Source organism: Cinclus cinclus, chromosome 5, assembly GCF_963662255.1.
Source record: "Cinclus cinclus chromosome 5, bCinCin1.1, whole genome shotgun sequence".
Classification (NCBI taxonomy): Eukaryota; Metazoa; Chordata; class Aves; order Passeriformes; family Cinclidae; genus Cinclus; species Cinclus cinclus.
Genome location: NC_085050.1, coordinates 52,614,995 through 52,736,890, shown reverse-complemented (window position 1 = coordinate 52,736,890; position 121,896 = coordinate 52,614,995). Strand labels below are relative to the sequence as shown.

General features: G+C 41.6%; 8 protein-coding genes across 10 annotated transcripts in view; 2 read left to right on the top strand and 6 right to left on the bottom strand.

The window, feature by feature from the left end:
• Positions 1-4,751: 4,751 nt before the first annotated feature.
• EIF4E (eukaryotic translation initiation factor 4E) lies at positions 4,752-24,870 on the bottom strand. Its single transcript, XM_062492999.1, has 7 exons — positions 24,849-24,870; positions 15,828-15,934; positions 14,112-14,207; positions 12,113-12,176; positions 10,223-10,336; positions 7,627-7,766; positions 4,752-5,801 (listed from the first exon to the last, which is right to left on the bottom strand). Exons 1-7 carry the CDS (start codon positions 24,864-24,866, stop codon positions 5,687-5,689), a joined length of 654 nt encoding a protein of 217 aa, XP_062348983.1. The 5' UTR covers positions 24,867-24,870; the 3' UTR covers positions 4,752-5,686.
• A 7,701-nt stretch (positions 24,871-32,571) lies between these two features.
• METAP1 (methionyl aminopeptidase 1) lies at positions 32,572-59,461 on the top strand. The gene is made up of 12 exons (XM_062493828.1): positions 32,572-32,691; positions 42,503-42,554; positions 44,563-44,675; positions 45,949-46,009; positions 47,180-47,271; positions 47,988-48,071; positions 49,497-49,635; positions 52,419-52,550; positions 54,947-55,090; positions 57,193-57,258; positions 57,427-57,604; positions 59,001-59,461. The coding sequence occupies exons 1-11, from the start codon at positions 32,572-32,574 to the stop codon at positions 57,585-57,587; spliced, it is 1,164 nt and encodes a 387-aa protein (XP_062349812.1). The 3' UTR covers positions 57,588-57,604; positions 59,001-59,461.
• A 2,865-nt stretch (positions 59,462-62,326) lies between these two features.
• LOC134044564 (alcohol dehydrogenase class-3) lies at positions 62,327-71,159 on the bottom strand. The gene is made up of 9 exons (XM_062493827.1): positions 71,148-71,159; positions 68,319-68,420; positions 67,238-67,379; positions 66,527-66,614; positions 65,509-65,728; positions 64,744-65,004; positions 64,325-64,460; positions 63,334-63,472; positions 62,327-62,374 (listed from the first exon to the last, which is right to left on the bottom strand). Exons 1-9 carry the CDS (start codon positions 71,157-71,159, stop codon positions 62,350-62,352), a joined length of 1,125 nt encoding a protein of 374 aa, XP_062349811.1. The 3' UTR covers positions 62,327-62,349.
• A 5,422-nt stretch (positions 71,160-76,581) lies between these two features.
• On the bottom strand, positions 76,582-80,408 carry LOC134044563 (alcohol dehydrogenase 1-like). Its single transcript, XM_062493826.1, has 9 exons — positions 80,391-80,408; positions 79,381-79,482; positions 78,785-78,926; positions 78,610-78,697; positions 78,278-78,497; positions 77,893-78,153; positions 77,451-77,586; positions 77,009-77,147; positions 76,582-76,606 (listed from the first exon to the last, which is right to left on the bottom strand). Exons 1-9 carry the CDS (start codon positions 80,406-80,408, stop codon positions 76,582-76,584), a joined length of 1,131 nt encoding a protein of 376 aa, XP_062349810.1.
• Positions 80,409-84,135: 3,727 nt separating this feature from the next.
• On the bottom strand, positions 84,136-87,956 carry LOC134044562 (alcohol dehydrogenase 1). The gene is made up of 9 exons (XM_062493825.1): positions 87,939-87,956; positions 86,914-87,015; positions 86,568-86,709; positions 86,155-86,242; positions 85,823-86,042; positions 85,438-85,698; positions 85,002-85,131; positions 84,560-84,698; positions 84,136-84,160 (listed from the first exon to the last, which is right to left on the bottom strand). Exons 1-9 carry the CDS (start codon positions 87,954-87,956, stop codon positions 84,136-84,138), a joined length of 1,125 nt encoding a protein of 374 aa, XP_062349809.1.
• Positions 87,957-91,707: 3,751 nt separating this feature from the next.
• LOC134044561 (alcohol dehydrogenase 1) lies at positions 91,708-102,131 on the bottom strand. The gene is made up of 9 exons (XM_062493824.1): positions 102,114-102,131; positions 99,108-99,209; positions 98,063-98,201; positions 96,445-96,532; positions 96,117-96,336; positions 95,160-95,420; positions 94,545-94,680; positions 93,155-93,293; positions 91,708-91,732 (listed from the first exon to the last, which is right to left on the bottom strand). The coding sequence occupies exons 1-9, from the start codon at positions 102,129-102,131 to the stop codon at positions 91,708-91,710; spliced, it is 1,128 nt and encodes a 375-aa protein (XP_062349808.1).
• A 7,341-nt stretch (positions 102,132-109,472) lies between these two features.
• On the bottom strand, positions 109,473-117,686 carry TRMT10A (tRNA methyltransferase 10A). 3 transcript variants are annotated; one of them, XM_062492998.1, is made up of 9 exons: positions 116,343-116,367; positions 116,166-116,270; positions 115,973-116,076; positions 115,184-115,346; positions 114,685-114,756; positions 114,176-114,250; positions 113,035-113,184; positions 112,377-112,482; positions 109,473-111,071 (listed from the first exon to the last, which is right to left on the bottom strand). In XM_062492998.1, exons 3-9 carry the CDS (start codon positions 116,038-116,040, stop codon positions 110,905-110,907), a joined length of 801 nt encoding a protein of 266 aa, XP_062348982.1. In that variant the 5' UTR covers positions 116,041-116,076; positions 116,166-116,270; positions 116,343-116,367; the 3' UTR covers positions 109,473-110,904. The 3 variants fall into 3 exon arrangements, with proteins under 3 accessions (XP_062348982.1, XP_062348980.1, XP_062348981.1); XM_062492996.1 differs by lacking the exons at positions 115,973-116,076; positions 116,166-116,270 and adding an exon at positions 117,659-117,686 and having other exon boundaries at positions 116,343-116,637; XM_062492997.1 differs by having other exon boundaries at positions 116,166-116,382.
• A 3,958-nt stretch (positions 117,687-121,644) lies between these two features.
• Positions 121,645-121,896, top strand: part of MTTP (microsomal triglyceride transfer protein) — a 25,381-nt gene continuing 25,129 nt past the window's right edge. Inside the window, exon 1 of the mRNA XM_062493823.1 lies at positions 121,645-121,705. Within this exon, the coding sequence (XP_062349807.1) occupies positions 121,645-121,705 (61 nt within the window). The remainder of the gene's footprint in view (positions 121,706-121,896) is intronic.

Genomic DNA, 121,896 nt, shown 5'->3' with positions numbered 1-121,896 from the left:
TTTTTTTACCCAAATAATCTGGGATGCATCTGTCCCCACATATCAGCCTGCAAATTTCTCCCTTGCTTTTAGGGAATGTACTGAAGGATGAATTTTCCAGGCCCAGGGAAACTTCGAAGCAGCATCTCCACCTCTGGACTTTGGTAGTCACCATTTCCTCACTGTGCAGGAGCACTCCCAATTCAAACACACAATATGAACTGAACCAATGTAGTGAGGTCCACTTCCAGTCACATGAAACATCCACTCTTGTATCAGAAAACATCTCTGGCACGGGAGTGAGTACAAAGTTTCTTTCTGGTGCTGAAGTCCCCAATGGACAGCACAGGCAGACCAAATCCCTCCTGTGACTTCCCACTGCTGTCTCCAGCTGTTTGCTGTCACTGCAGTGGCACTACCAGAGCTCCCATTAAGAGTTCAGCTGAACTTTCCTGCTGGCCGATCCACTACACCATACTTAGGCTACTCCTCTTGAAGAAACCCTGGTAAACAAGGGAAGAGCAGTGATTTTGCAATCATGTTACACCAGCTCTGTTTAGAACAAGGCTGATGTGTGGGTGAGCTGCAGGAGCCCCAGCAACACACAAGCTCCAAACTGCACAGCAAACACAGGTTTCAAAGTAGTTCCATACTCACTTATGTTTGAACTGCATTTCTCTACATCCCATACAGAGTAAGAAGCTGAGACATTAGTTCCTCAGAAACTTTATTTTCATTCAAACTACAGAAATAAAATAGTACCTTCCAATTTCCCGTATTTTCTGCGTATTTGTGCGGCTCAGGGCAAGATGCACTAGGATAAACTACCCTGTACATATGGAGGAAGATAAGGCTCAAAAACTAGCTGTACTTCAAAGAATGCCAAACCTTACCTATGAGGTTGGTTCCAACTCTTTGATAACAATAATAGGCACAACATAGGAAAAAAAAATTGATCTAAACTAGGTACTGTAAGCAAAATCCAATATTCATTACAGAAAGTCAAAGAAACCTTTCAGAAATAACAAAACAATTTTCTACTTTGAAAAAATAGATGAGTCATTTTTGCTTTATATACGGTATATTCACACACTTTCAAGTATCATCTTCACTATTATCATACTTATATGGCTAGAGATAAAAAAAATGAAATCCCATAAGCAGATTATTATGCCAAAGAAGTCACACACAGTCTTTATCTGGGTTTAGCAACACCTGGAATTCTCCACGATATCACCATGACTAAAAAAGCAGTGACTAGACTCAGTGTAATTTTTCCCTTTATTAAACATGTTTTAGTAAGGCTTGAAAAGCATCAGGATTTAGAAAAATGGAGACAAGCAAAACAGTCAAACCCCACACAGTCATAAACCCCACAAATTCACAGCTAAGCTTGTCACATGCTCAGTACTAGCAGGGAATTAAAAAAAAAAGAAATCTGAGTTACGTTTGGTTAGCAGGCAAACTGATACCAACAGGCAGACTTCAGCTAGGTTGTTTTTACATTTAAGGCATCACACAAAATGACAAGTTAACGCTAGGAACCATAACAACCATCGTGTGCACAGCCATAATTAACATTTAGCTCTGGACATCAGAACCTGCTTTATTTCAAAATAGTACAGCTAGGAGGGAATCCCAGAGTCTTCTGGGAAAGTGCCAGGCAGCCACCAGGCAAGAGGAAGAGTGACCATGGTTTTTATCACAGGGGAAGGAATTTAAGTGCTTATTAAAGGCTTTGCTGCAGTGCCAGAGCCAGACACCTGAAAACAAACTGGCAGAATACAAAACTTCTAAGAGCTGAAAGGCAGAAAATCTGTTCAAGCAACTGCAGTAAATGGGTGTCCCACAAAGAGGTCAAAAATGGCAATCCTTTGGGATGGAACAGCTCCTGGAGCTCTGAAGCAATAATGGAGAGGTGCAGCAGGTACCTTCCTTAGGACTGGTTCCACACTGCTTGCTAATGCACTCTGCACTTCTGCCCTCCAGCAAATTTAGATGAACAGGGATGAAACCTCTCAAAATGAAGTAGTCATACCTATTTGCTTCTTGGTCATGTCATTTACAATTTACCTGTTTCTTGCCCAGTGGGAAAAGGCACAAATTCTGCATTAAAAAATAAATACTTTAAGACCCAAGTAAAACCTATTCACAAAAACATTTTGCAGAGACCACTGACTTTTTAAGAGGGAAAAGCCATCTAAAAGTTAAGTGCCAGGCAGCCTGAAAGCTTTATGGTTTTAAGTATCAAGCTTAACCTGCCTGGTAGACACTTACTGCAGGATATTTTTAAAAATTAGTTTTAAAACCATCAGGCCAAGACTCAAAAATAAAGTTTCTTGGAAACATGGGAGGTCAGGTATCAAAGGGAAGATCCATGTCACATTCAGTGACTAAAATGCAATATTTTGGGGGGTTTTTTGCATTTAGTAGGAGTCCCAGAATAGAGTCCAGAGTACTTTTCCCAAGCAACTTGGTAAGAAAAGATGGAAGCTTTGAGCTCACTCCAAGCTTGGCTAAAAGCCACTGCTCCAAGTTTCCAGAATTCGGGTAACCTTAAAGTTGTTTCCTGAGCTAGAGACAACTCAATACATAAGACAGTGACACTGCAGCAGGACAAACAGACGTAACAATGAAAAGCATTGCACAGCCCAAGACTTAACATTAATACCCAGAAACTGACAACTCCCACACTTTGCTCAGCTGTTGCCCCATCTTCACAGGCTCTATTTTGGCATGTTCTTACACCTCCTCTAGCACAGCAATTTCTGCTTCCCTTGCTCTGCTGGTTTTGTACCACATAACCCCACTTCTGAAAAGATGCTTTAGACATTTACTTTGTAGTCTTCCCAGGCTTACTAAAACCACGCATGGACAACAGCCACCCCCTTTAGCTGGGAGTTTAATGACACTGAGTATTCCGCATGAATATGAGATACTTCAACATTTACTGCTTTATCCTCTCCTGAGCCCGTGGCTTTTATATTAATACGCAGAATGGAGACCTCTCAGCTTTCTCCCTTAGCACACAAGTACAAACTACACCATTATAATCAGAAGAACATTAGTATGCAGTACAAAGTGATTTGCAAGCTGGAAAAAACAAGGCTCATGGTCATCTGCTTCCCCTAAAAATGAATTAAGGGCATAAGCTGTATGTTTGGTAAAGCAACCATGTCAGCTAATTTCCTCTCAAGTCTTCTAGCAACACTGCAATTGTTATGATAGCAGCAAAGAGCCTCAAATCAACCTGCCTGCAGTTTTCATACTACAGTGCACTTTTGCTGGCTGCTTCAACAGATTCAGGCTCAAAAACCTGAGGTCATACCAAAAAACCCTATCAATTGCTTTTCTAGATGAACAAAGTGCTGCTACCCTAAATAATACTCAGGTCAGTCTTGTAGTGAAATGAGCAAACCCAATACTATGTAATTCTCACAACAGCACTCAGGTTAATCTCAATGCTCTTTACAAAAGGGCAGCACTACCACTCTCTCCAGTGACACTCCTTTGAGGGAGCCTGGCCACTGTGCTCCCAAATTATACACACACAGTGAGCACTCGGGAGGCTGATTCATCTTCACATTCTCATGCATGCAAGCATTACTGAACTGAATACTGCTTAGCTGAACCCAGAAAACAGGCATGGACTGCTATATTCTATTATCAATGGACCTATTAAATCTGACTTGCTCTGCATACCTGCTCAATCAGGACAGGCAACCAGTTACACAAGAACCCAGAGAAACCAGCAAACAAACAGCCTTGACAGAACTCTCCACATTCACCAGCTGGTGAATCCTGGTTAATGACCAATACTGAAGGCATAGTATCTTTAGATAGATATGTCTACTCTAAGTATTTCTATTACACAGCTGAAATAATGATACAGACATTTGGCATAGTCTGATATGCTACTTACGACACATTTCTGATCACATATGCAAGAAAAGTGTTCAAGTCTATTTCAGCACAGAGACACTTCAGTGCCTTCGTCAAGCAGATTCAACTGAAGCTTCACTGCCAGTGACTAAACTTGCTTCAGTAAGTTCTCACAAAGATCAAAACCACAGTAAGCACCTGCATTGACACTTAGCTGAAGAAAGGCTCCACAGCCCTGGCACAATCTTTAAGTATATCACACACTTCAAAAAAAGCAAGAAATCAGCAATAAAGCACTAATTTTGCTGCATGCTCTGCTTTAAGAGGTGAAAAGAAAAAGCCTCTCAATCTTTAGCTCAAAATAAGTGAACTCGACCCTCAAAATCTCCTCCATCCTGTGAACTTCAACTTCAGCTCTCCTGGAGTAACTTTCAAACAATGAAACAAAGCTTCAACGAGTTAGATATGTAATAGCAAGCTATCTAGATACTCATATTTTTACTTGTAGCCATCTCTCTGGTATGTTCTACTTGTACTTTAGGTATTATATCCTTAGAGCAGAATCACTCACTGAAGCACTTTTACTGTAGCTCCTACCTGAAACTTAACAGCTTTCTGTGTACCCTTGAAATTCTTGGTTGGCATAGAAGAAACAACACAAACCATGATCAGTTAGACCCACCACTAAGAAAGAACAGTAGCCACATTGATATAATTCCACTTTGATGTAGGGTGCTATCTAATAGGTTTATTAACAGTTTCAACAGACCATAGCTCCAGAATTTATCTTTCTTGGAAGACACTACAATAGAAGCCACAGTAGAGACTGCCTTGTCACAAGAGGTACAAATACTTGCTGTATAGATGGAGAAATAAAAGGACAAATCTAGTTGTCTAAAAGACAATTCACTGTACACATTTTATTTACAGTTTTGTACACTGTCTTAGTACGAATGGGACCGCTTTTCTACTTGAGCCATTTTAACCAAAGCAAAATAACCTAAGTAATACAAAGTGTTAAAATACAGCATAAGATACAAAAACAGACATACTATTTCTAGTAAGGAATGTAAATTATGGTGTTACATTAAAAAAATTCCACATTTATGTTCAGGAAATCACACAAAAAGATCACTGATTTGACTGAAATGCATAAATCTGTAGCAAAGCTTTGATGTTACAAAAAAACCAAAAAATTACCAAAGAATGCACAAAATGAACGTTTATTCCACCTTTGTCATATTCCCAGATTCTTCACCAAATGTTACATGAGCAAAAACAACTGAAATCAAAATATCACTAATGTTATCAAATAGGGAAAACAAATAAATTAATCTAGCAGCCATCAGCAGAGGTTACAGCAAAGATGATGCTGTATAAAAAAAATTGCTAGAAAACTGTATGCACCATACTCTTTTCTCCAAACCAGCAAAATCTTACTGCATACAATACAAATGTAAAACAGAGTAATTTCCTGCAGGTATAGAAATGCAACTTCTTTTCTGAATACTGTAGATAAATTATTTTTTGCAATAGTAATGTTTCTACCAAGCTATTACAGAGTGGGCCAGAAACACACTTATGGATTTGGGGGGTGAAGTGTAGTAAAATTCCAATTGGTAACAGTTACTTCAGCCAAAATAGAAAAATTGAACATACAAGTACAAGACAAAGGCGAATGAGACTTCTCACAGATCTTAGCAACATTTAGATGGAAATCAAATTTAAATGTAGTCCACTCTGCTTTTGAAGAGGCTTTGGTTCAGCTCCCGATCTCGATTGCTTGACGCAGTCTCCTATGAAAGAATACTCAGAAGGTGTCGTCTTAAACAACAAACCTATTTTTAGTGGTGGAGCCGCTCTTAGTAGCTGTGTCTGCATGGGACTGATAACCAATCACTATCTTTGGAGGAAGTCCTAATCTTTCCTTGTATACTCTCCTGGAGAGGGAAGGAAATAAAACAACAGTTTAAGCAAAGTCTTTAGGAAGGAATTAGTATAAGGACACCTGCTTTTAAGATCTGTGGACACCACAAAAATTTGTCTATTTAGAAAAATTTCTCAGATATTAATAAAGGACTTGAAATACAATTCTAGTGTACTGCATTTAAAACCCACTTGCAGTTTTGTAAAATTACTTCGCACATAATAGGACAAGCTCTTGCAAAAAATAATTAACAGGCCTAACTAAATGCAAAATGCAGGGACTCTATACTGCATTTGTGTGAGTATCATTAAGACCAGAAAGCTGCATTTCTACACATAGAAACAAAACAGCTATGAAGAACTCATGGTTCACAATTCCAGAACTACTAAGATTATAGAGTCACCTGAACCAAAGAAACGACAATTCCCCACAACAGTCAGTTTTAATCACCCCACACATTGTGTGGCTGCAGAGAGTTGCTGTCTTTCCTTTCACTACTGATAGAAAGCAGAGCCCCACAGACCTGGTCACAGGCACCTTACTCTACACAGAAGCTTTAAGAAAAACCAGCTTGGATCTTATGTCTTAAGAGAAAGAAGCAGCAGTGTCTGCCTTAGACACACACAGAGTGAGATGCAAGTGACTCCTGTCTGGAGCTAGTGTAATATGGGAGCCAGTGGGCAACAACGTACCTTGGTCCTTTTGTCAGTTTGCAAAAATCTTAACTTTTCCACAGTTCTCTAAAGGAGTCAACTCCTTAGTTAACAGTTAACACCACTCTAAAATGCTGTCTTGATGTCTACTAGGTTTTATTGCAACATTCTGGTAGCAGAAGAGGAATACCATACTTTTGCTTGTTTATTATTAAACACTTACCATTGAAGCCTGAAAACATGACTATATAATAAAAATGTCAGTAGAAGGCAGACACAGATTCTTAAAGGCCCAATAAAGGCAAGTGTCAAAAGAGTCATCAGGTAGTGAAAAAAGTAAGCTGCTATGCCTGACAGTTCAAGTTTGGCTTAAGACAGATGCACTAAGCCAGGAAGATAAATATTTTCATTGGCTTTCATAAGGTAAATGGCCTACAATGACAAATTTAACAGCAAGTTATTCCAAAGCATCAGTACTACAGAATCCAATATATACTTGTGTACTTAGTAACTGCAATCACATATTGATGCAAATAGTACCCATCTTGCTACACAGTAGAGCAGAACATGTATTTTCCATAGCACATATTCATAATCTGAGATAACTACTGTTGCTTACTTAAAGTCTACTGCATGCTATTACACAGGTCAAATAGCCCATGAATCTCAGCATCTGTACCTAAACAGGCAAAACTTAGGAAAACACCTGTTGAGTTTCACAGCACATCACTGTACAGCTTTCATTTTTTTCCCCTCCCAAATTTAAGTACATCCTTCTGCATTTAAGACTTGCAGCACCTTTCCCATCTTATTTGTAAGCATCACTTTTCTGGAAAAAAAAAAAATCTTATCAACGCTCTACTCTGACTACCCAACTTCACAAACTCTCAGGCTGGAACAGATTGCACATTACCTACAGTTGTTAATTACAATGCCTCATTATGAAATGAGAATTTTTGCCAAGATTTGTGTATGGGCATATGTTAGTGCAGCAGTACAGAGTAGTTACTATCTTCACTGTAGTTTAGAAATGAAGACTTGAACTCAATTTGGCACACAGTTACTTAAGCTGGGCATACAGCTCTGCACAGGCTCCAGTTCCCTGAAACACCTCCTCTATCAAGCCAATGGCTTTACATGCATGGTTACACTTCCTACAGCAGAGGCTCTGATCACATTACTTACCCTATATGCGTAACAGCATCCCTGTTTTCACATTCAGTTGTCCATATTGCTATTTTATCACCCTTAGTTCTAACATTAACAACAGCACCACACACATCATCACTGTAGTCATCAAATGACTCCCCAATAAGGCACAGCAGCTGTGAAAGAGAAAGCAGTTCAGAGTCAGAATCCTGTTCTGTACGCAAACACTCGGTGTACAACAAGGACTGAGGAACACACTTTACTGCCTACAGCCACTTGCCATACAACAGTCATTTTCTATTTATTGCAGCATCTTCTTGAAGTTCCAAATATTACAAGTGAACATACTCTAGTAGGGCATCTCCCTTCTATTCTGAATTTTCCATTCCTCCTCCTCTGCCACCTGCTGCAAGTTCTGACACAGCTGATCATTTCCACACTGCTGCCTTCCACCCCATCTTCCCAATCCAAAACAAGAGAAGAATTAAAGCACTATATTCTGCTAGAGAACACTTAACACAGATGGGCCAATCTGACATTTTCAATGTTTCCATCCATTATCTAGGCAGACTCTGTTAAGCACTATTTGCACATCAGGTACATAAGGTTTAACATCAATGCTGAAGTCTATCACTTTGGAGGTAAATTTGACCACAGACAGATGCAATCCAATGAATTGTTATTCCCTATCAAAACAGCATTTCCATAAACTCTGAACTGGACATCAACGAACCTCAACAGAGGGTTTAATACAATGCACCAATGCAAGTGCACAAATAACACAAGATGCTTCCTCCCAGGTTTCCAGCAGTGAAGCATGGAATTGGCCAGAAATATCAGGGTCACAGCCCTGCACAACATGCTGGCTGTGGAAGCGATATTTAAAATCTTCAGCTTGCAACTTGAAAACAAGCAATCTTGATAGTCAAAACTAGTGGTTTCTTGTGCTTGAGGCAGATTCACCTAGACTGTGCTGAATTAAAAAAAAAAAATCTTTCTGCACACTGAATCTGCAAATGGACACTTATTTCCTTCATCTCCACAGTATATTAAATACACTGACTGCTGTTATGTCAGTTTTCTGGTATCACTTATAACATTTGGAAATTCAACATGTTTGCAACTTTTCAAACAAAGCAGGTCTTCCAGCACCCATCAGACAAATAGGGGATGGCTTACTCGAGGAAATACAAAAAGGGCAAAGTGTGCTAAGGAATAAATCAGGTATAACTGGACATGCTTTCAACATTACACCCAACTGCAGGCTGCACACAATCACTGAGTAATGCAGGCCATAAACAGTTAAGATCAAACCACACACAAATATGCAAAATATCAACTGTCTTAATTCACATACAAGCAAAGATGGCTACCACTCTTAATAAACACTACTCAAGTACATTTTTCATGAAAGTTGCACAACAGGGAAAAAAAAGTCTTCTCAAATGAAGCCTAGTTCACTGTTAAGATCACTATATTATAATAAATATTTGTTCCACAGGGGAGTTACAAAGACGTAGGTTTTTATTGGAGAAAATTAGTTGCATATAATTACTGGAATTAAGAGATGACAAGGTCATTTTAGGGCATGTATCACAGTCACCTGGGTATTTAGGATCCGTGCCATTGCTCACTGCTAAGCAAAAAGCAGAGCCCTCCAGCCCTCAGTTTACATAGTCTATCTACATGTTTCCAAGCCATATGTCATGGCTACTAGCAGTCAGGACTCACACATGAATTAGGCCAAATACATGCAGCAGGATGTTCATTTGCTCACATTCTGTCACACTGCCCAGTACTGTATTGCTCTCTTCAAATCACAACTACAGTGACTACAAAGATCCTGAAAGTTCTGACATTTTGGACACCTCTGCTTTGATTCTAAAGGCCACTTCTCCCTTTCAAAGGGGTGCAATACTCCTTACCTCCCACAAAAACAAGGACAAAAGATGAGAGATTTGCCAAGACTGCTGTGCATTGTCCTGTCTGCAATCCATGTCCCTAAATCGTAAATCACACTGGACTGTCTTAGGCTATTCTGTCTCAGTTCCTAGACAAAACACTTTTCTATAATACATTTACTGCCATCCACACTAGAAATATATTTACCATTCAATTTTATTCTAAACAGATAACAGCAATGGAAAAAAAAGTATCTTTATGGTGTGCATATAGAGGATGAATGTGCTAGTATTGCCTATCCCAGTATTAAGGTAAATACATAAACAATAAATTTGAATGTCTCTTGTTCAACAAAGCCAAAACCTGAAAACTATTCACTTTATAAGAAACTATTTATAAAACAAATTGTTTTATCAATTGAATCAGCGAGCTGCACTCAGGACTGTAAGATTTTCACAGTAGTTCAACAGTAATGTTCTGTACATTACATGGGAAAAGCTTAATCTGTCCTGCTGAACTCCCTGTTGTTGCCTGTTACAAGGAAGTATTAAACAGAATACACCCACATGAAGGATCGCTATTGAAAAAACATGTTTCAAATACAGCCTGTCAATAAAACCCTACAGGCCAGTGCTGCCAAGAAGTTAGAACAGTGTAGCACACAAACACCAAATCAGTTAAATATATTTTCACACAAACGTAAGACTCCTCAGCTGCCACTGGTGCTTACTGTCTCTAGCCAGAAGCGATCAAGGTCACTTCGCCTCTGCTGCTTGTTTAGTGTAATTAGCCATCGGCCTCCTCGCTTGTTTTTTTCATCTTCCCACATGGGCTCAATCCCATCCTGCAAAGAAAGGCCACAGGTTAAATCAGACTCCATCTCTACTTTTCTGAAACTTTCAAAGCAGTAAGTGCACACTAATGAATTTTTAGTTCTACAGAAGCATCTCAGTCCAGGCAAAACAAAAGTCTTAGCTATGTATTAAATTTAAAAAAAACCTGAGGCAACAGGCAAGACAGCCACTTGCTTTGCCCTGCATGAAACCAGAATGTAGCTGCTAATTTTATCTGGAGTCCTTATTTTATGTCTTGCACTCTGTGCACAATCACCCAAGTGCTTCACTTATACAGATGTTTTTCACTGAAACAAGACACCTTTGGCAGTCTCTCAAAAACTTCCTTCACACACAAGGTGAAAATAAGAGGGTTTTCATTGTTGGGGAGAAAAAAATTTCCAAGTATCATTTCCAATCAAGATATTACTCACATTTTGCCAGTGGCCCTGCACTGAATTAAACAGTGTGCTGATACAGTAAAGCAGCAAGCTACTACTCCAATATCAACCAGCTATGCTGCACTTCAGAAAGTCATTAAAAAACAAAACAGAAGAATTCTGTAAAGAACTGTCCACTAAGAATTGCACTACAGAACTTATGGCTGAAAACCAAGTGATCAACATGCAGGATGGAGTGCTGTCATCTCACTTTAAATATAACACACTCACTGGCAGCTGCAGAGCTTAAACTACTTCATTGCCTTTAAGAGTACCTCTTAAGAGGTCACAACTGAAGGACAGCAGGAAGAGATTGCCCAGAAGCCTGAAACAGTTGACAATTCTATACCTGTTCCATGAAGTTTTATAATTATTATCACTTGATGACAAGCAAACACAGAACAAACACACGTACTTAAAACACAAATTAAGGATTCATGCAAAAAATACAAGCAGTATCCACAGATACCCTAATCTCTGAAGGGCCTACGGCTTCTTAAAATTCTAGTAAGGTTTCTCAGTCACCTAGAATACCATTACCTTTCCAAACCCAAGCAGCATCACCCTCTTCATTACATAAAGCTGCTGTGTGTACAAATGGTACACACAGTCTGCTGAGGAGTCCCAGCCTGTGGCTACATTTTATGAGCCAAGGAGGAACCAGACACCAGCACTTCATGGACTATTTAGGTGCTGTAATCCAGAAAGGAAGCTGCATGATAGAAGCACTACCAAGAGATTAGGATTTAGCTTAGAGCCCCAATTCATATCTCCACCCCATATGAAGCATATTTTCATGTACACTTTCCTATCAGCATTTCCTATTCACTCGTCTGGACACTTACACAGCATGTTCTAATAGTTCTTGTTGTGTGCACTTTTCTATATTACACTTAAGTAATACAGCATTTAACTGGTAGTACAAAAATTAATAGGAGTATCGTGCATCACCAGATGTAGTACCCATAAGGAATACTTGCCAACACCGCTGCGTCCCACAGACATTTTGACTCATTTTCACATCAAGTGAAGTGTTTCACATCAGAAAAATTTACATTTAATTGTCTGCACAAACACCTCAACTGTAGAATAAAGCCTAATACAGTCACAGATTAAAATCTACAGTGTGATACATCTTTAAGCTTACATGCTTGCAATTTCAGAAGTACTGACAACCTGAGTTTCAGACATTACCTGTTTGGGACTTCCTCAAAAAAATTAACATCCTGATGACATTCCCAACCGTGTTCCTAAACATCTTATGTGAAATATTTGGACAGTGTCTTGTGTAGTCAGGAAACCATCCATCAACATCCTTAACTAAAGGGAAAATGTTAGCAAGCCTACCTTAAAGAGCGAGTAGTCACAACCAGGCATTAAATTACTAGAGAGCTGGATATGGTTGTATAAACTATTGGAGGGGAAAAAAAAGCAGGATTAAAACTAAGCATTGTTTTAAGGTACAAAACTCTTAAAAGAATTTAAGACATATGACCAAATAAAGCCCAAAAATTAAGGAGCAATAAATTTCAGAAGCAACCTTATTTCTTAAGTAATTTTAACCACATAAAACTATCAGTATTAAGATGTTTTAGGCTTAAACCAGCAGAATGGACTAGGAACCCCACAACTGCTTTTCAACTAATTTCCAGCGCTTCTTTTAAACCTAGTTCTAAGGTTTAGAACTAAAGTTCAAAGTTATTAGGAACATAACTCACTGGGCTTTCATGGCAACAGATCCTGTGTCCATATGTATTCCATACATTCATTAAATAGGCATAACTATTTCTAGGGCTACTGTCACCGCTGAGAGTTTTTTAGGAGAAATGCTCAACCTTGCTATTTGATACAGTACTCTAGGTATGAATGCTGTAGGCCTGATAATTCAAATTAAGGACTCAAAAGAAAAGAACAGTTGATATTCAGAATTAAATTTACAACTGTGCAATTCAGAAAAATAAACAAAGGAGTACATACTGTCTCCTCCTCAAACAAGGAGACAGATGCCTGCACTGTCAGGGTCGGACTTCAGAAAGAGGACTGCACCTATTACAGCAACCTGTAGCCCAAGACCAACTAACATTGAGGCACAGTTCAGTATCAAAAAGAAAACTGAATACTGCGATGTTCTAACAATAAGAAGTCATGCACAGGAATTTATAACACCAGTCACAAATTTAACAGTTTGCCTCTTTGAAGTTTACCTTGACACCGAAATTCTCACCAGAACAACACACCTATTTCCCACTCCAACCACAAAGGAGGTGTAACTTAACTCCTGGCAGCTGATTTTATACTTTCACTGCAGACATCTAGATTAAGCACTTAATTACCAAGACTTTCTCAGTTCTAAAAGCTCAAAAACTCACCCTTAACCAACCTTAGTAGTGAGTTTCAAACAATCCAGCTGCCCATCACATACCCACCAATGTCAGCTGAGTGAAGGAGAGCTTGTATTGACCCCCACAGCAGGAACGGGAAAGCTGGTTACAAGCCCAGAATCCTATTCCCCTGCCAGTACTGCACCAACAAAGTTAGTGAAAAGGCTGAAGCATTTTTCCTCCCAGTGCTAATGGGTCACAGATGGGTCCTATCACTACACTCAAACCTCATCTCCCTCCATGGGGATCACATCCAAAAAAAGTAAGCAACAAAAATAAGAAGCCTACCACTCAACATAGCATGAAACAAGATCAAATACATAATGCATTTTTTTCCATTTTCAATTTCACAGCATTTGCTTTTTTTCCATGTTTCAGCATTATGGCAGGCAACGTCTTGATTGAAGCAAGTGTTTGGAAAGCACAGGCCCACCTTTAAAGGCTCTGCATTGCTGTTGGAGCCTAACCACTCTCACAGACCTTCAACTTAGAATGAAGGTCATTTTTTCTGTAACCTCTAATGAATTTTTTTCAAGGATGCCATTAATCCACATGAATCTCAAGTACTGTGCTCCAGATTCAGGCACACTTGAACATGCAACATGAGCCAGCAATCAATTTAATCAAGGAGAAAGATGTGGGGCCATGGAAGTGGCAATCAGTTGGCCACTAGAATTTACAGGTTCATGTTACTATGAGAAAGCTACTGAACAAATTAAATGTTCTACATGGCTGTCACGTACAAATGAATATAAGCAGTGTTTCAGCAAGACAACGTGCATTTAAGTGATGAGAAACTTCTCCATTTACATTTTCTTCAGAAGAATTAACCTTCAATTTTGAAGGTATTTCAGATTACACACAAGAATTTGCAGCTAACGGAGTACTTAATGGCTTTTTTCCCTTAGACATAAGCATTGCCAACAAATCCCAGAAATATCGTGCAGATTGAAGAGTCTACTTACGCCCAAAAATCTTCAACAGTATCGAACTTTGAGATAAGACGAAGATTTGCTTGCCAAGTTTTGCTCTTGTCATTTTTAAAAAACCAGAGTGCCCATCTAAAGGAGAACAAAATAAAAACATCTCGAAATTAAAGTATATTAAACCTGCAATTATTTCTTGTTATGTTCAAACTAATTGCAAACCTTAATATATTGAGTACAAAGGTCAGTTTTCATCAATAAGCTACATGATCAATTCTTTACAAACAACAACGTCTGATTTCATTACAAGAATCATGGCAGAGTTTATCAATCCATTAGGCAAATATTTCAAATAGCTTTAGAATTCTTTTAAGACTCTAAACCTCAGATGTTTCTCCTTGCTGTCACTGCAAAACTGCAATCCCCTACCACAAACAACTGATTATAGTCTAAAACAACACTAACTATTCAAACTGGGCTCCCTGGCCAGTAACTTTCTTGTAAAGGTTACACAAGCAAATTGTATCACTCCAAAGCTATGTATGACATGAAAGATCCCAAAGCACTCACATACTAGGAAAGCATAAATTTTAAAATGGAAGCTGTATTAAGTTTACTAATGGCAACCACCTCAAATTCCCACAAATTCATTGTTTGAAGTTTTAAAATTAGCCTATATAAGACAACAAGACTAAATGAAAAAAAATACCCGCAGAGTACAAACAGCAAATTCGAACCTTTCACATAAAGATGCTCTTTATGAATCTAAAAAGCATCACTGCCACAATTTAAAATGCTGGAAGAGGCTACTTAATGAGGCATTTAATCAAACAATATGGGGTTTTTTTCCCCACACTGATCATTTCAGTAGTGTTGAAATAACTCAGATTAGCACTAGACTAGATTTATCTTCTCTCAGCAGAAAACTTTAAGTCACTAGGTGTCAATCTGTTGTTTTGAAACCCCTCCTGACATTGCAAATCTGGTTTTAAAAGTTTACTCCCTTCCAGTAATAACCTCACTACACTTATAAAGAAGTGTCAGTATCAATTTAATCAAGGGGTTTAGAAGAAAGAGAAGGGAGGATGAAAGCTGAAAGACAACAAAGAAAATTGAATACATGCAGCATAGCACTATAGGGAAGCACTGTTTTCCACACTTGCTCAAAGCTTAGAAAAAGAACAAGGCTATCACTTGGCAAAAGATACCTCCCAACAAGTAACTGAGCATTCCACAGTAACTCATCAGCTCACTTAGAGAAAATTACTTCCAAACTGGTCTTTTTGAAGCTGTAAGAGGACTTGAATTTTTCATTAACTTCAAAATAAAATTTTACTTTTTATTAAAAACTAAGTTTTTAGCACTGGCACCTTGGTTTAACCAAGTATAAGGAAGAATGCAAGCTTTTCCAGCTCTAGTGGGGCAGCAGCCTCATCTCAGTGTCAGCCTGTAAAAATACAGACAAAACTATGCCTGCCTCCAACTAAAAGCAAAGCCATGCTCTTCCAAAGCACCTGGCCGCATTTTGAAAACTTGCAAAGACTTTCAGCTTCTGTAACTGCACTACCTGAAGACTGAATATTAACATCTGGATCAGATTCTCCTTATTCTGCAACCTCACTAGGAAAAAATCTTCAAAAAAACCATGAGAACTCCCAAAATACTGCTAGAGAATGTAAGGTCAGTAAGAGCTGCAAAGCCACGGGCATTTTTCTATCCCCGGCAAAACTACAATCACACTTCTGTACCATTTACCTGTTTTGTAGTGGATGTTTAATATACTGTTCAGGGCTAGCAACCTCCTGACTAGGTGCTGGCTCAGTTTTCTCCTCTTCTGCAGGTTGGGGATTGGGAGTAGTCTCCTGTTTGAAGAAAGGAGTTATTAATACATTCCTTATCAATTTTCATTGAAGTAATTTAGGTCTCTGAAGTTACTTTAGAAAGGGTGCAGCTAAGAGCCCATATAATTTACCTTGGTTAGGGGCCCAAATCACATAATGGAAGCACAAATTGTATCCCTTTATTCTTCAACATCTCAACAGGTCCTACAATAAACACTAACTGCAGAAATTTGCATTCTGCTGTTCAGAGATTTGTTTCCTATATAATTTGTTTCCAAAACGGTTTGCTATACATGCTTGTCTACTTCTGAAATAGATTTGAGTGCTATTTCAGAAATTTACAATCTACATGCACATCTACAATAAATCCACAGAGTAGTAATTTCAGAATGAAAATTATTTGTATCAGCTTCTGACACGGCATCATTTGAAACAGGTGTACAGGCTCTTATTTAGGAAAAAAATCTATTAGTACAAATAGAACATAAAACTAAAGTTCTTAGATCTAAAATCAGCTACTGCAAGCAACTAGAAACCAAGCCAGTGCATAGTTATCTTTATATTTGCAATATCATGAACAAAACAGCAGAATTTAGACACTTATCAGTTCTCAAATTTCCAACTGAAATAAATGTACTTACTGGTTTAGCATGTATTAGATTGATTTTAAGAGTTCTTTTTTCAACTTTTAGAGACAGCTCTAGAAATGTTAAATATACTTTAATATAAAGTGGCAAATTATGTTCTCTTTGCATGCAAACCCCTCAGGCTTGTCATTCAGTTCAAGAAGTTACTGTGTCAGGTTTGAAATTCCAATGCCTTTCCTTCAAACCAGGGAATACAAAGCTTTATTGTGAGGCCAAGTGTCCCTGCCAGTTACCACCATCCCTCCCTGATCTGCAATCCGTGCTAGAATATCACCAAAACATGGAATGAGGACTGTAGGTCTTTCCCAAGAGCAACTACAAAAATGCCTATACAGCTGACACCATGAAAGAAAAAGCACTTCAGTAATGTAAATAAAAGCTAACCACAGCAGACCCAAAGACGCTAGACATTCCTAAATGTGGCAACATAAGAGCAGTATTTAAAAGTTAATTTAAATTTTGTGGTTTTTACCAGAACAAATTAACATAGGACTGAATTAAGTAATGTAATGAATGAAACCGTTTACTCCAGGCTTCCACATACATTTATCTCACCAAAGCTGTTGAAAACTAGAATGGATTTAAAATGATAACACTGTTCAATCTTAATAACCAAGCTGGCAAATTTTTCTTTAGGATAACACCTAAAGATCCATCTTAACAGGGATTTTCTTCTCATTATCAATATATTTAACATTATTAAGCATGATATGTTTTACAACAGAAAAGTTACTCCTTTATGGTTGAAAATAATCAAGTATGCTTTAGTTTAACAGCCCACCTAGAAAAACAGCTCATGACACTTCAGAACACTCACATGTACCTGCATTCACAGCAAAGAGACTAAAACACCAAAATCTGACAAGAGCACTTGCCAGTGCTTTGATTTACAAATTACAATAGCACAATTCCCCTCCTCTTAATAAAACTAAATGCTTTCTGAGGATTCCCCAAAGAAATCATCACTAACAAACCCACAGAAACACAGCGTTGAACAATCTGTCAGAGCTCCTCCAGTGTAATACTACAAAAACCTAAGCAAACTTTCAAAAAAAAAAAAAAACTTACTAAGTTCCTCAAATTCTACCTAGAAGAGAATTTCTGGTGTTATCCCCACTTATTTTTGGTATCCTTCAATCACAAAGCCATCCCACTGAACAACTCAAGACAGTGCACAAAAGCAGTAGAATTCACCAAGGAAGCACTTTAATACCTTCTCCTTCACATTATCTGTATTATATTACAAAGAAATAAGTATAGACAACTAAATTTAAAGTGTAGCCCCTTCAGGGGCTTCTAACCAGGAAAGTTAAATGTGCAAATACCATGACCCTGCATGAAAAATTCTGCTGATATTCTGGAATAGAACTAAGTTTTGTGATAAAGCTTACTTTCAGTCACAATACTCTGCAGTTGTGACATCTATTATTCACAACTGATTTACAAATGCTATTACACTAGGAATTTTAACATCAAACAGACTCACTCTTGTTGAATGCAGATGCAAAGTATCTTCCAAAACCAATTTCAGCTGACAATCTCATGTTTGCTCAGCAACTAGCTTTCAATATACAAAGAGCTAATCCCAAAGGCTCCCTGGTCACTCTCCCCAAAATTATCACAACTACATAAAATGGAAGAATCAATACAAAGACACTGAGCACATGCAGGGCTAAAAACTGTTTTGTAACTTCTAACGAAAAACAACATTAGGAAGGATCAAGATAGCACGTCCAGACAAAAAGAAAAATGCACTGAGACTCAACACCTGCCTGGTACACTGATCATCATCCTTCATGTAACTACATGAAATTCTATTTTTGGACAAAGAAAACATCTGACTCAGCACAAGCATTTTACTTAAGCCCCCACCTCAATATCAAGTCCCATTAGATATTTTGAAAGCTACATGGCATTAATGAAACTCTGACTAACCATTATTCGAGCTCCTATCCAAACCAGAAAACAACAGCTCAACTGCAAGACCCAGCTAACTATGACCCTGACCCAGGACTGTGCCACTCCCCTCAAAAACAATGCCACCAGAACAGACTTTTTGTTCAGTACCAGGCTGCCCCATCAAGGATAGCTACAGGTTTACACACCAGGTATAAAGTTGGAAGCAGAAATTATTATTAAAAAAAACATTATTTCTGGCTGATCTCAGAGAAAAACCTAAAGCGGATTTTTTTTCACTTCCTTCTATTTTCCACAGCCATCAAGGAACACAGAAAAAGAACCATTTTAATTGTTGGCTTGTTAATCATTATTAGCTCCTATGTCCTTTCATCTTACAAACATTTCATTTTGGTACTCAGAATAGTGAAATAATGGTACACCAAAGCATTTTTCATTATTTGTCAAATAGAAACTAGATAAGTTCATTAGTTGGTATTTAAAGTCCTGGTATCCAAGAAATTCTACAAGAAATTGCACAGAATCCTATTCTATAAGTACCACATTAATGTTACTGTCTACATTTTAGCAATTCACAGCTTGAAACCCTGCAACTGCAACACTATTAACCCAAGTCAGACTGACTCCATCAGTAGTTTCTGGACTACTATATTTAAAACCCATTTAATACTTCACCATTGCTCATAACTAATGTATTCTTTAACCTAAAATTGACTTTACACTAAGTAACCACTGATTTTGCTGCTTTTAAAATACAAGTTATAAAACAGGGTAGTATTACCAGATTAACTGGAAACCTTCACATGGCCAATCCCACTTCCCATATACAAGACAACACATAATTAAGTGACATTTATTCACTACCCACATGGTTTTTGATGTAGGAATCAGCTTGCAGAAGTCCATGAAACATTTGCCTACTCAGCATTTACTGACTGTATATCTGCAATTACTTGGATTCTGGCACTTGCAGATTTAATTGGTGTTATTTACTCTTTCTCCACAGTACATAATGACCAACATATCAACGAAAGGTGTACGTGCCACTGGGACAGGAAACAAAGAGCATTTACAGTAAAAACTGCTTCATCAGGTTTGTCTATTAAGGACAACAAGCAGCTTGACTAGGTTTTACTACGGGTTTTCAGATGCTGCCCAGACCACATTCACGTCATTGGCTGTTTACAGAAGTTGTTTAGCAAGTCCAGTTGGAGTGCAACAATCATTGCCCAAAATGACATAACCTAGCACTAATTATGCACTCTTGGTGAAGCTAAGAAAACTAATTAGTGGAAGAGGCTTTCCAAGTCTTCCTGCATTAAAACAAAAGTTGCATTCCAGAGCTTTTACCTTCTTGTTTCAGGTTTCCAAAAGAAGAAAAGTGTATGCCCCAGTTACCTGACATCTTGGGAAAAACGATTTCTACTATCTGCTGGTCCTTAGGCATCTTGCAGGTAACCACTACAACACTACAGCTAGGATAAATTACAAGGCACAAAATTCAAGAGCTATTTATCTCAAAACATTCTGGACAAAAAAACCCCAAAATATTAAAGCACACGCACAAGCAAGGATTATATCCTGTAAAAAAACAAACCAAGTGATTTAACACAACTCTGAGAAATGAATGTAGTGGTAAAAATCATATGCAGTACATGTAATAGCAACTGGAAGAGAGGTACTAACAGCCTCCTGTTACCAATTTCAAAGTTTGAAGTAGATTTCCAGACCAGGACAAAGAAAGTATTTCTACCTGTGACACAGCAAGGCCTAACAGAGAGCAACTATCCTAACTGCATTCATCATTACTTAGAACGCCACAGATTTTTAGAAAGGCAATCACTATTATAACACAAACATGAAACCTGGTTTTAACTGAGTGACATCCCCTCAAATTACAACAGAAGTGCAACGTACATACAGGAGAACAGGAATAAAAGACTAAGTAAAGTCACACACTTCCTCCTTGGTCAAAGGTTTTCCAGGAAATATCTCAGATTTAAAAAGATACAAAGACTAGGTATAGCCCTTTTGACTTCTGCTGAATGGGTTATATACAGTTGAAAATACCCATCAGATTTTCATAATTTAATTCACCAACTTCTAACTAGCATTATCAAATAATTTACCTTAGTATCTTTATGGTTTTTGTAGCTGCCTAAGCAAGCTGCCCTTGTGCTAACATTTCTTACCCCAGTCTGTACTCTGCCGCTGCCTTTGCTACTGGAACATAAAACCTACCCATGGGATGAGTTTCCACATCTAACATTTGGTTCTAAAGCACCCAGACAAGAAAACTTCCCAAAACTGATGGGGAGAACAGTTCAGATGATTCAAAGAACAAACAAAAAGCCTCTAGTCTCCCCAAATACTCCTACACAAAAGACCTCCGCATTTAGCAAATACACTTGAGCCCCTGGTTCAACAAAGCATAGAATTTTCTATCCGCTGAAAATTTAAGACACATTCAATCTCCAAAAAAAGTTAGTGTAGAATGAATGAATGGTCAAGAAAGGTCTTCAAAGAAGAAATACTGGATGTACTACTGGCATGCCCAGTGATTGCCAAGGATGTCATACATACAGGTTATCTGAGGAACAGCACAGGGCACAAGAGAAACAGACTTCCATTAAAAAAAAAAAAACAAACAAAAAAAACAAAAAAAAACAAAAAAAAAAACAAAAAAAAAAAAAAAACACAAAAACAAAAAAAAAACCCCAACTTTAAATAGTTAAAACTTTTCTACCTTACATCCACTGCACAGAACCAAGGACAACTGGTACTTGAAGGCTGCTAGTAACACTCATGTTACAGGACACTTAGATACGTACATCACACACTTATACCTTCCTAATGTCCATGCCCTACAGAAGAACAGGTCTTAAACTTGAAGTTAAGACAACCGCAAGCTAATAAACAGCTTCTAAACTCCAGTTTAACCTCGACTATAGAATATTTTAAAAGTGAAAGACAATTTATCTGAGGAAAATGTCACATTAATTCACATTTAAAGCCTGCCTTTCTCTTTCACTATGCAGGCACTCTACACCCCTTATTTAATTCTTCCCTCTATCCCCTCAAAATTCAAACTAATCTTTACAAAGCTCCAAAAGGGACACGTTTTCTCATCAAAAAGTTTCCTATGTACCTCCACAGCTACAGGCAACACCACTAAATGAAACAGGTTATTTCATGTGCTATTTTTATGCGTTTCTTTGAAATAAGTTCAGTATTGTATATGCTGTGTGAAACGCAATTATTAAAAATGGCTTTCAGAAAAGCGTTTATCTCAAAAAAATTACAAGATGTGCAACATATGCCTCTTAGCGGAAGCTCCATACTCAGAAATGTTGTTCACAATTCAAAAGCTTATGATAGATATTCTCAATTATTAAACAGCATGAAAGACACAGGTCTCCTGTATAAATTCAGAAAAATGCAATGAGCAAGCAACTGTGTTCACAGTACTGCAGTTCAATGCTATAGTGATTTCAAACAGAGCAGGTTACTGAGCTTCACAGCAGAAATACCCAGAAACAAGAGTAAGTCTAAAGCTGAATTCAACTTACACACTAACTGTCTACAAGTAATACAAAATAAATACCTTTCAGCCTATATTGAATTTTAGGAGCTCTTATGAACTTTCCAGAATTTTAAGGTCCCACACTACTATGTTTGTAACCCCTTGAGATAATAGTTTCATTTAAATAAAGTTTTGAATCCCACCTACATATGATTACCTTCTCAAACAAGCACTTCTCAAATAACATAACTGTTATTGTTGCATGCTAAAAAAAACAGAGTCAAATTTACAACAATTGCATTTGTAACAATAATTGTCATTAAGGAAAAATATAAAATAACCATGATACAATTTCCACAATGAGGGCTTAGATTTATATGCACCTAGAAGTTACAGGCTTTGTGCAGATACACTTTAAAGTCATCTTTGGTAAACAACTCTTTACTAAAGCATTATTACTGGTTTTGTTGTTGACTTTGTGGACTTTTGCATGGCATTATCTGATCATGTTCAATCCTCCAAGGCTGTATGAGGGCCCTAACAGGTGACACTTCTGCATATTCTCAAAAATTAATCAAGAATATTTCTAAAAGAAAATCCTAGACATCACAAGAAAAACAGTTTTAATCTGTCATTGCTGCAAAGGCTTAAATCTTTCCTACAGCGGAGAACTAAACCACTGTGCAACTGGTCTGTATTTTTTTAGAATAATCTTGCTTTTTTGACAACTATTATGGGACTCTCTACTGAACTTTAGTTCCCATATTTAACAGTCTGAAACATTTTTCAAGCCTCTGAAGACTCAGTGTATGTTACTTTTGAAACCATGACAGTACTAGACACATCACTGATTGCAGCAGAAGCCTGCATTAAAAAAACCAAAACCAACCTATACTCAGTTGTATTTTCATTTCCCAAGACACATTCTCCCACCAGGAAAGCATTACAGATGCTTTTCCAAGTCCAGATTTTGCAGGCCTACAGAAAGGCCTCCCTACGATCAAGAGGTAATCCCTAACCACACATGCAATTAAATTGCTCAGCTGCAAAGCACGCAGTATTTCTGCAACACTGTGCTCCTCTGACCTCAGCCACCACACAAGTCTGACTTTAGGCTTAGGTAGGAGAAGTGAGCCAACTACAAGGACAATAAACAAAGACTCTGTCATTTACTTCAATTTGAAAATAAGCAAGCATGGGTGGTAGCTGACTCCTGAATGCAAACGTACTGCAGCTACAGCAGAACATTCAAAAACTTCATTAATTAAAATTGTTGTGAGTATTGCCCCATCTTCTACTTCTAGGAGCTCAGCAAAACTGCTCATGGTGAACAGAATCAGGGAAATCAATCTTACTGGGACACAGCACAACAGAACTATTTGTTTACTTTCTGCTACATTAGGCCTAGATCTACCTCAATGTGCAGCTAGAGTTAATGGAGAAAATGGTGTAAAACCATTTTTCTGCCAGCAGGACAGCAAGGAAAGCCACAAGGCCCAAGCCTTTAGAGTAATTTCAATTACTTGTGGCCATATTACAAATTATTTATCACAATTCCTGCTAAGCTCCACAGTCACCACAAAGCAGTGCGCTAAGAGGAAGCCCTCATCTTCAGATACGTGGGCAACTCAAAGATTGGCTTTTGAATGTGAAAACAAGAATTTAACACTGGCTGAAGAACACAGGAAGGGTGCTGCTGATGGTCTGTCTTGCACTCTTAATAACTGATACTCTCCCTGTACAAAATTGGTGTCACACAATTTGTAAGTGCAGAACCACTTCAATCTCTACCTCATAGGCAAACATACAGGGTTTGGGTCACAGAAGAAAACCATTAAGGGAAAAATCAGGGTCCCTTACACAAAAGAGCAAAGTTAAGTCTTTATTTAAACCCACCGATTTTGGATTTTTTTTTTCACTTCGTCCAAATGTTACAAAGCCTCTCCAACCAACACACTAGCTATTTATCCACAGCTGGTAAACACAGCAGCAAGACAACAGCCCTCCTTAACTGTGTTTTCTTGAAACCCTAACAGAGTCTTCTGCTGTCTTCTCCTCATGATGCACAATCATGTGGGATTAGAATAACAACTGTACTTGGATCACTTCCAGCTGTTCCAGCTCATTATGGAAGTGCAGGCTAGAGCTACGTTCGTAAAACCAAGCATAATACCATGAACGTAACTTATCACCTGGAAAAAGAAAAATAAGTACTGAATTATCACGTAAGGTCTGAAAAAATATCCAAACCCCCGAATAAAGATGACACAATCTGGAAAAGACGATTCCGTTTGCCGCGGCTGCCCCAGCAGCGCATCTGTGACTTACCGACCCCGCGCTCTCTCAGCGCGGTGCCTGTCCCCGGGCCCCAGCGTGCCGGGAACGCGGCCCTTCCCCGCTGCCGGAGGAGCCGCCCCTCGCTGCCCGGCTCGCCGCGGCGGCGGGAACCAACATGGCCACCCCCACCGCGCCACATGCGCCGGGCGGCTGCCGGGGCCGCGGGCGGGGCGCCACACAATGGGCGCCGCCGGACGGCGGGCCCCGCTCCCGCCAGCCCCTACCGGAGCCACGGCCGCAGTGCCCGGGCGGCGGTGCCGGCACGGGCACAGGGCACGGTCACAGGGCCCGCCGCCCCCTCCCCCGCCCCGGCCCCTGCGAGCGTGCGCTCCTCGCCGGCCTCCCCGGCCGGCCGCCTCCTGCCCGCCTACCAACCCGCCCGTCGGGGCGCCCGCTGCGCCCCGGCCCGTCGCGGCCGGCGGAGCGGCACCTCGACGAGAAGGAAGATGATAAGGATGCAGTGGGAGGAAGGCAAGGGAAAGGAAGGCGAGAGAGGGGACGGGGCACTCACCGGCTCCACCGCCGCCATCTTAGAGCGCTCAGATCGCGGACGCACCGCGGGGCGGGGCGCGGGCGGGTAAAGGCCCCGGGCCGCACGCGATTGGTCACCCGGTGGTCACGTGCGCCCAGCAGCCGTTTGGGGCACGATGGCGGCCGGGAAATGTAGTCGTCAAGCGCGGGGGCCGCCGGGAACCCCTCCCACTGTCGCCCGGGCAGGAAGAGGCGGGCGGGTGCGGGAGCGCCCTCTGGCGGCCGCTTCGGGAGTGGCACCACCCGCCCGCCCGCGCTGAGCGGCCCCGAGCACCAGAGCCATTTGTGCCCGAACACCGCGGTGTGCAGCGCCTCGTCCCCCGGAACACCGCGGTGTGCAGCGCCTCGTCCCCCCGAACACCGCGGTGTGCAGCGCCTCGTGCCCCGGAACACCGCGGTGTGCAGCGCCTCGTCCCCCGGAACACCGCGGTGTGCAGCGCCTCGTCCCCCCGAACACCGCGGTGTGCAGCGCCTCGTCCCCCGGAACACCGCGGTGTGCAGCGCCTCGTCCCCCGGAACACCGCGGTGTGCAGCGCCTCGTCCCCCGGAACACCGCGGTGTGCAGCGCCTCGTCCCCCGGAACACCGCGGTGTGCAGCGCCTCGTCCCCCGGAACACCGCGGTGTGCAGCGCCTCGTCCCCCGGAACACCGCGGTGTGCAGCGCCTCGTCCCCCGGAACACCGCGGTGTGCAGCGCCTCGTCCCCCCGAACACCGCGGTGTGCAGCGCCTCGTCCCCCCGAACACAGAGCTCTGTGGCCTTCTGTTCCCAGAAAAGAATCAGAAAATCATTTAGGTTGGAAAAGATCTTTAAGAACATCGAGTCCAACTGTTAACTCAGCACTTCCAAGCCCAGATCTAAACCGCGTCCACACGCGTCACATCCACACATTTTTCGGAACACTGTCAGGAATGGTGATTCCAAAACTCCTCTGGGAAGCCTGTTTAAACCAGGTAAACCCAGCCATGGGATTCATTTTAGTGTTACGATTTGATTTGTATTTTAAAAAGGCAAAGGGTTCAATAAAGAAAAACACAACAAAAAGTTCTTAACCTTTTGTAATACTGCTTGATGAAACAAATACACTAATAGTTTTCAAAGTAAAAAAAACTGGAGTGTATCTTTATCCCAGTGACAAAACAAATTGAAAAACAAAATATTTCTTCCTAAACGACATAATTTTAAAGCACATTATTATGACAAAACAAGAACATAATCTCTGAAATTCATAAATTCACAAAGTACATCAACACATGAAGAAGTTTTCTGGTTTGTTTTTTTTTTTCGTCCAGTGACGTACTGTTCATATCAGCTATTTCAAATTTTGGCTTCTGGTAATTCTTTATAGATGGTTTGATGCAAATACAGTAATTAATAAATCTTTCTATTTATTTGCCTAATATGCTGCCATATGGATGTTATTTCTTATCACTCTGCTTATTTGGCAGCCATGCCCATTCTTTAACTGCCTGTTTTAATCCTGCTTTTAAGTATCTTAAAATAAATAAAGATAATCCATCCAAAATTGTTTTCCTCCCTGATCTTTTTTCCTTCATCTTCTTCTGTGTTTAACTTTGTATTTTTATTCTCAATGAGCCAAGTGTACAGACCTACATTTTACAACCTTGAACGTCATTTTACTGAGAAGAAGTGAGTGTTAACCACCAAACTGTATTGAATGTCATACAGCATTTGGCTATTTTATTTCCCTTATGCAAGGCAGGTAGAAGAGCATGAACCCCTCAATAAGACAGCTATGCTTATTAACAGTGTTTAATTAGCTAGATGAAAATAGCACAGCTGAGTTCAGAACATGGCCTGCCTCATTGCCACACAAATGGGAAGCAAGCATGTGTTGTGGTTTGCAGTATTTTTTCTTTGATTTGTTGAGTTTTGGAGGCAAAAAGCCTCTAAAGATGATATCAGAAGTTATCCAACAGCTTACAGTAGCAATGAGAGGATTATGAGCTACTGTAATCTTTTCAAGTTGCTAACACACATAATAGACAAGATGCTCACAAGTGATGTGGCTGCCTTGCAAGTGATATAATCTTCAAACAAAAAGGAAATTTAAGATAGAAGGCAAAGAGGTATCACAGATACAGCCAGAAATTCCCACCTTTTGAAGTTATAGGGGAGAAAAGAAGGAGCTAAAGTAAAGAAATGCTGAGTATCTCATCTTCAGTAATCCTTCAGGATTTATTAGTTTCCGGTGTGAATTTAGGTAGTTGCTGGGAACATCTTTATTCTGCAAAGTGTGGCATCCAAGTCAGAGGTGTGTAGGTATGGGCTGTAATTGATCTGATACGCCTGTATCTCACTGATTTGAGTGAAATAACACTTTTAGAATCATCATGTATATGATTAAAAATCTGATCATCTTAGTTTGATTTTGAATCCTGAAAATAAAAAGCATTTTTAATGTTGCACAGTATTATCCAGAGTATCTAAAGTGGAAATAAAACACTGATTGTATTTTACTACTATTAAGCCTATTTTTATGGCCCTCTGATGAGTCAAACTAAGTGAAATCTCTTTGGATATCAGTAACATTCCTGTTGAATTCATTGGGCCAGAACTTTACTCCATGACTTCTACTGCTTTCCATAGCAAAGAATAAAATTTTTCCCATCTCCAGACATACTCATGGATTTTTTCAAATATTTCCAGAAGTGGAGTTGCTCTTTAAAGCTTGCAACTTACTGGTTAAATAGGAATGCTTTTTATAAAAACACCTTTTTTTCACAAAGATGCAGCTTGTTTCCCTTTGATCTTGTCCCATGATTAAACAGTTTCATAAGCATACATTGCAAAATGCTAAAATTCTTGGATACCAGAAGTGTTCTTGAATGCAGAGAGAACCATTCTTACACCACAGTGCAAATTTGATGCCCTATATTAATACAGATTATGCAGGAGAACAAAACAAAAAAAACCCCAAAATAAAACAAAACAAAACAAAAAACAAAACAATGTGCAGGAGCCTCCTTTTCACCACAGCTAAAGCTAGTTTGGAATTAGCTTTGAGTAAGGTTGCTGCAGGCTGGATTGTGACTGGAGTAGGCTTTTCAGTAATTTAGTTTGCATCTGCACTAATGGAGGGGGAAAGAGTGATCCAGGGGCTTCAAATATATGGTAAACTCTTTTGACTTAGAGAATTGGACAGAACTTGAAATTCCACATAATTTTTCCTTGAAGACAAAAAATGGAGACAGGTATTTCTTTAATGAAACTCTGTTCATTTACAAAGGTTGTTTACAGTGATGTTTCCCCACTAGGCTCTTAGTAACACTATTTTGCTTTGAGCACAGGTTTGTCTTTTCCTCTGGGTAATGTTTCCTATAGGGCTGTTTTCCATGCACATTTTAAGATCATACTTTTGTGGCCATCTTCGAGGTGTTTGTGATGTGTTTGCAATTTCTCTTTTTTGCATGCGCATACAGACACACACAACCTACATAACTGTTGCATTTGGCATGAGAAACTCAGTAAGTGCCTGTACCATCTGGCCAAGCCACAACAGTGCACATTTGCATGTGGTGTGGCTCCTGGGTGGCATTTTTGCATTGTTTCAGCCACCCCTAGACAAAGAGGCATTTAATTGCGTCTTCAATGAGCCTGAACAGGAGACAGCTACCAAGAGCTTCACTGGGAAAGGGGGACTGCCCAGCCCCCACGCCTGCAATGCAGAGAAGCAAAGCCAGGAGGGGGGACCCAAGCTAAGGTGCTCTCTTAATTAAGTAATGTCAAATTCAGTGGCTATTTTCTCCCTAAGCAGCAGCTGTCTCAGCTGCCAGCTGCTCTCGCTTTTCTGCGGCTGCTCTCTGACCCAGGAGACATTGCTGACCTCCCCTTTTGCCCTCTTTGCTGCCCTCACGTACTCCCAGCCTTGCATCACTTTGGAGAAGTTGGGAGGACAGCAGTGGACATAAATCAAACATCATGAATGGGTTATAAAATTCGTGACTCACGCGCCTTTGTGTGCTTCGGTCTGTAACACAGGGGGACAGGCAGCCAGAAAGGGATGTGGAAAGCCTGACAGAGAAAAAAAGATCTCTGCTCAGGTAAGGTCATAGCTAAGGTCAGTGAACTTCCCCGTTGAGAATGAATGTGCCACCAGATGATGGGAAATGGCAGTGGGTGGACCTCCAGGAGGCAGGAGTCAGTTTACTTTGTAAATCAGAACATCAAGGCCAAATTGGAAAACAAAAGCATTGAAATACCACAGAAACCACATAATTTTTACTATGGGGATGATGATGTAGGGCTGTTTGAAAACCTTTTGAACAGCAAATCCTCGGCCAAATCTTTCAAGGTTTGTTATTCTAGGCTGATCTAGGCTGTTGCAGTCTGTGTTCTTTCCAAAGACTGTGGAGGACAAGTATGCAAGTTTGTGAATTCCTCAATTAGGGGGCTTGCTGTTCTTTAAATTATACATATATTTAAATTGTTTAATTAATATATGCATCCTTGGCTTCTCTATGAAAGCAGGGAAACAGCATGTCTATAATTTGCACTTCAGAAATACAGCAAATAAATGAAACCAAGTAACAGAAGGAACCCTGTCTGCTAGTTAGAGCAGGAGTCCTCTTCTTTTCCTTACATGCCTCCTTGTTGATCACTACAAAACGAGCACAAGCATGTACTGACACCGTCCCAGTAAGGAAAGACAAAAATAGGAATCAATTGTGAATTTATACTCACATATTAATTTGAATGTGAATTAGATGCTCAAAATTTAGTAAAGTATCCTAAATTACTAATACTGAAATCTCATCAAGAAGCAGATGATGATATGTGAGCAGGAGCCACTGAAACTAGATCAGGCAGTATATTTGAGGTTTTTTATATCATGTCAGTAATAACAGGTACATGCAAACCCTGCTTAACCAGGTAAGCAATGTCTGCAACTCTTTAGGGTTCTTTAAATGGAACAAAGAGGCAACTGAAGTGTATGAAGGTACCTGTCCTGCTTTGCTTGATAGCTTGGTTTGTTGATTACTTGGAAAAGAAGCACTGATTTTTCACAGTACAATAGCTGCTAGCGTGTCAGTGTGTCACTAAGGAGTGATTCTGCCCAGCAACATTTTGCTTTAAGTAGGTTAAAATAAGTGCTTAATGATGTCTTCTTTGGTATTTCGTGATGTTTGTTGGCAGTTGCTTTCCTGTCCTCAGAATCTGGACGTAAATACTGTCACAGCGTGAGCTGCTTAAATCAGAATACAGCTATTTTCACTTGTTTGAGAAAATAATTATTGTAATCTTTGTGTTGTACAAGCATCCTTGAAACATTCCTAATTTACTCTGACAGTGAATTTACGCTTTCTACAAATGGTAGGCTGATACAATTATTCTCGGTACTGGAGAAATGAAGGTGACAACTGTCAGAAACACAGGTGTCCACCTGCAACTACACCTCAGTAATAGTGTGGCATCAAATTCCTTCGGTTAATTGGCCATGCTAAGTGGAATGCTTATCACACAACAAACCTGGATCATACACTTCATCTGTTGCCCTTGTCCTATAGTCAGCTGGGCTGGTTAGCCACTTTTTGCCAATTAACACTATCATAATGCATCAAGTAGATTTATATGAATACACTTATTCTGAAAAAAACAGGATGTATGCTTTTCTGTTCTGGGAAAGCAGAATTTTCCACTAACCTTTAAGTCTAAGAGATAAAGATTTTTAAAAATTACTGTTTTTCTTTATAAAAGATGGGTACAGAAGACCACAGGGAATAAGACAGTAAGTTGCAGAAAATACTGAGATTATAGTTTGGATTTTGAATCACACTTTCTGGAGAGTCATCTGGATGCCAGGAAATCAGGAGAATATTTTGTGTACTAAAATCAGAATAAGGATGGGTGTAGTTTAATTGAAGTTAATGGCACTGAAGTGGAAAGACAGAATCTCATCCCACAAAGTTTTAACTGAAATCATAGTCTGTACTTGCCAGCAGTGGGAAGACAGCTGAAATTTAAACAAGGAGTGGGATCACAGTACTAATGGCTGGATCTTGCAAATACATGCTCTGAAGTGTTTTGCAGCTACTCTCCCACTCAATAGGCATCTCCCTGTGCTCTTTTTGAAAGCAACTGCTTATTGACATTAACCAATAAAAAGCATCTTGCACTGATATTGTTAGAGATGTTTTAGTATATAGGATAGTGATCATTCCTATGAGATACTGTTGAGGCTGCACCTCAAATCCTGTGTTCAGTTCTGAGCCCCTCACTACAAGGAGGACATGGAGGTTCTGGAGCATGTCCAGAGAAGGGCAATGGAGCTGGGGAAGGGTCTGGAGCACAGCTCTGGTGAGAGGTAGCTGAGGAAGCTGGGGGTGCTCAGCCTGGGGAAGAGGAGGTTCAGGGAGGATCTTATTTTGCTCTACAACTGCCTAAAAGGAGGTTGTAAGCCACATGGGGGTTGGTCTCTTCTCCCAGGTAACAAGTGACGGTACAAGAGGAAATGGCCTCAGGTTGTGCCGAAGGAGGTTTAGATTGGATATTAGGAAAATTTTATTCATGGAAAGGGTTGTAAAGCATTAGAACAGGCTGCCCAGGGAGGTGGTAGAGTCACCATTCCTGGAAATGCTCAAAAAATGTGGATATGGCACGTGAGGATGTGGTTTGGTGGTGATGCAATACTGACGGGTGAACTTGATGATGTTAAAGGTCTTTTCCAACCTTAACAACTCTATGGTTCTACATTGACATTAGGTTTGACAATACCCAGAGAACACAAGTACAGTCATCTTTACAGGCACAGGTAGTACCTTTTTTCACTCTCTAAGCCATGCAAATAGAAGAAATACAATATGTGCATTAATCACTTTTTTTTTTTTTGACAGATCATTGGTTTCTAATCCTTCTCTTTCCAGGAAGACAATCAGCATCCTTCATGTGCCAATGCCACCTTGACTCTGCAGCCTATTTTTCTAATTTTAGTTACTGCCTTACTGAATATTGAATTTGTGATGGTTATACCTGGGCTAAAAATAGAGGGAAAGAATTGTCATAAACCACATAGACAGACCTACATACCACAGCCCACACTCCATAATAAAGAAGATACCCTTGAAAATTTTCTTGTACAGCCTCACAGATGAAAACTACAGGAAGTTCTTCATGGAAACAATTAGGGTTGGAAGGGACCTCTAGAGATCATCCAGGGAAACCCCCTTGGCAAGGCAGGGTCACCCAGAGCAGGTGACACAGGAGTGGCTCCAGGTGGGTCTGGAATGTCTCCAGAGAGGGAGACTCCATGACCTCCCCGGGCAGCTGTTCCAGCGCTCTGCCGCCCTCAGCACAAAGTTCTTCCTCACGTGGAGGTGAGACTTCTGTGCTTTAGTTTATGGCCGTTAACTCCGCACCCCGTCTCTGGGCACCACCGAAAAGAGGCTGGCACCATCCTCGAGTCATTTATCACATCCCCTCTCAGTCCTCCGCTCTCTGGGCTAAATAGGCCAAATACCTCTTTACTGGGAGGGCGGCGAGCCGCTGGCACGCGTCGCCCACGGGAGCTGCGGACGGCCCATCGCCGGGAGCGCTCAAGGCCGGCGGGGATGTGGCTTTGAGTCCCTGGAGCCTCCTCCCTCTCCCCCTCCGTCCGTCCCTCCCTCCGTCCGTCCTGCTCTCCCCGCCCGCCCCAGCCGGCGGCAGCTCCGGGCGGCGGCTCCTCCCCCGTGGCCGCCCGGCAGCATGGCGGCGGCGGTGGAGACCCGCAGAGTCTGCGAGACCGCCGGCTGCAGCAGCGAGGCCAAGCTGCAGTGCCCCACCTGCCTCAAGCTGGGCATCCAGGGCTCCTACTTCTGCTCCCAGGTGAGGTTCCCTGCGGCCCAGCCCCTCGCTCGCCGCTCCGGCAGCTCCCCGCGCCGGCTCCCGGCCGCCCGGGCCCGGCTCGGCGTGCCCGGCTCTGCCTCTCTGCCCACCCGCTCCCGGCCAGCCTGGGGCACCAGCCCCCGGCCAGGGACCCCGCACGAAGTTTCCCCTCGGTTCCTCGGTTCCTGTAGCCGGGGTAGCCGGGCTGGCGGCCCCGGGCGGGGCGGGAGCCCCATTTCTCCTCGTGGCCGCGGGCGATGCGGGAACTCGGCGGCACTAAAGCGCAGCCGGGGCGTTCGTGAGAGGGTGTACGGATGTTCCTCTGCCTGAAGGTGTGGGTGGTCCGTGTGCTCCCCTTAAAATAAAGGCTTAGTGGGACAAAGTGTGGACGTGCTCATCAAATTCCAGCGGGTGCGTTTCTCTGCCGCCGGCGGCTCTGGAGTTCCGCGGCTTTGACAGACACCGGGAGACTTGTTGCTCTGAAAACAGATTTTCTTTAAGTTACGAGTTTCTGTGAAAACTGTTTGATACTCTTTTTTTTTTTTTTTTTTAATTATTCCCTTTTCATTCCCAACTTTTTTTTCCCCACTATGTCCTTTGATGTTCTACTCTGAGGATGTCAAACCGGAAGGTTCAGGTTAGGCCACATGTCATAGAGCAGTCAGCTCCCACATATAAATGTGGGAATTGAACGTGTTCTGTAGGCCACAGTGGTAGCAGAGAATGGTCCTTCAATAGAAAGAACTGTCTGATGACTGTTGAGAGCGTTTTTTGTTTGTGGGGTTTGTTTCGGTTTAGTTTGGGTTTTTTTTTTTTTTAGTTAACTTTAAAATACACAGCCTAATCCTTTGAACTTTCTATATGTGTAATTCTGTTAAAACCAGTGAGGACATATGTGTTTAGTTCAGAGATTAACACTAGCCTTCCTTGTCACAATTATAATTCAGAGTAAAATCATTTAACTTTTGTATATAAACACAAGAAAATAATTCAGTCACATCAGCTAGGTTAATTTACTAATTGGGAAGAAATTTTTTCTGAGTCAGCACAGTTATGGTTTGCATGGGACTAGGGGAAGATTTCCTATGTGCTTGTGACACACTCACTGCACAGTTTCTGGCACTTTCCCCTGAAGTCTCTGTGCCCTGTGCTGGTAGTCAATGCCAAATTAGAGCAACTGCAACTTAGAATTGTTCTGGCAATTCTGTATCTCTGGTTCCCAAGTGGTTAACTTCTAGGATTTGCTCTGTGTTTTACTGTGTGTTTTGACATGTCTGATATAGAGCTCATCATAAATGCACCATTGGTATATGCAAATATTAGTTGGTGATGACAAAACCATTTGTTAAGAGAATGAACAGGCCAGTGTGAAGAGTTCTAGTTACATCTTCACTCCCCTCCTTCCCATCTTTAACTCAGCTAATTCCATATAGGATGTAGAGATTCTTGTTTTCTATATACTGAGTTTAATTATTTTGAAATATCTGCTTCTGTTGTTAGGTAAAAGGGGAATTACTGGAAATATTTCCTGGCTTGTTAAAATAGGCTGCTGGATAACTGACTACATGCTTGTAAAGCTGGCCTGCCTAGGAAATGAAATACTGAACTGGGAATCCCAGTCATCTCATTTCTGAGTGATATGGGGCTGTGTTGTGCCTTGCTGTGCCAATCATGAATGTGGGTAAACACAGTGAAGGTGCTTCAGTGGTTTTGGGGCAAGGTGTTACAGAGAAGGACATTAGTGACAGCCTGTTTTAAAGACATGTAAGAAATGTCATACACTGGGAGAAGAGTTCCCATGTTCATCCTGTAGCAAGGAGCCTTAGCCCCCTCTTAGTACCCTGTGTGGGGCCCAGCGTGGAACCGTCCTGGGGCTCCAGCTCTCATCACCTGCTGTGTGACTCGCTGCAGTGCTGCCCTGGTGTCTGGCAAGCACAGTCAAGAGGGTAGGTGAGGTGCTGCTGACAACCTGGCTGCCTCTTCAAATAAGCACAAAGCAGGTGAAGGACTTATTTTCTCTGAACTTCCAGCAGATTTCAGCTGACAGCAGTTAACTGCTGAAACTTTTCTGGAATGCTCTCTTTGGTGGTTTTCTTTCCATTCTGGTCTTACATGCATAAATAACTCCTAGATAAGCTGGTGAGTGAACTTAGGATGTTATTCCACCTCACAGCACAGCTTGTGTTGTAGCTGGCTTGGTGCCCTCTAAGGATGTGCACTTCTACCCTTTTCTCTTAGGCTGCCCTGATTCCTGTGAGGTCTTCAGAATTTTCTTTTAAATGGAGAAAAGCTGTTGCATAAACTGTTTTTGGTGGATTTTTTTGGTGGTTTAGCACTGCAGGATCATGAAACACTTCAGGAGTGTGCAGCTGAAGAGCAGGCTTGCCCAGCAATAAAGTCAGCCAGTCCTTATGGAATGCACTGGTGTTAGCCAGGTGTGTGAGCACTTCCTTTGGGCTGAGGGTGGATTGGGAGCCACAAGCTGTCTGGTGTCTCCTTGACAGGTAAAAGCATCTGCATGGGCATGGATGCCAGGTAATTAATCTGCTTGGAAGCCTACAGTGGCTTTTTCATACTCAAATCAGAGCTAAAACCAAATTTATAGGAATTTATTTTCTCTAGTGCTAAAAGTAAACAACCGAAAATTGTGAACTGCTGTTCACAAAGGTAACCATGTGAAGCCATGTGTTTGGATTATAAGTAACTAATGTATCATTTGCTAAGAAAAAAGTAGTATAGGACTGAAAGGTATAGGAGGTATAGGACTGAGAATCTCAGTGTAGCATGGGGATTGATTAAAAATTATTTTTCGTGACTGCGCATAGAGAATTGAAGTGAACTTTCCAAGTAGGTTGCATCAAGACAATGATTTACCCAGCAGATTTCTCACTTGTGTTTCTCCTTTCCTGGAGAAGGGAGGTTGGAAGGTTTCTCCTTTCCTGTTGTTCTGGTCACTTATTTTTTTTCTCCCTCTCTGCATCAAAATGTATGCCTCAACAACATGCCCTGAAAATGCTTATGCTGGAGTAATTTGACATTCTCTGAGGTTTCTTTCAGCTAACACTGTTTCCTCTCTGGCTGTTGGGCACCTTGGAAACTGGGTACAGCTGCTAAATAATAGTTGTGCTTGTGGTCATGGATGGAAAGAGGGCCATGTGGCCAGGTTCTGGCCTTCAGGGAGGTTTTGACCTGGTCATGGAGACAAGGTAAAAATGGTGTTTAGCAGCAGAGGAGGTCTTGAGATGGTGTCTTGAACCCTGGCTTTTTTTTTTTCTCTTTCATTTAAAGGTGTAACAAGAGGAACTGTTCTGCTGAGGGATTCTGTCTGCTGTTAACCCTTAGTAATATTTTAGGCGAGTAAATCAAATACTGTCACTACCAGCTACCTTTTTGCACTGTCTTGTTTTCTTTTTTTCAGAGACTTACTGGAGTGTTGTCTGTGTTTATCATCTTATGGTGAGACACAGTAATTCAGTCTATCTTCTGAATGTGGAAACCACACAGATGTCCAGCATCACATCTCAAGTGTAGAGTTTTTCTTTCTAAGATGAATTTGTCGTTGTGAAATATGCCTTACAGACACGGTCACTTGCGTGTACATTGTGTAGTATACATAAAGTTTAAGTAGACAACTTGCATTTCTTCTGTGTCTTCTACAAGTGGCTGAAGGATAAAGAAGGGGGGAGATCTGACTATTCCTGAAATATCCAGTTACCATTTTTATAGGAGCCTTCTAATTGTGAATGGATCACTTATTAGTGATTTTGTGTTGTTTTTGTGAGAAACTTCCTCTTTAATACTGCTTATATAAATTTTTTCATGGACAAAAGAGTAGGTTTACTGTGGTGTGGGCTAGATGCTGGTGCAGGGCTGTCTCTCCAGCCAAATTCAGAAATACCTACTTGTAGACACTTACTAGAAACATTCTCTTACTCTGAAGTCAGTGGCCTTTGCCATTTTTATTTCTCTGAGAGCTAGTGGCCATGGGTTGTATCACAATAGTCGTAACTTACTCGAGGAGAAGCGTTGCCCCTTCCTGTTTTGTGTGCCCTTGCATTGTCAGCCCCAGGTGTATGAAGTGGTGTGGTTATGGAGTCAGAAGTGAGGCCTGGGGTTATATGGTGACTGCCCTGTGTGTTTTAGGTTTTTGAAGGGGTAGCAGTGGCTCTGAGCTGTACGGTCAGGGGCAGCATCTCTCTTGCACTGGTGGGTGCCTCCCAGTATCTCTTTATCTGAGGTGGGGGCATGACTTGTTCAATTCTGGTGACAGGAAAGAAATGCTGTTTTGTACAACTGACTGCTTTCTAGAAGGCACATTTTCACTGACACTTGGCCCTGGGCCCTTGACATCTTTGGATGGTCAAGGTTACAGTAATTTGTGAAAAATTCTGGACCTGAAGATTGTTGTCCCATTTCCTGCTTTGCTGTTTCCTTTTGCTGTCAGTGTGTTGGGGATGGGGAGCAGGGAATAATGGACCTGGATGAAACTGTTTTTTATCCTCTCTCATATCAGACAATAGGACATCAGTTCTTGGTTTGCTGTCCTTTTTGCCTGAAGTAGGCTGAAACCAGCTGCTTGGATTCAACTGCAGCACTGGAGTTTCCTCAGACATAAATGGCACTCAGCTGATACCATCTTCTAGAAAATCAGATTTCCTTTATCAGGAAGCTGACATTCTCAATTGCCTATAAATCACCATGAATACTTGTGTCTGAGGTAAGCACCTGCTTATTGGTGAGGTATAAAAGCTGAGCCCTCATGACTTTCTGAGAGTAAAACTTCAGACTCCTGTAGGCAGACTTCCTGATCTAGTGTTCCATGTACTGACAGGATAGTCCAGTTGGAATTCCTCTGGTCCATTGTTCCTTCACTGCTCTCAAAAATCAGTTGTATATTTCTGTAAATCTGAAGAGCTGCAAAATGCAGTCCCTTCCTCAAAGGAAGGGCTCTGTCATGAGGGACCCAGGAGTCTCGGGTCTTAGATGAAGGAGAAAGTCAGTCAGCCCTTCTGATACCAAGGTTCTACATGTGGGTACTTCTCTTGCAGTTGAATCTGAAAACACATATTTGACTCTTCTGAAAAACCGACTATTCACGTGTGCGGCTTAGGCTAGTTTGGAGTTTTGTACGGAGTTTTTTCAGACCGGAGACTGTCTCTGTGGGCTCGTACTGCCCCAGAAGGATTTCAGAGTGCTGAAAATAATCAACTGTTTCATTTAATATCAGATGTATTAACACCTCAACATACTTGCATTTACAGATAAAATGTGAGGCAATCTCTACTGTATTTAAAATATATCTATCTATATCTAGATAATAGATATATGTATATGTAACTGATAGCCTGGTATTAAGCTAAATGCTGTACTTCAGGGTTGGTTTTTTTTTTTTTTGTCTTCATACCTTCAAGGTATTTGGTCAAAAATTACTCCTCATTATGCCAAATGACATGGTCTCAGGTTAAGCCCCAGACAGTTTTACATTCTAAAGGACATTTGTAAATTCTGTTAAAAAGATTGCTTAGAATATTTTTAAGTACAGTGTGCTGCTTGGCACTGTTTCCTTGATGTTTGTCCATTGCAATTCAGGGTATAATGACGTGCAAAGAGACAGACAATCTGTCCTCACAGTCTTGATTCCAACTATTTTTTTTTTATTTTTTTTTTTCCTGTAAAGTAGGTAATTTTGGAAATTCATCACAGTGGCTCTAAATGATGACCATAGAGGATGGAGGGGGTAATGCTTTGGAAGCTGGACACAAGTTGGAGTGCTGATGGAGGAGTTGTTAGAGCTAACTTGAGTTGCTCCCATGCAAAGGCAGTTCAGAAACACAATCTGTCAGCTGGCCTTGAATTCTGTGCTGTGGTGCCTGCATAGCTTCCTGGGCTTGGATATCATAGAGTGGTCTGGTTTAGAAGGGACCTTAAAAAGACCATTGAGTTCCAACCCTCTGCTCTGGGCAGGGGTGCCTTCCACTAGACCACATTGTTCAGAGCCCAGTCCATCCTGGCTGTGAACACATCCAAGGATGGGGCGTCCCTGTCTCTGGGTACCTTATTTAAATCTAGTTTGTTATATCTTTGTTATACAGAGGTTTGTAGTGTAGTAATGTCCTCATCTTGAGCATCCTTTTCTTCTCTGGAATTTGCAGTTGTACTTTCCTACCTCTTAATCAGACTGTATGCATACATGAAGTGAACGAATAAGAAGCTTTCTGTTACTTTCTGTTACTGTTGTAGAGGTGAAAATAAACATAACACAATTTTTTTCTCTAATGACTTCAATAACTGTTTTAAAGGGTTTTTTCTTTTAATGGTTGATTTAAAAAAACAAAAAGTCAAGGTATTTGGTAGTAATCAGTGTGCTCATAGTAAAAATGAACCATGCTATAAAGCAAATACTGCTATGCTGCATGATTCTGTTGATATTGGGGGAGTCCTTAAGGTAAAAATAACTTTCAGAAATAACACAGCTTCCACAGGGGGATCCAACAGGAATCTTTCCAAATGGTAATGCTGGTTGTGCCTTTGGTTACTTTTTGATATATTTTGGTGAACATTGGTTTGAACTTGTCTCCAAACACAAAACCCGTGGGATTGGGTTAAGAGTGTCTTGAAGCCAGAAATGTTAAATATTTCAGTATGCTGATGGCCTCTGACTGGAAGACACTTATATTTTTCTTACTGAAGAATAGTTGTACCCAAGATTGCTCTAAACAAGTCAAGGATTACCCCTCTGCTTGCTTTTTTGTCATACATTTGACCTCTCTTCTTGTACAGTCCTCTTCAGTGTTTCCACATCTGTCTTGACTGAGGTATGAAATTCACATGCAAGAAAAAGAAAAATGCTTTAGAAGAGAAGGGTGGGGATATTAATATCAGACATGCTAATAGATAATGTAGTACTTGAAATGAAACCCAGGAAGTCTTCCAAGAAACTTGAAGCCAAATTCATATTGTTCCTGTATGCTTTCCCCCAAAGCTATGTAATGTTTTAAAATATAGTCATGCGGTGTAACATGTTCCTTTTTTCACTATATTTGGAAAAATTTATTGTCTTCATTTTAATACTAAAAATCACCCTGGATGTTTTTTTCCTTGGATTTTGTTTATTTAGTCATTGAAAATTTTCTGTCCTGACCTGGATAGGGCATAGGAACACAGAAGAATTGTTAGGAGACAGAAATGATAATAGCAAGATTGAAGTAGATGTCTCAGGAGAAGGCTCAGTGAAACACATATTTTTCTCCAGAAAATACTCCAGAAAGTGGCCCAGATGGAGAGGAAGTTTCTTCCATAGCTTGTTGGGAAGTGTGTCATATAGAAGGTGAGGGTGTTTCCAACATGCAGTGGTACTTTGTTGCCAGAGCTGTGATTCTCCAACCTCTGAGATGACAGCTGCCATATTTTTGTGTGGAATTGCTGGGGCAGAGCTCTGCAGTCATATGCAATGTGGTGCTTGTGCAGTAGGTTGCTGAATATAAATAATATGTATGTACCCTGTAAGTCCAGTGCTTGCAGGAAGCGTATGGCTGATCCTACAGAAAATAGATGGGCTGTAGGTGGATGTGCAGCATATCCTTTGAGTGCCTTCCAGAAGTGTCAGAGAGATTAATTGGCTGTACATTGCACTTGTAACAGCCCCTGCTCACAAAATGCTTTGGACTTATTGTGTGTGCCTGTTGCAATTGATGGATGTGCACATGGTGCATGTGTCTGGGTTGTCTCGGGGTACAGCAGCTTTGGAGCTGTGCCCCAGGAGTTCTGCCAGAGCTACTGCTTCTCTGGAGACAGAGGACAAGTAAAATCTGGGAAACATGTTTGGGAATACTTAGGCAAATGGCAGCCTTATGCAGAATCGTCTTAGGTTGTCCGCAGCTGCAGGAAATAAAAAGCCAAAATGGAGCCTCTCAGGTTATGGTACTGTCCCAGGTTCTGTGTTTTCCTGGTATTTTCTGGTTATGGGCCAGGAAAGAGGAAAGCTGTTGGTGTTGGACAAAGCAAGGGCATTATCCCCCAAAATTTCATGGGGAAGCAGAGAATGAACTACAGTCAGTAATTACCACAGCTGATATACCTCTTCCTTCCCCAAATACTCCTTTATACTAAAAAAATGTGGATTCTAAGTTTGCAGACCTGGTAGCTGCTCAAAATCCTTAGTTGTGTAATCCTTCTTTTATGCTTCAGAACAAGGATCTTGTGTTTGCAAGGGGAATAAAACCATACTGGTGCTTCCAGTGTCCTTGAAGTAGCATTTTTAGATTTTTTTTTTTTTTAATTATCCCTAAAGCAGGCTAAAAAAACAAAAAACCTGTTAAAACCTGTTCCTTTTCTCCCAGCTCCCCAGCAGAGAACACTGCAGTGCAAAGGTCTGTGTGTGCAGTGGGTAATATAAGTGTGACAGTAAAACCTTGGGCTGCTATTGGAAGTGACGCTCTCTCTGGTCACGCGAAGCCTTGGTTTCAGAGCTCCTGGCAGTGCAGTCACTCCTGGTGTGTGGGGTGGCAGAACGCAATGAGCAACTGGTTCTGGTCATGAGGGGACCAGCACACACACAGCAGGGTCTCTTTGGACATAGGTGTACTTGTGCACCACTGTACTCCGTGTTTGGGGTGCACTTTGGTAACTAGTGGTTGCAAGACTAGTGAGGGAGGATGGAGAAGGTGGCTCAGCAGGAGCAGACAGCTCAGAGCGCTCAAGAGCAACCCTGAAGCAAGGGTAGAATGTTACAAGCTGGGCTTAGTTTGCAGATGTGTTGTCTTGCACTGGTTGAGTGTTGTATACTTTAGGTTGAATCAGTTGTTGGCTGTGGATGGTGGTTTTACAGTGATGATTCAGCATTAGTATTGTTTCTCCTTAAAAAGAGAAACAGTTTGCTTCCTGCCTCTTTCTTCAGAAATTCAGCTGTAATTGTCAATATTTGGAATTAGCAGTTTCTTAATGGGTGTTTTGAGTGCACATAGCTATTGATTTAGAATTTCTGCTACAAACCCAAGTAATTTGCTTATTAGCACCTTAAAGGAAAACCTTTAATGCTGCCTTCCGTGACTTTTCTATTTAAATACCTTTTTATTTCACGTCTTTTTGTCATCTTAGTCCTTCTTTATTCTCCAGCTGCTAGCCATTTCCATCTGCCCCTTTGCTGATTCTTTGTTTCCAGCATGAACTGCTCTATTTGTGCTTGGGAAGAAGAGAAAAGACTTCTCCACAGTCACTCTTTTCTTTATTTCCATTTCAACTTTCTCAATATAATTTTTTCAACTTCCTATTTTCATTCAGTAGCCCTCATTTCCGCCCTGTAGTCTACTTCATTAGTTCCCCTGTGGTTGTGCTAATTGGCCTCTGTTGCTTTCCTGTGCTGGAGCCGGAGGCAGAAGGATGCAATTAGCAGGAGGAGATGGCTTCTTGTAGGAGTCAAGGGAGGACTTGTTGCTCACTACAGCACTGTAAGATCAGGTACAGAGACAGACTCTGTTTCAGCCAACCTGCAGCCATCATGGTGTTTAGTTACTCATTAAAATGATAAGGGGGTCAATAATATATAGGATTATATCAGTGTGTTTCGCTGCCATGTGTATTGTCTGTTTGGCTCTGCTTTTTCTGCCTGTTCTGGTTTATAAACTTCTGAATGTGATTTTTTCTGTTGCTAAAACTAGCAGTTACAGTAGCATTTGCTGTATATTGCTACTAGGGTTAATAAAAACAGTCTTTCAGCTTTCTTTTAAAATATATTTGCCTCTCTATTTTGTTAGCTTGGCATACGTAAATACTGCTTAAAATATGTATTCATAAATTTTGTTTGCAATTCTAGGAATGCTTTAAGGGAAGCTGGGCCACTCACAAGTTATTACACAAGAAAGCAAGTAAGTACATTACTTTTTAAAAGTAATTTCATATACATTTTCATATTGGTTTGGTTTTATCCTGTGCAGTGAGCCCTAGGTGGCCTTGCTTGAGCTGAGGATTGGACCAGGTGACCTCCATATGTTCCTTCTAACCTCAACTGCTCTGTCCGTCTCTGTGTAGGAACAGTATTGGGTTTTTTTCCCCAAGATACCTGGCACTGGATGATGCATATCTGAAATTTTGCCCAGTTCTCAACAATCTAAAGTGCTGTGTAAAATTTCAGAGGCGGAGGTTCACAGAAGTGTTTGTTTCTGTTCACTTTTCTATTTGTGTGGATTATTGCTTGAGCTACATTGCCAGGTATATGAACACAGAAAGAGGGGTGCTGAAATAAAGGTTAAGGAGAGAAATAAATCACTGTTGTAAGGCAGTGTTCCTTCATAGCATTTTGATGTCTAATGTGGTCAAAGGCAGTACAGTGGGAAAGGTTCTTGCAAAGTCTTTGTGATTAGACGCTTGCTGGAACACAAGTGAGTCAGAGTGCAGCTGTTCTGTACATTTTTGGAAAAAAAGGGAGCCATTGATAGAGGATGTATCATAGCTAAGATTTTGCTGAGTTCAGTTCAAGGTAGTAGCTGTGTGCCTTAGTGACAGCTTGTAGCTCTGGCGCAGAAATGCTAGGAGACTGGTAGATTCTACCTTACCTGAGTAGTGCAAATAACCCATGAGTGTAAAACAAAAGAGAGGGCAGACAGTTCTGTCCCTTTGCCTCCTCCCTGCCACCACCTGCCTATGTTCATAAAGCCCTCCTGAAAAAGGAGGTAGGATTAAAAAGTGATATGGCAGAAACTTACATCCTCAAATGATTTACCTCCTTTCCTAAAACCCAATAAAGCTTCTTTTTCCATGACAAATGTTGAATGGTAAATAGGTTGGAGCAGTACAGACAGTTACAAGTTCTTTCTCTCTTCCCAATGTAGGGATCTAGTTGTTTGCACTTGCATTCTGTATCCTATTAATTTGTATGAATATGAAAAGCTTTGGACTTTTAAATCATTATTTCTCAATTTCATCTGAACTGAATGTCATTTGAGTAGATGGCTCAGATGTCAACCACAGAGACTGTGAGGAATTGACGTTAGGGCTTGCAGTGGCAGACCTTTTGCTACCTCTCCATCCTTTTGAGATAAAACAAACTAGTTATCCAGTTATGAGATAAAGATTAATGCTACCGTGCTCTTTCTTAACCCTTACATTCTCTTTCTGAGTAAATACTTCTTCTTTTGGTATTGTTCAGGAGATACTTTTTCCAATCTTTTATGTAAACACCTTCAATTTGCCCTCATAAGAATGTGTTATTTGTGAATGAAGTCAGTCATTGGACCATGTCAGACATGAATTTCACAAGGTTCAGAGAGCTGTGAAGCTGCAGCAGTTTGGGACCATCTTCTGAGGTGTGAGCACGGCTTGTCCTGAACTGCAGAAGTGGTACCTGCACTCTCTTCATCAGCTCTGGAGGGGTAGCAGCCTCCATGTGTTAAGCCTGACATTTGGACGGCCTCCATCCACCTTTGGATGGCCTCCTTCCCACCCTAGGTCGTTTCAGTCACTGGGTGCTAAGGGAGATCACAAGAAAAGAGTGTTCATCTGCAGTGCAAGGGTGTTAGTTGAAGGGATACTGAGTGCCTCTGTAGAAACAGGCTTTTTCCCTGGGAATGAAAACAAGCACTGCATTATAAAACTACAAATGAAGTACAACTTAATTACTATACTTCTTTTGTGCATTCAGTCTTGATATTCCCCAGTTTGCTATTAAACAGGGTAGGAAGAATGTGAATTTGGAATGGACTATGCATAATGATAACTGCTACTTATACTTTCATATATCAGTATATAAAATGCCACACAGAGTTTGGTCTAGACTTACCTTCTTCTAAGTCACTTTCTAGACCCCACAGTTCTCATTCTTAGACAGATTTTGCTGCTGCAACTTCCCCCCCCCCCCCCTTTTTCTTGTCTTTTCAGAAGATGAAAAAGCTAAGCGTGAAGTTTCCTCCTGGAGCCTGGAAGGTGATGTTAACACAAATCCCTGGTCTGGTTATCGATACACTGGGAAACTCAGGCCACACTATCCGCTGGTAAGCAAGAGGTGCTACTCTACTTCAGCACTGCTACATTCTGTAGCAACTAATGGACCACCTGATGACCTCTCACATATTAGCTGAGACAGGAGAGTTTCTTGATCTGAACCCGATGGCAAGGGTGTTCATGGCTGTCCTTACTGTGGTTCGTTTTAGTTTAACTTGTTCTGTCTCCTGGTATATTTATAATTAAGGGAGTGCCTGCGAGCATCAGTAGCAGGCTTAAGCTCATACCTTCTGGATGTACTCTGATATTTATTATACAAAAAAGCTACTGCTATTTCAGATGATGTCTCCTAATTGTTTGTTGTCATCATCAGTTATGGAGCAGTCTGTTTCTGAAAAGCTCAGGTGAATTAATTTAGAATTTAAATAATTTGTTTTATATTATTATGAAAGTTGCTTAAAAAATCCTGGTGAGTGAACTGATGAACAGCTGAAAGAACAGAGGTTACATTTACCTCCAGCACTGGAATGGTGAAGAACAGAGGCCAGTAAGGTCTTTGGTTGTGAAAGGTGGGATATATACACACCTAACTGTATTTTAAAATTGGCATAAGTTAGTACATGGAATAAGCTGAAGCTTTCTTTTACAGCAATAATGGCATTTTCTTTACATTTGTCTTTTCTAATTGTGCTGTGCTAGAAAAGCTGCCCCAGTGGCATCCTCTCTCTGGTCTTCTCCATCTGTTACAGGCTCATTAGAGAACAGATTAGGAGAGCGTGAGCCCATGTGTGTTTGTTAGCATTGTTGGAGAAAAAGGTGTTTGGAGTATTTCACTGGCTAAGTAATTTAGTTGTGTTATCTCTGAACATTGGGTTTTTTGTCTTGTGACTGCTCTGAGGCTGATGCAAATGAAATTAGACATATTGACTAAGGTGGTGATCAGAAGTAGCTATCTTGCTAAAGAGAAGAGGGATGTATTTGGAGCCAGTGCACTTGCCATCTGGAAGGCAGCAGAAAAACCTACAGTATAACACATTATAAAACCAGTTTGATTCAGTTGACAATAAAAATTTGATTTTTACAAAGCTGTGCAGTTGGCTATTAAAAGTTATATCATATGATAGCAATAGAGAGTAACAGCAGAATGTTTGGAAAGTTGGAACTTTTGGAGTGTTTACATACTTTGCAATTTTTTCTAAATGGACTTAACCATATTTAACATGAAATATTTCATATTGTATTTCATGTTGCTGTATGACTCTGTTTTTGTGACTATAATAAGTGTTCTTGCAACCTAACCAGCTTTGCCTGTGGTTTGTTTAGACGCCAACAAGACCTGTGCCAAGTTATATTCAGAGACCGGATTATGCTGATCATCCACTAGGTAACATGAAACAAATCACAATTATGAGAGTTATGTTTGCTCTCTATTTTCCTTTGCATTGAAAAAGCCTTTAAAGCATCAAGGAGATACTGGAGAAGGGAACCTCTTCTATCTGTTCTCACTTCTTCCCCCTTCCCTTACTGATTTTTAAAAAATCATGGTTGCAAGTATTTTTGGAAGTCTAAAGTTTGCAGTGGGTTGTCTTTCAAAGGTGTACAGGAAATTAAGTTAGTTAATTTGGTTTTGGGTTTTTTTCAATCTCAAACTTACAAGTCTGTTGTTAATTTGATAACAAACAGCAATCAGTTGACTGTCACAGATGAATTCTGCTAAACCATTCTCTGTGGCATCAGTGTATCTGTTGAAAATATATTATAGCAAAACCAAGAAAACGTTGCAATATGCATCCCCCAAAAGAAAACTGGTGTATGAGTTCCAGCTGGTTTTGGACAGAGAGGGAATGCATTCAAAATTACTTGTTCTTCAACTGTTTTGGTATTTACCCCTTGTTATACCAGTATTGGGGCTTTGCATTTCCCAAAGAGGCTGCTATAAAATCTGTTAGCATTATTTTTTAGATTATATGATGTTCCATAGTTATTTTTTAAAGAGTGTAAACATTAAAACAACACAAAATTCTGGATTTTAGAGGGTCACTCATCTATAAAGCTGAGATTGCCCAGAAAATATGGTAGGAAGAATTTACATGTGTTTGTCAGCTGGTTATTGCAGTACATGTATAACCAGATACATTTCCAAGTACGTGTAACCTTTATATGTGACTGTTTTAGAATGTAATTTTCACTCATTATCTTCTAAGAGCAGCTGAAAAATGCTCTTCTGTGAATAAAATAACTTGTAAACCTGGGATTTAGGGTTGTGCTTTGACTAACTGGACACGATGGTTTTATACAGTAAGTGAATGGCCTTCATGAGCACGTGGGGCATTATGGTATTGTGGAAGGCTTATGAATTCCAATTAATCTGAATAATGATGATGATACTACAGCTTGATGGGTTTCTTACTTTAGGCTATGGTGAGAAGGCCTGTAGTTCTATTACCCTTGGTAAGCTAAGGAAGTTTCTGAAGTTGGATAGGTGTAGCAATTATTACCCTCTATAACATGGAGTTTTTTCTTTTTTTTTTAATCCTCTCCCTTTTCTTTTCAGGAATGTCTGAATCAGAACAAGCTTTAAAAGGAACCTCTCAAATAAAAATACTGTCATCTGAGGATATAGAAGGGATGCGAGTAGTGTGTAGGGTAAGGGGGTTTTGATTTTTCTTGCAAGGTGAATTTATATTCTTTAAAAATCTATAATTATTTCACCACTTTGTCACAGCACATTTGAGAATACAAACTTTCAAACCACTTTAGAGCACTGAAAAATAGTTTGGGAAGCTTGATATTTTCTGCCTTTTTCTCTTCTTGTGACCCCAATTCCCAGTAAAGTGTTTTGCAAGCAGAAGGCTGACTTTTATCTGTTTCCTGCATTTGTTATTAGTAGTAAGACAATCTGTGCCTGATACATTGTTACTGTTAAGAATATATTTTGCAGTGCATAAATGAGAATTTTTTCCTCTCCTGGAGTTGGTACTAAGTATAAACTAAAACATCCCTAACAATGTTTGCAAAAGAGCTGTTCATTTGTAATCACTTCCTTGTGCATAAAGTCAAACTTTTGAACTGTAGTTAGGTAGTCTGACTTAAGATTGTGGCATTCAAGGAAAATGTGGTCAAAACCTTAACTGGAGTATTTTCAGCTCTCACAGAGGTGGCTGAGTACATGACCTGGAGACATCTCAAAGTCTTTCTAGAGCCAAACTCCACACAGCTTTCCTGGTGATCTCAGTGAAGCTGTCAAAAATGGGTTATGAATCTTGTAGAGAGTAGTCCTGGCCTATTTTAAATCAACTTAAATTAAGCCAATAGATCAGTTTTTAAAATCTATTTTAAATTTTAAATTGTTTCGTTTGCAGCTTGCTAGAGAAGTGTTGGATGTTGCTGCCATGATGGTGAAACCAGGAGTTACTACTGAAGAAATTGATCATGCTGTCCATTTAGTAAGATTATTTTATTATTCTTTTGGTGTTCATAACTGTTTTCTTCTATCTCTTTATTTTTGAACTATTATTGTGTAGTTTTCTTTGTTGCATGAATTCTATTTCTTTCTTTCAAGCTCTTTCCCAGTTTGAAGCTGGTGGGTAGTGCAGATGGCAGAAATGTGCAGTGGTAGATTCAAGGTAATTTAGGAGCTCCTGGGCCTCTCTCTGTATCAGCTGCTTCCATATTTCTGGCTTCAGATTTCTTCTAAATTTCTTCACTTGCTTTCTCAGTTAACGTCATATTAATTTCTTTCTTCTAAACCCTTTGTGCTCCACAGAGAACACCATATGTAGGCCATGGACTTCTTGTACTCTCTGTGGTTGGTTAAGACATACAGAGGAGAAAGTTGAATTATTTATGATTTGGAATCAGAACCAAGGTGCCTCAGAAAGAACTGAAACAAGATGTTTGATGCAGTCTGACAAAATAAAGCCACAGTCCAATGAATTGTTTAAAAAACAGAATCTTCCTCCCTTAACTTTCCATAGATACTTGAATTGTGTGTTTTTTTCCTTTGCTGTCTTTTCTGTGTAATCTGGTACTTGAGGCTATTTCTGTGCATTGTGAGAAAGGAAACAATTTTGGTATAGTTAACTTTGAGAGCTTTCTTTTTATCTGCATTTGCAGCTATTGAGTCAAGATTGTCCACTTGCATTAGGCTGGAGACTTCTGTTGAACTGCATTAAACACCAGTCTACTTGATTAGGCATAATGTATAATATGAACAACTAATAGTTAACATGGACTTACCCCTCCTCAGCATTTTATGGAAACTTTGGCAGGTTGTTGATACTGACTGATATCCCTGACTGGTATTTTACAGTTTTAAAAACAGTATTTTTCAATTTTTTTTTTAATGTTAACACAGTATTTTTTTTCAGCACTTTGCTCAGTATGTCACAAAGTATGTGTAAGTATATATGAAATGCATCTGTTTTGCAAAAATACAAAAAGGTTATTACAGTGCAAGGGAAGCAGCTTAAGGTTTTAAAGCTGGGGGGGAGAAGAGTAGTGTGAAATATTTTGTTTAGCTTGTGTGTCTTGCAAAAATCTTGGACTGGGCACTCAAAAATGGTAATTGAAAATTACTTTTTAAAACGGAATAAATATTGTCATGCATTGTTTTAAACCTGAATATCTCAGCATTTGCAGTCAAACATGGAAAATGAGCAGAAACAAAATTAAAGCCGCTTTAATTTCTTCCTGGTAAAAAAATCAAGGCATAACAAAAACACTGCCAAAAATGCTTGAAGAATTTTATTTTGAAGAGTCACTGCTTTTCAGCCTATCATTCTTACTGTAAAGCTGTTGCACATATGTTTTTTTCTGTGTTTTTTCTTTGTACAAAACTCATTGGTGTAAATTTTATCTTCTCTATTTAGGCTTGTATTGCAAGGAATTGTTATCCTTCCCCTTTGAATTATTATAATTTCCCCAAGTCGTGTTGTACGTCAGTGAATGAAGTGATCTGTCATGGAATTCCTGACAGGAGGCCATTGCAGGAGGGAGATATTGTTAATGGTAAGTGCAGTGAAAATTAACCTTGAACATTTTTACCTTCTGTGCACTTAAAGCATGCAGTAAGGTTAGGTTTCAGAAGCAGGCAACATGATTGGAATACCTTCTTAAGAGGAGCTGTTGTTCTCCTTTACTAGTGAGGTTGTTCTCATTTACTTCTGCTCTTTACATACTTAATTTAATGAAATTAATTAATAAAATAATTTCAAAAGTTCAGTCCACTTTAAGAGCTTTATAGTTCTTCTGCCCTGATCTGTGCATTAGTATAGTGCCTGAGTATTCTACTTGTGGGCTAGATTCCAGTTGTTCCAGGCTGTGTATATATAGTGAATGAAATGTATATTGAATTATTCAACTGGATTAGTTCCATGTGAATTCTTGAATAGATGGCTCTAGATTCTTACAGTTTTGCTGTGCTCATGATTATGATGACTGTAAAGGGTCCAAATGTAGAGGCATTGTATAGGTCCATGTTACCTTTTTTTGAGTATCTCACAACCTAACAATACCAGCTGCTTCCATTCTCAGTACTCAAGGTACTTAGGCTTTCTTGGATGGTGAGAGATAATTCTATAAATTATTATACCATATCTTGTCTTAACTTTCATTTCTTCTTGGTTTGGCAGTAAAAATTAAATTATGATTTTTTTTGTGCAAACATTTGCACCTTTGTTTATTGCATCGGTTTGCTTTTCTCTTAAACAAATACACAGTTTATGCTAAGGTTTGACCTGCCTCTAGAAGCAGGTTGTAATCTTTTTAGATTATCATATATTTGATACATATTAGCTTGTAACAATAGCTAGTAAGTCTACACTTCCATGGGTACCAGCCTTTTCAGAACAAGTCTCATGATTGCTACCCCTGTCTAAGTAAGGTGTGGTCTGGTTGAAAGCTCTGAGCTTGTAGGGCGCTTGTAACAATGTATGCCAAAGCTCCTTCATCTTACTTTCATTTCAAAGATGATGCCTTTGCACAGGTCTTTATTGTTGCCAGCTATTCAGGCATTGCTGGAGTCCAACCTAAGAAGCCCAGCTCATAGAATCATAGTTTGGGTTGAAAGGGACTTTAAAGATCATTTTGTTTCAACCCTTGTGCTGTGGTCAGGGACACTTTCAGTATAAACCAAAGCCCCATCCAGCCTAGCCTTGAACATTTCCAGGGGTGGGGCATCCACAGTTTCTCTGAGCAACCTGTTCCAGTGCCTCACTACTCACTATAAAGAATTTTTGTCTTGTACGTAATCGAAACCTACTATCTTTCAGTTTGAATCCATTCACAGAATCACTCGTTTGGAAGAGATCTCCAAGATCATTGAGTCCAACCCATGACCTAACACCTCAACTAAACCCTGGCACCAAGTGCCACATCCAGTCTTTTTCTAACACGTCCAGGGATGGTGACTCCACCACCTCCCCAGGCAAAGCATTCCAACATTTTGTTATTCTTTTGCTGAAAAACTTCTTCCTAATATCCAACCTGTATATATTTCTATATTCCTCCTCATCCTGACCCTACATTCTTTTGTAAGTTTCTCTGTCTTTCTTCTTGGCTCTCTTCAACCGCTGGAAAGCCACAATTAAGTCACCCCAAAGCCTTTTCTTTTCCAGGCTGAACAATCTGAATTCTCACAGCTTTTTCTAATTGAAGAGGTGCTCCAGCCTTCTAATCAACATGGTTGGCTTCATCTACATGGTGCCTTACCTCTCTGCTACTTGCATGCCAAGACTGTACCTCAGTCCTAGAGAACACATTCTGTAAGAGGCTTTAGTCATACCTTTGTCCATATTCCTGCACTTGATCAAGCTTGGAGCTTTCTGCTTGGTTATGATGAGAAAGAACTGGGCTTCCTTCCTGTAAGGTAGTAGCTCAAAAGCCTCTTGAAAAGGAGGACCAAAACAGTTTACAAGGAGGGATAGAAAAGGTACCTTGGAGGGAATGTACCCAATGAGCAGTTAAAAGGAAGTGTCCATCTTTTTCTTTATTTAAAACTTTTTAGCCTGGAAGCCATGTCAAAGTCCAAAGCAGGTTTTTTTGAATCACAGGAACGTGTCATTCAGAAGGTACTAGCAAGTGATGTCTAGTTGTTGACACCAAAGTATGTTTTCCCATCTCTTCCTATGAAGATTGTACTGGTCTCTCTCAGGAGCTCATGTACGATATTCCTAAAGTATTATTGTCTGCTACAGTTTCCTTCATGACTCTTTACCTGTGCGAGGATTTGAGTGTGGGTTTCTTCATGAATAGCAGAGCAATAAGTCTTCTAGTGGGGTTGGTGATTTAGCAGCTATCAGACCTACCAGCTCACTGACAAAGACTTACAAACAAAAGTTCCCGTTCTGCCACAGCAAGACCATGATTACATACCTTTTAAAATATAATTTCCCCCTATTAACACTGGAATTAATTCTAAAAAAGTACTTAAATCACCATTCGCCAAAGAGCTTCTCTTACCCATTTTTGCATTTACCTTAAAAAAAGAAAAAAACAGTGCTAGCTTGCTGTTTCTGTGTTGCATTGTTGAGGGATTTTTTTTCCTCCCCTTCCCCCTTTTATTTCATTAAATCAAACTGTTCAGCAGTGAAACACTAACTTATAAATTATTATATAGGACCTACTGGATAAGCTTGAAAAAACAGATTTTGCTGGAAGAGTTCTTGTATGGAATTCTTGTGAAGTAATCACTTCACAATTAGAATCCCCCATTTTTACATGTTCTCTCACAAATCAAGAGGCGGGAGGTGAGGAGCAGAGTGCTCATTTCCCATGCCTGCTGTTGTTTGCAGTGGATATCACCGTCTATCGCAATGGCTACCACGGAGATCTGAACGAGACGTTTTATGTTGGAGAAGTGGATGAGGGTGCCAGGAGGCTTGTCCAAACAACTTATGAGTGCCTAATGCAAGCCATCGATGCAGGTAAAACATGCCTGAAGCATGGAAGTTTTGGTTCTCAGACATGCTTGCTCATATTGCCACTGCTCAGAGTGACTTCTGGTGCAGCACACAGAAGCATCAGTTTGTTGTCACCAGCTGATGATGGGTGTTCTGTAATGCAGTGATCCTTAAAATGGCACCGTTCTGTGAGTGGTGCCTGCAACTTCTTTTTAAGTGTGGGCTGATGAGGAAAATGTATTTGCTGAGCTGATCTGCAGATGATATAGATGTGCAGACAGCCTTTTTTTGACCATGGATGAGTAAGACATCCTTGATCTGAGTAACTTAGAGAATATAACAAGCAAGGTATGTTTTGGAAAATCCTAGTTTTGTAATTTGTTGCACAGTGAACTGGTAAGGTAAAACACTGTGTGAACACCTAAACATATCTCTTTAGCCCTGCCAAACCTGATGGTTATTTCATAAAGCTAGTTATGAGTTCTTGACTTTCTGTGGGAGTGTGCCAGAGAAAACAGATCCATATCCTCCAGTAGCTACAGAACTTCAATTATCTTGCTTAGTTAACAGTCAGGGCAGCTGCATTGACACATACACTGAGATAGAAAGGTAGCTGCAGAATGTTATGTTCAACTTCAGAAACAAAGAGAAGAATTTCTCAAGTCCCTGGAAATACTTGTACCATCTGTATCTTTTGCATCCTGCAGCTTCTTAAAATCCCCATTATAATTTAATCACTTCATGGCCTCTAGAGATTGAAGTTTAAGGTGCTATATAGTAAGGCTTTAAACTTGTATTTAATCAAAAGTAAATGTAAATAAAAGAAATTAAAATGAACACAATTCGGGTTAATAATTTGGAGATTGTTAGTCCACCTGAAAAGACAAAAATCCATAGGGTTGATGTCTTGTGTATCTGTTGTGTGCTTAAGAAAATACTGCCAGGTTGAGCCGTGAAGAATAGAGATTACCTGTTAATGTGGGATTACTGTTCTGAAATGACCACTTCGTTTTTCAGAGCTAAACCAGAACAGTGTGTATCTTTGGTCCTGTACTTTTTTATAGCAAGTGTTACATGTGTTGTCTCTTATCCTTTGTATGCTGGCTTTGATGTAGAAACTGTGACAGAAATTTCCCTGTGTTCGTTATAAAGAGATTAAAATTCTCACTGTAAGTCTTTTTCACCAGCTTTTTAGATGCTGTAATGTGTTTTAAAAGCTTTTAGACATGGCATATGGGTAGGAATTCTGACAGCAAGTGTCTCAGCTGTTAAAAGGGGTCACCTCTCCCCTCTTTAAATCATCTTAACAGCTTGGTGTTCGACCAGCAGAGCTCCAGCGGGGAGAGCTGTATGAGAGAGAAGCAGAGGGCTCCTTGCTCCATTGAAATGAGTTGCACCTGCTGTCAGGCCCATAATTCACAGCTATTTAGCACAAACCAAACACATTAGTATCTTTCCTACCATGTCCTTTTTTAATTTTTGGAGAAGCATGTATATTCCAGTAATATAAGTTTCTTGTTATTTTCTATGAATTCACCTTAGGGGTTTCAGTTGTAGTCACTTACATTAGCAGAGAATTGAACTAAATGGTAGCTTCACATAAAGTTTTAGCTTTATGTGAGTTCTGCTTAAGATGGCTCCACACAACCACACATCTGGCTCCTGAAGGAACAGTATATATTCAGGGAGTTTGGAATAGTCTTGAAAAAGGTTGATATTTTGTTTTAAGGGACTCAAGGTTGTTTTGTATGAATCTTCATTAGCTGAATGATGAAACATTGTTGCTTTTATGGCATTATTACTCCCTCGTCCAAGTGCTCAAAGTGAATTTTTCACACCCTTTTCATGTGTTTTAAACTCTTAACTTGTAAGGCTTCCTAAAGGGATTGTCAAGAAAGTTAAACCTGAATATGAACATTCTTATTTGCTGTAGCGTTGTCACTGAGAATCTTGTCTCAGAGTAGAGATACCCATTTTCCCTTTATTTGTTTTTCTAAATATCAGTCCTTTCTGTGCATTTTTCACATAGTAGAGGGTTAAGTGTATATTAAAATATAGTTCATACATTCATTGCAAGAAGCACTACAGCTCAGGGTGTGAGAGCTCACAAAGTACTTTGAAAATCCTTTAATTTCAAACTTCGACATCCTTTTAATGTGACCACTTGCATCCATGAAAGGAAGCAAGTAGTATTCTTGTGAAAAAGACATTTTCTACTGTCTCTCTCTTCTTTTTTTTTTTTAATATGAGACAGTTTCCTATCTCATATGCATACTCACTGGATTAAGTGATCATAGGAAGTTGCATACTGAAACAGATAAACACACAAGCCATGAGTGCTACAGAGGTGGTATTTGATGGTTAGTTGTGTTTGAAAGAAAGTTCTCTAAATTTCCTTCTGTGTCTCTTTCATTTTGCAGTAAAACCTGGTGTTCGGTACAGAGAACTGGGGAACATAATTCAGAAACACGCTCAGGCAAATGGATTTTCAGTGGTTCGGAGCTACTGTGGGCATGGAATCCATAAACTTTTCCATACGGCTCCTAACGTGCCCCATTATGCCAGTGAGTATCTGTTCCCTTTGTGCTGTCCTGTAAATAATAAATTATTTGCAGTGAATGCACCCAATTTACTTGAGCCATCAAGTTGGCATTTTGGCACTTGAGAAATAAGTTGTTTTTTTTTTAACTCTGGGCTGTAGCATACTTTATGAACCTATGCTTGCATTATCTGCCTGCACTAGTGGTTAGTGTTAGTTCTCATCAGTACTGGGTAAGTGCTCAAAGATTTTTCCTGAATTCCCAGCTGAATTCCTTTAGACATTCTTGTCTGACATGAACTGCCAAATGTTTCCCTCTTTGGAAGTTTTAAGCAAAACCTTACCGCCATTTACAGATGCAAATAAAAAGCTCTTTGAATAGTATAGATGGGTTTTGTGCCTGAATATGCATCCTGTTTCTTTCACTTTTCTTCATTTGAGTGTTGGGATTTGGTATTTCTGGAAACTTCATCCCAGTGTGTGGCAGAGGAGGAGGAGGAATGAACATTCCCCCAGTAGTGGTAGTCTTTGGAAATGTCCATGACCCCATAACAATTTTTCCAGCAACACTAAGAAACAACATCCACAGAGGCAAAGGACGGAAGGTTGAGTGCCAGTGAGCAGCTAAGGGCACAATAAACATCACAGAGCAGTGATGAACAGTTCACACTCCCTTCAGCTGCAAAGCTGCCCTGATAATAGGACACTTGTTTCTGCAGACCTGACAGGTGTCTCCATCTTCCATCTCCTACTGAGCTTTAATACATGTTACAGTCATTATTTCCCTAAGTTACTTTATCTGACAACAGAGAAAATCTGTTAATTGCAGGGTAAAAGGGATATTTCTGGGATGTACTTTTTGTTGTGTAAAATGAAGAAAATATGGATTATTTGGAGGTGGAGAGCTTTTTATACCAATTAAAATCCAATCCAAGACAATGGAAATTTTTATCTTTCCTGGTTATTTGGAACTTTGAATTTTTTTTTTTGTCTTTGAGCAAATATGTTCATTCCCAGAAAGATGCCATGTGCTTTTTCTGGAATTTTAAAATACGGAGTCACAGCAAAAACAGCGATAAGATCTGAGGGACTTAATGCCTCTTGGAGAATAAAGAATGCTGCTGCTTATTTCTAGCCTACTGTGAAAGGAGTTTGAAAGTCAAAAAGCTAATTTTCTAAGAAAAAAGGTTCTGTAGCTGATGTGGCACCTTGATGTCTGAGATTTTTAAAGCCTCTAGGTGATTCAGGTAGTGTAATAAATGTACACAATTAAGGTTAGATGGGGGGATGTAAAATAAATGCAAATTGTCTACAGCAACAAGGTAGCTGGGAGCTAATGGTTCCTGTGCAGCTCTGTAGTTTGTTCCAGCTCTCAGGCTCAGTTACATCTGAGCTGTGCTGTCCTTCCAGGTGAAGCAGGGCAGAGGAGATGGGCTGAAGCCTTTCTCCAGTCAACTTGCACTCCTGGAGTCCTGCTGTCTCTCAGTTCATGTGCCTCCACATAAGCATTTTGGTGCAAAAAGTTATTGTGTTAATTGTCCTGGATGCCTTGAAATGCTTTGCTATTTTATGTTAGCTAATGAACACAGCATTATCACTCTGACATTACTATGACCCCATTATCCAGGGTAATGAGGGGGCAGTGTATCTTTCATAAATGGGATCATGGGATTACTTAACCACTGCCTCATTTTGACAGTTTATTGTAGCTATTGTAGCTCAGTGTAAACAAATTCCAAAGGAGATTCCAAGCCTTCTCTGAGTATCTTAAGTGCTTCTTACTTCTGTTGTTTTTTAATTACAATTTTCCATTCTAGAAGTGTGTAGAAATTCCTGTATTATATTTGTTCAGGGTTTTTACAAAACTAGAGTTGAAATTCCAGTTGTTGGAGAGATAGACAGCAATTAATTTTAAGCTGCTTGAGTAATTATTACAGTGTTGGTGGATAGGGAGAAAGAAAGAACTAAGGGAAATCGTTATGTATACATAAAAATGGAGAAGTGAACAGATTTCAGAAGGGCTTTTCTGACTTCACTGTGTTTCTGTTGTATTCTGTTAGGACAAGGATTTGTTCATTTACTAAGATGGTATTCTTTTTTCTAAATTGAGTGTTTATTTTATTGCAGAAAACAAGGCAGTTGGAGTCATGAAGCCAGGTCATGTATTTACAATTGAACCAATGATCTGTGAAGGTGAGCAATTGAGCAGTAGAGTAAAATGGTTACTCTTGTTTGCTCTTAAGCAGTGATAGAACAGGATGCTGGTTCTATCCTGTAGAGCTGATAGATTTTTCATTTCCCTTTGGGGGACTGATACCTGTTATTTAAAGACTGGCAAGGAGGGATGCTTTCTGTTTTCAGGAGGCTGGCAGGACGAGACCTGGCCCGACGGTTGGACTGCGGTGACGAGGGACGGGAAGCGCTCGGCACAGTTTGAACACACACTGCTGGTCACGGACACGGGCTGCGAGATCCTGACCCGGCGCCTGGACAGCATTCGCCCCCACTTCATGACCCAGTGATAGTCCACACTGAGCAGGTGCATCAGAATGAGAAATATATATATTTTTTTGCCCCTGTACTATGCATTTTTTAAAGAGTACAGAACAGAAAGATTTCACCATTTACTTTGTTCTCAGTGATTGTAGATAAGAGGAATATCTCAAAGAACCTGACCCAATGTCTGCAAAAGCAGAGAAGAATTTACAGAATTTCCTGCTTTCCTCCTACCTACAACACTCATGCTGTACTTTACTTTTTTCTTCAATTATGTCTTTAGCACCTTTCTTCCAATTAGACCCACAATTGCTTCTGTTGCTGCCATATTAGCTAGAAAAGTGTGGGTAAGCTTTCCCACTGGGACTTGGTATTTTTGGGATCCAGGTTTTTTTCACCATTTCAGTGTGCCCTGGCACTCTTGGTTTGTGAGTGGCACCTGAGATTTTAGGCATTTCTTATTCCAAAGACTTGCTCTTGCTTCTGCAGATACTGTTCTGGGCCTTGTTTGTTTATCAGTTGAGAAGGGGGCAGAAGAGAGAAAAACAAGCATGTACAAGAGCGGGCTACCTTTAATTGTGCCCTATCTCTCTGCTGGTGGCTTCTGTGATGATTGCCACTATGGGTGGCACATTGCGTTAATGGCAGGACTTGTTTCTCTTGCTGGAGATTTGATAGGATGGGAAGTTAATAAAGTCTGTCTTATATGCTGCTTTTTGGTGAAGCAGCGCTTGCAGGCAGCCTCCTGCACCAAAAGCTTGATGAAGCTGATGTATCAGACTTGCCTAGGTAAAGGAATGAAACAAGAACCAAAAAGATCCCATGATTCATGGGATCCCTACCTGTGTTAACTGTGGGGCATTTTTTAAAAGTACACCCACAGTAGCTGTGGGGGATTGGATTTGCAAGACTTACAGTGAAGTATCTCAAAACAAGTCTGAGCGTGTGAAAATGAAACATGTATAACACTGTATTCATTTTCTTTTGGTAATTTTTAAACGGGTCGTTTTCTTCCCCCTTGGCTGAGTGAGTTTCAGGCTTTTGCAAAGTCTTAGGGGGGCAGCTATGAAAACTGGGGCTTTTTCCTCAGACAGGGTATAGAGTGGGCAAGGTTGGTATATATTCCCCTTTATATTTTGTTAATGGGTCATGATGAGCTGGAAATAGTTATGTTAAGGAGTGTGGATTGAGTAAGCCTCTCTTCTCTCTACCCTTTCTTTTTCCATGCCCATTTCCCTTCCATCATCTTTGGTGTCTCTGCTGAGGGAATTTATTTTTTTCTTTTGAATTGTAATCAAAAAATTTTTAGACCCCATTGTAGACTTTATCTTACACCACTGTAACACAAGAAATACTTAAACAAACACAAATATTAAATCATACAATCATGGGCATAGAATACACCTCTTATAAAACGTCTGGTGAATTTGTTGCCACAGATCCAAGAACATGAAGTGCTGCATACCCTTGGCTCCCTTGACACTGCAGATTTAGGTGGGGGAAAGGGGTTAATGCTTCACAGAACTGGACTCGTCTACTCCCAAATTTGCCAGAAAATATCTTCTCTGCCCTGAGTGCCTCAGACCTCTGTTGCTGTAACATCACTGCGATGTTTTCATTACCTTTATTCTTGTTTTAATTATGCAGTGAAGTGACCTGAAACAATGCACAGAGAGTGCGTGTGTGTGCGTATGGCTGTGTGTGTGGAGATTTTTAGCAAAACAGACTGTAGTACTGGAGTGGGATTACCTGTGCTGAATGAGCTGTGTTGAGGAGATGCCTGTCCTGGAGGTTTGCCCACCATATCCTTCACTTGAATGGTTACAATGGTCTTGCCTTTTCTATGTGTGTGTGTATGATGTGGGGGGTGGGGGGCTTCATTTTTGGTCTATAAAATAAAAAGTTGCAGCTGCTTTTAACAGAAGTAATTTTTTTTTGGTCTTGTAATCCAACCCCAGACATAGAAATTTCAATTACATCCAGGTTTGTGTGTAGTTGTGGAAGCCCCACTGGCGTGCACCCAGTTTAAACCCACAAACTCACCCTTAAACCCACACGTTCCACTTGGGATACCTCTTCATTGTAGCACTGATACAACCAAAGTTAGCACATTTTTAATGCAGGTAAGCTATGATGCTATGCATTTCTGCCTATACATTGAAATCACAGCATAACTGCTTATAGTCAGTTCATATTACTGCACTATTTCTAAATGAGTAGAAAGCTTAGTTAGCATCTACACCTACATCAGATCTTTCAACATAAGAGGGCACATCAGCCTTGAAAACAAAACTTACTAAATAAAAATACTGAGAAAAACTATTTTTTCACCTATCTAGCTGTGTCTTTGCTTAAACATGACATACTAGACTTGTGCTGACTGGATTGTGGAAATTAACTATTTTTGATTTTTACGTAAGTTGCTATCTACTTAAAGATCCCAACTTTTTAATGGCATTTTTAGCAATCGTATACACTTTTACCAAAAACAGAATCCTGCAAGTACTTCCAAATCAGTCTCTTAATGTCTTGTCCATTTTCTGTTGTTTAAGTCAGTGTGGAGATTCTTCATGCTGTTTCTGTAACTTGACTTGAATATTTAAGGAAAGAAGGTTTGGTAGATGGTGTTCAGTGACAGCAGGAGGAGAGTGGCGAGCCTGCATGTTTTACATGACAGCCAGCACAGTACATTCACATTTCATGCACAGTGATTTGGTGGAAAGTTTTTGTCCACTGAAGTTCTTAATATTGTCAGGATGGTGCATTTCAATACAGCACCCTGATCGCCAAAAATGGGGTAGAAGCTCTTGTTTTTGAGTCCCTCTGTTTGCTGAAAAACTTAAAAAAAACCTTATTTCAAACATGCTCTATTCAATCAAAATTGCATGATGAAAGTAGTGGCTGAGTCATCCAAGTCCTGAGGCTGGGAAGCAGCTGCAAGTCTTTGGCCCATGTGCTTTGGTATCACTACCTTTTGGTGTTGTTGGTATTACAGACTGGCTTCCCACAAACACTCTGAGATGCAGATTCTCTGAAGTGGTAATGTTATGCAGACAAGATGGTGGTCTTGATCTAGTCCATGCAGCATAGAGGAACGGCTGTTCCAGTGTAAGTATTTTAAATCTGTTAGATCCAGCTGGGGGATGGTTTACCAGGTTAGCTAGTATTGTACTGATACCATTTTGTAATTATGGAGTACTCTCACTGGAACAGCTTAACAGCAAGTTTTCTGCTGGATTTTCTGATGTTCAGCCAGCCTTCCTGGAGCTACAGTGTACTGAGAATCACCTCATTGCTGGGTTAAAGGGCTCACTTTCTTGGTACAAATGCAGGTTTTATTTCCTCCTGCTGCTCAAAATTGGATTTTTACAACATTCACATTTTTTCTTTACTGTCTGAAATGAAGTAGAAATATGATACCTCAACTCTTTTCAGAATGCTCTAGAAGATATTTTTAATGAGAGATGGAAAAGATGTAATTGTCCCAGTTGTATAGCAGTGGCTTGGAGTAAGTGGGGCTAAGAGGGAATTTCTTCTAAGATTACTGTTTGCCTTCAGTGTTCTCTGTTAGAAGTTTTTTTGACCAGGGTTCTTGGAAACATGAAACTTCTCAATCAGTATCCTTGGTTCACTGAAAAGCACTCAGTTTCTATGTATGTAACTTTTTTTTTAACTGACTGGGCTTTCTGCCTCTGAGTTGTAGTCTGTTTTCTGCTATTTCTATGTGTTTTTCTGGATGTGAGGCACTGATTCCAGGTTTCAATACAAAAAGAACCTTATCCAGTCAGATTACTTCCCCTACAGTTAAGAGAACCTGCAACTCCAAAACTGAGACTTGAACCCTCCCACTCCAACAACTCCCAGAAAATTCTGAAGTCATCATCAGACAATGCTCTAGCCTGTGACCCTGTAGCCCTCAAGAGCACACTTGCTCTAATAGTAGTGTTTCTTGCTGCAATGGCATGATCAGGTTTCTGACTAGTGGTAACAATCTCATGCTGTTTGTTTCTGCAGTGTTGACTGCAAAGTTCGATTCATTTGCCAGTAAGTTGAGGAAGTGGGGCAACTGTCCTGCTGAATCCTTGGAGAACAGTACTAGAGCAAGCGAGTAGAAGAGTTTGTGCCATGATCTTTTCAAGAGGCCTGCCAAAGAGACCAGTGAGAAATAAGGCAGAACATGGACCACCCCAGTGAACATGGGTACCCCTAGACACCGAAGTCTCTGCTCTACATTTGGCTTCAAGGTTAAGCTGGATGCTACAATCCACTGCAGTCCTAAAATAGCTTCAGAAACTTGACAAGTTCTGGCACCTCTCTCAGCCCAGTTGCAGCAACTGCATGCTGCTTCTCACCCCAGTGCTTAGCTCTGCCTTGTGCAGTGAATCCCACATCATTTGGTGTAGACTCTGCAGAACACTCCTCCTCTGTCACATACACACTGTAATATCACTAGAGGAAAGCAAGACACAGCAATGCCAGTCACTCTTAATGCTAAATAATTCCAACACTGCATTTAGAAATAAGCTTTTATTAAATAGATTGAGTTAGCCACTACTGAATTTGAAGAAGGAGTAGAAAAACAGAAGTTGCATAACAAGGATTAATTCTGTTATGCTATTCAGTGGTTAGCCATGTATTATTTTTAATAGCCAGAATGCTCACCCTAAAATACATGGTCTTCTTAGTCCCAGTGAGTTTTCAGTTGCTTGATTCTATCTTCTATCAAAAATTCCCTTATACAAAGGCAGTTAGCATGGTGCTGGCCAATTAGAAGGTCCACATTTGGCTCTAAAATTTTAGCACAGTTCGAATGCTTGAAATGAAAAAGAAAAAAAAAATTACCAAGAATGCAGTTTTCTCACCACCTCTCCTCTCCCTTTCATTGCTGAGACATATTTTAACTTCTGTCTTTTGTAAGAATGAAGTCATGCTCATGCCTATAATATTTACTAAAAATCCAGGGCAATCAATGTTTACTATCTTCGGGTTTTTTTGTCTTTCCTCCAGTAAAATAAACTCCAAATGAATGCTTTTTCAAACTAGGTGTCAGCTTTCAGTAGCTAGCCAAGATTGATCAGGAGCAGTAATCTTTACAGGCATTCTCCCTTTTGTCTGTTTGGAAAATGTTAGGTAGCTTTCCTTATTAGTTTCCTAGGACATGCTCATGTATGAGTAAAGCACTGAAATTATACTGAAGTTTATAACTGGGGCGAGGATAAACTGCTGAATGAAATTTGCATAAATGCAGCGTTTCCAACTGTAATAAATACAGTCAACTGATTTATCCAAAACAGAATCTGTATGAGCTAAAGCAGATAGAAGTAGTACTTCCTCCAAAGTTATATATCAATAAATTGATACAGATTGAGATCAAATACAATGACCATGCTGCTTTCTGGAGATAATGCTCATAAGTATTTGTCTATCTGCAGAGGAACCTAAATATTACTGAATATGTAGTCTTCAGTTTCTTTACATTCTTTTTTATAAGGAAGAATGTTTTAGCAATGGTGAAAGCCTGAGATTGACCTGTACCCTTTTATCAGCTTTACATCTGGGGGTATTTCTCTGTTGTTTGCTTTTTATTGTGGGCCTGGGTTTTGGCACATGCCTGGAAGTTCAGAAAAGTGTGGATTCATGAGAATCAGTGCATGTGGTGTATGTCACCCTTTAGCTTCCCTGTTTAAAACATGACAGTGGGCAGGGAACCTGTACTTTGGCAGTGTCTGATCAAGAAGTGTCTTGTGTACCTTTCAATATTGTGAACATTACCTTTTTCCTGAATGCATCAGCTCAAAAGCCTCATTAATTTTATCAAAAGGCAGCATGTGGGTCACAAATTCATCAACCTTGATCTTTTTGGACATGTATTCAGTCACCAGTTTTGGTACACTGTCTACACTCTTCCAGCCTGAAAGAAGGATAACATGCCTTTTTTTTTCCCCTTTTCCACCCATCTCAGAAAATTAAAAACACAGCCCTTATAAGCAGGCACTTGTATGATCAATATGAAAAGGAACAGAGATGAGGGACATGTTTGTCCCTCCCACAGAGGTCTGGCAAAAGCACACATTATCCAAAACACACACAATGAAAAATCTTTCACTAGCTGTTCCAGCATTCAACATTAACAGCATCCTTCACCTAGGAAAGTACACACAAGGCATCTCTATCAGGCCCCCTACATGTCTTTATAACCCAACCCACTAAGTTTTGTATTGCTTGGACAAAGAACAGTGTAATAATTCCAAGTGTGAATACTTCCAACTGCAGCAATTACTGAATTCCCCAAAAAACTCAATGCGGTTTTGAGTTGACAGCAGAAAATGTATATCAAGCACTTGTTCCCTTTTTATTTTAAAGGTTTTTATAGCACATTGTAATGTTGGCTCCACAATTTACTTAGTGGTTAAGCAACACAAATATACTGATGTCACTTCCCATCTCCCCAAAGACCAGGTCCTTTCACTAGACCAAACTGAACCAAACCTTCACTTGGTGATAAAGCAGTCTCCCTATCCCACTCCTTTAGTACTGAGTAGCATATAGATATGTTCTCTCTTCAAAATGTTAGATACCATACCAATGTGTTAATCTGTACCCTATCTGTAGGAATAACAGATTTTAAGAATCTCTATCTTAAAAGCCATCATAGCATTTATGAATAGCCTGTTAATAGTACATTTCTTGCACAAGCAAAACCAAGGGGGTGTGTTCTTTAGCCCAGAGTAAGTTATTTTTATCCTCATAGCAAAAGAGTTACCTCCAAATGCGGTCCCTTTCCATGTCCGCCCAGTTACTAGCTGGAATGGCCGTGTGGAGATCTCCTGGCCAGCAGCAGCCACTCCGACTATCACACTGACTCCCCAGCCTTTGTGGCAGGCTTCCAAAGCAGCCCTCTTCATGGACAGACAGGACAAAGCAGAGTGTTTATTGCTAAGGTTTATGCTGCTGGAAAGCACTTCCTTTCCCCCAATTCATGAATCACCACATCAGCATTTAAGGAACAATAAATACACTGAAAATTACATTTTTTTTTTGCATTTGTTCAGATTCCCTTATACTATTAAAAAAAATAAAAATCAGTGAGTCTGGCATGTTTTGTGTTAAGAAAGCAGCTGATCTTGCTGTTCATCTGAACTGGTCCCTCCCTGTACATGCTCCTGTTCGCCAAGCACTCACCATGACCCCGACATTTCCGATGCACTCAAATGAGTAGTCCACGCCACCATCAGTCATCTCAACCAGAACTTCCTGGATGGGTTTCTTGGAGTCTTGGGGGCTGATGCACTCAGTAGCTCCAAACTCTTTGGCTTTGGCATACTTATCCTTGTTAATGTCGATGCCAATGATCCGGGATGCTCCTGCTATTTTGCAGCCCATAATAACTGCCAGCCCAACTCCTCCCAAACCAAACACGGCACATGTAGAGCCAGGCTCCACCTAGGAGTTAGAAAGGAATCATGAGCAGCAGAAAAAAATTCATCCTTCCACAGGAAGAGGAAATGGAAGTTAAGGAGGCTGTAATAAAGGAAAAAACTGAAGCAAATATATTTGGCTATGAGATTTAATAGATAAGGGAAACTATATAAAGATGTAATCCAAAAAGCTCTTCAGGTCCTAAGCTTTTTCTTTTGCCTGAAGACTCATGTCCACTCACCTACCACCTCTGTCTCACCCTGAGCTTCAGACTATGAGAATGACTTGCAGCAAGATGAACATGAACTGGAAAAGTAATTAATACATAGCTGCTATCAAAAGGGATGCAGAATACCTCAATTTCCTCCAAAGGGCATTGGGTTCTTCTAACCTGATGTGACCTTGTATGGGGAAGTTAGAAATTCTTAGCTAAACTTCATCAGTTGAAGAGGAAGAAACACGGATTTGGTACATCATATTTACAGTCCTAATGCAGTCACCAAGCTGTGCCATAAACCCAGCCTTTACCTTAGCAGTGTTGACAGCAGCACCATAGCCTGTGGAGATGCCACAGCCCAGCAGGCATACTTTATCCAGAGGTGCTGCAGTATCTATCTTGGCTACAGAGATATCAGCCACCACGGTGTACTCAGAGAAGGTGCTGGTCCCCATGAAGTGGAAAATCTGCTTTCCCTTGCAGGTGAATCTGCTGGTACCATCAGGCATAACTCCTTTCCCTTGAGTAATTCTTGAGGCAAAGACAGCAGAGTGCAGTCAGCATTTTAAGCAGCAAATATTCTCCCCAAACAGAATCCACTAAGCAGCACAGAGAGGCAGTTGCATACTTGCACCTTTATATTTTGACCATTTCAATAAACCTAGGAGTTCACAGAACTGAGATGCTAAACTCCTAGAACTTCATGCAGTTAATTTTCCTCCAAGGAAAAACTGAAAGAAATGGAGTTTATTCACATATTGACCTTATTAGCTACCAATGCTAACTGCTTGTACCACAGTACCACACCACCGTCGTGGCCTCCTTCAGTACCCTCCCCTTGAGTAGTACCTGTCAGTTACATCACTGGAGCTTTTTTTTTGAGTTTGGGAGAATTTTTTTCAGAACAGGAGCTGCAAATTTTTCTGGGAAGCAGGTGTTAAGGAAAAAAAGAGCTGTCTGTATGATTTTGTACCATTTGAAAGCATTGGTATTCACTCCCAAGAGCTAAATTCCCCTGAAGTGCTTCCCTTAAGTATGGATTAAATATGGAGCCAGCGCATTTATGTTTTCCAACCTGTGGACACAAGGTAGTAGTCTGCACCTTGACATACATGAAAAGAGAGATACAGTTTTATTTATGGGAAGAACAGAAATTTTAAGGAGGAGTGGGAAAATATTGCTTAAGTGACCCCTGAAACACCTACTGTCCAAGTCATTAAATGATGCATCAACAGATTTATTCTTCAAAGAAAACTCCTGTCAGTTACTTTTGCTAGCTACAGCAGGTATACATTGAACAAATATAGTGTGTGTCAAAGTCATACAGACCTTATCTTCTGGCACAGGTTTGTTTTAGGATTCTTACAGAACTCGCACTCTCCACACTGAGGGATGTATAGAGGGATAACTGTGTCCCCTAAGAAAAAAAAAATACTCTGTGTCTAGTTACTGAGTCAAGCAAGGCATTCTGAAAAAAAATGAAGTTACTTGATTCTCCATGTTTTTCTGTGAGCTTAAGTTCACTTAAAACCTTTGCATACTAGAAGCTGTGTATGATATATTGTTGGTATTATAGAGTGCTAGATAAACAACTTCAATCTTGGCTGAGCAGACAGCCTATCCAAAATTCATGGTTCCAGAAAAAGTAGCAATGTTACTATAAAACAAAACAACCCCAAATCAACAGTGAACAACATGACTAAACACTTTAAGCCTTTTAATTAGACCAACAGAGAAAAACTATAATTTGAAAAAAATAATAAACCCCCAACCATCTTCTACCTATACACTGACCTGATTTCAAGTAAAAAAAAAAAAAAAATGCTATTCCGGGCTCTTTCAAGCTTTAGATGAAGAGCTCATTGAATAGATTAGTGTTGTGTCTCACAGACCACAGAAATTCACACAGGCATACACCCCAGAATAAAATACTATATTAACTCCTGCAACATGGCATTTCAGTCACCCATTTTGACAGTTGGTCTTCAAATAAAGTAACACTTTCAAGGAAGGCAGAAAACTTGCAAGGTATTTTCTTACCCTTCTTTACTTTTGTAACTCCTTCTCCAACACTCTCTACAATTCCAGCTCCTTCATGTCCCAGGATCACAGGGAAACATCCTTCAGGATCAGCACCACTCAGAGTATAGGCATCAGTGTGACAGACAGCAGTGGCAACTATCTGTGAAGAAATATATAATCTGAGACACCCTGAAGAACAGAACAGTAACAGACCTAAATAATTCCCCTTTGGTCATAAATTCAGAGCAATTGCTACTAGGTCAGAGTTCTGGTAGCATTTGGGATGTGGGCAACATACTTCCAATTCCTGGCAAGGCAGTTTGCCTTACTTGGAAAAAGCAAAGTCATGACAGTACATTTTTATAATTTCCATCAACCAAAATGTGACACTGAAAGGGGTAAAAGATGACATGTTTTTTTCCTATAGCTTGAAATCAGTGCTCCACAGGTCATCTCAAAGTAGTTTAGCATCTCAGATTCAAAATAAGTTAAGACTCAGAGATAAAATTACCAGAAAGACCACACAGAACTCTCATAAATCCAAACTTCATAAATTAAGCTGCATAAATCCAGCTTAGTCTCCAGCACCACGCAGAAATCATTTCCACAGAAATAAATTTCACATTATTGTATACTTTTTTGGCAGATACAGGCTCCTGGAAAGTTCTGATGAAATCAGAAATTTGAGTATAGGGAATCCAAGAGACCAATCCCAGCTCAGCAGCCAGTAACTTATGGCCTGACTGAAGTAAAACCCTGCATGTTACACAGCTGCAAGAAATGACTAACTGCTGTCCTTCAAACAAGATAAAGATGTTCCCCTTTCAGATATTTTGAGGGAACTTAGTCTGTAACAACTGGAATTGGTCCTCACGATTAGCTATTATCCTCAGACCAGATTGTGAAGTGAGACTAGTAGAAATTAAGTTTTGCATAAACAATAGATCTAAATACTGTAATTTTCTTCTCTGTAAAGCCAGATGAGGTACTGAACTAATGATATCTATTCAACATTACTTCTGTTGGCAAACAAACTATTCATCTTTAATGCTCAGTCCCCTAAAACAGAAAACATATAGATACAAATTGGTGTAATTACCTTGATACGAACTTCATGAGCTTTTGGTGGAGCAACCTCCACCTCCTCAATAGAGAGAGGTTTACCTGCCTCCCAGGCAACAGCAGCCTTGCATTTAATAACCTAAAAGACAAGAACAACAAGGAAAAAAAAAGAGGACATCTGTTGTATGTTCGTTTAAAATAATTCTTGTTCAACCAAGTGAGAAAATAATAGCAGCACTACTGGCTTTTGGAAAAAAATCCCAGATCTGAAATTCGTAATTTCAACACAAAGGTTTAATTGCCCCACATTTGCTTTCAGGAAGCTAAACAGTAATGAGTAAGCCAAGATCTGAAATTTGGATGTCATTCTCTTACTGAGTAAAAAATATAATAAGCCTGGGAGTGTTTGGGAGACACGCTGCAGTGAAGCGAGCCACATGAATGGAAAGGCTGCATAATAAAAATGGTGGTTTAAAACCAAAGACTGCTATTCATTTCAGATATGTTCATTAAACACAGTGTTTGAAGTTGGAAAGTTCAGAAAGGAAAGTGTGGAGACCCACATCAGGAGTGAATTTCCTGTTCCTTATCAGGATGGTTTCCAAGTAGGATTCTAGCAAGGAGATGCGTGTGTGCAGCTGACATGCAGAGCCCCCCAGTGATGCAGAGGGACCAGAGGGGACACTGCTATAGGGCTCCAACACCTCTGCAGTGGACACAGCAATCACTGTTAGCAAGTCTTCATTCACTGCTCTCAGGGCCAAGACAAATCCTGCTTTGCAACCACACCTGAACATCCCAGAAAGCTTTTCAATCCCAATAGTGCAGAGCCTGGATGACAGAGCAGGATTTCTGGATCTGTAAACCCTATTAACAGGTACATACAACAACTGACTGAGAAAATCAGCAGGCATTATAGCCATACAGTCTAGAGCAGCTTCAGGATAAGAATCTGGATTACCCTTAGAGGTCAATTTCATGAAGATGACAAGGTCTAAAGAATTGCTATTAGAAATACAAACCAATAGAAGAACTTGACATTTTGTGTGTTCAAAATAGCTGTGGTGTTCCCATGGAATGCTCGAAACGAAGACAAATAATGTAAATTCCCAAGACCAGAAATACAGCCACCCAGCCCTTTTGAAATTTTACTTGCTGTAAGAAATAACAGTGCCAAGACTACCTTTTGAGCTTGCCAGGTCTGATTCATCACCTGTGATCAGAAAAAAAGAGGCTAATCCATGCCTTTCTGTAGTATTTCTGCTGTACAACAAACAGGACCAGGCTTTGCCAGAGCCAGTTAAAATCCTTAACTATCAGCTATCCTTAAAATCCTTAACTACAGCTATCACTGTACCTGTAATAGGAGAACTTAGATGCTTACCTTGGCTTAAATTTGGTAAAATAAATACTACAGACTCAAAAAGCTTTGTAACAGAAAACTGGTACATATTCTAACAGCCAGCAGGGGTCTAAATTAGACACAAGCACCCCTAACTAGAACCATGAAATCTTCTAATCCTGCTTTTTAATACCAGGGCAAATATTACAAAAATGCACGGAATGTGCTGTAGTTAACTATGGAAGAGCAATCAGTCATAATCTCTAAATCTACCAAAGATTTTGCCAGAAAATCTAAATTCAAAGCACAAAGTGCAAGAGAAGCCATCATTCAGTAAATCATTTACTGGTTTTCAATCCATGCCCTCATCCTCCCCTCATTAAGTCATCAGTTGTTCTTGCATGGGAGACTGCACATTCCTAAAATTTGATTTCCACAAGCTTAGATAAACACCAAATTAAAGACAGAGAGGAGAAAAAGAAGTCTCCTTACGGGATAAGTTCCGATAATCTAAAACTAACAGTAAGCATCTGAAAGCACATTTTGAAACAGTAATTTCTGATTCAGTTCATACAGCCACAAAGGCCCCATGACTATTCAGAGTGGGTACTAGAAGATCTCCATCTTTTTCTGCCTTATTATTTATAGCTTTCTGCTGTTGCTTTGCTGAAAATCTTGCAGCCAACAAATGGAAGTAAAAAACAACACCAACTTCCAGCAGCTCTTCTTCTCCTTTATTACCACGCTAACACTGGAGCACGCAGCTGTTGGGTTGGTTGTGGTTATGCACACGATCAGCTATCTCGGGGAAGAAACCCAGCTCTGGGCAGTGACAGAAACTGCTCCAAACCCAGAGCCAGCCTGGAGCAGCTTCAGCGTCCGGCCAGGAGCGGCCACCGAGCCCGCTCGGGCCCCGGGCACTGACCGCCTGTGCGGAATCCGGAGAAACACTGGCAGAAGGTCTGGGCTGTCGAGCTGTTCCTACAGCAATGCAGCAAACGTGCCACGCGATGGCTTTGTAAGCAGGCAGGGTCTCGTTTCTCTCCTTCTTTCCAGCCGATTCGGTCGCACCTGCCCGAAGCCCAGAGGAAGCCACGCGAGCTCGAGGCCTTCGCTCGTTCCTCCACCGCCACGACCCGCGAGCGGCCGGAGCGCAGCCCTCAGACCCACAGGACGCGCACGGAGGTCGAGTACAACACACGGCGGGGAGCAAACGCGTGTTTTCCCTCCCAGACCTGCAAATACTCACAGCGGGAGCCTCCCACGCCTAAGCAGCGGCACCGGCTCCGCCGCACGCCTCACACGCGTGGGGCAGGAGCGCGAAGTCCGCACAACCTCCGCGACTCGGCTCTCGCCAGCGCGGCGACGGCAGCGGCCACAGCGACCCCGGCCTGCGGCCCCGGGCAGCCTCCGGCCCCCGGCACCGAGGGCAGGGCAGGACGGCTCGCCCGCCTCATCCTGCCCGGTGCGGGACCCCCAGCCCGCCCCCGGGCGACCTCCCAGCTGCGGAACGCAAACGCTTACCCCGCTCGCCATCGCGCACGGCTACGGCTGCCAGCGGAAGGGGAAGGGGAGCCCGCCTTCTTCTCCGCTCTCTCCCCGCCTCCCTGTCAGGGACGGGTGGAGGAGGTGGCTCCTTCGTCCCTCTTTCGCCTCCCACCCTCGCAGGATAGGGGCTTGCTGTGTCGGTCACAAAGCCAGTGTAGCGCTTTTCTTCCCGCAGACCGCGGTGCGGGCCAAGGTCTCTGTGTTTCCTGAGGGTGCCCGCCGTGTTGCCTTGCGGCGTGCTCGGGTTTGTGGCTGCGGCTGCGTCCTCCATCGCGGCCCCTTTAGTCCGGCCAGGGGGTGGACATTCCTGTGCCTGTGAGGGAACCGGCCCGCTGTCCTGGCTGATGGGCCTGTTCCTGCCGACACCAGGCTGCCCAGATTCCTTCCCAACTAACGGGGCGCCACGGCCTCCTCCGCGCCGCTCCCTGAGGTGTGCCTGCCTTCCCCAGCCGGGGGAATCCCGCCCTGGCTCCCGGGCTGGGGGTGCTCGGTACCGCCTGTGTCTCACCTGGACGCAGGGACTGTGTCTGACCCATGTCTGCAGAGCATGTCCTTTGTGCCTGAATCTGTTCTTGGCTGGATAAACTGCAGTGGTGGAGTCTCTACTGGGTGGCAGTGTGAAGACTATTTGAGACTGGGTGAAGGCAGCCGGCTGCCAGGGTAGGTGAAGGGACCTGCAGTGGGATGGAAGTTTTGACTAGGCTTCTTGACATTCCATCCAGCAGCCTTTGAAGCAAACGAGCTATTGCTGCAAGATGGGATCGTTCACTGGCTCACACTGTTGTTTCATCTTCTGAAAAACCTTTTTTCTCCTGGTAGGGTAGGAAGGGCTTCTTGTGGTTGTGTAAGATGAGGGGAACAGTTCTGCCAGAGCTGTTGGGATTTTCCGCGGGAGGTGATGGTGCTCGAGGAATTGCACGGTGTAATTAAGACCTCCTCAGTAAGAAAAGGAATTTTAATTTTCCAGTGACATGCTAACAAAAGCTTAGCAAATACCATGGATAGACAACAGCACCAGCATGCAGAAAGTTAATAGCAGGACATAAGCAACTATAGTAGGACCCACAGCTGGTCTGTGGGTTAGAGAGGGTTAATGAATGAGGTTTGTTTTGAGAAGTATTCTCTGACCAAGGCTGTTGGCATGGAGAGAAAGAGAAGAAGGAAAAAGAAGATAACCAGGGAAGAAAATCCTGCAGGTGTGGAAAATATTTTCAGAAAGGCCCTGGGAAGAATAGAGGTGGAGATTTTTCCTCCAATGATCATTATGTTGATTTATTTTAGTCAATGAAAGTGTAAACTGTGTAGAGGGTATAAAAGACGCAAGACTGTTGTAATAAACAGATACTGGCCTTCTGAAATGTAGTGTGCCCTTTTGGATGTTGTTTCTGCCCTCACAGTGGCAAGCAACCATGGCATTTATTAAATAACATGAAAGCAACATAGCATTTAATAAGAAAACTAAAATGAGAAACGAGATCTGTAGGCTCATGAAAGCTGACATGGAACTGGAATGTAATTTGGCCAGTGAGGGTCCTGTACAGGTTACACACCTTGTTGTTGAAATTAATTCAGGCCTTGTCCATTTCCTTGGTGAAATTTAGCTCTGCCAACCTCTCCTGCAAATTTCATGTTCTTGGCAACCCCTAGTTTGTCAGCACTCCCAAAAAGCCTCCAAGCATTTTATGTTTAGTTAAACTCCACAGATGCTCTTCTTTTTTTAGTATCTTTGACATTCTGAACATTGTAGGCCTTGATTCTGGTGGACAGAGATACATAAATCAGACCTCTTTAACACTCATTGTCCAATTTCAGAGATGAAAGAGGCTGTTTATTTTTTCATCTTTCCTTCCCTTGCAATTTTGTGATGCTGCCCTTGGTGTTGCTGTGTACTTTTGGAAGCTCCTGGACACTGTGAGTGGTTTTGCAACTTTCTTTCTGCTCTCAGCACTATGCAAGCAAATCAAATTACCATGCCATGCTCTTGACTGAACTGCCCAGGCTTTGTTGCATGTTTCAGGTTTATGTACCTCAGTTCTGTAGGTGAGGACTTCCACTGCTGCTGTGGATTTTACATTGGTTTGGTTTTGGTGTTGTTCTGTTACATGTTAATCAGGAACATGAATTTGTGTTGGGAAAAGGGCTTGGAAGCACTCTGAGCATGTGTGAGGGAGACCTGGCAATCATGTTCTTGTTTGGTCGATGTCTGTTTTGTGTGCCAAGTGGGGAGAAAAGTCCAAAACAACTAGGGATCTGCATTACATTTGTTTCCTTTTTTTAAAAAAAACCCTGTATTATTATGCTGACCCTAGAGGTATTAGCTTTTAGTGAGGTTTTTTTGTATCTTAGTTTAACTTTGAAATACAAGAAAATGTGGGGCAAGAAATCACTTGGAAGCTTGGCAGGCAGTGTGTGGCTGAATGAAGATGCAGGTGATCTGCCAGGGTGCCCATCCTAGGACAGTCTGAGTGCCAGTGGCAGAAGCTGGCCGTGTGCCTCTGTCAGGAGGAGCTGGTGCTTTGGCACTGGAACTGCTGGCTGCAGCCTCACACGCTGGTGAACAGATTGGTGAGGCACAGGGAGGCTGGAGCAGACTGACCAAGTGGACCCAGAGGCAAAACAGAAGTGCATTAATACAAACCTTGCCTGGTTTGTTTTTCCTGAGCAGATATGGTCCTAGATTGACCCGCAGGTCATTTTCCTTCTATTAATACTATAAATTTTCCAAATAAAACCAGTAGTTTTGATAGAATTATTTCACTAGAGCAACCCTGTTAGGGCTAGGAAAACCTGTGCACTAGCTCCAGCAGTGGATGCTTGAGTGTCTCTTTTTGTGGGGCATTGCTCTCAAAACTATCCTGTTGAATTCTGATTTAATTTTCTACATTTTCATGTGAAATGCTGGAGGAAAATACTTGTGCAGCATAAAAAAAGCAGCTAGAAATTTTTGTTGTTCCTCAGATCAACATCAATTAATTTTTGTAAAGTATAAGTATAGCTGGTTAAGAAATGGAAACATTTTAAAAATCAGAATTGTTTAATTTAGAATCACAGAATTATTTAGGTTGGAAAAGACCTCTGAGATCATTGAGTCCAGTCTTTTGACTAAACACCCCCATGTTAGCCAGACCATGGCACTGAGTGCCATGTCCATTGTTTCGTTAAACACCTCCAGGGATGCTGACTCCACCACTTCCCTGGGGAATCCATTCCAATGTTTAATCACTCCTTCTGTGAAGAAATTCCTCCTAATGTCCAACCTAAACCTGCCCTGATGCAGCTTGAGACTATGTCTAAAAATGCTCAAAGCTGGTTGGTATTTCTTTGGATAATTCTTAGGTAATTGCAATAATTTTGTAATCATAAATATAAATCTAAACATTACGAGGTAATTCAAGAATTGGTTGGTTCCAAAGAAAAAACTTTAGGAATAATTTCACTTATTAATCCTAGTATAATTCTAAAGTATACTAGAGTAAAACAACTTTTCAAAGCAAATCTGATGTACTAAAAGTAAGTGTGAAAGTGACCATAAGGGTTTTGCAGTAGAGACACATGAATCTGGGATGGTGTAAGATGTTTAATATTTCAGATATGGAAATAAGTAATTTGGGGAGTTTTGTAATTAAACATTCTCAGGTATCTGCACTCATTGAAAACCAAGTAAAACACAAAAAGCTGATCTAATATGTTCTGGATGATTTTAATAATGTTAATATTAAAATAAGTGTGCTAGGGAAATTTGAAAAATGAAAGTGGGAAAAGAGTTGTGCTGCCCACCTCCTTTTTTTTTTTTCACTTAGCAGCATTTTCTTCAGGTTTGTATAAATGTCTTTGCTTTCAAATGTAATTATTTGGCCAGCTGTGAAACAAGTGATGTTTTAGGAATCCAGCAGAATTTGAGGAGCTCTCTGATTATCTGCAGAAATTTGAAGTCCTGCCCAGTTAGCGATTGTTGTTAAAGGGGCAGGAGGATCTCCAAGGTCCAAGCCAGCAGGCCCGGAGAGCAGGGACAGGTGACCACCAGGTGGCCCTGCTGTAGCAGAGAGCTCTTCAGCACTCAAAAGGGCTGGTGCAATTTTTCTGGTAGCAGCAGTTCAAAAGAATTGGAAAAGTGCAAGTTACAATTTACTTTAGGCAGAGATTTTTTTATAGTGATTGAACTGTTTTTTTCATCCAAGTTTAGATTTTTTCCAAAAAGGAATTTTATCTTTTGTGCCAATCCTGCATTTATGATTTTATTTATAGATTTATTTATGTGTTTATATTTGTTACACAGATACTTGGCAAATTTATTATATTTTTGAGACTTGTCACTTGTCTAAAATTAAGACTGAGCAGATGAATGTGCAGTATTAGGGAAACATTGTTTATTGGAAGAAACTTCTTGGAGTTTGCTCAGAAGGGATGTGCAAGAACACAATTAATTAACATTTATTGAATTATATTTGTGTTAACTCATTACCAGCACTCTTATCATCTTATGTTTAAAAAATAGTTAAGAATATTATAGTTTTATGTCATGGCAGAGTGATATGTGCAGAAGTTACTAAAATTGGTGGACAGGATGGGATTTGTTTACCTGTGATAACTCATTTGTGTGCTCATGATATTCTGTGTAATTGCTGATTGTGTTAAGGGGTTTCCAGAAGTTCAGAGGGCTGTGGGACGTGATAAGTGTAGCACAAAAGATGTCAAAAAGCATGGTATTGTTATGGGTCCAATGTTCAGAACTGAAAGAAAGATCGATTTAGCAGGATGACCAACTTGGAGAGACAATCCTGTTCTTTGGGGAAGATTTTTCAGAGTTGTCCTATAATATACCGTGGGACTTGGTGCAGAAAATATATTGAAAGTACAATAGCATTTGCCAAATTGAAAGCACATCTATGGATGTGTATGAGTGTTACAGAATAAGAAAGTTATCTACTGCTTTATATAATATGCTTCAGAGCAGAAGAAGCAGGGGTGGTTTCCCTGCTGGGCTTTGCTGGAAGCTGCATCATTCACCCAGCTGAGATGGGGGCAGAGAGGAGAGGGTTCAGCTCACAGAGGCAGATGAAGGTGGGAGGCAGCAGCACAGGAGGGGCAGAAGCCCTGTTGTGCACTGGTGAGACCAAGGGTGTGGTGGTATGGCCTTAGGTGTGAGGGGGAGCTCCTCCTGTCCTTTGCAAAAACTTTTGATTGAATGCACTGCATGTGATGAGTTTGATGGAAAAGCTTTATTAGTAAAAGTGTATATCCTTCTATGTCCTCTCCAGGCACGGGAGGACCAGCAGTGACACTAGCACAGGTGAGTTCCTCATTCTCTTCTCCTTATGCCCCACCAGGTGAAGTGCTGCTGGAGAAGGGCCCAGGCCAGGAGAGCATCTGTGGCACTGGTCCCTCCGTTTGGCTTCCCTGGCTGTGTCCTTCAGAAGAGCAGGACACTGCGGATACTGAAAAGTGGAAGGGAAGGCAGGGTTTGCTGCAGCTCAGGAGCAGGCAGTGGGGCAGGCAGGTGTGCCTTGGGGACCGACTACTTCTTTGTCATCCAGCTCTGACTGAGCTGCATGAGACACTGTGCAGCAGTGGGGGCAGCCTTCAAATTCCTGCTGAGGGGAAGTCCTCAGGGGATAAGGGCACAGGATCTGTGCTGAGCAGAACCATGGGCAGGAGGGTTCCCAGTGCTCTTCCCTCTGGGCTATAGCTGATCTTGCCATCACTCAGCTGTGAGGTCTTGCTTCCTCAAAAGGCTCAGGTGCTCTTTGGGAAGCCAGGGTTGCATGCCCTGCCTGTTGGAATTTTAGGAGGAGGTGTTTAGATTTGCTGTACCTCACTCCTGCTGGTCAGGTTCTCACCTTTTTCCTGCACGTAACAACTCAAATGCCTCGTTCACTTTAGCGAATGGCAGCGTGTGTGTGATCAGCAAGTCTGAATTGAATTTCTTCTCCAAATAGCTGGAAACTAATTTGGGGATACATTCTCTCATCTTCCAGCCTAGAAACAGGAGAAAGAAGCTGAATGAATAATGGGAGAAAGGCTGTTTTGGTGTGGGTCAAGATTGAGTCACCAGTGTTGGTGCCACACTCTTGTGAGAGATTTTCTGCTCTTTAGCATGAGTGGGTTACTGTGTGAAACAAGTAGAGATGATTATTTGTGTGTGTAATGCTGATGTTCAATACAGGCAATGCAGTGCTCCATTTTAGTTGTCTTCTACTTGAAAACCCTCCTTACTATGACTTGTCAACTACCATGAACAGAAAAGCTGAAATACTTAGGCTGTATTTTTAAATTTACTACCTCCGAGCACAGTCCCCTTCCAGGTACGGCCAGTCAGCAGAAGCACGGGATCGATGGAAATCTCTGAACCAGAATCCAGTTCCCCAATCATCACAAAGACACCGGTGCTCATATTGCAGGAAGCCAAGGCAGCAATCTGATGGGACATTAGGAGAATTAGAGAAAGCTCTGATGAGTTGGTCAGGGGAGTGCTCTTTTTGTGCAATCTCCTCCTCTGCCCTGGTAATCTGAAAATACCCACATCCCTCCTTGTGGAGCAGATGTGGAGAGCTTGCGGCCTCTTTTAAGATTTGTGCACCCTTTTATCCCCAAGCCAACACACTGCCTTTCTGCATCCAGCAGTGCAGATAGCAGGCAAGGAACTTCCCCCAGGGGTGAATTTTGTGCTGAGAGGAGCGTGTGATGATGTGGGAGGGAGGACAGGTGCTGAAGTGCCACCTACCATGGTGTCCCCATGCCCGATGGCCTCAAAGGAGTAGTCCACGCCCTGCCCGGTCATCTCAGTGATCACCTCCTGGATGGGCTTCTTCAAGTCTCGAGGGTTGATGCAGTTGGTGGCTCCCAGCTCCTTGGCCTTGGCAAACTTGTCCTCGTTGATGTCCACGGCAATGATGCGGGAAGCTCCAGCTGCCTTGCAGCCCATGACAGCAGAGAGGCCAACTCCTCCGAGGCCAAAGATGGCACAGGTGGAGCCTGGTTTTACCTGCACAGATGGGAGCCTGTGAGTCTCCAGCAGGAAGAGGAGGAAGAGGGGGAGGTTTCTTTTGCACAGGATTGATGAGGTTGTGAGGGTGGCCGCGGGGTGTTAAACACGCCTGAATACCAACCTTGGCTGTGTTGATGGCAGCCCCATAGCCTGTGGAAAACCCACAGCCAAACAAGCAGACTTTGTCCAGAGGTGCTGCAGCATCTATCTTGGCAACAGCATACTCTGGGACCACAGTGTATTCTGCAAAGGTGCTGATCCACAGGAAGTGGTGGATCTGCTTCCCTTTGCAAGTGAATCTGCTGGTCTTGTCTGGCAGCAGGTTTTGAGGTTCAGAGAAACTGTGGGGAGGTACAAACGTTTGTATTTGATTGACTAAAGCACTGATAGGGCTGTCAGACTTGTCACAAAATCAATCCCATGTAGGTGTAGGGGAAGGCAAAGCAAACTCACTGGGACTTCTGGCAGTAGTTGGATTCAGGATTCTGGCAGAAGCTGCATTCTCCACATAGTGGGAGGCAAAGGGGGATGACTTTGTCTCCTGGAAGAAAACAATATCATGTGTTAGGTAGCTCTAAGGATGTTGCCTGTGTGAGAGCTGATACCTGGGTGTGTGTTTGTCAGTTACCTGGTTTCATAGAGGTCACTCCTTCTCCAATGCTTTCCACAATTCCAGCTCCTTCATGGCCAGGGATAACTGGGAATTCTGCACTGGGAAAGCAGCCTTGCAGAAGGTGTTCGTCTGTTTGACAAATGCCTGTAGCCACAAGCTATTTGGAGAGGAAGATGTAGATATCCTAGCCTCTGTCTTATTCAGTTTGTGGAAGCAATTTTCTCAGGGGTATTATGATGTCAGTCAGTGCTGGCATTCCGTGGCAGCACACTGAGCCTAGGCTGGGCTTTCCCTTTCTGCTCACCCTGAATACTTCATGTGGCTTTCCTCTGCACTGAGCTGGAGGTGGAAGTGGAAGGGAGGCCACAGTGTGGGTACTGGGGCCCTGTCCAGCAGAGCAAAGGCTGGATACAGGAGTTCCTATGTGACAGCTTAGGCACGGATTAGTCCAAAAAGGAGTACCTGGCAGATGGTGCATTTGAGCCAAGGCAGCTCTGGACAATTAAAGCCCCTTGGAGAACACACATCCCTGAGTTATACTTAAGGTATGACCACAAGAAGAGCAATTCCCACAAGGAAGGAAGAAAAAAATTATTGAAATATATTTTTACCTTAATCCGGACTTCCCCTGCCTTTGGGGGGGCAACTTCCACCTCCTCAACAGAGAGTGGCTTGCCCGGGGCCCAGGCAACGGCAGCCCTGCACCTGATAACCTGGAAGCAACCGAGAGGAATACATTGCATGGGAGCATTTGTCTTCAGCGCATGGCTGGGGGAAATCATCTGCAATCACCTGAACCTAAGATGTTCAAACTTGGTGATACTCAACTGCACCTGAAACCAAGCAATGTCCAAAAAACACTGGCCTAGTTTAAGACCAGAGGAAACTCCATTTGTGGTTTGTCACCCAAAGAGTATCAGGTATAGCCTTGGAAAATTATTGGGTTTTGATGGCATTGGTGGATTTTTCATAACATCCCCATATGTTACTGGCCAGACTATGCTGTCATGGGGACTGTGCATCCTAGCTAGTGGAAATGCCTATGGAGAGCTTTGATGTCAGCCTTGTGACACCCTGGCTGAAGGTGAGTGAGAGGGATTATGGAATTGTCCCCATCTGATTGGCAACTGGATAATTTTTTTCCTTTATCAAGGTTTGATTTGCGTGCGACATTGCTCAAACCCCTGATCAACTCAAAGGGGTTTGACATCAACAAAATGGAGCTTGCAGCTTGAAAAGGGCATTGCCATGGACAAGGTTGAGTGCAGGAAATGAGTGGCTGAAGAGGGCACCACTGAAGAGCTACTTTTGCTGCCAGAGCAGGAGCACAGAGTGGGATTGAGCAGGAGAGTGTTCTGCAGTGCAGCACAATTCCATGTTTTTTCTCCTGGGCAGCTGGGCGGGACAGAGGGGGAATGCACTACCTAGTGCTGTATGGACACAAGCAGTTGTCCGAAAGCAGACTCTGGTGAAATTGATGGGTTTGGAAGAGGTGGGGGGAAGTAAGGTCGGAGGAAAGAGGGCGTGCAGAGAGAGTGTTGTGCAGGCTGAGCCTTTGCAGCGCATTTCGCCAAGAAGAGGGGCACCTCGGGAAGCAGGAGGGGAAATGAGATGTCCTTACTTTTCCCGCAGTGGCCATGTGGTCTTAGCAGAGCTGCGTCTGCCGCTGTCGCAGGCTGGAGGGAAGCTGCTGTCCCCGCGTGTTGCAGAATTCCCCGGGCGTGGAGCGGGAGCAGTCCCGGTGCGGCACCGTGGCTGGAGAGCGCTGGTTAATCTGTGTCGGATGCTGAGGAGCTCAGGGAGTGCTGAGGGGAGGAGCTGGATAGCGGCAGGGAGATGGATGGGGGCAGAAGTCCTGCAGGGAGGCTTTTATCAGTTACTCTGCCCTTGGGTCGTTCCGTGCTCTCCCCACCTTAAATGCTCAGAGAGCTCTGAAAGATTGGTTTATTTCTTCTAGTTCCTTCTGGCAGGCGTGGAGGGAGGAGATCTGCGGCACTGCTGGAGCTTCCTTGGCGTTCCCTTTTTGTCAAGTTGGAGCATTTGATCTGGTGGCCATTCACACTACAATATTTACAAAAGGATTAAAAATTAAAAAATAAATAAATAAAAGAAAACAAATAGCAGTGAAAATGTGGTATGGTGGACAAAACCATGTCCTCCTGGGTTGAAGCTTTACTGTCTGTATTATTGCTGCTGTTTTCACCCTAGCAGTAAGGCGAGAATGTGCCAGAAAATGACCTTTTATTTCCAAGGACACGTTTGCTTCACTCTAGTGTAACCAGGTTTGTGAGTTCACTCTCCCCAGGCTTTTCAGGTTCTCTCAGAGCTGTTTTCTGCTGAGGCATTGGACAAGGTGATGTATTGCAGAGACTGGATGAGTGAGAACTTGTGGGAGGACCAGGCTAAGATGAGCATCCAGAGCATGATCTAACTCCCGCAGTTAAAAATGAATTTTCCTTCTGTGTGGCTGAAAGGACACTTGTAAACCTAAGGAATGGGTTAATTTCCTGGAAGACTGCCACTAATGATATAACCCCCCTTTTTGGATCACTAGCCATTTAGAATCTTGTAATGAGGAGAAGTTAACTCTTTCGCTTTTTAGAAAGATTATATTTATATATATGTATATACATGCACATATTTTTTTAATCAAAATACATCTGTTGACATTTGGATTAGCAAAAAGGATTAGACATGATCAGAAATAAAAAAGTAGCATTAATGAATCAGGAGGGCATTACTCTTTGGACTCAAGCTTGGCACACTCAGCGCTGCAGTTGTTTCACGTGTCCTTCACAAAATCACAGAATGGCTTGGGTTAGAAGGAACCTTAATGATCATGTCGTTCCAACCCTCTGCCATGGGGAGGAACACCTCTCACTAGATGAAATTGCTCATAGCTACATCCAAGTAGCCTCAAATACTGTCAGAGATGGGGCATCCACTACTTCTCCTCAGCTTGTTCCAGTGCCTCAGCACTCTCACAGTAAAGAATTTCTTCCTAATAGCTAAATCTACTCACTTTCATGCCTGTTAACTTATTGGGTCACCCACCAGATATGGAGTAAAAATACAGTTCTTCTCCAAGATTTTCGTGTACTTTCCCATGCCTTGCAATCCTCACTTCAGCCTGAAAGTGGGCTGATTTAAGTGCTCAGCCATAACCAAAAATACTTTGTAGGTTGTTCAGACAGACCCACTTTATAGAACTCCTGACACATAAGAGTAGTTGGCTTTGATTCCCGTTCTGTTTTCTGCATTGCACAAGAGCTGGAAAGCAATTCCGGAGGACAACTGCTGTATGGCTGATATCCCATATGGTTGGCAGTGTTTGAAGTTGAAACCAACAAATTTTAAAAGTCCTGTAACAGAGAATGAAATCATTCACTGGCTTCCTCAATAGCATTCCATATATATGACTTATGATTTCATCTCCCACATAAGGATATAAATGTGCTACTTGTGCTGGCATTTCATGGCTCTTAAGACATGTCTAGTGTCTGCTGTTGAGTGTGTAACCTACACAATGGTTCCAAAAAGAACTTTCAAATGTGTACTGTAATTTTTCCTTCAAACATCCATGTGATGCTCTAGTCCCCCAAACTTGCAAACACACCACTGATGTGAAGACAACATAGGTTTGAGAATTGCTGTCTGCCCTGCTTGCACTTGTTAAGTGCCATGAGGAGCTGGCACCTCTGCAAAGCATTTGAAATATACGTAGTCATTGCAGGGAGTTGATACTGAGATCCTGTTGCTGTGCAGCTTTTTGTGTATATTGCAGACAGGAGGTTGTTGTTGTATTCTTCTTATCCAGGTAAGAGAGATCAAACTTATATGTCAGCAGGCATGGATTTAATGATTACCTTTTTAATGGCAGATCCTGTGTATCTATATTCTACAATATGTGCTATCCTGCTTGCTGTATATATTAATGTATTTTATGAGTTTTAATAGCTGATCTGTGAGGTCAGATGTTAGTACACACAGGCACAGACCTCAAGGTGTTTGTCTTCACCTTGGTAGTCAGCTTTCTGTCCCCCTCTTTATGTTCTGGTTGTTTGCTGCCTGTATCAAAGAGGTGGAAAAATGGAAGAATATTTGACAGAAATCTCTGGAATAGATGCTGAAATGCACTAATGAGGGCTAAGTACAAATCTTATCTTTTCTGCTGCCTGCAGCAGGCTTCAATAATTTTTAATTAAAAGTCAGAGCCCAGTATTAGTGCCTTTATTTATGACCCAGCATTACATTTCTGTCCACAGTGTAACTGGGCACCTGTTTCAGAGACAATTTTTGCATTGTACTGTGAAGAACAGACTATATCATATCCTAGCAGGTATGGCTTTGCATTTGTTAACAGTATTGGTAATTCACTATTCTATAAGATGCCCTGGTGCTTTAATTTCCATTAGAACAGAAATATTGTCTACCTCATACAAAATTATAGCAGAATGAGGCAAATGAGGTAAGAAAAGTGAGAGTTAGATCTACACTGATATATTGTAGATAGCAGAGATTTTAAAAAAATACTGATAAAGGTCTATTGAAATGCAAAATTGATTCTGTTCACCCTAGTGAAGGAGAATGGCTCAGGGAGAAAAGAAATTAAAATAGAGAACAGGACTCTTACAGCAATTGCTGATTTGGAGTCCATGCTATAATAGAACGATGAAATATTTGTTAGTATAGAAATATTTCTACGTCGTACTTTGTAGCCAAAACTTGTAAAGAAGATTGAGGTATCCCATAGTGCTCCTTTCCTCATGTTTTGGCACATAATCCCACTCTTCATCACTAGCCAGCCTGGAATTTTCCCATTCCCCTTCCCAGATTAGTTTAAAGCTCTGTCAAAGAGCCCTGCTAGCTCCTGTGCTAGAACTCCTTTTCCCTTCTGAGAAAGGCTCATCCTGTCACATGTCAGTAGACCAGGTGTTGAATAGATCGCCCCAGTCAAAAAACCCAATACTTTTTTACTTATACCAGGCTCAGAGCCATGCATTGACCTGATGGATCTGCCTATTCTGACCAGTATAATTCCTTGTTACAGACAGGTCAAGGAACTCACTAGCTGTGTTCCTGATCTGTGAACCGATTGTCCCAAGGCCTTGGAGTCTGTGTTGATTGACTGCACTTTGTTGGATGAGATTGTTTCAAAACCTTTATTAGTAAAAGCGTTTTCTTCAGAGAGACATCCTTCTGGATCTTGTCCAGGCACGGGAGGACCAGCAGTGACACTAGCACAGGTGAGTTCCTCATTCTCTTCTCCTTATGCCCCACCAGGTGAAGTGCTGCTGGAGAAGGGCCCAGGCCAGGAGAGCATCTGTGGCACTGGTCCCTCCGTTTGGCTTCCCTGGCTGTGTCCTTCAGAAGAGCAGGACACTGCGGATACTGAAAAGTGGAAGGGGAGGCAGGGTTTGCTGCAGCTCAGGAGCAGGCAGTGGGGCAGGCAGGTGTGCCTTGGGGACCGACTACTTCTTTGTCATCCAGCTCTGACTGAGCTGCATGAGACACTGTGCAGCAGTGGGGGCAGCCTTCAAATTCCTGCTGAGGGGAACTCCTCAGGGGATAAGGGCACAGGATCTGTGCTGAGCAGAACCATGGGCAGGAGGGTTCCCAGTGCTCTTCCCTCTGGGCTATAGCTGATCTTGCCATCACTCAGCTGTGAGGTCTTGCTTCCTCAGAAGGCTCAGGTGCTCTTTGGGAAGCCAGGGTTGCATGCCCTGCCTGTTGGAATTTTAGGAGGTGTTTAGATTTGCTGTACCTCACTCCTGCTGGTCAGGTTCTCACCTTTTTCCTGCACGTAACAACTCAAATGCCTCGTTCACTTTAGCGAATGGCAGCGTGTGTGTGATCAGCAAGTCTGAATTGAATTTCTTCTCCAAATAGCTGGAAACTAATTTGGGGATACATTCTCTCGACTTCCAGCCTAGAAACAGGAGAAAGAAGCTGAATGAATAATGGGAGAAAGGCTGTTTTGGTGTGGGTCAAGATTGAGTCACCAGTGTTGGTGCCACACTCTTGTGAGAGATTTTCTGCTCTTTAGCATGAGTGGGTTACTGTGTGAAACAAGTAGAGATGATAATTTGTGTGTGTAATGCTGATGTTCAATACAGGCAATGCAGTGCTCCATTTTAGTTGTCTTCTACTTGAAAACCCTCCTTACTATGACTTGTCAACTACCATGAACAGAAAAGCTGAAATACTTAGGCCGTATTCTTAAGTCTTATACCTCCAAACATACTTCCCTTCCAGGTACGGCCAGTCAGCAGAAGCATGGGATCGATGGAAATCTCTGAATCTGTTACCCCAATCATCACAAAGACACCGGTGCTCATATTGCAGGAAGCCAAGGCAGCAATCTGATGGGACATTAGGAGAATTAGAGAAAGCTCTGATGAGTTGGTCAGGGGAGTGCTCTTTTTGTGCAATCTCCTCCTCTGCCCTGGTAATCTGAAAATACCCACATCCCTCCTTGTGGAGCAGACGTGGAGAGCTTGCGGCCTCTTTTAAGATTTGTGCACCCTTTTATCCCCAAGCCAACACACTGCCTTTCTGCATCCAGCAGTGCAGATAGCAGGCAAGGAACTTCCCCCAGGGGTGAATTTTGCGCTGAGAGGAGCGTGTGATGATGTGGGAGGGAGGACAGGTGCTGAAGTGCCACCTACCATGGTGTCCCCATGCCCGATGGCCTCAAAGGAGTAGTCCACGCCCTGCCCGGTCATCTCAGTGATCACCTCCTGGATGGGCTTCTTGAAGTCTCGAGGGTTGATGCAGTCGGTGGCTCCCAGCTCCTTGGCCTTGGCAAACTTGTCCTCGTTGATGTCCACGGCAATGATGCGGGAAGCTCCAGCTGCCTTGCAGCCCATGACAGCAGAGAGGCCAACTCCTCCGAGGCCAAAGATGGCACAGGTGGAGCCTGGTTTTACCTGCACAGATGGGAGCCTGTGAGTCTCCAGCAGGAAGAGGAGGAAGAGGGGGAGGTTTCTTTTGCACAGGATTGATGAGGTTGTGAGGGTGGCCGCGGGGTGTTAAACACGCCTGAATACCAACCTTGGCTGTGTTGATGGCAGCCCCATAGCCTGTGGAAAACCCACAGCCAAACAAGCAGACTTTGTCCAGAGGTGCTGCAGCATCTATCTTGGCAACAGCATACTCTGGGACCACAGTGTATTCTGCAAAGGTGCTGATCCACAGGAAGTGGTGGATCTGCTTCCCTTTGCAAGTGAATCTGCTGGTCTTGTCTGGCAGCAGGTTTTGAGGTTCAGAGAAACTGTGGGGAGGTACAAACGTTTGTATTTGATTGACTAAAGCACTGATAGGGCTGTCAGACTTGTCACAAAATCAATCCCATGTAGGTGTAGGGGAAGGCAAAGCAAACTCACTGGGACTTCTGGCAGTAGTTGGATTCAGGATTCTGGCAGAAGCTGCATTCCCCACATAGTGGGAGGCAAAGGGGGATGACTTTGTCTCCTGGAAGAAAACAAAACGGGTCTTTGTTAGGTGCCTTTTGTTCTGCAGGCCCTGAGGGCATTGCCTGTTGAATCGACTCTCCTGAGCTTTCCTAGGGCAGAAACCAATCATGAGCTCTCTGCTTTCCCTGTGAGGATTAAGGCTCCAGATTCCAATCATCTATATAAGGAACAGATTGGGAACGTGGAACATGAGAGTCCAGTGTAATGAGTGTGCAGTCATATTTTTTTTAACCACTGACTCAGGAGCAGGGGGAAGTTTCTGAGCTCTTGGCTGAGCTTTGCGGTGTGAATCCTGGGTGCGTGTTTGAGTGTCTGTTGGTTACCTGGTTTCACAGAGGCCACTCCTTCTCCAATGCTTTCCACAATCCCAGCTCCTTCGTGGCCTGGTATAACTGGGAATTCTACATTAGGCAAGGAACCTTTCAAAACATGATCATCTGAGTGACAGATGCCTGTGGCCACAATCTGTTTGGAGAGAAAAGAGTAAATGGTGATTTCTAGAAATAGTCTAGCCTCTGTTTATCTCAGTTTGTGGAAGAATTTTCCACAGAACTTCTCTCGACAGTTAAGGCCAATGGGTGGACACAGATCACTTGGTTGTATCCAAGGTACAGCCACAAGAAGAGCAACTCCCATAAAGGAAAATATATTATTAAAATGTGTTTTTACCTTGATCCGGACTTCCCCTGCCTTTGGGGGTGCAACTTCTACCTCCTCAACAGACAGTGGCTTGCCTGGGGCCCAGGCAACAGCAGCCCTGCACCTGATAACCTGGAAGCAACCAAGAGGAATACATCACAGGGAAGGGTTCACCTTTGACAAAAGGCCAGGACACTTGTCTACAATCACAAAAGCCAGAGCTGCACAACCTGTATCTCTGCACAATGCAGCATACAGTTCTAGAGCTACACAACTGTCCTGTGCTGTTTTCTGGGCGTTGCTGGTTGGGTGGGATGTGATGGGAGAGCTGGAACATTGGCATGCTCAGCTGTATGTGAAGCCAAACAATGTGCAGTAAACACTGGCTTCCTATGAAATGTGAAATGAAAAGTGAAGTGGCTGGTTCATCTTGTGTATGGGGCAGATGTGAGAGCAACAAGACCACTTCTGCAGCTTAAGGCAAGCAGGACATAACTTTTAGTTTCAGTGGGCTGAAGGTACTGAAACAGAGATCACAAAACAGTCCCAGCCTGGCTGGCAACAGATAACTTCTCTGCTTGCCAAAAGGATGATTTGTGTGCGACATTGCTCAAACCCCTGATCAACTCAAAGGGGTTTGACATCAACAAAATGGAGCTTGCAGCTTGAAAAGGGCATTGCCATGGACAAGGTTGAGTGCGGGAAATGAGTGGCTGAAGAGGGCACCACTGAAGAGCTACTTTTGCTGCCAGAGCAGGAGCACAGAGTGGGATTGAGCAGGAGAGTGTTCTGCAGAGCAGCACAATTCCATGTTTTTTCTCCTGGGCAGCTGGGCGGGACAGAGGGGGAATGCACTACCTAGTGCTGTATGGACACAAGCAGTTGTCCGAAAGCAGACTCTGGTGAAATTGATGGGTTTGGAAGAGGTGGGGGGAAGTAAGGTCGGAGGAAAGAGGGCGTGCAGAGAGAGTGTTGTGCAGGCTGAGCCTTTGCAGCGCATTTCGCCAAGAAGAGGGGCACCTCGGGAAGCAGGAGGGGAAATGAGATGTCCTTACTTTTCCCGCAGTGGCCATGTGGTCTTAGCAGAGCTGCGTCTGCCGCTGTCGCAGGCTGGAGGGAAGCTGCTGTCCCCGCGTGTTGCAGAATTCCCCGGGCGTGGAGCGGGAGCAGTCCCGGTGCGGCACCGTGGCTGGAGAGCGCTGGTTAATCTGTGTCGGATGCTGAGGAGCTCAGGGAGTGCTGAGGGGAGGAGCTGGATAGCGGCAGGGAGATGGATGGGGGCAGAAGTCCTGCAGGGAGGCTTTTATCAGTTACTCTGCCCTTGGGTCGTTCCTCGCCCCCGCCGCCTGAAAAGCACGGAGCGCTCAGAGATTTTTTTTTCCCCCCTCCAATTGGTTCCGGCAAGTGTGGAGGGAGGAGAGTGGGACGAGATTTGCGGCGCTGCTAGGACTTCCTCGGAGTCCCCTTTTTGTCAAGTTGGAGCATTTGATCTGGTGGCCATTCACACCACAATATTTGTGAAGTGGTTAAAAATTTAAAAAAAAAGAAGAAACCAAAACAAAAAACCCAGAAACAAAAAAAAAAAAAAACCCAGAAACAAAAACAAAAAAACCCCCGGAAATTAAAACGTGGTGGGATGGACAAACCCACACCACCTCCTGGGTTGAAGCTTCAATGTCTGTTTTATTGCTGCTATTTTCACTAGAGCAATAAGGGGAGGGTCTGTCAAGAAAGTTTTGTTGTTTGTTTTTTTTTCCCCCAAGGATACATTTGCATCATTTCTGTGTAACCGGGTTTGTGGTTTCACACCCCCTGGGCTCTTCAGGTTCCCCCACAGCTGTTTTCTGCTGAGGCATTGGACAAGGTGATGTACAGTGCAGACAGGACGAGCAAGAGCTTGTTGTAGGACCAGGCTAAGACGAGCACAGTGTGTGTTTGGGAACTGCTGCTGTGTTTGGGAAGGCGTCAGCCCCAGCCGACTGCCCGCAGAGGTTTGTGCTGGTACTTGCCATTGAATGTCCCAGCCCTGTTTCATGGGCTGAGGGCAAACTCAGAGCTGCAGGACTCAGAGTTGGCAAGCCAATCCCACGGCTCTCAAGTTGCCTGAATCCATCTCCAGCTTCAGGGATGCAGCCCGGCTGCTCTATCCTGCCCCAGCAGCTGTCTGAGCTCTTGCACAGAGCATGGCAGCTCTGTGGTGTGGCAGTGGTCCCAGTCACATGGAAGCGCTGCTTGGCATTCAATTCCCCAGCCCTGCTGGTCACCCCAGCCTCTAGGAGAGGACATACTCCTGTCTTGGAGGTGAGCAGCTGGCTCATGATCCACACATGCACTTGTGGATCATTTTTATCTGTATTTCAGGTAAACAGGGGTGTTTAGCAGCTTTTCCCAAGAAATTTCTACTTTTACATACATTTGTTTGCACACCTCTGGTAGCCTCAATCAGACCATGAAAAAAGATGATGCATAATTTCCCAGGAATAAGGAGTTTTAGAAATAAGTTAAAGATTTTCAATATTCAGCCTGGTGAATGTGCTTCATTAAAAAAGAAATAAATCTATCATGACTTCTAGTATGATTTATGTATCTTCTTAGAGAAAAAAAAATCACTTGTCCGGAGCAATATCTTTCACTTGTCCAAAGATGTGATAACCACTGAACAAAACATGGGTTTGTTGTCTCCCAGGTATCTGTGTAGCACAGTTGTTTTTATTACTGGGATCTGTGGTGACCATCTGATAACCTGGAAGGATTGGAGGGAATTGTGTTGTGTGGGAATGATCATTTGACTTTGATGCACTGTCAGGGAGCATGATCTTAAAAGCATGTGGAAATAGAGCTGCACACTGGAGCGTGTGCCATTTCCTGGGTGAGTGTCAGGGTGGGTGGGATATGGTGGGAGAGCAGAAACATGGGAGTGCTCAGTTGTGAGTGATGTTCAGTTAAACGCTGCCATAGTTTAAGGTCTGAGGGAACTCCTTTTGTGCTTTTGTAGTTAGTTTGTTTCTTGGGAAATCACTGGATTTTTCATGTCCTTTGTGGACTTTTTATGGTGTCATCATGTGCTAGTGGACATTTGGTTCCCTGATAGGGCATGCGGTCTCTACTCACTCCCAGGAAAGCTCCTAAATTCAGGCTTACACAAAGCTGTGGAAGAGCTGTCCAGAGGTCCTGGACACCCCTGGAGTACCTCAGAGCCATAGAATCATTAGGAAGGGCCATCAGAAATCTTCTGTCCAAGCTGTACGATCACACAAATAAATTCATCTTCAGCTGAGTGTTGATGAGGGTCTGCAGGGCAAAATACTCTAGGAAAGTATGAACTTTTTGTTGTTTCCTGGTCAGAATACATTTCATTCCTCCATGTGAAGACAGATCTAGATGGCTGCCTTATAAAATATCCCTAATAAGAATGATGTGATGGGTTTATTATTTTGGACTCCAGCAACTATCTTACTAAAGATACTAACAGCTGGCGTTTCCTATGCTTGGCAGATGACAACCACAGAAGTGGGCTTTGCTGTCATCCTGAAGAGAAGTGAGGTTTGTTGTACTTCAGCTCTTTTGCACTGAGGACTGAAGTTCAGCTCTCAATTGTTGTGTAAATTCAGTTTATAGACATGTTTAAGGATTTTCTGTTAAATTGTAATCTCTTGATCCTCAAATCATTAAACTAGCTGGGCCACTCAAAGAGTCTTTATGCTGACACAAACATGTAAGTCATCAGTAGCACAGTCCCTTTGCTTCACAAGCTCTTCTGCCCAGCTGCCATGCATTTGAGTGCCTTTGAACTCTGATTAGTCCATACTAAAGATATGTTAATGTTGACCATATTTGCCAAGATAGAAATAGCCTCTGTCCCTGTTTCCACATTGCAGTTTCTGAAAACAGTAAGATGCTTTATGTTTCAGTTGTTGCAAATGGTTACCAGTCACCTGTTTCTTCCCATTTATTCTGTATTCATACTTAAGAAATTAAGAAACCTCCCCTTTTTATAACAGAAACAAAAAACAATACTTGGTACACATTTGTATTTCTTCACACTGCTTCCCAAACATCAGAGGCAATTGTATAAATTGGCCAAAGGTCTAAAACCCAAAACACTGATCAACAACTAAAACAACCCCAAGAAAGAGGCATAAAGGTAAAAAAAAACCCAAAGACCAAATACAAACCACCACACAGACCAACACATTAGTTTTGCATAAAATGTTTGGCAATGTTAATCTGGTAAAATACTGAGTGGTGGGACATTCTCCAGTACCTAAATGTGTGATTTGCTCAAATTATTAATTCAAACATGTGGTCACCATAAATTTTAATTTCTGCTGTATCATTCCTTGATTATTAGGCACTGGAATTATACAGTCATTCAGGATGGATACACAGTTCTAACCTAGAATTTTACTATGCTGAACCACACGTACAAATTTCTTAAGCTTGCAGTGTTATGGAAGCCCAAAGAAGCAGTTTCTTCCTTTTTATTTTATTAGAAGATTGCATATGATAAGTAATTTTTTAAAATCCAGACTTTTTGTAACACCTCTGACAGGAGCAAATCCTATAATTCATAACTGGCTATTAAAAAATTGCAGCACAATATAAAGGATTTAAAACAAGAATGAGGAGAAAGAGGTAGAAGGAAAAAGATGGTTTAATTTATAAATTCTGTGCTTGAAATGTGGGGTTTGAGCTTGATCCTTTGATTCAAGGGTAGTGGTAGATCTTTCAGGAAAGTCTTGATTTGCATTTTTATAAGTTGTATTGAAGGATGGTGAAGTTCATACTGGTGCTGAGCCATCTGCTGCTTAATGTCTGGGAAAACTAAAACATCAGGACACTGCGGATGCTGCAACATAAAGTGACAAGTTAGTGACTAGAAAATCCCCTAGGCAGAACACTGGTGTTTTCTCTGATCATCTCTGCTACTGCTGTCAAACAGATCCTCCCTCCCAGCCTGCCCCTGCCCCAGCTTGCAGCGAAATAACAGAGCAGATGTGCAAACTTTGCTGCAGATGTAGAGAACAAAATTCACAGAAGACTGCACAGCCTTCACTAATGAAGCCCAGGGCTCCTGGTAATTAATTACCAGCTGCAGCCTGAGAAGTTCCTCAGAGAGGGGCCTAGACATATCTTTCCAATTACAGGGTAACTGGTACAGCTTATTTTGCTCTGAAACACTGAAGTATTATACTCCATAAAAATGGTCAGCTGAAACGCGCCTCCATTTTCAGGCTGACTGTCAGTATCCTAGCAAGGCTGCTGGCATCTCTGTCCTCACCACTTTCCTGTTTGTTATCCTAAAAACTAAAACTAACATTTATAGCCTATGTAAAATAAAGACAATCAAAAATGAAGTGTGTGCTGCATTGTTAGAACCTGAGAACAAACCTCAGGGGCTGAAATTCTTCTGTTATTTGCTTTCTATATTCAGAGCAAGAAACATCTAAAATAACTGCTAACAAATGACAATAAAAACATTAATGTAATTCTCCAGACTCTGTGAGTTATAAGTATCTAGAACTTTCAAAAACAATAGTCCCCACACGCACTAAGATATACAAATATATTTCCTACTTATGCCAAGGGTAATTTCCAGTTCCCATGGTGAATCTTGTCAAATGTCTCTGTCAAAAAATATTTCCAATTTCAATGCCCTATAAAAACAGTCTGAGCTGAACTTCCACAGTATTTGAGGAACACACAAGAGCTAAATTCTGAGTTTGCAATGTATATATATATATGCTAAGTACTTTCCTTTTTTAAAAGCTGTGAAATTCAAGGTAAAGTACCCAGTGACTTAAGGACCAATTGGATAGGGACTCTGTTCCCTAACTCACAAGAGGAATAGGCTATTTCTTTATTCCTGCTCTTCCTACTGAAGTGTCTATTGGATATGATGTAGCTGACCCTTGGCGCTCTTCAGCTTGGCACTCTCGTGCTGCCTTGGTTGTGTGTTCCAATGGGTACTGGGAAGAGACTTCCTCAATTCTGTAGCCTTTTCTCCCTCTGCCACTCAGTGTCTCTGCTCAAACTAGAATCTGAGAGTTCCTCTGCAAGGAAAGCTCCTCTGCAAGGGCCCATTGCATTTCAAAAGCTGAAGGTTTGCTGGCTTTATTACTCCAGCTGCAACCCATGGGAACACACTGGGAGGGATTAAGGAGCATGCTGGGCTGCCTTCCTCATGCTCTGCCGTGAAGTCTGACTTTGTCTTACCATACATCTACTTTAGGTTATTTATACACAACCTTTACAATGAAACAATGTTTACCTCTCTCCTGTCCTTAGAAGACCAAATCCTTCATTGATCTTCGTCCAAGGTAGTGTGTGGGTTATTAATGGATCCAGAACAAACTTTTTCTTCATGTAGTCATCAACCAGTTTGGGAACTGCATCTTTACTCTTCCAGCCTGAAAAAAAACCAGACAGAAAATGCATAATGAAATTAAATGTTTCTGAAAATACATAAAACCCAGGGCAGCTTAAATTTTTAGATAAACTTTCTATAGCAGAGTAATAGGATGAAATATGGCAGCATGACTTTACCTTTGAAACACAGGGTGCCAGCAAGAAACATGAGAACAAAGTGCCCATGTCACAAATTGCAACTATTTCACATATGACAGACAGTCATATGACAGCAGAACACCAGTACAAATGTCAGTTTTTACAGAATCCAAACATTCCCCCACATTAAATACTGTTTCAGCATAATCACATTTCATACAAAACCCAGAGTGCTGACATCCATGTTGGTAAGTTGAAACTTGATTTTCTGCTCAAAATTGGGGAGTGGATGGTGGATTCACCTCTCTAGTCTTACAAGCACCACTAGATAAAGCTGTCATAAATTCTGATTTGTCTCTGCTATTTTATTCAGTTGTCTTTTGAATACATGGGAGGAACTGGTTATGAGTGAGAAAACCCGTTGTTGGAAACAAGTTTTCTGTGGCCTTTGTGTTGAGTGAGCTAGGACTTGCTGAGTGTGGGACTGTTGAGAGAGCTCCAAAAAGAGAAAGAATGGGAAGGGACTGTTGGCATCTAGCCAGGGGCTAAGTTGGGATCTGACCTCTGTGGAAATCAGCTGAGTATAAGCCCTGATGTCCTTTACAGTCCTGACTCTCCATCTCTCCTGCTGTCTCTCCCTCTCTTTCTATTCCTCTCATTCTCCTTTTTGTACTTGCTCTTTTTCTCCCCTTCTTCTGTACTCTCTCCCTCTTTGTGATTTTCTCTTTCCCCCCCTTTGTCTTCTATCCTTTATCTCCTCTTATCTCTCCTTATCTTTTTTCCTCCTCTTTCTATTTATCCATGCTCCTCCCTCCCCCTCATTTTATTTTTCTTTTGCTTCTCTCATTTTTTTTTCTCATGATCCCATCTTCTCCTTTCCTCCCTCTTTTTATATATTTTCCGTCTTTTTATGTCTTTCTTTCTCTCTGTCTCTTAGTCCCTCCCCTCCCTCCCTCCCTCTTTTTCTTTCCTTCTCTTCCCATTCACTAACAGTTCCCATAATCAATTCCCTTTCAACTTCTTTGTCAGCAAAACAGCCATTAATACCAGTTCCAATAAGACACCCTTAGCAATTAATTTGATATATCCTGTTTCATTCAAGATGATTTACAAGTTTCCCAAGCCGGTTAAGTCATGTCTTTCCAAGTCCTTACCTCCAAAGACGGAGCCTTTCCAGCTTCGACCCGTGAAGAGGAGCATGGGATCAAAAGTGATCTTTTGTGCTGCAGGGGGCACTCCCACAATCACGCTGACTCCGTAGTTACACTGGCTACAGGCCAAGGCTGAAGTCTGCATCAGAGACAGAGGGACACCCAGAGTCAGGCAAGATTTGTCCTTGCAGCACAGAAGTTTAAACTCCGTCTCGTCCTCTCAGGGCTCTGCTTGCAATTCATTTTTTGTAACTGAAACCACATTAAAATATTGTCCATTGTATCTGCTCACACTGCTGTATCTGCTCTCACTGGTTAAGTATATCCTAGCTTTGCTCTTCTCCCCCATTTTGTGATAAGCCACTTTTGGAGAGCAGATAATGGGCATTTGAAATGTAGCCACCCTGTTTTGGCCAGGGTGAACAGTGAAGTTCCCATTCCTAAATTTCTGAGCGTGCTTCTGTCCCTGCATCTCAGTATAGCTGGACTTAACAGGTTTGAAGTTAGCTTAGCACTTTGCCAGTGGCTCCCAGCTCCTCCTCCTCAGTGCTTGGTGGCCTGGAGAAGAGAGTGCTAAGGAGTTAATGCCTCGTGTCACCCCATCTTTTGGTTGCATACCATGGTATCCGTACGGCCGATGACCTCGAAGGAGTAGTCCACACCCCCACCAGTCATTTCCATCAGCACTTCGTGGATGGGCTTATCAAAATCTTTAGGGTTGATGCAGTTGGTGGCTCCCAGCTCCTTGGCCTTGGCAAACTTGCTGCTATTGATGTCCACGGCAATGATGCGGGAAGCTCCAGCTGCCTTGCAGCCCATGACAACAGAGAGGCCAACTCCTCCGAGGCCGAAGACAGCACAGGTGGAGCCTGGTTCCACCTATAATAACAATCATGTAAACATGGCATATTGTTATAGGCTAGGGAAAGTACCATGTGTTTCCTTATTATCAACATGATTTCACTTAAGCCACTTCTTGCAATTTAGAGATTACCTGCTGAGAAGGATTTGCACATGCATACCTGCTAGTGCAGTAGCCAGCTGTGCTGTTATAATGCTTCATGTGACTAAGAGAAATTGTCCCTAAAGTACATTTCTGAGACCAGGTTTTCATTATATGTCTCAGCTTCAGGTTTAGACACACCTCTTTTTTTATGATGCTTTATATTCCAGTGGTGTTAAAATCTGTAGTGTCACTCAACTGGAGACAGAGGCAGCTCTAAAACTCAGATTCCTATATTGCTACAATTGCAAGTGTTGCCTGTATAGGCTTCTATGTATTCCTAAAGTTCAGTTACAATAAAAAATGAAGTCTGTTGTACATTTTTCTAGGGGTAATAAGGCTATGAAGGAAAACATTATAGGTGGTAATAAGCAATTTTACTGGATTTTGAATTGAAGACTTCTGACATCCTAGAGACAGAGTCTGAATTAGGCAAAGAACTAGTATCTTCTTACCACACTGAACTAAACAGAGTCTATACCTCCTGGCTGCCATGATGACAGCCCACTTGCAGGCTACACAATCTTGAACAGACACCATAAAATATCATAAACACCCACCACAGTATTTACCTTGGCAGTCTGCAGAGCAGCCCCGTAACCAGTTGAAAATCCACAGCCTATTAAACAAACTTTTTCCAGAGGAGCAGCAGAATCGATTTTGGCCACAGCAGATTCATGCACTACTGTGTATTCAGTGAAGGTACTTGTACCAAGAAAATGGTAAATTTCTTTTCCTTTACAGGTGAATCTGGTGGTACCATCAGGCATTAATCCACATCTTGCACCAAGGCTGTTTGGAAGATGACCAGAAATAATGGCAAGTGAAATTTATTGTTTGTAATCAGTTTTGAATAAAGTCAAATCAAGTTAGGGTTGTAAGTAATTCAGGAAAACTCACTCAGTTTTACTGCACAGGTTACCCTTGTTGTTTAAGCAGCTCTTGCACTCTCCACACTGTGGAATAAAGAGTGGAACAACCTTGTCTCCTAGAAATAAAACAGCAATGGCAGAGGATTTAAAAAGGGAAACAAGAAGTATGCAGGTAAAAATATGAAGCAAGTGTATTTAATCCCCCAGCAAATATGCACTAGGAATGCACAATGGTTTTATTTCCTTCTGCTGCTTTTGTAAGATCAACCATCCCTCTGTGTTTTGTATAAAATACATAATTAAGGCAAAGTTATGACAGCTAGTTTTGATATGCGAAATTTCTGGTGTCTTTCCACAGCACTGAGTCAGATCTATGTCATAAAACCGTGTTACCTACTGACACTTCTGAAGTATTTACTCAGCAGTTTATTGCATCTTCTGTGTAAAAAGAAGGTAGTAATACACCTTCTTTCAGTAAAGAAACTGAGATAAAAATTGACATTCATTAGGACAGCAGTTGGAGTGCCAAGATAGCAGGGCTGTTAACCATGCATACAAAGAATGGGGAATTAAGAATTAATTTGCCAGTCCTTTTAAGCATCTTTGCTATATAGCAGTCCTATGACTGTTGTGTTGAGTAAAGGTGGGTAAGATACTTGTCTGAGAAGCAGTGGCACACCAAATCTAAGGCAGCATCTCTAATTCTCTAGCATAATTATGTGATTAACAAAGTAGCACATAGCTTCCCAGTGCAATTTTTTACTCCTATGCAATTTCCACAGCAATGATCTGTGGTAAATACCTAATAATCTCTGAACAGATATTTCCTAATACATATCAGTTTATGATTTGTCAGTTTTAAAATGTGGCTAATCCTTCATACATTGAAAGTCAAGAGAAATTTTTGATTTCCACCAAAATATGAAAAATACCTACAGAACATTAAATGTCCCCACTACCTTGACCCTGAGTTCACTTAGAGCTGTGATATGGGCTTAGTAACCATTTTGCTAAAGAAATGTTGCACAAGTTGAAGCCTTGTTTTCAGAACTTGAAGGTGTAAATTAAGCAGCATCTGAGAAATGTGATTTTGTGCATGTATGTGTTCAGGCCTGCTATTTCAGCTCACCTGGAAACATGTGGCAGCTAGAATTAGACAACAGAGAGATTTATGAACCCAGACATAAGAGAAGAAGCAGCTAGAGTTGTCACTGAAATTTGCAATATGCTTGTTTGTTTGGAATTAAGGTAGACATCTAATGCTTTGCTTTGCCTTATTCTTGAGAAAGGTGAGCTGTATAAACTGTGTTCAGAGAACCTGCAGCTAATGCCTGATTTCACATGAACAGCAGCAAAGACTCTACATTCTTAGTCCCACAACAGGAAAAGCACTATGTAGGTGGAAAACAAACTGCACATGTTTTTGCTAAAACCAAAATAAATTGAGTAGCAAATGTGAAAGTAAATGAATACTGGGGACACAGAAAGGCATAAAGAGCACGTTTATATCCTTTTAGGTATCCTTGAAAAAGATGAAATTGGAATATTTTCCTGTGCAGTAAAAATACTCATGAATATAATAATCTTTGACTTAATGAGGAGTCTGGAAACTCTGCATAGGATTTGTTTTCAGTGCTGTTTCATACCTGGTTTGACTGAAGTCACTCCCTGCCCAACACTCTCCACAACACCAGCTGCTTCATGCCCAAGAATTATTGGAAAACGCACAACCAGTGCACCGGTTATCACATGGTCATCGGAGCGGCAGATCCCAGTGGCTATGATCTGATTCACAGAAAGACAAGAATATTTCAGCATTTAACTATGTCAGGTCATACACAGAAGTGAAATTATACTCTACATTTTGAGAAGCCACTTGCTTTTCTCCAAAATCCAATATGCACACAATAAATCTACAGGTAAAACAAATTTAGTTGTCTGATTTAAGATTTTCATGGTATGTATTCTTTAATTTACAGGGCAGTGCTCCTTTGTGGATGTTTGCTATGCAGTACTGAGCTGCATAGGGAGTTCTATGGATTTTCTGCAGAAAACCAATGTTCTAGCAATACATTTTACAGGGAGAACAGAGTAAATTGAATTATTCCTAATATTTATATAGAAATACTTAAAAAGAAAAGTGTCATATTATATAAATATTATAAAATTGTGTAAAAACAAATTATCAATCACATATTATTTATAAACAGAATTATTGTGTTTTTATTAGAAATAGAAATATTTTATGTTTATTATATTTAGATCATATGACAATATATAATAGATATTTTGTATAAATTATGTATTATACAATTATTTGATGTTCTAGATAATAATCACATAATAATTATATTATTGTACTATGTATATATTTAAAATATGTGTATATGACACATTAAAAAAATTTAAACTACATAGTGTTTTATATGACAATTTGCCTTTTCTTGCAGCTAGAACAGCACTATTTCTTTTGAAATATTCAGGTATGTGCTTACAACTTTTATTCTGACAAATGGATTTGTCAGCCCCATGAGAGAGTTTTTGTCATGTGTGTAACACTTAAAACTGCTCAAAAATTAAGGCAGTCACTGAATTCCACTTAAAAATCTTAAAAATTTATAAAACTAATTCTGATTAAAAGCAAGATAGAGTGCAAGTCATATGAGTTGTTTTAAATTTTATTTTTAGTACCTTTATGCGAACTTCATGTTCTTTTGGGGGGGCAACTTCTACTTCCTCAATACTGAATGGTTTATTGGCTTCCCACAGCACTGCTGCCTTGCATTTAATAACCTGCAAACAGAGCAAAAAAAAATGGGAATAGCACTTGCATTTTCAAGTCACCACAGAGACAGATTCTGCAGTTTCTGCATGTGAAACTCTTGGTCATAATTGTGGAGAAGAGAGGGAAACTACAGGGAAAAAAGCCCAAACCAAACAACAAAAAAGTCAACACGAAAGGTCAGTGTAAACCTATTTTTCCCCCACCAAGATCATGTCTGACTTTGCTCTTATTTCTATCACATCAAGTTTTCAGCTGCGTGTGTAATAGTCTCCTAGGTAATGGGATACCTTACCTATTGTCATTGCTCCTGTATGAACTTCCTTGGTCAATTTCTTTTGCTGTGTTGCATTACTTATCTGTATTTGTATCTTCTTGAAGATGGCACACTAAATGATGTCACTTATCCAGCTGTGATAAAGTCTGTATTGCCTAGAACTGCATGTGTTTTGAACTGACAAAATCGCTACAAATGGAATTTGGAGCCTAGTACAGATTTATAAACATTGCAGTAGAGCCTGAGTTCAGCCATGAGGTGATGGCTGAAAGGACACCTGCACAAACTGCTGTAGCACTACACAGAGATGATCTTGAACAGTCCCTTCAAGTGCAGTATTACCCATGCTAGGTACCCTCCTTCTCGGAAGGGATATTTCACTCAGGTGGATTTACTACCCAACTATACAAGACAGTTTTGTTTTTCATCTCTTAGACTGAAGTTTGTCCATTAACTCTTCAGGCTTTGTCCTGGTAATGACAAGACAAAGGGCTCCTCTGATCATCTGCCGCTGAGAGAAAAATGCTCTCAGAAAAGAGAAGAGCATTGTCCACACCTCATGCCAGGCTTTCAAACAGGTTTCCTCCCTTCAAGCTCAATCCTAGTGTATTCAAAGCAGTGGGACCTCTGTGTACCCATAATTGCTGTTCTTCCTTGGAGGTGTTTATAAAGATCTCATTCTAAGTCTTTAAACAACCCCAGTCCCTGAAATATGATTTTCCTGGGTGACACACTATAAAGTCCTTGGTCATTCTGCTAAGTCTGCTGACTGCAAGTGTTCGGGTGGCATTATCTCCAGAAAGCAGTGGAGGGGAATCAAATCCAGGATGCAAGAAGTTTGGCACACGCATATTTATCCTGTGTGACCAGGACAAAACCAGTGTGCTGCAAAATTCACAGGGGAAAACAACCAGATAATTTTTTACTATCAAAGCTTTTGAAGTAGAAGTAGAAATCATGTCTGATTATCCACAAACTCCAAGCTGGTAACAAAGAAAATAATTTCTAGGAAATACTAAACATATGAAATAAAATTGCAGAACTTTCAGCAGCCAGACTCAGAAGTGGGATGGGCATAATGCTTTGAAAATAACGGCCTCAGGAGATATTTGCACTAAATTTAAATTTAATGTTCAGATGCAAGTGTGATTAGTGAAAAATTTACAAGTGTGGTCAAAGGTCACATTTCAAAGGGCACCATTTTCTAGGAAACTTACTTTAAAAAAAAAGGCAATTTATGTATTTATATGGGCCATGTATTTATGTATTTATATATTTAATGACTTACACATGCAAAGCACACATAGTGTTTCTAAGGAGAAAGGTGGCCAAGAAGCGTGGGTTGCCGAGAACAAACAAATCTCTTCTATAGTTAGACATTAGCTAACTATGTATTGTTCTGACTGTTTCATCCCTGTGAGCTTTTACAGATTGCAACAGGATCCCACAGATGCAGCTGCAGCACACTTCCACCCACTTCATCTGCTAAGACAAGCACTGGCTTAACCATTTTTTCTCTGCTCCTATGTTCTACCAGCGGGGGAGGGCAAGGGCAGGATCACACCCTTGTATGGGACACAAGGACTATGCTGCTTGGTTACATAAATTGCACTGTAATTCCAGTGTTATTCCAAGATAAACACAGTGAAATCAAATCAGTTAAGCCACATCACAACCCTTCATTTACTGTGCTCCATCCAATGATGAGTAGAGGACTGAACTTGGTGAACTTACTACAAGTATGCTGCAATTAATTTTGCACTTGCAGTAACTCAGAGTTAATGAGAACACTTTTTTTCCTTTCTCTTTTGCTTTTAGAATAGTGAAGACAGCTGGCAGTAACAACAAATGATCCTGGTATTATCTTAAGGCACATTCTAGCAAGGTGCATGCTTTCAGTTGTTTTCCATTTCCAGTTGCTTGTCCCTTAACCACTCTTGCAGGTCCCTGGGTGTCTGTTAGCATCTCACCAGCAGTGCAAGAAGGAACATGTATCGGTATCAACCTCCATCTCTCTTGCCATCTAATTTGTAGCAAAGATGTAACTACCCAATTCAATTCCAGCTCAGTACTGCATGGCATGTGAAATTTACTTCTAGTCTTCATTAATTTAAGTTTGAGACTTGTTATATGCATATTCAATTTTAATTACTGCCTTAATACCAGCACAATTCACCCTGAAATTTAACACAATATTAACCATATCTTCTTTTTAGAAAACAAGAGGACAGAATTATAAGTAAACTAAAAATAGTTTAAGCTACTGTAGGATCTCAGAATGGAAACTGGTAGAACAGATAAATGCATTGATCTAAACACTTAGTACATTCTACCATATTTTACACTATTGAATCGGAGATTAAAAACAGTTTGCTAACCCAGACAGGATGTTGTTCTTATTCTGGTGCTGTAACCTTATCTTGCCTCAAATAAACTATTGCCTTGAAGAGTTAACAACCATTTCCTAGGAAACTACAGCAGCCTGCAAATAAAGGCATCTCTTCTGTACCAGCTTCATCATAAACTCTAATCTGTGCTATACCACCAGGATTTACACTGTCCCTGCAAAGAATTCACATTTAAAAATGCATTACTCAGCTGCAACAAATAAACTTTCCTAGTATGAACTGTTGCTTACTTTGCCTGCTGTGCTCATGTTGACTGGTGTGTCTGTTTCAAATCTTGCCACTGCTGATTTCTTGCACCAAGCGCTCAGTCACTCCCAGAGCAGCTGGGTTGCTGGTACCTCTCCAAGCCCTCTCCAGCACACTGGAAGCTGGTTGTGTGAAGCGCTCCTGCAGCTGGACTGCTCTGGTCTTTTAGCCAAGCCTCCCAGCTCAGAGTCCCACCCCTTAATCAGAAAAAGTGCTAGAATGAGAGCGAACCACTCATCTGACGAAACCTCACTCTTTCAGTGCTTCTGTCTTCCTGACTCCTTCCTCATGCTCTTCCCTACCCTTTTTTGCAGCCCACCTGTGGTTGACCCCAACAACATGGGAAAAAAGCAACAGCCCTGGCTGGAAGCTATTTCCCTTTTTCCACTTCCCTGGAAGCTGCCTTCCAAACTCACTACTCTCAGTCGCACTAGAGGTGCAAAGAGAAATTGAGAGAGTGGCTCTTGAATTCACAGCAGCAGAGACACAGTGAGAACATGCAGGCTTTGTTGATGAACTTTGGTAACACTCATAAGAGCCCAGCTCATCCATTAAAACATGGGATTGTGCAAGCTGCTTAAGAAACATACACTGACTGGCTGTAGCTGTATCTGCTCCTGAATTCTTCATTTTGCAGTCCGGCTACTCATTAATCTGTTGGAATGGCTTTCACTTCACTGTGTCCAAGGACAATGTGCCAAGCATGCTGATGGAAAACCAAAAATCAGTAAGTCAGAAGTGCTGCAACATAATGTTTCTTACCACATGCAACACCCTGCTTATTTTTTGAGTGCCTGACCTGTTGGTTCCATCAACACCCACAAGCACAGCCCCCACCACTGCTTGAATGCCCACACACCCTTCCATCTCTTGTGTGGAAGTCAGCAGTGCGTGCCTTTCCTGGGGACTTCAAGCCCCATATTTTTTAAAATTATTCCCAGTATTCTGAAATCAAGATTTTTCCTTCAGAAAAAAAGTGAAAAAGAGATAAAATGCATATAAGCTGACTAGTAATTACTGAGTAAAGTACTCCTCATGTTTACCTGTATGACTAATTAATTCAAGAAGAGATTCTTCTCCTCCCTAGTCATGCTGGCTGCGTTATTTCTGATCCAGGCCAGGATGCCATTGGCCTTCTTGGCCACCTGGCTCATGCTCAGCTGCTGTCAGCCAGCACCTCCAATTCCTTTTCCTCCAGGCAGCTTTTCCTGTAGCGCTGCCTGGGGCTGTTGTTACCAAGGGCAGAACTTGGCACTTGGCCTTGTTGAACCTCTGTGCTGGTTTTGACCGGTGCAGAGTTAGCTTTCTTCACAGTGGCTGGTTTGGGACTGGGTTTTGGATCTGTGCTGAACATAGGGCTGATAATATAGGGATGTTTTTGTTATTGTTAAACATGGTCTACAGAGCTTAGACCTTTCCTGCATTTCATATGGCCACAATGGTGAGGAAACTGGGGGTGCATGGGAGGTTGGGAGGAGACACAGCCTGGAGAGGTGACCCAAATTGACCAAAGGGCTATCCCAGACCACAAGACATCATATTCAGTATATGAAGTGGGGGAAGAAGGAGGAAGGCGTGGACATTTGGAGTGACAACATTTGTCTTCCCAGGTCACCATTACACATGATGGGGCCCTGCTGTTGTTAATATAATTATAGAAACATTTTTTATTGTCTTTAATGGCAGTAACCCAATTAAGTTCTAGTTGGGCTTCAGCTCTTCTTATTTTCTCCCTGCAAAAACTCATAACATGCTTGTAATCTTCCTGAGCTCTCATCCCTTTCTTCCAAAGGCCATAAACTCTCCTTTTTTGTTCTGAGTTCCAGCCAAAGCTTTCCAGTCCTTTCAGGAGGTATGACCTAGTGATTTGTACTTCCTAAAATAAATTGCATCAGAATTAAGTATTTCTAGTCCACATTATTCCTTGATGTTTATCTTTCTCCTTTCCTCCCTTCTTTTGTACTTGATGGTTTTAGAAGTCTTTTTCAACCTTAACTGTTCTATGATTCTTCTAAAGTTCCCATCCCTTTTCCTTATTGTCTTATTTCTCATATCCCTTTATGTTTCTGTTCCACTTGAAACTTTCCTCATATCCTTAGCTATATGCATATCAAGGCCATGACTTTTTTTCTCCAGCTGAGAACACTGGATCAGACAGTGGATCCTGTCTGCAGCCTGTGCAGGGATAGGTGTCATGGTCCTTAGGCAAAAGGTGACAACAAAAGAGACTGCACAGGGTTCCAGTGAAGCATGAGCAGACTTGCAAAACCATGTTGCAGAAGCTGCTTTATTTGTCTTGTTCTGCCCAATTCCTAAAGATAAATAAGGGTGAGGCTCCAGCTTGGAGCATACAGTGGCCCTGGCATGCAGGGAAACCACAGTGCCGCCCCTTTACAACTTGCTTGCACAGGCCCTTGGCTCAACCCTTTGCCAGAAAATATTTAGCTGATCCCTAGATGTCTCCACTTTTAGGGCTGTTCACTATTAAGAGAATTTTTGTTTATCTACATGTTGTACAATTAAAATCTCTTCTTTCTGGTGACCAGTGACATGACCCAGGGGGATGCCATGAAGTTGTGTCAGAGGAGGTTTAAGCTGAATATTAGGAAAAGGTTTTTCATCCAACGGGTTGTTGGGCACTGAAACAAGCTCCCCAAGGCAGTGGTCACAGCATCAGCCTGACACAGTTCAGGAGGAGTTTAGACAATGCTCTCTGGCACAGGGTGTGACTCTTGGGGCTGCCCTGTGCAGGGCCAGGAGTTGAGCTTTGATGCAGGTCCCTTCCATCTCAGGATAGCCTGTAATTATATGGATATATGATACATAATTCCTTTATAATTTTTTTATCTCACTTTATCCAGTTGAACATGACGCACTAATATCCCCTCTCCAGTGATTTATTAAGCTCAGCAGATTCCAGTGAAATGTATATCAGGCTGAAGACAAAGAACATACTGGAGGTGTTCATGGCTGGTGAGCTTGCACACAAAAGAAGTTAGAAGCAGTGGGCAAAGGCCTCTCGCAACTCTGGGTTATCTCCACTTGGGGACTTTAACTTGGGCAAATGTTATGAAACATGGACCATGCTCAGCAGATTGTAGCCATAGCTACAGTTTCTGACTACAATACACTAGTAGGGAAAAGTGATTCTTTACTGCTACTTTATAGGGAGCACAGTCTGCTTTCCACTCCTGCTCCTGCCAGGGCTGAGCAGTCTTGCATTGCTTGCTTGCCTGAAGCAGTGCATGATGTTGACTCCAGGTGAAGAGAGCTAGTGCTTTCTAAACACCTTTCTTTTAATGGAAAATTAGTTCTGCACTGAACCTGTCTCTATTTAACAGGAGACTAACCACAGTTCAAGTGACCTAACTCTTTAAAGAAAAAAAAATCTTTCAATGGCAGTTTTGCATCACAGACTTCACAGCTATACATTCTGTCCTACAAATAATAAAATCCATACTAGCTTTAGCTAAAATTTGAGCATTTTAAAAAATAGGTTTCTTATTCCTTATCTACCCCGTTGATCCTTCCTTCCTTTCCTTCCTTTCCTTTCCTTCCCTTCCTTCCCTTCTTCCTTTCCTTTCCTTTCCTTTCCTTTCCTTTCCTTTCCTTTCCTTTCCTTTCCTTTCCTTTCCTTTCCTTTCCTTTCCTTTCCTTTCCTTTCCTTTCCTTTCCTTTCCTTTCCTTTCCTTTCCTTTCCTTTCCTTTCCTTTCCTTTCCTTTTTCCTTTCCTTTCCTTCCTTTCCTTTCCTTCCTTTCCTTCCTTTCCTTCCTTTCCTTTCCTTCCTTCCTTCCTTCCTTCCTTCCTTCCTTCCTTCCTTCCTTCCTTCCTTCCTTCCTTCCTTCCTTCCTTCCTTCCTTCCTTCCTTCCTTCCCTTAGCTGTAAAGATATATAAAACTTTTGAAGGGTGTTTAAATTGAAAATCCAACATTTCTTCCTACTGTGTGATAGCAATTTCCAAGTTACCCTCTTATGAGTCACTTCTAAAGAACTTGATAAAACAAAATCTCTGGGACACACATGTTAGTAGAAGAAAAAAAAAACAACATTCCTCAAGTATCACCCTACACAGTATAGAAGCTGTGACTGCTCCAACCCCTTTGTATTTTTCCACCTGCACATTTAAGGATATCCAAAAGATTAGGTATACAAAACACAAAACCCTGTAAGTCCTCATTATTACTGAACACAGAGATGGAGCATAACTAGCTGCCAGGGCAGGTTATGCCCTTCAAAAAGCTTAGGGATCATAATAGAAGATTACACAAATGTGCATGACACAGCAATGGAGCTGAATTAAGCACATTTGGGATGACATCCAGTTTTGTGAGAACATGAACAAAGACATCCGGAAATAAACATCTTTCCAAAACACATGGGAAATAAATCAACTGCTCATGGGACAATGCCTTATTCATTTTAGTAAGCTGAAGAAAAGCTAAAGGTGGAAGGTGCAAATTAGCTTGTGGGTTTAGAGCAAGTATTAGAAAAATTTGAAGGGGAAAATAAAATCCAAGGAGAGTACTCAATCGAGTATGAACACCCATTTTTAAAATAAGGCCTTTTCTTCCTTTTAGTTCTCTGAAAATATCACAGCCAAACAAGGCAAACAAGAAATTAAAAAGCACATCTTACACTACTTGAAGTAAAAATGCAACAAAAGGGAATGAATATGAATCAAATATTTGATTATTTAGCTTTGGGATTGTCAGTAGTAGATGCTGTTGTTACAGCTAACAAAGCCACCTTCTTGGAAGAGAGACAGTTAAGACACACATTTCAAAGATGGGCCAAAGTTATTCAGCTTTAGATTTGGAAGTCACACTGAAGTCACACTGCTTTTCAGAATAACTTATGACAAGAAGAATGTGTGCTTCCTGATAGCTTATTTTAAAACTGTCCTGCAGAATAAATGGACACTTTACAATAATATGAACCAATATCAATAATGGTGCAGTGAACCTGTGATCTTCAGTGTGATCTACAGCCCAGCCTGAGAAATAAAAAGTTCTGTTTAAATCAAAGAAACACTGGAACTCTTCAAACTTCCCTGACCTTATCCTCAAGCTCTAAGGATTTTAGGAATGCCACATCTTGCACTCCCACAGCTGTCAGTCACATTGACCCAAAACTGCACTGAATGCATATGCCTTGACATGCACACAGGATTTTGGAATAATCATCAGTGTGGATCCCATGTGCAGCCTGCCAGTGTGCACTGCAAGACCCACCATTGTTGTCAACTTTGTGACCAAAAGCCTCTGAGATGAGGCTGTTCAGAGAGGTTCTTTTCCACTCAGATCCTCTTCTGCAGAGTCATAAAATCAAACACTACTGCTCCAGAAGCAAACATAGGGTCAGCGAGCATACATTATGACATGGGACATGTGGAAGCCAAAGCAAAGGCAAATTGACCTGAATCCAGGAAATGGACAAGAATGCAGAAAGTACAGTAACCTACAGCAATACGTTTGGGAAATTTTCACAACATGAATGCAGATGAACACTGCTGGGATCCCCTACTTCAGAAATCTGAACCAAGGGGATTAGACTTAGTGGGAAGGGAACAAAACAACAGGATTACTTATGGCATCTTGCTGTGATCTCCACACTGCATGCAACTAAAAGCAAGTTTGCCTATTTCACCCAGAAGGTTTGACTTTCTGCCATATCCCCTTCCTATTTTCTGTTTCTTTCTTTTCAGATCCCTTGAACCATACCATCTTTATAGCATTTTTAATGGTTTACTATAGAGGTTTAAAGGTCTTTTGATGTATTCTTCTGCCCAGCATTGCTGAGCAATAGTTCTGGCAGAACCTGAAACTTTACAAAGCTTAGTGATGAAAGTCAGAGCTTTCCTAAGCACAGCAATGACGCCTGGTGGTGAAACACAGGGATCCTGTTCTTCTAGATCTTCTGTTTAGTGTTGTCTGTTTAATGTTCTGTTCTGCAACATTGTGGTGGCCCGGGAGCAAATCACATTCGAGGTCTCTAAGTCTGTGTTAGACAAGCAAGTCAGAGCTGATCTTCCCTGAGGACAGCAGGGTGAAGCAGAGAACTTCCCAATGTGTTTTCCTAGTTTCATTAACTTTGTACAGCTAAAGCCGGTTCAAAGAAAGATCTTTCTTTAAGAAGTGCCTTAAAGCACTGCATGCAAATATTTATTTCTGTTATCAGAAACAAATTCCTTGTCCTTTCTTCTTATAAAACAGTACAGTGATTTATCTCTGCTTTCAGTGTAATGCCTAAGTGGGCCATGCCTGAAATATGCAATTCACCATCTTGAAAATATTGAGAACAGCCAGGTCTGTAGATTGAAAATTAAGAATAAACATGCTTTCGTAAGTAGCATGCCACAAGCTAGAACACCAGAGTTCCAAACAGAGCTATAACTTGTATACAAGTAAAATGTAAATCCAAAATGAAAAACAAAAGTCTTCATCCACAGTGAAGAATTTCTTCCTAATATCTAATCTAAACCCACCCTCTGTCAGTTAAAAGCCACTTCCCCTTGTCCTATCACTACCTGTCCTTGTAAAAAGTCCCTCTACAGCTTTCCTGTAGGACCCCTTCAGGTACTGGAAGTTGCTGTAAGCTCTCCTCAGAGCATTCTTTTCTCCTGGGCTGAACAGTCCCATCTCTCCCAGCCTGTCTGCAGAGAGGTGCTCCAGCACTCTGAGCATCTTCATGCCCTCCTCTGGACTTGCTCAATCAGGTCCCTGTCCCTTCATAGGTCTTGAGCCAGAGCTCTGGAGGCAGCAGTCCAGGTGGGCTCTCATCAGAGCAGAGCAGGAGGATCACCGTCCTTGAGCTGCTGACCATGCTTCCTGTGATGGGAGACAGGAAGACCCAGGGGGGTGAGACAAGCAATGTGTATGAACAGGCAGCAGCCACTGAGCTGTTGTGACACTGTGCAGTTGGCATGAGCAACCTTTGAACAGCAACACACCAGACTATGTTTTCTTTCTATTTCTTCATAAACCAGTAAGCTTCAGATTTAAACAGCTGAATTGAAAAACACCTGTATATGTGTAGGTGTGTGTATCTAATTTCACTGGTTAAGTTGTAAGGCTGTGGGTTAAGTTGCAGAACAACTCTGTAAGATGCTTTGGAACCCTTTCAGCATGTCTCTAAAAGCCCCCAGTTTGTCCGAGCCATCTGCTCCTATACTTTCAAGCCTAAGTAAATGAGGCACATATATGAATTGGTCTTAAGGAAACCTTGGACAGACTGAGGAGTCTTGGACAGATTTAAGAAGTGCTACATGCATTAACATGCAGAACATCAGCTGTAAAGCTGTAATTCCTTGCAATTTTACAAATTCCAGTTAGAGAATCAGTGTAACAGATTTGGGTGGGTACATTTATGCTGCCTTTTTTGTTACAGAAGTAAAACCAGCAGTGCTTTTATGAAAAGACTGATCTAGTTTCTTCAACAAAACAATCACAGTTTTTAAAGCCTAACAAAAGCCCTGTGGAACTTCAGCAACAAACCACAATGCATCCTTTTAACAGAAGAAACTTTTCTATCGGCCTTTTAGAAAGTATAGAGAAGTGCAATAAGTGTGCAAGTCATAACCAGTTGATTGCCAAGCCTTTATAGACCATAGGGACTGACAGGGATCCCACTTGCAGTCTCCACTTGAAACCAATAACATCAGGGGAGGAATAAAAACAGGCACAAGGCAAGCCATACTTGAATCAGCCCTCTGCAGCTCAGCAGAGAGGAACAGCTGGGATGCCATGTCCTCATGTTCTTCTCATGTGTGAGAGCTGCACTTAGGCACTGCAGCTACCTAGCTCCTCCCTGGAGAAGAAAGGGGTAAGTGGGTTCACAGGGCTGAAGCAAAGCCTCACTTCCAAGGTGTCCACTTCACTACTTTGCCAGTAGTCACTTGATGAATCAGAACATCCAGCCAAGACTAAGATTATGACTTTTTTTAACAATGAGAAGTATTTGATAGACAACACAATACACACAGGATCATGTGATTACACAGGAATACTGAATCTGAGTGACCTGTAAGGAAGAGTTCCTCTTTCCTGGTGGTGTTCTGAGGCTGTGTGATCAATTTTCCTGAGAATATGAAGAAAAAAATCAAAAGTAATTGAGTCACCTCAGTGTGCAGTGTGCCAACCAAGGCACATATTTTGCATCTGTGCTAACACCATCCCTCTCAAGCTCAAGTATAAAGCACTGGCTTAACCCCACATACTTCACCTACTGAACCCAGCTAACGAAAAACAATGTATTAACCATGCAGTTCAGTTGCTTGTGATTGTCTGTTGAGATGCTCAGGAAAGTCAGAATTTTTGTTTTGAGTGTTGATGCACGCTTTGCAGCAGGCACTAGTGGTACAGGTTTTGGAGCCAACGGAACACTTGCCATACATTGCTTTTAAGAAAACTCTTGAACAGAAATGGAGACAGGAATGCATACATTAAAATAGTAACTACTGATGCTCTTGACATTTACACCCAACTTGGTATGTATAAAAAATAATATTTAAAAAATTAAATTAAACAGCTTCCCTGGGAAAAAAAAATGCTGCATTTGCCATTATTGTTTTCTTTTAAAAGCTATTATAATGAAGTTTCAGAGTAAAAACCTGCATTTAACTTAAGCCTTCATGCACAGAAACAGCTCTGGCTCTACCAAGCACTGAGACAATTCAGCATTACAAGGGCAGATGGTCTTTGAAGTAAAACTGCTTCATGTCCCAGTTTTATTCCAAAAACTGCATGTTTCATCTATCCATCATCTGATTCTGAAGCCTAGTTGCTGTCTGAGTCATTGTCCTCATCTTCTTTTCCAGACAGAGCATGTTTGGATGAATCATTGGCTTCTCCCAAAGGAACAGCCCCTTTCCTCTGTGGCAGGATGCTGAAAAAGGCCTCCTTCCAGTCCCTCTTCTCCAGGTATGCAAGGATGATCTCAAACACTGCAACACCAGAAAAGCCCATTAGCTCTTTAACAGGGAGGTAAGTGAATTATTGGTAGCAATATACCCTCAAATCCATCGTTAAGAGGTTTATGTGCATTCTCTTGTGGCATCTTCAGAGCAGAGCTGATGAAATGCAGGCAGGAACAGGCAACAATTGTGCTACTACTGCAGCCTGAAGCCAAGCACACCCCGAGTCTCCACCTGCATGACAGTATTTCTCTCAGGGACTGAGACAAATACTTCAGTTTCACCAGTGCCCTGCATACAGGCACCAGTGCTTTCACATGTTTGACAGGAATACTGCTGTGGATGCATTTTAACAGAGATTTTGACCTCTCCTATAGCTCTAATTAGCTCTTCCTTTCTATTTAAAGCAACAGTGAAAGATCCAATTTTAGAAACATGTAAAATCTTACAAATACATAGGGTTTGATAATTTTTAAGTCTCATGCCATATTATATTCTCCTCCATACTTAAATAATTATTATTATCATACAAATGCCAGTCTCATTAATACAGCACTTTGAGAAAATCAAGTTACAATTGAGCAATGCATCACATAGAAAAATAAACTTGAAATAAAGCAAGGTAAGATAAGCTAAAGAATGTGCAGTAGGGCACAATAAAGGCTCTGATACCATGTCAAAAATTTCCATGAAGGTCTGAGTAGGCTCCATTATGCATGTATTTTTGTTTAATGACATTGAAAGACAATCTAATAATAAACCTGAAAGTTTAAAAGGAGCAGGATTCAAGACTTAGTTAAGCAACTAAATACTTCAATCAGAACCAGGAAATCAGGTAAAAATGCAGGTATAAAAGTTCAGCAGTTGGAGTACTCCCGATACCAACTGAGGAAAGTCTACAGGTACTGAGGCAGTTATTGCTGAACAAAGCTGTCCAAAGAGGTGAAAAGATCACAAACATTCATCCTCCCTTGGCATAAAATGTGTACACTACAATAAAATACAATGTTGGATAGTTTCCAACATTTTACTCACTTAATACAGTAAGCCTAGAAACAAGACCAGGATGGTAAGAAAGCCACAATTAATCCTCAGACAAGCCAACAGGATACAATGTGCACTTCTAAATGGCTAAGACACCATCATTTACATTAACCATAGCTGTAATATTTAGAGGTCAGGGCAATTAGTGTATTCTGAAGGCAACTAAATCCAAGAAATATCAACATAATAAAACAAGGTTTAGGTATCTGCACTATGGTGCAGAGGGTTCGAACTGTGACTATCACAGGTATATTCTAAAATAATGTAATTATTTTATGATTTAGAACTTACCATGATTGACAGCTAACACTTTCCGACTGTTCATTTTGACAAAGTTTCCAAGTGGGAGCTGTGCATGACCAATTCCCTGCTCTACAGCTTTTTTGTAAGTAATTCCCTGGGAAAAAGACACCAAAACAAGTGGATTGAAAATTACTGTTTCAGATTAGCCCACACTGATTTACTACAAGTATCATTTTCTGGCAAGAGTTTCGCCTCTGCTGCAATGATGTTGCTTTATAAGTTGGTTACAAAAAGAAACTCTGTTTGGACCTGCCTCAGGGGCTACTACCTCTGGAAAACTCACTACTATCTACATATGTCACACTGTGACCAGTGGTCAAAAGGATTGTAAATGAAACCTGTTCAAGCAGCTGCAGCTCTAGAACTATCAGCCATAGCTTGTTTTAAAGGTGAGCTTATGTTAAAGTAGAAACTTATTCAGGTTGTAGTCACTTGGTATTTTTTCAGAGGAAGAGCAAAGGATAAGAAAACTCTGGAACACAAGTCACTGCTACCACCACAAGCATTTTCCACATTTCTTCAACATTTTTTTGAATTCTTTTTTGAAGAAGTTTTCTCATTATTAATTATGTCAGTTTACACATGAACAGCAATAATGTCAAATAAGGTGCCAAAAAAGCTGCAAAGAAACAGACTCACAGTTTACCTTGTGGTGATTGTGATCCACCAGTCCTCCAATCACATAGGCTTTCTTCTCATCAAGCTCTCTGAGAATGTCTGGGGAATCTGAGGTAAGATATACTAGGTCTTCTTTCTTTATTAGCTCACTGTAGTGCTCTGTTCTAATTTGGATATCCTCAAAAAAAGGTAGTTAAAAGAAATTACATTCAACTGATGAATTGCTGGCCAAGCTTAACAGACCCAAGATGGGACTGGCAAAACAAATCCAACAGTGTATGTTGGATTTCGTTCTACATTCCTCCTTCACGTTCAAATACATAGCACAGTGCAGATTAATTTTCTGTGTAGACAATCCAGTCCCTAGAACAGTGATTTGTAAAAAAACCAACAGGAAATTTTCTGAAACCCCAAAAGAACTTTACAAATCCCTAAGTTCTTGTGATTCCCTTCAAACGTGGCCATATTTCTCCTACAGATCCAAGCAATTTTCAAGTCCATTAAAAAAACTGAACCTAGAAGCAAACACTTAGTTAACGTTAATTGTTCGGTAAGAGAAGTTTATGCTAAGCTTTCATGAAGCAGCTATTGCACAACAACTGCTGGAAACAGGACTGCTTTTATCTGTTCTAAGTGCTCTTCCTTAGAAGTTGTTGGAATACTGGCTTAACACATGGAGTCACAAGAAAAACCAACGTGAGTTTGACCATAAGAGAAGCTACTTCTCTCCAGACCACTTCAGTGATGAGAGGCAACATGATGGAAGTGAAAGTGCACATAAGAAAATCACATCTCGACTGGAAAGTCTTGTTTTGGACATGGATGAAAGAGCACTGTCAAAACAGACAACTGCTGGGACTGCCTAAATCAAGGAGTCCTGCTTAATCTATCAAGAATGGAATTTTTTCCATAAAAATAAGTGAAAATGGATCTGTGTGTAGTTTTGCAAGCAAAAATGAAATCTAGATTCAAGAGAAGCAGTCTTTGGCTTATTTAATCTAAACCAATTAAAAGGACAAAAAGCTACACTTTTTCAAATATGCTATTTGAAAAATAGCATGTATTAAAGAAACCCATGTGGAAAATAAATCATGTTCTTCACAACTAACAATACAGTTAACAGCTACAATCAATACTTCAACTTTTTACAGAAATACTCAATTATTCACCTTCCAATTCACCCATCCTTTGTCATTTTCATTCATGTTGGTCTTCAACTGTCCCCCATGGCTGGTCAAGTAAAACTTCAAACAGAATGAACAAGAGGTTCAAAATAAAGAAATGTCAATTTGCCACAATCTGTCTCTTGTATTTCTACCCTTAACTGTTAGCTAAAACTCTTAATATTTTTTAGATGGAAGTGGTACTAGGACTATTCATATAGTTAGTGATACATAGAAAAAACCCAAAATTTGTACTTGGAGTGACATTTTTTAAAAATCTGCCACAGCTAAAACCAAGAGTATCAACAGCCCTTTAGTGGCATACCTAGATCTGGCACTTTTCATCTGCATGTACATACCCATATATAGGGGTATCTTTTTAACATGTGGGTGTTACAATAGAAGTAATTTTCTTATGAAAGAGGCAGCTTAAATATTTTCTTTTCCTACTACATGTAGGAAATTCTCGTGTTTGGTATTTAGCAACAGTGAGTGTTCAGTTTGTTCAAACATACCTGCACAGGATGGAATGCCTTGCGGTTTTCTGCGTAACATCTCTGAATCTGCTTGTGAAGCTTCTTAACATCCTGTACACAACACAATTTGTTTTTATTTAGTCCTTTATACAGACCATCCCAAAACAATTTATCACGAGCCAGTGAGAAGCTAAAGAGAAAAAGGAAGCTTTTAAGTGGCAAAAGTGACTACTCAGAGAGTGAGGGCATCAGATCCTGAGAGAAGAAACGCCCACTGTGAGGGGATTATGGTAACAAGGAGACACACACATCTTCCACACAGGTCTACTTAGCCACCTCTATGCGTGTGCTTGAAATACATTATTCTAGGGGAAAAAAAATTACAGGGATTTAATTAACATACAAAATTAATATGAGGAATCAAACAGGTTTATCATTGTGACAATACTTGGTCTTTTACCCATGGTAAAATCCTGAGAACATACAGTCTATATTTAAGAAGATAAAATATACCTAGTTAATCTGGAGTTCCTTTTACCTTTAACACCATCAGGTCATCAAAGCTGCAGTCCACGATGAGGCGAAGTGTGCTAGGAACAACTTCCCTGCGCATGCACTTCCTGTCATTCCCCTCACTACTGGAATCCAATTTTGACTGACGCTCTAGTTTTCTCTTCTGGCGTTTTTCTTTTCGTTTCTGCCTAAATAAACATACAAATCAGTCCTCAAAAAGTGCTGCCAAATCTGCTAAGGTACTGTGTTATGCACCCAAATGCAGACTTCTCGGGCCAAAGTGGTTGCCCTGTGACACTGATAGTTTAAACTCAGCCTATTGCCTGTATTTGTGCTACACTGAGACCAGCACAAAACACCAACCCCGCCTCCCCCATCTTTGTGAAGCTCTGTAAATACCTACAAAGACAAACATCTGACACAAATTCAATTAACTCAGTACTGAGAGTCTCACAGATTTAAGGGTGCTCTGAGTCAAGTCCCGCAACAGAACTAACAAAAAAGACTGGCACAATCACAGTATCAGGATCAGAATGAGGAAGGCAATTTACATCCTGTTTCACCAAACAGTTTTTCAAAAGGCTTCTGAAGAAATTCTTCCATCCTCCTGTCCTCCTGATAGGAGCAGGCACTTGGGAGATCAAATTTCAGAGACAGCAACAACTGTCTTGGGAAGGAGCACCCAGCAGTCAGTGGGATAAGAATAAACTACCACCAATGCATTTGCAGATACACTTTCTCTCAACACAACAAAACAGAAGCTCTATATAAGTCAGCGTAACTTGCAGCACAGCACTTCATGTGTCAAATGTACCTGCTTTTATTCAGGTTCTTTGTAAGATTCTCAAGTCTGACAGCACCAGGATAAGAGGCGCAGCCCATTCAGAAAGGAACAAGGCCACACATTGTGTCTCCCTTCTGACAAATGAAAAACATGCACGTTTGAAACCCTCCTGACATCCTCTTGCAGCCGAGGAACAATTCTAGTAAGAGGAGGGGATGCTTACCTCTACAGACTCTTCAAGAGTAGACTGGGGCTACTGCTTTAAATCTGGCGTGGGAGAAAACTGGTTCAACTGCCTTGACTTGATGAAGCAATTCACAAGCAAATTCTGCTGACAGGTCGTTATTATTAGCACTAAATATGACATGTGAACCATGGGAAGCTTCTTTGCAAACCATACCTCCGTAGATCTTTCTGTTCTTCCCACTGCTTCTGCTTCAACAGCTTCTTCCTTTGCCTCTTGGACATGGACTCAAGGCATTCTTCCTTGCCAGAGCCTGCCTCCAGTCCCTCTACTGGATTGTCATTTGACTTTGCCTTTCCTTCCACATCAGGAACTTCAGGAAACAGGGCATTTTCCATTGGCACCTCTGTGGGTGTTTCAGATGACATTAGCTTTTTGCTGGGTTTTCTGATTTGTTTCTCAGCCCCTGCCGGGTATTTCATTAAAAACAAGTTTTCTGCTCACCAGTTCTCTAGGAAACAAAGTGATAAGAGTGTCATTAACAAGATGCTCAACTAGAACAAATGCCACTCAACACCTACTATAAGCCTGAATAAATAATAAGAGAAGACATTTTTTGTTTGTTTGAAGCCTCTGCAAATAGAAACATAGAACATTCTAGAAAGATTATAGTCTATATTCTGATAGTCTAAAATTCTGCCTGCTAGATCTGCAGGTAGTAAATAGTTTCTAATTAAAAACTTTGCAAAAGAACAAATTAGGGAATCATACTGAATAAAATGTAATAGAAAAAAAAGGATTAGCAGTATGTGTTCACAAACACAAAACATTAATGACATATCTTTCAATATAACTACAGCAGCGTATTAGAGAAATGTAATTTTAAAGTCATTAAAGACATTTAGGGAAAAAAAAAAGTGTGAACAAGCTGGACTCCTTCAAAATTTTTTTATTTCTCCTGAAAACAGAAGACACTGGACAGTAACAGACACCCGCCACTGTCAGTAGACAAACAAAAGGATGAACACTTGTTACTCAGCAAAATACTTCAGGTTCAAATCAATTACAATTACAACTACTCCTTTCCAATGGCAGCCGCACTAGCGGCTCCTCTGTGCTCCATACCCCCGCAATTCCCCAAGGACAACTTCACCGGAGAACACTGCATCTACAACAGGCAGGAAACAGCACCCCCCGGCTTCCTGCAGCGGCAGCAGAGACAGGAAACACACAGGACACCAGAAAACCAGGGGAGGTTTGGCTGGCGCATCCCGATTTCCCGGCCTGAGGGCGGTCACACACCGAGCCCTGCTCGCGCACCTGCCTGGTGTACATAGGCGCGCAGACACGTATTTATACACACGCAAGCACATGTGTAGCTATACACGGGCACGCCATAAGCCCCTCGCGACTGCAGAAAGCCGGCCGCAGGCCCTCGGAGGGCCGTGTCAGCCCCGCCGGCGGGGCCGCGCTGAGGGCCCCTGGGGGCCGCCATGTTCCCCTCCCCCCGCCCCCGAGGGGCCGCAACGTACCCGCGAGCCGCCCCGCGCGCGCGCCCGGCGTGGGAGGGGGCGGAGCCGCGCAATGCGCAGGCGCGCGGGGAAGCCGGGCGGAGGTCACGTGACGGCGCCGGGCAGGGCGCCCCCCAGTGGCGGGTGGTGTCAGGGCACGCGCGTCACCCCACCCCCAGCCGTGGCTTTGGGGACTCCGTGGGGATAAAGGGCAGCGAAAAGGAAGAGAAAACCTTATTTTTATATGATGGTTCTGATGGCACCGCTGAGTTCACGGAGGGGGCAGCGCAGTATTTTTAACTGGTGGCATTCCTCAGGGCAGATTTGTAGCTGCAGAGGTCCTCCCTCCCCTCCCGCGAGTGAGGTACGCGCCTTCGTGCTGCATATTTTTAAAGGCCACGAACAAATAGCTTTTTAAACTCCGCTGTCAATGCCCAGCGAAGGGCAGCATTCTTTCGTGAAGTTATGTGGCGGCATAAGAACGCTGTCCTATTACAGGAGTCGGTTCTGGAGACTGGGATTATGTTCTATGGGAACAATGTATTTTGGGCAGGCTGGGTATGTAGCTGTCTGTTTGCCCCTGGTTAACGAGGCACACCAAGTTAGCAAACACACGAGCGTGCGCTACCATAATCCTCTTTTCATGTGCATCAGTGTTTGTCTCAAGTTTCATTGGTGCCAGATATACACACTCATACAGTTTTAGTGCTGGTTTCAGGTTCACTACAGCTGTGTTGCACTCACAAAACTGTGTGGTGTCACTATAGGGAGACACTGACCTTTCAAGCGCTGTTGGAATTTAATATTTGCTATAGTATTTGATCTAATTTGTGATTCCTATTCAGTGCGTTTAAAAACAGCTAGATTTGCATTTGCTGGGGACTATTTAAAACCTCACTCGTGTTACTATTAATATCTAGCCAGCATCACACAAGTCCAAATGCTCCAGTCTCCTTGTGGAGAATCCTTTGGTGTTTTTTGGTCACTGGAAGTCAGTGGACAAATTACAGATAGAAGCCCTTTAAAAAAAAATAAATAAAAATACATTTGACAAATTCACATAATACTCTGATGTGCTTTTTCCTAGAATGAAGAAGCTGCTTACGCAGTTTGTTTTTCTCACAGTGCACTCTGCAAAGTGTCAGTATTGCTCATCCAGCCCCCTCTGTCCTCAGACACCGACACGGGGTAATGCAATGTTTTCTGAAGTCTGCCAAGTGGTGACAAAGTGAAATGAAGAACTGAGAAAGATGTGCAAATATTGAGAAAGATCTGTCTGCCTAAATGTCATTATTTTGATAGGGCCTAAACTGACTTTTTAAAGATGCTGATCCCAATGGTGAGTCATCCTCCCCCCTAGCACCGGAAAGAACTAAATACTCTACAGCTTAAAGAGGCAGCTCAAGAGGCAGACTACGGACATGAAACCAGATGCTCAGGTGTGGACAATGACACTACTCCCTGTGCTCTGGGTCTGACTGCAGCACTCCTGAGGAAGGCTTAGGGTGCAAAGTGGCTTTGGCCAGTGGTTTGGATGGGCATCTCTGACCCCCTGCAGCAGAAATAGGGGAATCTTATTCACCCAAAACCTGGGAGCTGGGGGCATATGGGCACCAGCTGAAGGGCAGAGATGTACTTGGGTGCTTTGGTGCTCACACCTGAAGGTTTGAGTTGAAAAGCAAGATCTTTGTGCTGTTGTTTGAGAAGAGAAGGCAGAAAGAAACATTTGATTGACCTCAGAGCATGGGAGGAAATCTCATTAGTTTTATTAGGCTGTATAAAGATATGAGCCCTATAGTTTGGACTCTGTAAAATGTGCAGCAGGAGGAATACTTTGACCCCAGTCCGTATGCCAGCATGGCGTGAAGCATCCATGAGGGGCTGATCCCACAACCTGTACGTGGTGTGGACTTTGGTGGGCACAGCACTGGTTTTGCTGGTGTAATCTGACTGAAAGGAAGTCACTGCTGATTCACTCTGGCCATAACTAGGTGAGGCTCAGGCCTCCTGTTTCTAAGATGTCTGAAGAACACTCCAACTCTGTGTTATAGGTGTGCCTACAGGTGTATAAATGTGTGTGCACATGGAAATGTATGTACAAAATTTATTTACATGGCAATTACATCCTTAGTTCTGTAACTGGCATTGCTACAGTGGTGTCCAAAGAGAGATGTGGATTTACATCAGCAGGGGATCTGGCCAGGGATATTCTAACAGAGGCTTTTAAAAAATATATGTCTTATTTGAAGGAAGAAATAAATTTCCTGTGTCGCAAGAGCATAGAAAGAGGACAATTGCTTTTCTTCAGATTTCAGACCAGCATCACCTCCTCCTTCTGAGTAAAATGTCAATGCTGTTTTTCTAAAGCAGGATCTATGTCACTGGTCTTTCTCTAGATGGAGTTGGTTTTGCACCAAGGTAGTGTCCTTATTTTTCTCAAAACATCATAGAAAGCCTGGAAAGCTCCTTGTTTACTAAATATAGCAAGAGGAGTCCTCTGCCTCAGCCCCTTGAATTTGGGAATATGTCACAACCTGTGCTGAGAAAGCAGCATAACCAACCACAAATGGGGAAGAGGCAATACCAGACCCCTGGGGTTTTCTAATCTCCCTCCCACGTGTGCTCATACACAAACAAAATATAGGAAGAGGTCCAGGGGGAACTTCCATAAGGTGCGGATGAACGTGGGGGAGAAGCAGTGGCATGGACCTGTTGTTTCCCACTGCTTGGCAATGATTGACATCCACAGTGTTTGCCTTCTCTTTTACCACAAGAAAACAAAGGAGGCATTTACACCGCCCAAGGTGAAGGGTGTTCTCACTTTACTGTCCCTTACAGAGGATGGTGGATGTGGCCCTCCGGGAGCATCTAAACACAGCCTAGGGTGGCACTTGCTGGGTTGGGGTGTTCGTAGATCACAGTCACGAGAAAGCAAACTGTGGAAGTGGAGTGGAAGACTCTGGTGATGGCTCTCTTGTGTGTTTCCTTTACTGACAGGAGCAGATCCTGCCTCCTCACAGAGCTGGGAAGGCCTTGTGTGCTGGGAGAGAGGCATGCAGCCTCGCAGGCTGTGTGCCAGAACGTGCCAAGAAACATGGGGGGCTGGCCTGCCACCCCACTGACACCTGAGGGACAGCTGAAGGACATCCTTTAACCAGCCCTGTGGCCATGAGGTTAGTGTGAGAAGGCCTGGGATTTGTTGTCAGAGGAAACAGGGAAGCACGTGGGTTAGTCAGCCAGGGCCTTTTCAAGGGAGGTGGTGAAGTAAGCACAAGTAAAGGGGCAAGGGCTTGGTTTGCCCTGCTCACAGACCTTGCCAAGCAGGTACCCTTCACTGAGATGGGACAATATGTCTTGTTCTATCTCATCGTTCGGGCTCTAACCTCTGCCACTGCAATGATGTAAGATGGGGGTTGGGGCTGCTGAAAGAAATAACTTGGATTTAATATGGTACAGTGTAGCAGGCACTGACATCACATCTAAGTCTGTGTTGAGGTAAGATCAGTTTTTGGGATGGCACTGGTAAAACCCATGTACTTCTTACAGGAAGACCCTTAAGAAACCTCTGCTTCTATGGTTGCTCACAGAGACGATGACAGATGATGCACAACAATGGAGACAGTGGTCATCATCTGGCCCCTGGCAGCGTACCCAACCACCCTTTTGTTCAGAGAGAGGAGTGGTGGCAGGATCTCCTCATTCTTCCAGCACTGAAGGTGGGCTCCTCTGCTCAGAAATGGGTCTGTGTGGGCTCACTATTCAAAAATGAAAGCTGAGGTGATCGATAAAATGGGGTAGAAACCACTAGTTACCTTAGTTCTTAATAATTAACTGGAAGTCCTTTCATGAACTTAGTACCTGAGTGTGGAATTTGGAATCTGACCTTTACTACATCTAGATAAACAGTGTGGCCAAGCCTGTGGCTCTCTCTGCAAGCTCCAGTCTCAGCTCACTTGTTGGAGGTTCTCACAATTCATGCTGCAGTCAGGAGCTCGGCAGAGTCCAGCATGATTCTTCTTACCGTGCTGTTCCTTTGCGTCATTTCCACCTACTCAGCCTCTGTTAAAGGTAGGTCTGTACTGGGCTTGGTTCAGCTTCTGCCTCAGCAGAGACATAACCAGCATGTGTATGCAGATCTGTTTTGCCTCAAAAATTATCAGCTTTACTTAGACATGCTTGAGTAATTCGAGATGCATTTAGTAGTTAGGTTTAAGTGCTTGTGGCATTCCTCTCAGCAGAGGTGATGGAGGAAATGATGT

Excerpts from the sequence above, each read along its gene's own strand:
- LOC134044563 (XM_062493826.1), bottom strand. Across the intron at positions 78,927-79,380 it reads CAGGGGAAGTCCGGATTAAG|CTTGTGGCTACAGGCATTTG; the intron begins GTAAAAATATAT and ends CTCTCCAAATAG. Across the intron at positions 78,154-78,277 it reads CTGCCATCAACACAGCCAAG|GTAAAACCAGGCTCCACCTG; the intron begins GTTGGTATTCAG and ends CCATCTGTGCAG.
- LOC134044562 (XM_062493825.1), bottom strand. Across the intron at positions 86,243-86,567 it reads AGTGGCCTCTGTGAAACCAG|GAGACAAAGTCATCCCCCTT; the intron begins GTAACCAACAGA and ends GTTTTCTTCCAG. Across the intron at positions 85,699-85,822 it reads CTGCCATCAACACAGCCAAG|GTAAAACCAGGCTCCACCTG; the intron begins GTTGGTATTCAG and ends CCATCTGTGCAG.
- LOC134044561 (XM_062493824.1), bottom strand. Across the intron at positions 96,337-96,444 it reads AACCTGTGCAGTAAAACTGA|CCTTGGTGCAAGATGTGGAT; the intron begins GTGAGTTTTCCT and ends TCTTCCAAACAG. Across the intron at positions 93,294-94,544 it reads GAAAGGCTCCGTCTTTGGAG|GCTGGAAGAGTAAAGATGCA; the intron begins GTAAGGACTTGG and ends GTTTTTTTTCAG.
- EIF4E (XM_062492999.1), bottom strand. Across the intron at positions 10,337-12,112 it reads GTGACTACTCGCTCTTTAAG|GATGGGATTGAGCCCATGTG; the intron begins GTAGGCTTGCTA and ends CTTTCTTTGCAG. Across the intron at positions 7,767-10,222 it reads ATCGCTTCTGGCTAGAGACA|CTGCTGTGCCTTATTGGGGA; the intron begins GTAAGCACCAGT and ends TCTCTTTCACAG.
- LOC134044564 (XM_062493827.1), bottom strand. Across the intron at positions 66,615-67,237 it reads AGTTACAAAAGTAAAGAAGG|GGGACACAGTTATCCCTCTA; the intron begins GTAAGAAAATAC and ends TTTTTTTCTTAG. Across the intron at positions 65,729-66,526 it reads AACCTGTGCCAGAAGATAAG|AATTACTCAAGGGAAAGGAG; the intron begins GTCTGTATGACT and ends CTTTGCCTCAAG.
- METAP1 (XM_062493828.1), top strand. The coding sequence starts at position 32,572 with ATGGCGGCGGCGGTGGAGACCCGCAGAGTCTGCGAGACCGCCGGCTGC. Across the intron at positions 44,676-45,948 it reads TCAGGCCACACTATCCGCTG|ACGCCAACAAGACCTGTGCC; the intron begins GTAAGCAAGAGG and ends TGGTTTGTTTAG. Across the intron at positions 52,551-54,946 it reads AATGCAAGCCATCGATGCAG|TAAAACCTGGTGTTCGGTAC; the intron begins GTAAAACATGCC and ends TTCATTTTGCAG.
- TRMT10A (XM_062492996.1), bottom strand. The coding sequence starts at position 116,608 with ATGAAATACCCGGCAGGGGCTGAGAAACAAATCAGAAAACCCAGCAAA. Across the intron at positions 114,251-114,684 it reads AGGCATTCCATCCTGTGCAG|TTTTACTTGACCAGCCATGG; the intron begins GTATGTTTGAAC and ends TTCTGTTTGAAG. Across the intron at positions 113,185-114,175 it reads AAGGATGGGTGAATTGGAAG|GATATCCAAATTAGAACAGA; the intron begins GTGAATAATTGA and ends CCTTTTTTTGAG.